The 131596-nt window shown below is 49.9% G+C and overlaps 5 protein-coding genes and 1 pseudogene across 16 annotated transcripts; 2 read left to right on the top strand and 4 right to left on the bottom strand.

Annotated features, from left to right (window-relative positions):
- Positions 1–5009: 5009 nt before the first annotated feature.
- Positions 5010–6958, bottom strand: LOC103232992 (olfactory receptor 10Q1-like). The gene has a single exon (XM_007993306.3). The coding sequence runs from the start codon at positions 6866–6868 to the stop codon at positions 6035–6037; it is 834 nt and encodes a 277-aa protein (XP_007991497.3). The 5' UTR covers positions 6869–6958; the 3' UTR covers positions 5010–6034.
- A 30296-nt stretch (positions 6959–37254) lies between these two features.
- LOC119623488 (cancer/testis antigen 2-like) lies at positions 37255–38828 on the bottom strand. The gene is made up of 3 exons (XM_073013294.1): positions 38556–38828; positions 37758–37892; positions 37255–37518 (listed from the first exon to the last, which is right to left on the bottom strand). Exons 1-3 carry the CDS (start codon positions 38822–38824, stop codon positions 37380–37382), a joined length of 543 nt encoding a protein of 180 aa, XP_072869395.1. The 5' UTR covers positions 38825–38828; the 3' UTR covers positions 37255–37379.
- Positions 38829–38833: 5 nt separating this feature from the next.
- LOC140710810 (cyclic AMP-dependent transcription factor ATF-4 pseudogene) lies at positions 38834–48498 on the bottom strand (annotated as a pseudogene).
- Positions 48499–48618: 120 nt separating this feature from the next.
- Positions 48619–81815, bottom strand: LOC103232832 (inhibitor of nuclear factor kappa B kinase regulatory subunit gamma). Of its 8 annotated transcripts, none has more exons than XM_073013285.1 (10): positions 81734–81815; positions 71694–71895; positions 67667–67878; positions 65389–65507; positions 63483–63635; positions 62236–62332; positions 61059–61202; positions 60325–60467; positions 60046–60107; positions 48619–48850 (listed from the first exon to the last, which is right to left on the bottom strand). In XM_073013285.1, exons 1-10 carry the CDS (start codon positions 81749–81751, stop codon positions 48786–48788), a joined length of 1215 nt encoding a protein of 404 aa, XP_072869386.1. In that variant the 5' UTR covers positions 81752–81815; the 3' UTR covers positions 48619–48785. The 8 variants fall into 8 exon arrangements, with proteins under 8 accessions (XP_072869386.1, XP_072869387.1, XP_072869389.1 ...); XM_073013286.1 differs by lacking the exon at positions 48619–48850 and adding an exon at positions 48889–49012; XM_073013281.1 differs by lacking the exon at positions 48619–48850 and adding an exon at positions 52059–56690.
- On the top strand, positions 76571–96944 carry LOC140710811 (glucose-6-phosphate 1-dehydrogenase-like). Of its 5 annotated transcripts, XR_012091878.1 has the most exons (4): positions 76571–76978; positions 77827–77954; positions 93634–93817; positions 96528–96944. XR_012091878.1 is itself a non-coding variant. In XM_073013291.1 (3 exons), exons 1-3 carry the CDS (start codon positions 76867–76869, stop codon positions 93652–93654), a joined length of 261 nt encoding a protein of 86 aa, XP_072869392.1. In that variant the 5' UTR covers positions 76571–76866; the 3' UTR covers positions 93655–96944. The 5 variants fall into 5 exon arrangements, 4 of the variants coding, with proteins under 4 accessions (XP_072869392.1, XP_072869393.1, XP_072869390.1 ...); XM_073013291.1 differs by having other exon boundaries at positions 93634–96944; XM_073013292.1 differs by lacking the exons at positions 93634–93817; positions 96528–96944 and adding an exon at positions 85475–86842.
- Positions 96945–121353: 24409 nt separating this feature from the next.
- On the top strand, positions 121354–122841 carry LOC140710812 (cancer/testis antigen 1-like). Its single transcript, XM_073013293.1, has 3 exons — positions 121354–121631; positions 122205–122337; positions 122567–122841. Exons 1-3 carry the CDS (start codon positions 121361–121363, stop codon positions 122703–122705), a joined length of 543 nt encoding a protein of 180 aa, XP_072869394.1. The 5' UTR covers positions 121354–121360; the 3' UTR covers positions 122706–122841.
- The last annotated feature ends 8755 nt before the right edge of the window (positions 122842–131596 follow it).

Below are 131596 nucleotides of genomic sequence, written 5' to 3'. Positions count from 1 at the left end.
GCAGGTCGGGTGGTTCGGGGGTGGCCTCCCGTCACCCAGGGGCTCCCTGGCCCCAGGTCGGGCCCCCAAAAACCCAGGGGCTCCGGTGGCCCCAGGTCCAGCCCATGTGGATGGGAGGCACCAGCGGGACCAGAGCTGGGGGAGGGAAGGGAGCCAGGACTCCTTGGGGGGACCCCATAGTTCCCTTGTCTCCCAGCACAGACCTCATGGGATCTCCCTCTCTCCCTCCTTCCCTTGCTCCCCTGGCAGCGTCGGAGGTGCGGAGGGCCCTCAGCTGGGAGGTGGCCCTGTGGTCTGCTGGCCTGCCGGGTGCTGGCCTACTTCTGTGTCTGGAAGGGCGTCAGATCCACAGGAAAGGTGCTGCGAGAGGTAGGCAGGGGTGGGGGTGGCATGGTCCTAGGAGCTGGGTGTCTGTCTCCACACCCTGTTCACAAGTCTGTGGGAGGAGAGGCTGCACTCCTCCATCCCGGGTGTCTGGGCTGCTCACCAGGCCAACTCAGGCTTCCCACATCCTGCACCCTGGGCTGGGCATGAAACCGATCCAATCGTCCCGTAGGCTGTTCTTTTTGATAAACATAGAAACTGACCCTTCTGGTCTTCAAGCTTGAACCTTACAGTTGTTTTATCTGAATTCCTTCCTCAGGAAATGACCTTGGGGCCTCTCAAAGTATCAAAGAACCGAAACTCACCAGATCACCACATCCAGGCAATGAGATGCTGGACCCCCTCATTCATCAGGATTGCTTTCTGGGCCCTCCCGAGTTCCTGTTTTCCTACACATTGGTGCATTTCTTCCCTGCTATATAAACCCTTAGTTTTAGTCAGGGAGATGGATTTGAGACTTAACTCCCATCCCCCGGCTGCAGCACCCAATTAAAGCTGTCTTCCCTGGTAATTGTCTTCGTCTCAGTCTTTGGCTTTCTGTGCCGCCAGCAGCAGGACCTAGACCAAACCCTTGGTATTTTGGTAACAGGCACACCCCCAGGAAAGGACCCCGGACACGGCTCCCACCTCTAGGCTTAAAGCGAATGCACTTCCCGCACCTCCAGTCTTCCGTGTAGCAGCTTTTACCTACGTATGTCTGTGCCACATCCAGTCCTGAGACAGCTGAGTGACCCTGAGAAAGGCTTCCCCGACACGGGAACAGAGGCTGGAGGGCTGGGGCTGGCAGAGGGCGGCAGGACTGCGGGGACACTCTTAGAGCGCTAAAAAGTCAATGCAGACACAGCAATAAAAGCATGCCATTTTCCAAAGCAGGCTCCGGCTTCCGCCTCTGCTGCTTTAAGAAGGGGTTGGGGTACAGGAGGTAGGGGGAACCTCCTCCAGCTGGAGCTGATGCGGTGAGCAAGGCTCTGCTCTGGAGGCCTCTGCAGCCGGCACCCTTCTGGGGACTGGGAAGGGAGCAGGGAAGGCAGCAGCCCAGGGAAAGCCTCGTCCCCCTGGAGCCGAGGCACTTGGCGGGAGAGCAGGATGAGAGTGGGCTGGAGAGCAGCCACACTGGCGGGGAAGGATGGGTGAAGGGATTCCACAGGTGTCTAGAAAGCTGGAAAGAGCTCCTTAGCAGGTCCAAGCCCCAGGTGTAGGGGAGGACCAGATGTGGAGGACAAAGACCATTGTCCAGGGGGATCTCCAGGCATTGGCATTATTGGGTCCTACTGAGATGGGGCCGTCAAGGAGAAAACACAGGCTGTGTGTGCCAGGGCGACAAATGAGTGCTGCTACCAAGCTCTGTCCTGTTTTCTGTGCACATCTCAGAGCCCCTCCAGTGACTGTCATCTCCGGCCTCCTCCTGCACCTCTGTGTTTGTAGACATCTTCTCACATTTCAGATCCTGCTGAGCCTCTGGGCCCCCTGCACGTGCCTTCTGACTCTCAGCTGCTGGGATGGGCACCTCTGTGCCCTGTGCCAGCGACCCTCCTGCAGCTCCCGACACATCTCCTTTTTTTTCCTGTGCCCTGCACAGGGTGGGCCTAGAAGCTCGGGGGAATTTGTACCCTTGGACACAGCCCCCCACCGATGCGGCCAAGAGTCACTGGATAAATGTCTTAGTTTCTCACCCTTTGAAGGACAACTCTGAGGTGTAGCTGACTGTGGAGCGAATGAAATGAAACGGATGCACAGCGATGGGTGTGGACAAAGGAACACCGACTTCTCAGGCTGCCGATACGTATCTCAGTAGAAGCACAGGGGAGGGGGAATGCTATATAGAGAAATATTGCTATAGTATCTGAAGAGTTTAGAATGTATTGACCTAATATAGGAACAATAAAAGTGAAAACATTGGGAAAAAATTTAGATGAACTTTATTTGATTGTTGGAATGGAAAAGACTTTCTTCCTTCCTTTCTCTTCCTTCCTTCCTTCCTTCCTTCCTTCCTTCCTTCCTTCCTTCCTTCCTTCCTTCCTTCCTTCCTTCCTTTCTCTCTCTCTCTCTCTCTCTCTCTCTCTCTCTCTCTCTCTCTCTCTTTCTTTCTTTCTTTCTTCTTTCTTTCATTTTTCCATTATTATACTTTAAGCTCTGGGGTACATGTGCGCAATGTGCAGGTTTGTTACGTAGGTATACGTGTGCCATGCTGGTTTGCTGCACCCATCAACTCGTTGACCCAGCAATTTCATTACTGGGTATATACCCAAAGGATTATGAATCACTCTACTATAAAAACACATGCACACGTATGTTTATTGCAGTACTGTTCACAATAGCAAAGACTTGGAACCAACTCAAATGCCCATCAATGTTAGACCGGATTTTAAAAATGCGGCACATATACACCATGGAATATATGCAGCCATGAAAAAGAATGAGTTCGTGTCGTTTGCAGAGACGTGGATGAAGCTGGAAACCATCATTCTCGGCAAACTAACACAGGAACAGAAAACCAAACACTGCGTGTTCTCACTCATAAGTGGGAGTTGAACAATGAAAACACACGGACACAGGGAGGGGAACATCACACACCGGGGTCTGTCGGGGGTGGGGGGCTGGGGGAGGGATAGCGTCGGAAAAGACTGTTCTAAGCCTACTAGCAATGAGAATAATGATAACCAGTAACATTTGTTGGGTGGTTACCACGTCCCAAACCACTGTCGTAGGCACTAGACAAGAATCAGCTCATTTATCCAGAAATACACCACATTTTCATTGTCGTTATCCTTGGCGGCGAGATAATGGTTGGTTTTTTATTTTCTCTTCCAAACTTGCCCACATTTCCTCTTCTTTTACAGTGAACATGTATTACATTTATAAGCAGAAAGTGATTAAGAAAGTTATTCATTACTTGCTGTTGAGGAAAATTTCTAATGAGCTCCGGAGTGAGCCAGTTTGCCAAAGTTTAAATTAGCCTGTTCAATTCACTGGAGGCCGTATTTTTCCTCCGAAACTTGTTCTAATTGGCACCTTTGCTTGACGCAATGAGGCGGACGGTGCCGTGATGAAGTCCCTGAAGTCACCAAGCCTTGGGGCCCACGCTAGACACCATGGGGCCGATGTCGCCCGGCTCTCCCGGTTGTCTCTGTGGCTTTCAGCCACTTCCAAAAAACCATTGTTTCCAAATTCCATACACGCAGTTCATCCTACCTTGAAAGTTATTCCTCCAGAGGGCTGTTGATAGTTTGCTTCATCAGCATTTTGTCACTACCACACAATGAGATTTTTTTTTTTTCTTCCACACCTTGGGGGCACTCATGAAGAACACATGTGTGCTTAAACACAAAATGTACCAAGGCCCGTAAGAGCCCCTCCTCTCCAGAGGGCTGGTCCTGGTCCACACACACGCTGGCAGTGACAGCCTTTGTGTTTCCGAATCAGAGAAGACTTGCTCGGAATGGATGAAATGTATTTGAAATCACATTTGGCATCATCTGGAATGGCGAAGCTTCAGAGGTGACAGGGCCAGGATGTCTATATTCAGAGAGGGCCATCGAATTAAAGTTAAGCAGGGGTCTCTTTGCTTGAATTCCGGAGTTTCAAACCAGTACAGTCATGTGAGCTTGGATGGCCTGTAGGTACTTCCAACCCAACCTGCCCCCAGCCGACCTCACTGCCTGTCCCCCGACTCCCGGAATGGCTTCCCTCTGCTTCGTTCTCTGTCTTGGCGACACGTGTTTCCATGGCCCCGCACTCTGTCATCTCACCTTCCATCTAATCAGTTTCCTTCAATGTGTCGTCTCCACCCTCCCCAGGCCAGGTCGGCATCATCTCTCACCTATATGATGAGAACAATCTCCCCCGCTCTACACAGATTTCCAGCCCCTTTCCCAGGAATTTGGCCTGAGTGGGGTGGTCTAAGTGGGGATGGTGTAGGCTGGCCTCATGTGGACCAGGGGGAGGGCCCAGCCATACCTACCAGGGCTGGTGAGAGCGGCTTGTTTCACCCTGTGGGGGTCATTGCGGGCTCTTGTGTGGGACTCAGGATGGGGGTCTGTTGGGAAGCCCCGGCTGGCCTAGTCACCTGGCCTTGAGCCTTTGGTCTTCTCTGAGCGCCCACCCGCCATCACTTGAGGACAGTGAAAGGCAGCTGCGTTGACCCTTTGAGCAGCATGTGGCCGTTCCTAGGTTTGGTGGTAGGGGTGAGTGACCCTTTCCTGTGCAGGAATGGCGAGTACCCATTGTATGACAGTGATTTGTCTTAGTGCCTTATAGCCCAGCCTACTTTGTGAGCTCCATAAAGGCAGGAAGCTTGTCTGGAGCTTTTCTGTATCCCCAGTGCCAAACCCTGTACCGGGGAGACAGGAGGTACTCTCTCATTCTTTCTTTCAAGAAATATTTCCTGGCCGGGTGTGGTGGCTCACGCCTGTCATCCCAGCACTTTGGGAGGTCAAAGTGGGAGGATCACTTGAGTCCAGGAGTTGGACACAAGCCTGGGCAACATAGTGAGATTCCCCCCGTCTCCTCAAAACAAAAAAAACCACAACAGATTAATATTAATATTATCCAGGAGCAGTTGCACACACCTGTAGTACCAGCTGCTCTGGAGGCTGAGGTGGTAGGATCATTTGAGCCTGGGAGGTTGAGGCTGCAGTGAGCTGTGATCACATCACTGCCCCCCAGCCTGGGCTACAGAGTGAGATCCTGCCTCTAAAAGAAACAAAGAAGTGTGTCTTCCCTGCTAAGTGTTATGGTCGAGGGAAACTCAGAGATCCTACCACTTGGCCAGCCTGTGGAGTGAGAGTGGGGCCAGCAAACACATTCTTGAGATCATTACACCTGACCTTTGTCCCCGAGTCACAGAGGCCTCAGCCCGGCAGGATATGAAAACTTTCTGTTTCATTAGCAACTGGGATCTGAAGCCATTCCTGTGCCAAAACTTGGGGGGCTCACCGTTCAGTTCCATTACCGCTTATGGCGCATCTATTATGTGCCAGGGGCTGGGGTGGCAGAGACCTCGAAACTGGTTCTCCCCTTCGAGGAGTCTCCAGCTCAGCCGGGGAGACAGACCACCCATGGGGCTTCTGGGAACAAGTGGCCCTTTCACCGACATTGGTAGGATGAGGAGGGGTCAGCTGCACTGGGAGCAGAAGTGGGGCCGAGCCTGACACGCCCTTGGAGCTGCTGCCTCGGATTACACTCTCGTGTCTCAAGTGATCATGATGTCGTTTTCTGGTGACGCAGGGATTCTGTTTCCAGGCTGGTTCTGCCTTTCCATCCAAGCCTTCCCTAGTTTGGATCTGGGAACTCCTTGTGTTTCTAGCCCTGCTGGTTGTTTGGTCACAGAAGCAGCTGGCTTAATGTTTCATTTGGGCCATCTGAGGCCCTTCTGCCTGTCAGTGTCCACGTCTCTGCCATTGCTGTGGGTGCTGGATGGAACTGTCCACCCCAGACCTGCTGCGTCTCAGCAAACCTTTGCATCCCTTCCGTCTGTCTGGCCACAGCAAAGGGGGCAGTGAGTCCCAGGTGCACTCAGAACCACGGAGAAGCCCTCAAAGGGAGGGGTGGGGCCGCCAGGTGCATCGGGAGACGGCTGGGTTCTGGCAAGGGAGCCAGGCCGTTCTCAGAGGGCTCTGCCTTCCCCTTCAACTCGCATGGGGCTGCTGCTTCATGGACTGTGACTGTGCAGAAGTCTCCCAAGGGCACCCTTGACTTCCTTGTTCCTCAGACTGTAGATCATAGGGTAGAGCATGGGGGTGACATTGGTGTAGATTAAGGACACAATTTTGTCCTGGTCGGGGGCGTAGCAGGACTTGGGGCGAATGTAGATGAAGACTGCACAGCCATAGTGAGGAAGCGAGACCAACAGGTGCCCAGCGCAGGTGGAGAAGGCCTTGCTCCTGCCCGCGGCCGAGCGGATTCTGAGGACGGCCGCGATAATGAATCCGTAGGAGAGCAGGATCAGCAGGAAGGGGATCAAGAGGATGAGCGTGCAGACGAGGAAGACAGCAATCTCATTGGCTCGAGTGTCCGAGCAGGCCAGGAAGAGCACGGCGGGGATGTCACAGAAGAAATGATTGATCTCGTGGGACTGACAAAAGGGCAGGAGGAATATCAGCGTGGTCAATGTGAGGGAGAGCGCAAAGCTGCCAATGCACGCCAGAGCCAGCATCTGCAGGCAGAGGGTCCTGGTGATGAGGAGTGTGTAGTGAAGGGGCTTGCAGATGGCCACAAAGCGGTCGTAGGCCATCACGGCCAGGAAGAAGCACTCTGCCCCGCCCAGGGCAACGAAGAAGTGCATTTGCAGGGCACAGCCCAGAAAGGGCATCCACTGGTTCCTGGACAGGAAATTGGCCAGCATGTTGGGGACAATAACCAATGTACAGCAAATCTCAACGGTGGACAGGTTTCGGAGGAAGAAATACATGGGGGTCTGCAGGCAGGAGTCAATGAGGGTGAGGAGCACAATAGTTGTGTGCCCCGCCAGGGTGACAAGATGCATGATTAGAAACAGTCCAAAAAAGAAGATTTGCAGTTCCGCCAGGTCCCCGAAGCCCAAGATAACAAACTCAGAGCTTAAGGTGTGGTTTTTCTGCAATCGGTTAATCCTACAGGCTGCCTTGTAGAACTGGGTTACAGGGTTTAGGTTTTGTTTTGTTTTGTTTTTCCAGCAATTCTCCAAGTCATGAGAAGCCCTGAAGCCCTTTCCAGGAATGGGAGTGCAGCCAGCTCTCGCAGCCCTCCAACCCTCTTTTCCAGGCTTAGCCCTGGGTTTCACTCCACCAGCTTTTCGAATTCTGCTCTCTGTTCACTGAAAATGAAGAACTGCTTATGGGATGCCACATCAGTTCACCTGCTGAATTATTATCAAAATGAACCCAGATGAGCAAATTCTAAACACGAAGTTGTTTTTCCCAGATGCTAAAGACAGTCTTTCTGTCAGCGCTGTTCTATGGTTTCAAGACTTTTCTGGGGCGGGGGCAGGGGGCTGAGCTCGAGGTACTAAGTAGGTTTAGACACAGTCACCGGGCTGTAGGGAATTGCCGTAGGGTGTGGACACTCCTGGCTTTGTGCGTCAGCCACTTTGTCCTTCCCTGACTACCACCTCCAAACTCCCAGGGTTCCAGCAGCCGACTGTGAGCAGGACGCTAGAGCCCAGGACGCTAGAGCCCAGGATGCTAGAGCCCAGGACGCTAGAGCACAGGACGCTAGAGCCCAGGACACTAGAGCGGAAGGGGCCCAACCCACCTCGGATCTGCTGCCTCTCTGGCATCCCCAGTCGATTGGGTGATTTATCTCTGAGCCCTGTAATTCTTTGTTTACTTCTCTGTCTACTGCAACAGCCTATGAGCTCCATGACGGCAGGCACAGTGTGTTAATGGGGCCTCTCAAACCACGGCTGGCACAGATTAGGAGTGTCAATAAATGTTTGTTGGCTGGCCTGAAGGTGGCTGATGGTTGTAATCCCAGCACTTTGGGAGGCTGAGGCAGAAGGATTGTTTGAGGCCATGAGTTCGAGAGCAGCCTGCACAACAGAGTGAGACCCCATCTCTACCAAAAAAAAATTGTTTTAAGTTAGCCGGGCATGGTGGCATGCGCCTGTGGTCCCAGCTACTGAGGAGACTGAGGCAGGAGGATCATTTGAGCCCAGGAGGTGGAGGCTGCAGTGAGCTATGGTCGTACCACTGTACTACAGCCTGGGCGACAGAGCCAGACCCCATCTCTCAATAAATAAATAAATAATATAAAAGAATAAGTGTTTGTTGAATGAATGTCTGTTTCTCATTTCTGCATTTTCTACAGTTAGTGCGGGGTCAGGCATAGAGTGAGAAGAGCAGAGGGCAAAGGGCGAGCCAGGTCGCCGAGTGGGAGCGACGGGGACAGAGTTAGGAGAGGGTCAGGGGGGGAATGGTCTCAGGACAACAGGGGCTCAAGCACCCGGTGTGGGACCACACCCTTGGCTGGTCTGTTTCCCTGGAGTCTATCGGGGAGGCGTTTGTTTCCTCCTTCCCTTGGCAGGACCTGGTGTTTCGCCTGCCATTTCTCCCCGTGCGTCCCTCCATCCCAGCAATCTTAAAAGATTCTCGAGATTCAGCAAAGTAAGAATCAAGGAGAGTCCAGTGCCGGTGGAGCTGTCAACTACAGGAGCCATTTCTACTGGGACCACTGAGGCGCAAAGTGGGTTCAGCAAAAGCCAAAAACCCATTTTAATCGTGGTTTTGCTCAGCATAGGTGGTGACTGTGATTCCAGCTTTCCAGCCGCTTTCACGTTGCACTGAGGATTACTCGGTTGTTTCACTCACCTGAAGGGCACCTGGAGTCTTTGAGCCGGACAGGTCCCCAGAGGGCCACGTGCCCACTCCTCGCCTTAGAACACAGGGTCAGGAAACCTTCTTCCCTGGATGACCCACCTCCTGCTCCTGCCCCCGTCCCTGGCTTCTGCCCCAGGTCCCCTGTCCGGACGGAGCCCAGCCCAGCTCGGGCTTCCCCTCTGGCATCTCCTCTCGCTGTGGTCACAGGAGCCCAGGCTGGAAGGACAGGCAGAGGGCAGGGTGACCGGCCTCCCTCCAGACAGGGGTTCCCTCCAGAGAGGGCCCAGCCCCCTCCTGCGACCCAGCCCAGCCTCCCGCAGTCCCTCCATGGTCCCTGGCCGGCCCTCCCTGCGGGTAGGCGAGAACCTGCTTTCTGAGTTCATGTCTGTCTTCCTTGGACTCGTGCTCTTGCCTGTAGCTTTGCCACATCAAATCATGTCCACTCTTTTCTCCCATGACAGCGCTGCAGAGACGTGGGGCGTGCTTTGTTTCCTTTGAGCCCTTAACCTTGAAAACACAGAAAGACACAAAAAGGAAGGTAAAAGTCACACGTCGTGCAAACACTTGAAAAGTAAGACGTGAAAGTCAGAGTGAAGGTTCCTGCTTCTTCTGTCTTTCCCCACTCTCCAGAGAGAACCATTCTTAGCTGCCAGGGACATTTTCTTCCGTGCTCGGTGCCATGCACGCAAACACGCACTCACACACTCGCACACACGCGCACACACGGGTTCCCACACACGCACGCACACACACATACACACACGTGCATGTGCACAAACACCCCACTCACCCACTGCAAACATTCAATGGGATCATAGTCTACAAACTTCCCACCCTTATTGTAGTGATTTAATTTGTCACTTAACGAAATGTCTGGGAGCGGTTTTCAGTCAGCACTTACTGGCTTACTTCATTCTTTGTAGCTGCTGCATTCCACAGTATGAATGCGCTCTAATTTAACTAATTGTAGACTAATATTAATAACAGAAAGTAATAACACACATAAGCAAAAATAAAATCTAACTAAAATAAATCATAATTTCATCAGACTTTGAGTACCTTGCTGTTGAAGTGGCTTCTGGCGTTTATTTTTTACCACAGCCCATGGCACCGAGCGCATCCTGGCATAGAGCATGGCATACCTGGCTTTTCTCACTCCCCTGAGCACTCCTGGAGAGGAGGCCTGGGGTGACCTGGGAGGGGCAGAAATCCGGAGAGCAGCCCCGTCTGGGAGACTCTTCCGTTGAGAACCGTCTGCTATCAGTGAGAAGAGTCCATCCTCGGGTGAACAGTGGCGGGGCCCAGTGGCTTCCTGGAGCTCAGACGGTGGCTTTCCAGCCTGTCTGGACCACGGGGAGCAGCCCTCAGAAGGATTTGCTGGCAGCTCTTAGAAAGGGAGTGTCCTTCGAGGAGTCGCCAAGGTCTGCAACTTGCCTTAAATAGCGGCGAAGGCGGGACTCGGGAAGTCCCAGGAGAGGCCAGGAAGGCGCTGGCCAGCCACCGTACTGGGACTCACCCACTGAGGGGAGTGACTTCCCCAGGTCACTCAGTTCCTCAGGTTCCCAGTGGAACCCAAATCCCGACCACTTGTGTCTTATGTGCCAACCCTAGAGATGGCATAGGTCTGGGCGATGTTGCTTCAGTCAGATCTGCTGAAAAGGCAGCCCCTGCTGTGCAATTACCAGCGTGTGAATGGACCTCAGGCTGACTCCAGAGGCCAGAAATGCAGAGGGTTGGCTTGGGTGGAGTCCCGTGCCCACGCGTTGCTAGAGAGATGCATAAAGTGGGCAACGGGGCTTGAGATTGGTGGCCTTTGAGACACCGCTCCCCCGCCCCCCCCCCATACACACGCACACACACAAACTGCACTGGGATTCTGTGCTTCTCTGTAATAACTCGGAGGGGACATTCTTCGGGCTCTCAAGGCCTCCACATTTAATCTGCAAAACCACAGTCATCAAAGTGAGTGAGTCATCTTCATGGAGTGAGGTGGGGAATCAGAGTCAGAGAACCCGAGAATGCTACCACTCAGCTGACCTAACCTTCCACCTAACCCCATCATCACCCCAGGTGAGTGTAGCCACATCCCAATGACTCCTAACTGGGGTGCAGCCCAACGTCCAGCCTGCACCACGGTCACCCTCTCAGTAGAGCAGGACCGAGGTCACCGCTGCCCAGCCCAGTCAGGGTGCTCCATTTTCCCCTGCCTGCCAGCCACAGCCACTCTAGGCTGCCAACCCCGCGTCTGCCACCACTGCCCTTTCCAGGTATACCAGTGCACAGGCCAATGCCACTGCCACGCCTCGGAAGCTTCCAGTCCTTGGAGGGCCAGCTCGGCTTCTTACTGGAAACGACAAAACAGGAAACAGGACCCCCAAACAGCCCTGTCTGAGCTTAGAATCACACACTCTCCCCCTCGAACCACTCCAGTAGCTTCTGCCTCTGCCTCCATCCCCAAAGGGGCTCCCAACATCGCACAGTGGCACGTTTCCAGCCCCTCCACCTTGCTCTTCCCCCTTCCTCCTCTCGGGCACCCATCTCATCTCAGCCACAGTTGCTGAAACAGAGCTCTTCTGCTTATAATGGAGGCTCAGGCCATGGAAACCCTATTGTTCTCAGCACCCAGGGAACAGGCTTTGGGAGGTGCCCTACGAGGGATCTTGCCTTGCAAGTGGGAAGCATGCGGGACTGTTCCGGAGTTGCCGAGACTTCCTGAACTGAGCCGGCCAACAGCAGAAACCCAAGGACACTGTGGGAGACAGCTGGCCCAGAAGCCCAGGTGGCATTGACCTGTGCACTGGTATACCTGGAAAGGGCAGTGGTGGTGGACGTGGGGTTGGCAGTCTAGAGTGGCTGCGGCCGGCAAGCAGGGAATGACGGAGCGCCCTGAGAGTGCCTGCTCAGGGAGACCTTGGGGCACCTTCGGCAGGCAGCTTTCCGGCTAGGATTGCCTCGGCATAGGGCCCTGAGGGAGGAATGGAAAGGGAAGAAGATTCCAATAGAAACTGAACATTTTGAAAGAAAGGCGCTGCAAATGACCCCTCAGTAACTGTGGCTGTTACCTTTGCAAATTTCTAGACATCCTAAAGCAGCAATAGCTCAGGTACCACAGCTCTGAAAATTACCCAGACTTTCTGCACCTCCCCCAACTTAGATATCAGTTAGAGATCACCAATTCTGATAGGGTTTGGGACAACGTGGGACTGAGTTCTGGGAACATAATTCTACTGGGAAGGGACACTGGCTTGTCTTCTACATTTGGTGGCTGTAAGGCTGGGGCTAGATATTCCTGTGCATCCTATGAACTCTTTAAAGGGGAAAGTGACAGTGAGTTGGCATTTAAATAACCCAACTGCCGAGGCACTGAATAAACAGCACCCATTCCTGTGGATGGCGGTTTAGACTGCAGACCTCTGGGCCCACAAGCCATCAAGAGCATCTAGCTGAGTGGGAGCAGAGAGGAGGTTGGAGAGAGTGATTGGGGACTTCAGTTTCTTCCAACATCAGCTCACAAGATCAAAAGACTTTGGGGGGCAGGGGCCTGGGGTGGGGGGCAGGGCTTTTCTCTAATGCCTTTGAGCTTCAGCTTGCCGGGAGATTTAATTTTTATTTCATCTTCTTTTTTTGAGAAAGGGTCTGGCTCTGTCAGCCAGGCTGGAGTGCACTGGCACAATCACAGCTCACTGCTGCTTCGACCTCCCAGGCTCCAGCGATCCTCCCACCTCAGCCTCCCAAGTAGCTGGGACTACAGGTGAATGCCCAGCTTGTTGGGAGAAAAGCTGAGTGTTGGGAGAGAAGCTGAGGCAGGGCTTCCATGTCTGACATAATGTAAAAGTCTTGGAACATGTCCGGGGTCCAGGGTCTAAAACCCCTTGTGGCCTTTGGAACACCAAGCTCTGTGCTAAAGGGTGGAAGGCTACCCTCACACACCATAATCTAAGCCCAGGGCGTGGCTTGGATAGAATCCAGGGCTCATGGCTCTGGAATGTGTCTAGACTTGCTGGCTCCTTGCTCCTTGCTCTCCCAGAATCAATTGTATCTTGAGTTAAAAGAATCTGCTCTCCATTATCTCAAGTAGCAGAGCATATGCTAAACCATCACAGCTGTAAATTACGTGCTTAATGCAGCAACGCTCCCTTTCAACCCCACATTCTCACCACCTGTTTCTTTGTTTGATCACCAATAAATTGTCTGGGCTTCCAGAGCTCGGGGTCTTCGTAGCCTCCATACACTCGTGATGGCCCCCTGGACCCACTTTCTCTCTCAAACTGTCTTTTCTTATTCCTTTGACTCTGCCAGACTTCGTCACCCCCACGACCTGGTGTTGAGTTCGATCATCCCAACACCGGCTAATTTATTTTTATTTTTATTTTTGTAGAGACGGGGTCTCCCTATGTTGCCCAGGCTGACCAGGAGAATTTTGAACTTTATTGTCTCTGCAGGTAATTCTTCATGGGAGAGGGTTTACGTTTGGGACATGTGCTATGTCGGCCTGTCATTGTTAGAATATCTCATAGACACCATTTGACCTTGTTGCAGAACCTCTGATGAGATATGGTGGGCAACGATGGCCAGAAATAATTTGGGATGAGCAAACAGAGTAAGGGGTAAACTTTTGGCTGTGGGTACACCATAGACTTACTAGTTAAGCCCAATGGGTTAAGAGGTATGTATTTGACCATTTTCACACTGCTACTGTTGCAGGACTTTCTCCTCAGTTCAGCTAAAAACTGGGTTCTTGTCACATGACCAGGAAAGATTTGGCATGCAGACATTTTGAAGGGTGAGGGGTTATGGGATATATTGAGCGAAAAGGAAAAAGACTCTCAGCAAAGCCAGAGGGGCTCCTGTTAACAGGCCCCCATCTCACAGGTTGAATCCCAGGTTACCACACAGGAACAGGAGGGGTCAGGCTCCTCCCGCCTGGAAATGGCACGAACTTCCATGGCGCTACCCTGTTCTCCCAGTGCCCTAGCCGGTTGGAGCTTCTCTGGGACTCCTTTCTACTTGGCTGTTTCACTATGAAGAAATACCCAACACTGGGTAATTTATAAAGAAAGAGGAGTTCAATGGGCCCACAGTTCCACATGGCTGGGGAGGCCTCACAATCATGGTGGAAGGCGAAGGACGAGCAAAGGCACATCTTACATGGCGGCAGGCAAGAGAGCATGTGCAGGGGAACTGCCCTCTGTAAAACCACCAGATCTCGTGAGACTTATTCACTACCGTGAGAACAGCATGGGAAAGACCTGCCCCCGTGATTCAATTACCTCCCACTGGGTCCCTCCCACGACCCATGGGGATTATGGGAGCTACAGTTCAAGATGAGATCTGGGAGGGGACACAGCCAAACCATATCGAGGTACAAAAATTTGTGAAACATTAGGTGTGCATGCTGGGGCAGTAACTCTTCTCTCCCCCAGTCTCCTCGAGGAAGGAGATGCCCCATGGAGATGCAGTAAAATACCCAGTTGGTGGGTGGTACCCATAGGTCCACATTTCTAGATCAAGTGGTTAATTTGTCAAAAGTTCTCACTGTGGGAGATCTGGCCTCTTTTTCCTTTCCTTCCTGCCCAGTTTGGTGGCAGACAGCAATACTGGGGATGTGAGCCTGTTCTACAGACCCAAAACCTTCCTCCAGTGGGTCGCTCTAAGTCTAGACTAGGGGGCTTGTGAGGAATTAGCAAGCCCATTTGGCTCTCCTGACAAGCCCTATCCACCAAGGCTGCTTCCCCATCTGCTGGTACATTTGTGGAATTTCTCAGTTGGTTAGGAACCCTAGCAGGGAAGATGTGCTATTTATTGGCCCCCCCTACTCTCCCGATTGTCAACTTCAGTGCTAATGCTTGTAAATTGCTTAGGAATTCTGGTGCTAGATACACAGGAATGCAATTCTGGTTGCCAGGAAGGTTGGTGGGGGGAGGCTCAGAATTCCTCTGGCTTCTTAACTACCATTTCTGGTTTTACGGTGAACTCTGGCCCCCCTCCGCTCACCATGGTGCTCCACACCTGCCTGGAGGGGGTGAGGAAGCCACAGCTGCACCCACAGCCTCAACACTAAGCTCTGCTCAATGGAACCCTCTGCAAGTACCAGGTTGAGACGTGATGAAACCATCTGGTTGATCACTTTTTTGTCTCACTTGAGCTTACTCATTATAGTCCATTTGTGTTTTGAAATGGTTAGCTACAGATTTATAGATGATTTTTATTATTACCTTGTTTTGTAGTGGAGGCAACCACAAAGAATTCCGTAGTTGCAATTGCCTGAAGGCACGTAAGTATTGGAATTCTGGGTCTGCCAGGTGCCCACTCACTTCCTTCCCTCAGATGCTAAGGCTCTGCAGATCTTGGAGCAGGTGCAGGAGGGGTGATTTGGTTTGAGCCAGTCCAGATTTTGGAGTTCATGCGGATATCTTGTCACCACTTAGTTTTATTGTGGATGTTGCCCTCAGGTTTTGGTTTTGCTATCCTATTTCTCTCTCTCTCTCTCTCTCTCTCTCTCTCTCTCTCTCTCTCTCTCTCGGTTATGAATATACAAAAATGATGTTACAATCATTGATGTCACCTCAGAATCTAGAAATTGCATCACTTCTATATTGGAATAATTCGTAAGGATGTTTTAACTTTGATACAAGAAAACCATAAGCATTAGAACTTCTGGGTAAAATAGTGACCGGAGGGCAAAGATTTTTAAGTCCTCTCCCCAGAGTTACCCTGAAATGACAAATGAAACAAATGAAATATAAACTGTAAGGGGAAGCCAGTTCATCAGCTAACTAGGAAACAGCAGCAGCCCCTCACCAGGAACTGAGGAATTTCAATCTCTCTCTCTCTCTCTCTCTCTCTCTGTCTCTCTCTCGTAGTTCCAATCTATCATGGATTGGTATTTTTGTAAAAACAATAACATTTATCATACGATTAACTGAAAAGGATCCCAAATCCAAGCCCATCTACTTCATTGTTAGAGTCAACAGACACTCTGATTCAACATATTTACTCTGCCTGCCTATACACTCAACTCCTGTACTTATTACAGGCTGGAAGCAGTTTCTGGATCACCGTCCACTTGCAGACTGTATTCATTTATTTAGAGCTGTCAGAACAAAATACCACAAACTGCATGGCTTAAAATGACAAAAATGGATTTTCTTGCAGGTTCTGGCGTCCACTAGTCCGAAATCAAGGTGTTGGCAGGGCCGCGCTCCCTCCAAAGAGGCTCCCAGGGAAAAATCGTTGCTGGTCTCTCCTAGCTTCTGGTGGCTGGTGGCATTCCTTGATGTTCTGTGGCTTTTAGACGCTTGGACACATCACTCCAATCTCCATCTCTATCATCATACGACCTTGTTCCCGTATGCGTCTGTTTCCAAATTTTCCCCCTTTTAATTAAGATACGAGTCCTATTGGATTAGGGCCCACCGTAAGGACTTCATCTTAACTTGGTTACATCTGCAAAGACCCTATTTCCAAATAAGGTTGCATCGACAGGTCCTGGGTTGACATGGCTTTTGGGGGATACAGTTCAACCCGCTACATGGAGCATCCTCGTTTTGTGAACTTCACTTTCTGTGGCTCTCATGGAGAGGGTGCAAGACTAAGTTAAAGGCAGGGGCAGCCTGTGGCTCCCTGCCTGTGAAAACACAGCGTCTTGGTGAATCACACCCACTAACTGAGAGGGGCCTGGGTTGGAAGCAAGGTTGAGTTCTGCAGCAGCTGGAGGAAGGAGAAACATCTGGCCCCACCAGCACCCCTGGAAGTCCAGCTTTCTGAGAAGTCCACAGGAGTCTCTACTCCTGCCTTATACTGGTTACATGTGGCAGCACCGTGGAAAGGGCTGGCCACTGCCGTGATCTGGCTTTCTGAGGGGGAATGTGCTGGGTCAGAGGGCACCGCCCCACCTCTCTGCTGCCATTGTCTTGGGCTCTTCACATTTTACCAGATCTCTTAGCTGGAAAGTAGAACCACAGAGAGTCTAGACTGTTTCCCTCTCTCTTCATCCTGCCTGAAAGATTGGAACACAGTGTGTCTGATGGAGCCTCCTTAACTCCCAATTTTGGTAGACAGAGACCTTCCTCTGTAAAGATGAGTGTCTTAGTCCATCTGTGTTGCTCCAAAGGAATAGCCGAGGCTGGGTCATGGATAAAGAAAAGAGGTTTATTTGGCTCAGGTTTCTGCAGACTGTACAGAAAGCATGGTGGTGGCGTCTGCTCTGCTCCTGGGGAGGGCCTCGGGCTGCTTCTACCCATTGTGAAAAGCGAAGGGAAGGTGGCATGTGCAGAGGTCACAGGACAAGGAAGCAAGAGAGAGGGGGGGTGGTGCCAGGCTCTTTTTAAGAACCAGATATTCTGGGAACTAAGAGAGGGAGAGCTCACTTGCCACCATGAGGACAGCCCCAAGCCCTTTGTGAGGGATCCGCCCCCCTGAGCAGAACACCTCCCACCAGGCCCCACCTCCGACATTGGAGATCAATTTCAACATGAGGTTTGGAGGACAAAAACATCCAAACTGTAGTAATGATCAAGCAGATGTGGCAGCTGGGATTCTGTGGGTCAAAAGAAGCAGAAAGCAACTCCACCAAGGTCAGGAAAGCATGGGACCTTCTAATGTGAATACCAGGTTTATGGGATGCGGGGTGGTTGTCTCTCAGAAGCCCAGGACAGGACTGCAGCTGAGTCTCAGGAACAAACTGAAACCAGAGACTCAGACACCATCAAGACTTCCTCCCTCCCTGTATCTTTCAGCCCTGTGGATCTGCTCCTTTCTTCCTTTTCTCTGAAGACAAATGTCTTCTGCACCTTTTCCCAGGACGACCGCAGCCAGCTCCCAAATTTACAGGTGTATTAGGCCATTGTCGCACTGCTATAAAGAAATGCCTGAGGCCGGGTCATTGATAAGAAAAGAGGTTGAATGGGCTCATGGTTCTGCAGGCTGTACAGGAAGCATACCAGCATCTGTTTCTGGTGAGGCCTCAGGAAGCTTCCAGTCATGGCAGAGGGCTAAGGTGGAGTTGGACCATCACATGGCTGGGGCAGGAGCAAGGGGGTAGGGAGTTGCCAGATCTCGTGTGAACTCAGAGAAAGAGCTCGCTCATCACCAAGGGGATGGCCCAAGCCATTCTTGAGGGATCTGCTTCCATGACCCAAACACCTCCCACCAGGCCCCACCTCCGACACTGGGGATCACATTTCAACATGAGATGTGGAGGGGACGAATATCCAAACTCTATCCCCAGGTGACAGTCAAGGTGTGGAGTAACTTGAAAACCCTCCTACTCTAAAACATCATCAGGACTATCTCTCTGAGTCTCCCATATCCACTAAGAAGGAGCCAGAAGGGCCTTCTGGATGTGGTCTGCGTTGCAGTGTTGGCCGACGAGACAGATAGGAGGGGATGATGGGAATACGGATGTTAGCCAGTTCGAGCAAAGTACCGGCTCATGTACATGACAATGATCTCCAGATGCAGTAGCTCCGTGGGGACCTTGGCCTGTCTGGCTCTCTTCTTGCCCTTCCCCTGTGGTGAAAGCTGGCTCAATGACACCACACCGTCATGCCAGGTCACCAAAAGGAGACACAAGAAGAAAGGGACATGGCATGGAAAGCCAGTCTAAGGGTAAGGAAACGACTTCCTCAGGATTGACCAGCAAACATGTAGCACCTTTCTTCTGCTGACTCTTTCCGTGTTTCTCTCTAGCCCATGAGCTCTCCAGTCTGGGACAAGCATGTGTTGAGTGGCGGCAGCTGGGTCCCTAGTGTTCCCAGGAGTTTCTGCAGTTGGGCACGTCTCTAGAGCCTGGCCCTAGTGTCTGCTGCTTCATGGATGCTAAATAAATGGTGGTTGAATGAACACATATGAAAGCCAATGTGCTAATATGGCTGTGGGGTGGAAGGATGGTGTCTTTCAGATGTGAGCATGTATCTCCAGGAAAGGCTTTCCAAACAGGACAGACACTGAGCACGGGTTTGGGAGAGAGGCCAAGTGTATTAGTCTGTTCTCATGCTGCTAATAAAGACATACCCAAGACTGGGTAATTTACAAAGGAAGGAGATTTAATGGACTCACAGTTCCACATGGCTGGGAGGTCTCACAATCATGGCAGAAGGCAAAGGATGAGCAAAGGCACGTCTTACGTGGCGGCAGTCAAGAGAGCGTGTGCAGGGGAACTCCCCTTCATGAAACCATCAGATCTCCTGGAGACTTATTCACTGTCACGAGAACAGCACGGGAAACATCTGTCCTCATGATTAAGTTACCTCCTACCAGGTCCCTCCCATGACACGTGGGAATTATGGGAGCTACACTTCAAGATCAGATGTGGGTGGGGACACAGCCAAACCACATCACCAAGTTTTGCCAAAGCTTCCTTCAGGTTCCCTGCAGCTCAGGCTGTTCCACAGTCCTGACTTGCTCTCTGCAGCGCACAGGGTGAGACCCCAGGAAACCCCTCAATTAAAACACAGGACAAGGTGCTCAGTATGCCTGCCTGTTCTTTCTCTTCCTTCAGTACTTTCTGCTCTGGCCAGAGGAGATTCCCCGGCCATCTGGACTCTCCTTCCCCTACCCTTATCTTACATCGCTGCCAACTTGCCCTCCAATATACACTGTCATCAACAGCCTATGACAGTGTTGCTAGCCTCACATCCTTGCCAAACTGATGGGAATTATTTAAATTTTCACCAATCAGACGGAAAAACAAATCATTGTTTTAATTTTTCTTTAAAAACGAAAGAAGGAGGCCGGGCGGGGGGGCTTACGCCTGTAATCCCAGCATTTTGGGAGACCAAGGCGGGGGGACCATTTGACATCAAGAGTTTGAGACCAGCCTGGCCAACATGATGAAACCCCATCTCCACTAAAAATACAAAACTTAGCCGGGTGTGGTGGCGCACACCTGTAATCCCAGCTACTCGAGAGGCTGAGACAGGAGAATCGCTTGAACCTAGGAGGCAGAGGTTGCAGTGAGCTGAGGTTGCACCAGTGTACTGTGGCCTGGGTGACAGAGCGAGACTCTGTCTCAAGAAGAAGAAGAAAAAAAAAAAACTGAAGAAGGAAATGAAAATTATTTTAAAATTGGTGAAACTGAGCATCTTTTCATGCGCTTATTTGCTTTTGTATTTCTTTTCTTGTGAGCTCCTTATTCATATTTTAGCCCATTTCTAAAATCGGGTTGTTTGTCTTGTCCTAAAATTCTCTGTTAACAAAGTTGGCTTCATCAGACTGCTGTGAATATTTTCTCGTTTGAGCGTCCTGAAAACACTTCTGAGCTAAGAAACCACAGAGAAGAAAAGTCATAAAAACGATAAAGTGGCTGCATAAAATTAAAAGTGTACGGGTAGCAAAAGACAAATGAGAAACTATTCACAACAAGTTAGAGGTAGGGATCCGCCTTTGTGTGTTCTAAATGGAGAGCCAGTTGTCCGAAACGCCATTTATTCAATGCTGCCTCTATCATTTCTGAAATTTAAATTTCTCCTTTATTATATCGCCAAATTCCCACGTGGATTAAACCCATCTATGTCTGGACTCTTAAATCTGTTTCACTGACCAGCCTTCCTGTTTCTTCTTCAACACCAAACTGTTTTTGTTCCGTGCATCTAGCTGTGTAATTCCTGTTCCCCAGGAGTTATTCCACCTGAGTACATTCAATGTCCCTGGGAGACGTGCTGGGGCTTGTCTCGGGCCCATCTCCACTTCTGCACAGAATGGGAGACAAAGTAGCCGGACCCGCCTACGCTGCCAATGCTGTGTGTGTTGTTGCTAACCACAGAATACCCCGGTATGTGCTGATACAGGACCGTTGTTTTCCAGTGTAGATGCTCCGAGAGCCATAGGGTGAGGCCTCACTAGTGGGAGTGGGGGAGTGTCGTGCTTCTTTTCTGAATGGATGCCTGCACTTAGGAACTAGGTATCCGCGTGTTCTCTCTGTTATTCCTCCAAACAACGAAGTGAGCTAGCTGCTATTATTCGCTCCACGTGAAAGAGGAAACATCTAAAGCTGAGAGAGAGAGGCTGAGTATCCTAGCTCGCCCTAAATCACACATCCAGGAAGGGGTGGAGTTGAGCTTGACCTCTGGCCATCTGTCTGGCTCCAGCTTAAGTCCATCCCTCAGTCAAGTCTTGCCCTCAGTTTTCCTTCTAAGCAGGCTGATTCTAAATGTAAGCATCCTAAGCTGACTTAATTCTGATGCTGAATTCTTAACGTCCACTCCAAGTGTTAGCCTTCCTCACAGCTGCCAGCACAGACCTGGCATAGAAGCGGCACCAGGAAAATGATGGCAGTCCGTCCCATAATTCTTATGTTTTGACATGAGAGTCACTGTTTCCCAAAAGGAACCGTGAACTCCCATGGTCGTCTTCGGTTTTGGACAAGGAGTGCAGAAATCCCATGCATTGGGCTGTGAGGTTGCAGCAGGGACTTGTTATTTGTCGTCATTCGTTGGCTCAAAGAGTCAGTCTGTTTGCTCCACCAGGGACCACACTTACAATCGTGGCTGCCCGCAGAGGGTACCCACAACTTCAGCAATAGGGTTGACAGACACCTCTAAGTGATTCCCTCGAGCCTCTCTAGCCAAGGTCCTTTTGTATTTCCTAAGACTCGGCTTAATCAGGTCAGCGGAGTTAACCCCCAAGTCAGCCCAACTTCAGGCTGAAAAGTCTGGATTGCTTTATTGAGCCACTCTGTGATCCACGTGACTCTGGAAAGTGGGTCTCTCTTCCTGGAGTGTCTCTCTTCCTAGAGTCTAGCTGAACATGTGCCAGCTGCGGCTTGGCCTCTGTCTGTCCCTAGCAAGAGGACCGGACTTTCACGTTACCTATCCTGGCTTCACTGCAGCCCCGAATCATCAGCCATGGGTCGACAGTGGAGGGCTGCAGGGTCACTTGGATTCAGGTGACTTTCTTGGCACAGCCCTGACCTCTGGCATCTTTGGCAATCTTGTACCTAAAGAGCTGTCCCTTGTGTCTGTCCCAGCTGGACCTCAGAATCTGGGTGCCAACTAGTTAGTTAGGAAATGTTGATAGTTATGGAAAAAGAGTGACATTTAGTCCACACCCCTGGGAAAGAAGAAGTACTCGGCTCTGTCCACACGCTCACTTTCTACTGCACTGCCTGCATCATCCACATGATGTCCCCAGAAGAGAAGAGTCAGTCCACTCACTCAGGCACATCTGCCTGAGGTCAGAGTTGGCCCTGATGCCGACAGGAAGAGACTGCTTCCCAGAATGACTAGCCCATCCCGTGCTCTAGAACATGGCGGAAGTCTTTCAGTGGGAGCTCGCTGGGGAGCAAGCCCCGTCAACGGCCTTGGCATGGTTGTGTGGTCTCAGTGCCTGCTCTTCAAAGCCAGGTATGCACACTGCTGAGGGCAAACAAGGTCTCTCCAAAGAATACCCAGGCACGGATAGTTTTCAATGATGAATATTTATAGTAAGCCAGAGATCATATCTTTGCAACTGATGAAACTTATGAAAAATTCCAGAAGCTAGGTTTAAAACGTGGGGTGTGTGTGTGTGTGTGTGTGTGTGTGTGTTACTCCTTCCTGCTTTCAGATGCAAATTGAAAACCACCAGGGAATAGTTAAGCTCTATTCCATCCAGTGGTTCTCAAACTTTAGAGGCGTCCGCATCAGCTGCAGGACTTGTTCAAACACAGATTTCTGAGCTCCACTCTCAGAGTCTCTGACTCAGTAGGTCTGGGATGGGACCTGGGGATCCATATTGTATTTGCCCGTTCTCACTCTGCTGTGAAGAAATACCTGACGTTGGGTAATTTATAAAGAAAAGATCTTTATTTGACTCACAGTTCTGCACGGCTGGGGAGGCCTCAGGAAACTTACAATCACGGCGGAAGGCACCTCTTCACAGGGCCAGCAGGAGACAGAATGAGTGCGAGCAGGGAAAATGCCAGACGCTTATGAAAACCATCAGATCTGGTGAGACTCACTCATTATCACGAGAATAGCACGGGGGAAACTGCCCCCACGATTCAATTACCTCCACCTGGTCCCGCCCTTGACACATGGGGATTATGGGGATTACAATCCAAGGTGAGACTGGGGTGGGGACACAGAGCCAAACCATATCACATATCTTTAACAAGTCCCAGAGGAAGCTGAGGCCGCTTGTCCACAGGCCCCACTTGGAGAGCCCCTGGTCTAAGCACACGCATCTGTCTGTGGTAACTGATGAGCCACTCATCAGTAGAGCCACTCATGAGCCAAGCGAGTCCTTTCCTCTCTGGTGCCTCCCTCTGTCTCACCCTCCTCATCCTATATTGGAATAGTCAGATTCTTACCCCACAGATGGTGAGCAGGAACTGGGGCATTCACCTTTGCATCTCCTCACACCTCTCCTCCACTCCTTGACTGGCTAGTTCCTACTCATTCTTTGTGTGTCAGCAGAGATGTCACCTCGTCCCTGATCAGAACTGGTTAGGCACCCTTCTTGGGTGCTCTCCATAGGACCTTGAGCCTACCCCGACATATGACATATCACATAAGAATTAATTGTCTGTTCTTCCGTGTCCCTCCCATCAGACTGTGAACTCCCTGAGGGCAGGGACTCTGTGCAGGAGGTTGCTCGTACTGAGACCTGGAGTGAGGTAATGAGTGCCCCAAAACTTACGAATAGAGAAGAAGGGATGGCTATACGGGGTATTGCAAAGGAAGAGTCTTCCCAGCACCCGCTCCACAGTGTGTGTGTGTAAATGCCTATTCAATTAAATGAACACATTAACAGAGCTGGTTGACTGATGACATAGGGAGAGTAAGACGGAGAAGGGATCCAACATTCAGGGAGCCCCTCATATGTGCCAGACACTGGTGGAGACGGCAAAGTCGAAAACGGCATTGGCTCCAAAAGGAACAGGACCAGATAACGAGCTCGATGTTGATCAAGTGGTATTTAAGGAGACGGCAAATGCACAAATGGAGGTACATACCTGGATAAATGGCACGGAAGGTCTGTGGATCAGTCGTAGCACAGTGGCTGGGAGCATAGACACGGGAGTCAGACACATGTCTGGGGCCGGCTTTGTCTTCTCCAGCAAGCCCCTACCAAGATGTCAGATCCCACCTTCCTGGTGCAAGGGAGGTTAATCCCTTGAAGGTTAATCCCTAGAAGGCTCGCATGGCTTTTAGGGAGCCCATCTACAAAAAGAGGTGGCTTTTTGTAGCAGTGACCCCAAGGCTAAATCCTGTCATCTATGCCCCGAGAAATAAGACTGTGCAAGCTGCTCTCCGGAGAGTAACTTGTGGGGCCAAGTCTTGATGCCCTGAGCATGTGACACCATGGTGGGTGATAGGACAGACCTATCCTAGACCTTGCCGGCAGGAGGGCTAGCGTCCTCTGCTGCAGAAAGAAATCGACGACCTCAAGGATCAACTTGGTAGGCTGGGAGGGGGGAAGACCAGGGTATATTAGTGCGGAACCTGAGGTGGTGTGGGGCTGGGGCTGGGGGTGTAACTGGCCACTCAGGGACCACCATTCCTGTGGGAGGGAGACTCTGGCAGGTCTGGCCCTGGAGGCGTCTGTGTATTTACATGACCCATCCACCTGTCCAACCTATCTAATCTGTTTGTTGATTTTAATTTTGACTTTTAATTTTTATGAGTACGTAGTAGGTGGATACATTTTTCGGGTGCCTGAAATATTTTGATACGGGCATGCAATGTGTAATCATCACATCAGGACAAATGGGGTTAGCCAATCTGCTTAGCTAATCTACCTGTCCATCCATCTGTCCGTCCATCCATCCATCCATCCATCCATCCACCCACCCACCCACCTTTAGGTAGAAATAGATCGTTTGAACCACATGTAAACTTTGCCAACAAGTCCCTGAGACCTTATTTTAGCACATTTGCTGCACACTGCACTTGCTTTTTCTAACTGCTGCTTGGTGGGGAGTGTCCATATTTTAACAGGCTCTGAGAGATTCTGATATGTACCAAAGTTTGAGCACGACTCATACATGGTGACCTTATTTAGAAAACATATCTGCCTGTATCTGGGGTGACAGGTGGGTGGGTCATTCCTGGGGCTGGACACCACCAGGTATGGATGGGGTGTTCATGTTGCCAGGTTGAGCCTGTCCCAGGGGGTGAGGGGAAGGCGTCTGTCTCCCTGTGCCTGGAATGCTTAGTTATGCCTCTCTCTGTTTCAGTGGCCACACAGTGCCTCACTGAGAAATTCCAGATCCTTTGAAGTGAATGGTGTACATTCCGTACCCTTTCCCAAGGTCTTGGCCATGTGGGACGGCTGGGGCCTGGCTCCGATGGGAGGCTTCAGTCTGACTCTACTCTCTGTGACAGGTTGAACACAGCATCTGCATACACAGAAGCAGCAGGTCCCCTTAGAGTCAAGGAGCTATGGCGACGCTAGTTCCCCCTGTTCTGCCTGCGTCTCGTCGGAAAGCCCTGCCCTGCTGCCCTGCCAATGCTTCCTCTCTTCCTGAAGTTTAGCATGGCTTTCCTCCCCCCGTTCATTGCAGTCTTAACTTAAAGTACTTCTCAGAGTATGTGGTCTGCCTTTACTCCATCAGGTCAGCCTGGGCTACCCTCTGAGCAGGAGCCCTCCAGTCTGCTGGCCATAGTGACCTGGGTCTGGGGACCCTGTGATTCTGCCCTTCCGTGCACGATGCTGTCCTTCCCTCATCTCTTCTTTCTGTGGTCTCATCATTCTCATCCGTCACCGTTATCCTCCCAACCCCTCGGCAGGAGCAAATTAGCCCCTTCCAGAGCTCGCGCCCCACTTCTCGCTCCTCCTTGGGACCTTCCTGGCTCTCCCCTCTCTTCTCTGCTGCGACAACACCTCATATCTTTCCCCTGGCTTGATGTCGGGCAACCTCTCCTGCGTGGTTATTTCAGAAGGAATTAGACAGCACAGGTGACCTAATCTTCCTTCTACTCAGGCCCGCTTCTCTTTCTAGGCTTCTTATCTCCCATCAGGTTTATGAAGAACTCCACCAGAACCTGTGCATTGTCCTCTCCTCCTTCGCCATCACCTGCCACTTCTCCTTAGTTTCAGTAGAGGGGCAGAGGCAGAAGTCACAGCACGGTGGCTTATGAATCAAAAGGGAGGGATGTGAATGTCTTCTGGTGACTCTGGCCCAACTTGGGGGAGTCTGTTCACTGGCAGTTAGAAGTGGATGGCCAAGGGCTCAGGGGTTTCACATCCTCCGTGTCCCAGCCACTGTTTCCACTGCCAGTCTGGGCCCAGGCCTCACCCTGGCCACCTATCAAGGCCCCATGTCACCCCAGACTGCCCCAGGCATGGAACGGGTGCTGCCCACTGCCTCTGGCACCTGCGGGCCTGGGCCCACACATCTGCATGCTGACACCGGCGTATCTCCTCTGCCCTTGCACATGCTCTGTTGTCCCAAGGGACTTCACCTACATAACGCAAGTTCAAATATAAAATGATGAGGAATTTCAGAGGCCACAGAAGAGCACTGGACCAAGAGTGAGGTCCTTTTGAGAGCAGGGCCCCATGCAGAGGTCCCGTGTGCAGGACGCTGGCCCTGGTCACATGGAATCATATCTAATGACGAGGGAGCCTGGCTATAAGTCCCCAGCTAGATGGTAATGTGCACGGGTAAAACTCGAGCTTTATTTCAAAAAGGAAGAAGGTGAGACTCATTACTGGAGGGTAACTTGAAGTCAGCCAGAAGGGGTAGATGGGAGACACACCGCAGTCTCTGGTTCGCAGCAATGGAACAAATCCCTCTGGGCAGGGATAACATGAGGGCTTTCCTCCAGCAGTGGAGCAAAGTCCTTGGTTATTCCATCAGGCAGCCCTTGGGTCTGTCATCTGGGAAAGAACACCTTGTCCTCACATTGCCTTCTGTGGCCACCGGCTCTGCCTTCCGGCGGTCTCTCCTTATCCATCTGTCCCCCTGGGCCACACCTGATGTGAGCATTGGGGAGTATGGCCTTCTTGGAGGTCATGCAGTGATTCAGCTCGAATGTTTGATCCCACTAAATCTCATGTTGAATTGTAATCCCCAGCGTTTGAGGTGGGGCCTGGTGGGAGGTGATTTTGGGTCATGGGGATGAATCCCTCATGAATGGGGCTTGGGCTGTCTCCTTCTTGATGCGTGAGCTCTCAGTCTGAGTTCACACGAGATCTGGTCTTTAAAAGTGTGTAGCAGACGGGCACAGTGGCTCACGCCTGTCATCCCAGCACTTTGGGAGTCCAAGGTGGGTGGATCGCTTGAGCCCAGGAGTTTGAGACTAGCCTGGGCATCATGGCGAAATCCCGTCTCAACAAAAAACACAAAAGTTAGCTGGGCGTGGTGACACACACCTCTGGTCTCAACAACTCTGGATGCAGAGGTGGGAGGAATGCTTGAGCCAGGGAGGTTGAGGCTGCACTGAACCGTGATCACACCACTGTGTTCCAGCCTGAGCGACAGAGTGAGACCCTGTCTCAAAGAAATGAACAAATAAATAAAAGTGTGTGGCACGTCCTCCCCCACTGTCTCTCTCTCTTCTCTCTCTCTCTCTCTCTCTCTCTCTCCCTCCCTCCCTCCTGTTTTCACCATGTGAAGTGTCAGCTCGATTTTGGGTCATGGGGGTGAATCCCTCATGAATGGGGCTTGGTCTCACTTCTGAAGTGCTGATCTTAACTACTTGACTGGTTCTTAAAGTCTGTATCGCCTCCTCAGGATGCTGATTCCAGGGCACCTGCGCAAATGGCTGCAGTTGGAGCTTTAGAAGTAGTTAGCTTTCTCAGCCTGTAAGGTTCCAAATGTTCAGGTTCTCATTCAACAAAGACTTCAGGTCTCAGGAGGAGAGCAACGCTCTCAGAAGTGCATCCTCTCCCAGCTCTGGCTTGCAGACTCCTAGCTCTAGTCCAAGTTCATCTTCCTCTTGTAGGACTCTTGTGGAAGTGACAAGAAGCCTTGGACACATTTCCAACAGTTTGGTTCTTTCTATCATTTCCCCCAACACTTGGCACGGTCAGTCTTTCTCATGTTAGCCCTTCTACTAAGTATGCGATGGCATCTCACTGTGGCAAGTATGATGTGGTGATATCTCAGTCTCACTGTCCATTTTCCTGATGCTAAAGGATGCCGGTTCTGGCGTAGCTGAGGATGAAGGTTGGCTACTATCAACTGGCCGAGTCATTGTGTCTACAGTGCTGGCGAGGGGGCGTGACACACACCAGCTTTGGCATCAACAGGTGCTGGGCTGGTAGCAGAACCAGCAGGGTAGGGCCTAGGGCTGGCTCCTCCAGACCAGTTGCCACTTTCTCTTGGGCTGGAGAGAAGGCTTAGGGGACAGGCAAAAGGGAGGCACTGAATTGGGAGTGGGGTCTGGCCCGCTTCTTTCCACTGGGACCTAGATAGATCTCTTCACACTCAGCTTGAGTATCTGCCACTTGGCCCTCCGGGGAACCGGATAGCCCGTGCCGAGCCACAGCCTGTGGTGTACACGTTTACAGCAGCGTCATCGTGTGCAAGGGTTGTGTTCACGCTTCTCTCCTTCCCCGCCCTGGTGACCAGCGGCCCCATGCCTCCTGGGACAGCGCCCTGGTGCTGGCCTTCCCGCGTAAGTTGGAACTTGCCTGGATGTCTCAGCTGCCAGAAACCCCAACTGGACAGTCTCTGTCAAACGTATTCAGGGAGACAGCAGTCAGCTGTGTTCTCCCTCCAAGCGACTAGCGTTTGAGACAGGGGCAAAGTCTTAGCCTGGGTACTCAATCACAGCTTCTCAAGTGAGAGTATTATTATGTATTGCATCATACAAACTTATGACACCAGGTTAGTATTTTTGGAATTTGTAAGAGTCTATGTTGTTCCTCATAATTCACTATTACTCCTATTTGGTTTTAAAACTATTTTCCATATATTAAAAAGCAACATTGAACTAAGGCTGTGGTATTCAAAAGGATTCCTGGTTTTCAACAAACGAACTCTTATAAAGAATTCTGCCATGAAAAGGAAACAGTATCTCAATATGTAAAAGTTTTGTTCAACAAGATTCAATAATTTTCGAGTCAGAAAATGTGAAGAGTGAATTTTTTCAAAGGTTCAAAGGAAAAAGCAACCTGTGCAAGCTCCATTAAACCTGTCTTTGCACACACCTCCTGAGCACTTTGAAACTGCTAACAGTTTTAAAGTTTGACTGAAAGAGGCAGTACTTAAAGGCTTCAGGAATCTTTTTTTTTTTTTTTCCAAGAAATGTACCGATAGCCATTTCAGACAGCCACCTGGGATGCTTTCTATTACATACAGCAAAATCTGATTCGCGAACAAGAAATTTCTCGCAATACAAAAAGATAAATGATAATTAAAATATCTCCTTTATCGCACAACCAATCTACATAATCCAATCCCTCCTAAAGTGTTTAAAACAATTAGGAATGGAGACACATTGTTTTGCATAAAACCTTTCCTCTTCATAAAACCCAGGGGTGAAAGATTATCATTCATGTAATAAAACCACAATTATTTCCATTTTGGTATTAAATTGTAGCTATACATTTACAAAACTTTATAAAGAAATGTGGCTGGGCGCGGTGGCTCAAGCCTGTAATCCCAGCACTTTGGGAGACCGAGACGGGCGGATCACGAGGTCAGGAGATCGAGACCATCCTGGCTAACCCGGTGAAACCCCGTCTCTACTAAAAATACAAAAAAAAAAACCACAAAAAACAATTAGCCGGGCGTGGTGGCAGGCGCCTGTAGTCCCAGCTACTCGGGAGGCTGAGGCAGGAGAATCGCTTTGACCCGGGAGGCAGAGCTTGCAGTGAGCCAAGATCGCGCCACTGCACTCCAGCCTGGGTGACAGAGCGAGACTCCGTCTCAAAAAATATAAATAAATAAATAAATAAATAAATAAATAAATAAATAAATGAGATGGTGGATGCACATAATTGTCTTCCTGAGAAAAAACCTCCAGATTCTCAAACTTCCCCGCACCAAGGAACTCAGTCCGTGGCTCGGGGTCAGGCCGAGGACTGAGAGGGTGCCACAGACACTAGGACGCCACAGGAAGCCAGATGAGAATGGCCCAAGCTGGGCTCAGGGCACGCGTTTTGAGAAACGACCCTCAAGAGGCTTCAGAAGACGTTTGATGTGGAAGTTGAGGAACGGGGTGCAAGTGGAGAGATGCAGCGGGGAATTGCCTTGCTCACCCCGTTTTTATGACTTTACCCATAGCTCCTGGGTGCGTGGGGGTGAGCAGGAGCACAGGCACATTTAGTGGGAAGTGAGGGAACGGAACGCTGGTTGCTCAAGCCTGTTATTTGTATGTGGAGGGCAGGATCTAGAAACATGGCAAGGGGAGCAAAAATAGGACTTTTCCAATATTGCCAAAGCCCTGACAATCTCGTCTTCCAGCACGCGGGAGTGGCCGTGAATGGTCCTGGCAGGACTTTGAGGGACTAAGGCCAACCAAGCAAGTTCTGCAGTGCCCGGCAGGAATGCGGCTCTCTTCCTTTTCTTATATGGGTTCCAGTCCTATAGGACCAGGGGCCTGCCCCTGTGACCTCATTCAACCTCAGTAACCTCCTTAGAGGCCCTGTCTCCAAATCCATGCACATTGAGGGTGAGGGCTTTCACATACGAATTTTGGGGGAACACAATTCAGCCCATAACACACTCTAAGCAGAACATGTTCGATCTTTTAAATTTTTCCCCATGATATGCAATATCATATCTCTGTATTGTATTTACACATACTTACACTCAGGTAGGAGGAATACATTCAAGAGATCTGTTGTATAGCATGGTGACTATAGTTAATGACGATACATTTTATTCCTGAAAAATGTTGAGAGTGCGTGTAAGTGTTCTCACCTCAAAATGACAACTACGTGAGGTAATGCATTTCTTTTTTTTTTTTTTTTTTTTTGTCTGAGACGGAGTCTTGTTCTGTCGCCCAGGCTGGAGTGCAGTGGCACTATCTTGGCTCACTGCAAGTTCTGCCGCCTCCCGGGTTCACGCCATTCTCCTGCCTCAGCCTCCCGAGTAGCTGGGACTACAGGCACCGGCCACCACGCCTGGCTAATTTTTTTGTATTTTTAGTAGAGACGGCATTTCGCCGTGTTCGCCAGGATAGTCTCGATCTCCTGACCTCGTGACCCGCCCACCTCGGCCTCCCAAAGTGCTGGAATTACAGGAGTGAGCCACCGCACCCGGCCTGCATTTCTTAATAAGTTAGATTTAACCATTTCGCAATGTATATATACTTCAAATCTTCAATTTGAAGTATATCAGGACACTCATCTGGGAAAGGATTTTATAAATAATATCACAAAAGCCCAAGCAACCAAAGCAAAAATGGACAAATGGGATTGCATCAAACTAAAAAGCTTCTGCGCAGCAAAGGAAACAATCAACAGAGTAAAAAGACAGCCAACAGAATGGGAGAAAATATTTTCAAAGTATTCACCTGTCAAGGGATTAATATTCAGAATATACAAGGAAATCACGATTCTCAACAGCAAAAATACCAAAACAATCTGGTTTAAAAATGGGCAAATGGGCTGGGCGCGGTGACTCATGCCTGTAATCCCAGCACTTTGGGAGGCCGAGGTGGGCGGATCACTGGAGGTCAGGAGTTCCAGACCAGCCTAGCCAACATGGTGAAACCCCGTGTCTACTAAAATACAAAAATCAGCTGGGCTTGGTGACGGGTGCCTGTAATCCCAGCTACTCGGGAGGCCGGGGCAGGAGAATCGCTAGAACCTGGGAGGCGGAGGTTGCATTGAGTTGAGATCGCACCGCTGCACTCCAGTGTGGGCAACAGGGCGACACTCCCTCTCAAAAAAAAAAAAAAAAAAAGAATACAAAGAAAAACAGAAATGGGCAAATGATCTGAACGGGCATTTCTCAAAAAGAGACATACATATGGCCAACAAATAAATGAAAACGTGGCTACCATCAAACATCAGCAGGGAAGTGACAATCAAACCACAATAAGGTATCACCTCACCCCAGTTAGGATGGCCAGTATCAAGAAGACTAGAGATAACAAATGCTGAGAAAGATGCAAAGGAAAGGGAACTGTTACATACTGTTCATGGGATTGTAAAGTAGTACAGCCACTGTGGAGAATGGTATGGAGGTTCCTCAAAACTCTAAACATAGAACGACCCTACGGTCCAGCAATCCCACTACTGGGAATTTATCCAGAGAAAAGGAAATCAATGTATTGAAGAGACAGCTGCACCCCTATGTTTATTGCAGCATTATTCACAATAGCCAAGGATTGGAATCAACACAAGGGTCCAACCACAAGTGAATGGATAAAGAATATGTGGTGTACATACACAATGGAATACTATTGGCCATGAAAAGAATGAAATCCTGTCATTTGTGACAACATGGATGGAACTGAAGGACATTTTGTTAAGTGAAGTAAGCCAGGAACAGAACGTTAAACTCTGCATGTTCTCGTTCATATGCAGAAGCTAAAAAGAGTTGGTCTTAGGGAGGTAAAACGGAAGATACTAGAGGCTGGGATGGGGAGGGGAAGGGAAGGATATGGAGACATTTGTTAAAGGATACAACATTATAGCTAGATAGGAGGAATGAGTTCTAGTGTTCTATACCATTGTAGAATGGCTAGAGTTAACAATAATCTATTATATAGTTTCAAACAGCTAGAATGAGGATATTGAATATTCCCAACACAAAGAAATGATAAATGTTTGAGATGATGGATATGCTAATTACGTTGATCTGTTCACTCCACATTATATGTATCAAAACTTCACTATGTACCCAATACATATGTAGAACTGGTATGTGTCAATTAAAGACATAAAAGCTATAAAAACCCATCTCGGGCCGGGCGCGGTGGCTCAAGCCTGTAATCCCAGCACTTTGGGAGGCCGAGACGGGCGGATCATGAGGTCAGGAGATCGAGACCATCCTGGCTAACACAGTGAAACCCCGTCTCTACTAAAAAATACAAAAAACTAGCCGGGCGAGGTGGCGGGCACCTGTAGTCCCAGTTACTCAGGAGGCTGAGGCAGGAGAATGGCATAAACCCGGGAGGCGGAGCTTGCAGTGAGCCGAGATCCGGCCACTGCACTCCAGCCTGGGCGACAGAGCGAGACTCTGCCTCAAAAAAAAAAAAAATAAAAAAAATAAAAAAAATAAAAAAAAAAAATAAAAACCCATGTCAATGTATATGGTAAATACATACAATTTTACATGCCAATTTTAAAAACAAATAAATTTGAAACATCTAAATTTCTAATAGGAAAGAAATAATAAAGATAAGAGCAGAAATTTAAAACTGTAAAATGAACAAACAATAGAGAAAAATCCACGAACCTGAATGCTTTTTGAAATACCAATAAAACTGAAAAAAGAATAACCAGGAAATATCAGGAACAATATTTGGAAATAAATTTGCCAATTTCGATGAAATGGACAAATTCCTTGAATGACTCAGATAACCAAAACTTGCTCAAGAGAAGTAGAAAACCTGAAAGCCTTCGATCTATGAAAGACATTTCGTATCCTAGGCTCACTCCTGTAATCCCAGTACTTTGGGAGGCCAAGGTGGGAGGATTGCTTGAGGCCGGGAGTTCAAGGCTACAGTGAGCTATAATCCCTCATAGCCTAGACAACAAAGTGAGATCTCATCTTTAAAAAAAAAGTATTTTATTGTTTTTCCTCTGACTCTGTAGATAAAACAGTTTCACGGGAGGGAAAACGAACGAGCAATACAGAAAACTATAGAGAAGAATGTAACTGTCACCCACAGCCACATGAGAGGACTGTCAGGATCCTGGTGGCCCTGCTGCCTGCAATTGCCTCTGCATATGCAGTCTCTCTCACACACACACACACACACACACACACACAGAGTCATACGGAGAGTGCATAGCACACATGTATGCTGCATGACCCAGACACATTCATGATTGTCATGTCCCCAACCTGAGTCTCATTTTGACAGCCATGTACCTCCCCACGCTGTTCCCCCATGCCATATGCTAACGCTAGAAAACGAGGTGGGAGGATCACCTGAGGCCTCGCCCATTCCCCCTCCTCACCCACCTTGCCATGCCGGTGCCCGCGTGGGTGTGAATTGGGGGCATCTTTCAAGGGAGGGCAGAAGGAGAACCTGTTGTCTGTCTGCTCCCCACCTCAGGGAGCCCTCCCGCCCTCTTGTGTTTCCTCCTGGGCCCTTGAGGTCACTTGAGGGAAGAGAGGGGAAGCCTAACACACTGGAGACACAGCTTCGGGAAGGAAGACACAGAGCTGAGCCAAACAAAGGAGGCCGCTCTGGGAAGCTCAGGGAATGAGACCCCAGAGGACAGATGAGCATCATGGGTGAAGCAGGGTCAGATCCCCCGTGAATTCAATACTTCAGCCAAGCAAGGTTTACGTCCTAGGGCAGGAGGGGAATAGGCAGCTCCAGTTAAGGAAGGGCCGCCCTCTGGAGACAGGCCCCGGGTCACTCCGGGGGTCTCCCTGCAGAGCCTGTAGCGTTGCTCCCAGACTCAGTGGGCCAGCAGGTCCCTACCTGACAGTTACTGTGCTCCTGGATCTTCATCTTTGCTCCCTGGGCTTCTGCTTTTGTGCCCGTGATGTTGTCTGCAGGGGCCGGTGGCTCAGCGCCTGGTCAAAGTTGTCTGGACGCATTTGCCTGTCTTTGACCTCATTTGCCTGTCCAGGAGTTTCTCAGATGGATTCCTCAAGGTGGGTGGATGAAGGGGGCCAGCCCCTCCACACCTGTGGGTATTTCTCGTCAGGTGGGACGAGAGACTGAGGAAAGAAATAAGACACAAAGTATAGAGAAAGAACAGTGGGCCCAGGAGACCGGCGCTCAGCATACGGAGGACCCGCACGGGCAGCGGTCTCTGAGTCCCCTCAGTATTTATCGATTATTATTTTTACTATCTCAGTAAGGGGAATGTGGCAGGAGAACAGGGTGAGAGTGGGGAGAAGGTCAGCAAGAAAACACGTGAGCAAAGGAATCTGTGTCACAAATAAGTTCAGGGGAAGGTACTATGCCTAGATGTGCATGTAGGCCAGATTTATGCTTCTCTCCACCGAAACATCTCAGTGGAGTAAACAGTAACAGAGCGGCACTGCCACCAACATGTCTCGCCTCTCGCCACAGGACGGGTTTTCTCCTATCTCAGAATAGAACAAATGTACAATCGGGTTTTATGCCGAGACATTTCGTTCCCAGGGGCAGGCAGGAGACAGAGGCCTTCCTCTTATCTCAACTGCAAGAGGCCTGCCTCCTCAGCACAGACCCTTCACGGGTGTCAGGCTGGGGATGGTCAGGTCTTTCCCATCCCACGAGGCCATATCTCAGGCTGTCACATGGGGAGAAACCTTGGACGATACCCGGCCTTCCAGGGCAGAAGTCCCTGCGGCTTTCCGCAGTGCATTGTGCCCCTGGTTTATCGAGAATGGAGAACGGCGATGACTTTTCCCAAGCATACTGCCTGTAAACATTTTATTAACAAGGCACACTTTGCACAGCCCTAGATCCCTTAAACCTTGATTCCATACAACACATGTTTCTGTGAGCTCAAGGTTGGGGCAAAGTTACAGATTAACAGCATCTCAGGGCAAAACAATCCTTTGGGGTACAGGTCAAAACGGAGTTTCTTATGTCTTCCCGTTCTACATGGACACAGTAACACTCTGATCTTTCTTTCTTTTCCCTACAGGTGGAAGGGTATGTACATCTTTCCCTCAATAGAAAATGCCAAATAAATGTCCAGATAGAGGTTACCACCACTCCTACTGACAGCGTATGAGTCCTCGTTTCCAACTACAGCCTTGCCAAGCACTGGAGATTGTCAACTAATACTATAAATGTGCTCTGGTCCCACTGAGCAAATTCTAAAACAAAACTCAAAGGGATCAAGTTGTCTCCAAGCAACTTAAGAGCATCCCGGAACGCAGCTCAAGAATATGTCTGTTTCAGCTTGACATACAGCCCCTTTCCAATGTAGCTCTGGCCAAGATGGTGCCAGTATGTCCGCGCAGCAGACAAGGCACCTCAGCATGTCACGTAGACCCCGCAGCCGCCTGCCCCCTCCCCTGCCTACCATTCATGCCAAGTCCCCCTTTAAAAGGCCCTGCTCTCTGCCCACAAAGGGAAGCAGAGCCCTTAAAGGCAGGAACCTGTACGTCTTCCCCTAAACCAAGCATGGCAGAAAGTCTGCTTCTTCATAGCAGACATCGCTCTTGTTAATTCGATCTCCAAGAGGTGAGGGAATGAACCTGTGTTTTGGTTATATTGCGTGTACACAAAGATTTTAAATTATTTGAATTACTGTTATCATAATTTCAGAGACAGGGTCTCGCTCTGTCACCAAGGCTGGAGCTCAGGGGTGCATTCATAGCTCACTGCAGCATCCAGCTCTTGGACTCAACACATCCTTCCACCTCACACCTCAGCCTCCTGAGCAACTGGGACTACAGGTACCTGCCATCACACCCTCCACCCCTAATTTTTAAATATATATATATATATATATATATATATATATATATATATATATGTATACACACACACAGACACACACACATATATATACGTGTGTGTGTGTGTGTATATATATATATATATTTGACAGAGTCTTTTTCTGTCAACCTGGCTGGAGTGCAGTGGCATGATCTCAGCTCCCTGCAACCTCCAGCTCCTAGGTTCAAGTGATTCTCCTACGTCAACCTCCCAAGTAGCTGGGATTACAGGCACACACCACCACGCCCAGCTAATTTTTTTTAAAAATCTTTTTGAGTCGGAGTCTCGTTCTGTCGCCCAGGCTGGAGTGCAGTGGCACGATCTCGGCTCACTGCAACCTCCGCCTCCCGGGTTCACGTGATTCTCCTGCCTCAGCCTCCCGAGTAGCTAGGATCACAGGCGCTGCCGCCATGCCTGCCTAACGTGTTCTGTTTGTATTTTTAGTAGAGATGGGGTTTCACTATGTTGGCTAGACTGCTCTCGAACTCCTGACCTCAGGTGATCCGCCCTGCTCGGCCTCCCAAAGTGATGGGATTACAGGCATGAGCCACCGCACCTGGCCTTTAAATGATTTTTCTACAGACAGAATATCGCTACATGGCCCAGGGTGGCTTCAAACTCCAGGTCTCAAGTCATCCTCCTGCCTCAAGCCTCCCACAGCGACGGGAATACGGGTGTGGGCCACCATGCCCGACCCATATCACAGGCTTAACAGTGAAATGATAATGCTGGTTTTATGCATCTATTCAAGTACATGTTTTTGAAGAATTTTTTCAAAGTAAAAAAGCTCAAATGTTCAATGAAGACAATTTGGGAACAAACTTAATGCTGAGCTGGAAAAACATTATACATGCTACTGTCACATATTTAACATATAAATGCAAGCATATTGAGGAAAGTATTCTAAAATGTCCACAGTAGTTAAAGCTGAACGGCGGGACCCAGTGGCTTTTCATTTTCCCCCATTTCCCAAATTGTCTTCCATTACCTTGTGCTACTTCAATCTCTGAATCCCAGAGCCTCCCCTGCAACCCGAGGACAAGGGCACGCAAGTCTGAAGGTGCCTTCGCTCGCCGAGAAGAGACTCAGACACGGAATTGTAGCTCAGTTTTATTTTCTACAGAAACAAACATGTAAGCCGGCCTCCTCCAGCGACAAACAATCAGGCCCCCACAATGAAGTGGCCGCTCGTGCAAGGACCATCCCCTAGGGGAGGAGGCACGACCTAGGAAGGGGCGCCAGGCTGGGCTTAGCGCCTTTGTCCTGAGGGAGGCCGAGCCAAAAACACAGGCAGAAAGCACTGCGTAATCCACATCAACAGGGAAAGCTGCAGGAGACAGGAGCTGATGGAGAGCTGGAGTTGGCGGTGGTCCGCAGCAATCAGTCGGCTAAATGTGAGAGGCGAAGAACATTACATTAAAGGTGACACCTCTGCACCCATCTCCCCGGGCTCCCTCGGGTGGTGGCGGGCCTGGTGCACCAGGTCTCTGTTCTGAGACCCTGTGCTGGGGTGTTCCCAGGTCTCTAGAAACCTGACCGTGGGGTGTAGGCGGATCCCAGCCCCCACCCTGCCACGCTGCGCAGGCCACCCACCCAGGCCCCGTCCCTGTCCTGGTCCTGAACTGACATAGTCAGTATGTTGCCAGACACGGTGAACTCCTTCAGAAGCACCCCTGGCACGGGGAGCGGTGGGGCATCCCGGGCCAGGCTCCTGTGGGCCAGCTCTGCTTCCATGGGTGTCGGGAAAGGCATGGTGAGGTAGCTGGTGGGGGCCCAGTTAAGGCATCATCTCCTAGGACGTGGCCTGTGCCTCCGGCCTGCTGCTTACCCCAGGTCAGCTTTCCCCACTCCTCACCCCCACCCCCGATTGCCCAGCTCATCCCCCCCAGGCTGTCTCCCCAGGCACTGGCCCAGTAGCACATCCCACTCAGCTGTCTTGGTTCCACACTTTCCTTTGCTGCACCCCAAGGTGACTCCTCCATGCCCTTACAAGGCCCCTCCCCACCCTGCCCCCTGTCGCATCACCTGGCCCCCTCCTCGTCACCCAACCCTCCCTCTCCCCACCTCCCGCCACCCGCTCCCATCTTGCCCCCTTCCCCCCACCTCCTGATCCCCTCCTACACCCGGGTCCCCCTATCTCCTGGCCCCTGCCCCCCTTCCTGCATGACCCAGTGCCCCTAACCCCATCACCCATCCCCTCTCCCCCACCCTGCACACCCCCTACCTCCCAGCCCTTACCTGCTGCCCTCCTCACAGCTGGCCTCCCGTATCCCCACCTCCCAACTCCCACCCCCACCCCCACCCAACCCCTTACTCACATCTCCCCCGCCTCCTCCCCCACCTGGCCCTGCCCTCCCCATCTCCCGGCCCCCATCCCGCCACGAGAACTGTCTAGAACAGAACAGAACAGAACAGAACAGGATACAACTCAAGCAGGCGGCTGTCCGGCCTCCTGGTCCCGCATCTGCAGCATCCATTCAGCCATGAAGCCGGGCCACCACGTGGCCCACGAGGGACGCCTCCTCCTGGCCCTGAGGCCCTTGCTGCCGCGATGCCCTGAGTACCTCCGCCGCCCGCAGCACCCGCCTCTCCTGGGCTGCCAGCATCGCCCCCTGGGCCACCAGGATCGCCAGGGCCCCCTGGGCCATCAGCATCGCCCGCCGCGCCCCCTGTGCCCTGGCCTGAGGCCTGCATGGCTCCTGGGCCTCTGTGGCGCGCTCAGAGACAAAGTCGGGGCCCACGAGGACGCGGAGGCAGTGAGGCTGCAGGAAGTTCCGCCCCCTGGCGTGAGAGGGGCAGCCTGGGATCCTCAGGGCGCCTGCGCACAGGGGCCCTACTTCCGGCCCTGGGAGACCCCGAGCGAGCCCTGGAGCACATGACTGGTTCTCGCCAACCCTGCCCCTCCCCAAGAGAGCCCAGGCCGGAAGGTGGCCGCCATGCCAGCTTGGACCCGTCACCCCTGAGCAGCCGGCGATCCACCAGGCCCCTGTCCCGGGAGCCCTGCAGGTAGTCCGGTACCGCGGGGCCCAGCCTGTCCCGTCTCCCTGGTCTTCCTCACATCGAGGAGCAAGGCGGGCCTGGGAACACAGGGCCGGGGCCGTGCGGCCGTCGTCCCGGACCCTGCCTATCCTGCCTGTCCTTGGGGGAGCGTCCAGGACAGACCCCGGGGCCAGGCCTCTAACTGGGTTCAGCAGCCTCTGTCCCTGTCCCGGTCGCCCAGCCAGGTGGGGTAGCTGGAACCGCATGTCAGGTGGGAGTGACCTCCTGCCAGCCAAGGTCGCCCATGTGCCAGGTCCACCCAAGGTGGACGGGAGGGCCCAGCAGGACCCAGGGCCGGGTCTCACTCCTGGGTTCAACAGGCTCTGTCCCTGTCCTAGTCGCCCCGCCTGGTGGGGGAGCTGGAGCTGCGTGTGGGGTGGGTTGCGGGTGGCCTCCCAGCAGCCAGGCGCAGGTGGACAGGCGGGACCTGCTGGACCTGAGGCTGGGTTGGGCCTGGCTCCTGGATTCGGCAGTATCAGTCCCTGTCCTGGTCGCTCTTACCTGGTGGGGAGCTGGGAGGTGACCCTGTGTCTGCTGGGTGCTGATCTACTTGTGTGTCCGGAAGGGGGGTCAAATCCACGGGACAGGTACCTCTAGAGGCATGCAGGGGTGAGGGCGGCACGGCCCTGGGAGCTGGATGTCTGTGCCAGGCACACCTGTGGCAACAGGAGGTGACCGGACAGGGTCTAGCCCTGAGGAAGGGGGAGGTACTGCAATCCAAACCACTCTCCCCCACCGTCCAAATCCAGGAATCAGCAGCCTCTGCACCCGGGAAAAGCATATTGACACTCACGTGGAAACTAAAAAAGTTGATCTTTTGGAGGTAGAGCAGAATAATGGTTACCAGAGACTGGGAAAGGTGGGGAGGGTGGGGAGGTTACTGGGGACAAACATATAGTTGGATAGAAGGAGTAAGTTCTAGTGTTTGATAGCACTGTAGAGGGACTATTTATTGTATATTTCAAAATAGCTAAAAGATAGGAAATGTTCCCCCAAAAAAGAAATGATAAATGCTTGAGGTGGTGGATATCCTAAATACCCCGACTTGATCATTACATAGTGTGTGCGTCTGCATGTATCAAAATATCACATATACTCCATAAATATGTGGAGTTATCATACATCAGTTAAAAATGTTTTTACTTACAGGAAAGAAAAATTCACCCAAGCTCTTGCGTGTACCTCCAGTTCATTATTTTCACTACTGTATTTCATTGCATATATTTCATTAAATGATGAATTTTAAAAACCAGAGAACACAACTTGATAACACAATTACACCCGGAATAGCTGAAAATGAGACATAACCCACTTAGTGATTGCCATCCTTCCTGTCATCCTCTGCTCAGTCCCCATTCTCAGACAGAGGCAGGCTAAAGTTCTTACCTTCAACAGGTCAGGGAAGGGAGAGTAAAGTACACGTGACCCTGTCTTAGGAAGCAGGAAGACAGAGGGAGGGTCTCCTGGTCCCCATTATTTTCCCGGCCTATTATCACCAGATCAAGTCAAGGAAAGAAGTCCTAACTGATTGAGAGATTCCCGGAGATACTGCCACTGTCCTGGAAGTCTCAGTCAGCCACTGGGCCGGAAATCTCCTCCATCAATATTTCAGCCAGAGCAACATCTGCCACTAGATGGCATCAAACTCCAGCCGGGATCAGGACAGATTTGGATGGTCCAGTAGGCTTGCCTCGTTCACTTCATTAACCCCACAGTAACACAGTTTCACATTGTATGTGATTGGAGTTCTTGGAAACTACCTATTACATTACGGCAGAGTTTCATAGTCCTCTAATTTATCCATTCTGCTGATGATGGGCAGGCATTTGGATAGTTTCCATCCCTTGGCTATGAACATACTTGTACAGGTCTCTTGAAGCACATGTCCAAGTTTCTTTTTGGAATTGCTGTATCACAGGCAATACATATCTCGAAATTTACTAGATAATGCCATGTTTTCCCAAGTGGTTTGAGCCAATTTTCGCTTCCACCGTAATGTATGAGAGTACCTATAGCTCAACATTCTCATCAATAGTGACGGTACTAGTCTGTTCTCGCATTGCTATAAAGAACTACCTGAGACTGAGTAATTCATAAAGAAAAGAGGTTTAATTGACTCACAGTTCTGCAGGCTCTACAGGAAGCATGGCTGGGGAGGCCTCAAGAAAGTTACAATCATAGCAGAAGGCAAAGAGGAAGGAGTCACATCTTATATGGCCAGAGAAGGAGAAAGAGAAAGTGAAGGGGGAGATGCTACACACTTTTAAACAACCAGATCTCGTGAGAGCTCACTATCATGAGAATAGCAAAGGGGAAACCAACGCCCATGATCCAATCACCTCCCACCAGGCCCTTCCTCCAACAATTCAGTTGGATTACAATTACAATTCAACATGAGATTTGGGCAGGGACATAAATCCAAACCATATCATTCCACTCCTGCCCCCTCCCAAATCTCATGTACTTCTCACATTGCAAAATACAATCATCTCCTCTCAACAGTCCCCCAAGTCTTAACCCATTTCAGCACTAACTCGAAACTCCACAGTCCAAAGTCTCATCTGAGATAAGGCAAGTCCCTTCTGCCCATGAGCCTGTAAAATCAAAAGCAAGTCAGTTACTTCCAAGATACAATTGAGGTACAGGCATTGGGTAAAGACTCCCTTTCCAAAAGGGGGACATCGGCCAAAACAAAGGGGCTACAGGCCCCATGCAAGTCCAAAACCCAACAGGACAGCCATTAATTCTTTTTTTTTTTCCCATTACAAAATAATTTATTCAAACACACAGCTACAGCACGAGACTCCTGTGTACAAGCACACTGATGCTCCTGACTACCCTCAACTAGAGGACCCTTTTCTTCCCTCTTGCCTTGCAGACCTCTTCTATCGAATCTTTCATGTACTGGATCTCCTTGGCCAGGGAATCTGCCCTCTCTTTCAGAGTCTCGTTCTTCTTTTCCAGGGCTTTGCACTCACCAGCGAGGACCTCCTACTCCACCCTCTTCTTCTGGTGATACCTAGTTTCTGCTGTTCTGTTTTTGCTCCATTTTTTCAGCTTCTTATCCAGTTTCTCACCCTTTACTTGTGCTGATACCATCTTCTCCCCAGGAGGGTCATAAGGTTTGGGACAGGCAGAGCCACAGAGGACACCTGGAGATGGCAGGCTCCTACTTGGAGAGCCCCTGGAGGTAGAGGGGATGTGCTGGGGAGAGCTGAGATAGGACTCTGGGCTCATACAGATGCCACTATCATTATCTGAGGGAGTGACTTCCTCCTTTATGCACTGAGGGATCATGGAAATGTAAGCAGTGAAGTCTGGCTTCCTATCTCCTTCAGAGCTATCCGCTTCACTTCCCAGCTCTAGACTACAGGAATAATCTAGAGTGGAGGACAGGACCTCTGGGGAAAGGGGAAGAGGTTGCAAGAAGGTGAAGGGGGCAACCTGGTTGGGTTTTGTTCACCTTTCTGGGAGATGGCAATTCGGGTTCACCATCTGAGGGGGCTCCTTATTAGTCTCCTGGACTAGGGGGACAAAGAGATCACACGAGTCATCCAACGTGGCCAGAAGCTCATCTGGCATGGTTTCCAGGTCATCTATACCCAACAGGGCATTAAAGTCGAACTCCTTCAGATCCGTTTTCTCCAACATCCAGTCTGTCCCAAAGAAAGCATCCTCCTTGCCATTGTTGGAGGCACTGACCAGCCCATCCACAGGCAGCCATTCGGAGGAGTCTGCCTTAGCCTTGTTGCTGGAGAACCCATGAGGTTTGAAGTGCCTGGCCACCTCCAGGTAGTCATCTAAGAGACCTAGGCTTTCTTCAGTCCCCAAACCTGACTGGTCAAAGGGGGACATCAAGCCCCCACCAACACCTCACTGCTCAGGAAGCTCATCCTGGTCATGGTGCAGTGCTTTGCTGGAATCAAGGAATGTGCTTAATTCGAAGGTGTCTTTGTCAGTTACAGCAATGCTGCTGCTGAATGCTGTGAGAAGTGCCATGGCTTAAGCCGCCGGTGGGTGCCACTGCAGAGCCTGGTGCTGCTGCCACCACTGCAAAGACCAATGCTGCCACAGGCACTGCTACCCCTAATACGCCATGGTGGCCACGGACCCTGAAGGCCGGGAGGAGGGAAGGCACGCACGTGCGGAGGAAACTACATGTGTGGGCGGGCACAGCAGAAAATCGTCATTAATTCTTAAAGCTCCAAAATAATCTCCTTTGACTCCATGTCTTACATCCAGGCCACACTGATGCAAGGGGTGGGCTCCCAAGGCCTTGGGCACCTCCGCTTCTGTGGCTCTGCAGGATACAGCCCCCTCGACTGCTCTCCTGGGCTGGTGTTGAGTGTCTGCAGCTTTTCCAGGAGTATAATGCAAGTTGCCGGTGGATCTACGATTCTGGGGTCTGGAGGACGGTGGCCCCCTTCTCACAGCTCCACCAGGCAGTGCCCCAGGGGGGACTCTGTGTAGGGACTCCAACCCCAGGTTTCCCTTCCACACTACCCTAGTTGAGTTTCCCCAGGAGGGCTCCATCCCTGCAGCAGACTTCTGCCTGGACATTCAGGTGTTTCCATACATCCTCTGAATGTAGGCAGAGGTTCCCAAGCCTCAGCTTTTGCCCTCTGCATACCCGCAGGCTTAACACCACATGGAAGCCACCAAGGCTTACAGCTTGCACCCTCTGGGGCAGCAGCCAGAAGTGTATCTGGGGCCCTTTTAGACATGGCTGAAGCTGGAGCAGCTGGGGCACAGATAGCAGTGTCCCGAGGGTGCGCAGGCCAGCAGGGTCCTGGGCCGGGTCCAAAAATCCTTTCTTCCCTCTTCGGCCTCCAGGCCTGTGAATGTCCATCAAAAAATTAAAAATAGAACTACCATACGATCCAGCTATCCACTTCTGGGTATAGAGCTGAAGGAAATGAAATCTGTTTCTTCCTGAGTCAGTTTTCATAGTTTGTACATTTCTAGGAATTTGTCCACTTCATCTAGGTTATCTAATGTGTTGGCAAACAATTGTTCACCATCTTCTCATATAATCCTTTTTGGGGGTGGAAGAATTCAGTAACGATCAACAAAATGGAAAGGCAACTTGCAGAATATTGAGGAATAATATATTGTTCACATCTTATCAATATAATACGTGCATTTTGTGGGGGCAATAATACATGGTCTCAGTTTTTTTCCTCATCAGCTATAACAGGGTTGGGGTCTACAGTGATATCTTCTCAAGTCTCCAGCATCTGCGTCGCACTCAGGTAGCAGCACAGAGTCCCGAGTGAGCCCCTAACAGATACTCATCTCCCTTGGGACAGAAGCAGCACATGGACTTCCATCTCTGGTCATTAGGTCCCATGGCCTAGGGACCATGTCTCAAAATTAGCTTCGATGCCATAACATATTCGATCAGAATACAGGTAATGGTCTAAGCTGAAATATGAGCATTTCAGCTGAACTTCAGGCATAGTGACGGCAAATTGGAAAGAGATGCAAAGAGATTTCAAGGATCTTGGAAATTCACAATGTCATTTAAGAAGAAAACACACGTCACTCAATTCCAGTAAAGAATCACAGACTCGGCCATGCATGTTGGCTCATGCCTATAGTCCCAATAGTTTGGGAGATCGAGGTGGGAGGATCGCTTGAGCCCAGGAGTTCGGGAATCACAGACTCTTCAGCTCCCAGTCCGGTGCTCTTAACCACTACATGCTGCCAGTCATCAATATTATCCCATATTTCCTTTATTGAAATAGGATCATTAAAGCTTAGGGGGAAACATTTGATAGGAAAAGATTTCACGTATTTTTCTAGATTTTCATTTCCTCCTTTTGTTGTTGTTTTTTCTGGAGACAAGGTCTCACTGTGTCACCCAGGTCAGAGTGCAGTGGTGCAATCATGGCTCACTGCAGCCTTGACTTCCTGTGCTCAACCCATCTTCCCACCTCAGCCTCCCAAGTAGCTGGGACTATAGGTGCGCACCTCCACGCCCGACTCATTTTTTAAAATGGTTCGTAGAGATGGCATCTGACTATGTTGCCCAGGCTAGTCTCAAACTCCTGGACACAAGCGGTCCTCCCACCTCGGCTTCCCAAAGTGTGGGGATTACAGGCGTGAGCCACACTGCACCAGGCCGCCTCCATTTCCTCTTTCATATACACTCCAGTTAAATTTTTAAAAAGTAGTTGGTCGCCCCGAGGCAGAGACTGTCTTATAGTTTTTCCGTTTCCCAGAGTGCCTTGCTAAATACCCAATTGTTGACTGAATCTTTAAACTCTTCTGAGTTTACAAATTTACTGTACTGTAAAGACGTAGACCCGACAGGTACAAAATCTTTGGTCTTTCAATCAACATAGGTCCTGGAAACATCACTTCATTCCTAAATGCCAACATAATGAATACAAGAGAATTGGTTTTAAACAAACATTTTGATCAGTGTTTACTTAAATTCCCAGGGGATTCCCACCTTACTCCACTCCCTCGGCTCAGCACACGTAGTATAAGCCACACTAGTCCGCATCTGGTGTTACAACTTTCTGTCCAGTTTCAGAACACCCTCCTTTCACCAATTCATGGCCTGCAACCCTTCCACCACCATTTCCACAAGCAAACTTCAGGTCTTATTCAAGGTGAGGTGCCATACTTGCTGCAGCACTTAAGTATTTTTAGCCATTTAACATGCATAGAACTGTGCTACCATTGTTACTAGGTTCCCATCTTCTTATTTTATGTGTCACTGACAAAGGTTTTGAGTATTGTGCCCCAACCCCATTTTTCCTGTAAGTTTTGCGATTTGTACTACACAATGATTTTGAGGTACACGTATGTCATGTTATAATCATAACTCATTGTATCACTGTTTGGGGAAAAAATTAACCAATAACCGATTTATTTTTTCAAAGATAACAGGTGTGCAAGCTTCCAGAAAATCTGCTTAAGCATAAAATCAAATCAGAGAACAGTTGTTTTTCCTCCAGCATCTATCCAGTGGCTAGCTAGCACTCAAATCAGACACTAGATTTGGAACCGGAAGGACATCATTCACCTTGAAGTAGTGAACAAAAACATGGTTTTGTTAAGAAATAAAAGAGATAAAAGTCATTATAAAAACTGTCTTTTCCGCCAGACACAGTGGCTCTTGCCTGTGGTCCCAGCTACTCAGGAGGCTGAGATGGGAGGAACACTTGAGTTCAGGAGGTCGAGGCTCCAGTGAGCCGTGATCGCACTACTGCACTCCCGCCAGCCTGGGCGACAGAGCGAGACCCTGACTCTAAAAAAAGGGAAATGATCTTTTCCATCCTCAGAGCAAGCATGCAGAATATGATTGTCATCCTATTCATAGACGTGGAAACTAAACCTAAGAGAGGCTGAGTGACTGGCCCAAAGTACCATGGCTGATAGGGGTTGTAATAAATTCAAGTGGTCTTTGTCTAGGATCAGAAAAACTACCACTATATGTAATGGTGCTTGTAACTGTGACGTGTTATTTCCGATTGTCTGCAAAACACAAACATGAATAAATGAGATGAGTTGTTGGGGGAAAGTAAGAAAACGGTGACACTGTTAGGGTTACCCATCTCTCCACGTACCTCCTAACATCAGACCCTGATTGGGGCAGAAAACCCTGGCCTGTACCATGACAAATGCTTCCTGTCCAATAATAGGATGTTCAACAGCTCTTCGGTACCAACAGTGAACAAATTTTTTGCAAAAGAATATTATTGCTGCAATTGGCCAGGCATGGTGGCTTACGCCTGTAATCCCAACAATTTGGGAGGCTGAGCTGGGCAGATTGCTTGAGCTCAAGAGTTCGAGAGCAGCCTGGGCAACATGGCTGTACCTACTCTCTACAAAAAATTGTAAAATTTGCCAGGCGTGGTAGCGCACGCCTGTGGTTCCAGCTACTCTGGAGGCTGAGGCGGGAAGATGGCATTGAGCCCAGGAAGTCAAGTCTGCGGTAAGCCATGTTCACGCCACTGCACTCCAGCTTGGGTGACAAAGTGAGACCCGGTCTTCTGTCTGTCTCTATCCATCTATCTATCTATCTATCTATCTATCTATCTATCTATCTATCTATCTATCTTTCTTCTCTATCTATCTGTATCATCTATATCTATATATGTATAGCTTAGCTATAGCTGCAGCAGTGAATAGAAACCCTTTTAGCAAAGTGTTCCCAAACTCTTGCTTCTAATTCTTGACCAACTCAGAAGTAAAGGAGGAGAATGAAGTTAAAGGAAGTCATATGTTTCCGTGCTCTCATGCATACTTTTATTTCTGCAAGGTCAGTAGTAACGTGCCTACTTTCGTTTCTGATGTTAGTCCTCTCTCTCTCTGTCTTAGTCCAGCTAAATGTGTCTCCGTTGTTCTTTAAGCACTTCCTTATTTTTCTGGGACAACAAGATGATCCAGTTAATCTTGGACTTTCTCTGCCCTAGCCCTGGAATCAGTCATTTCTCTAATGAGCTCTGTTCTTTGTAATCAAGGCTGTTGTTTAGAAATCGAGACCCAGGCGCTAAGTCGACTCACTGCTATTGAGATGATCCCAGGCCTTCTAAGTGATGGAGCTGAGACATATGCATACGCACAGCCCTACATTACAGCTATGTTTATTTCTATACCTATCTGTACATTGAAAGCCATCAGTGTATTAGGCCACTCTTGTGCCGCTATAAAGAAATACCTGAGACTGGGTAATTTATACAGAAAAGAGATTTACTGGGCTCTTGGTTCTGCAGGCTCTGCAGGAAGCATAGTGCTGGCATCTACCCGGCTTCTAGAGAGGCCTCAGGAAGCTTCTACTTGTGGTGGGAGGCAAAGCGAGAGCTTGTGTATCTCATGGTGAAAGCAGGAGCGAGTCAGGGGGAGAGAGAGAGAGAGAATGAGAATGTGTGTGGGGGGGAGGGGGGAATGCCACCCACTTTAAAATGACAAGATCTCTCGAGAACTCACTATCACGAAGACAGCACTAAGCCATTCCTGAGGGATCCACCCCCGTGACCCAAACACCCCCTACCAGGCCCCACCTCCAGCCCTGGGGATTACAAGTTAACATGAGATTTGGGTGGGGACAGACATTCAGACTAGATCAATGAGTTCACACCAACAACTCCAAATCGAACCCACATTCGAGCCTTCTCCCTTTTCATATCTGCAACTCCTTTTCCAAATGGTGAGAAAGCCAGGTCCCTACATCATTCATATATTTACTGCAAAGCCAATCAATCATCTGAGCCCATCAGGTTACCACCCAACTTGGCACACGTTCCTCTCTTGGACCCCTGACCCCTCCCCAGGACACTGTCACCCTCGCCGACTCCCTTCCTTACTCCACAAAACTTCCTTGTGCCGGACACTGCTGCGCTCAGTGGAGGATCATGCTTCACACTGGTCCCCAGACGCCCTCCACACTTGCCTTGAGTGGGCCCCCAATCCCAGGGGCTTTTGGAAGAAGATGGGGAGAAGGACAGGATCCAGGAAGAGAGGCGGGAAGGAAGACCGGCAGAGCAGCCGGCAGGAAGGGCCATTGTTCCTTCTGATGCTCCATTCGTAGCCAATGGCAACTCAAACTGGTTGGCAGCAGTGTCCTCTTGACGAACGCTGTGGTCATGTCTCAAATTTACCTTCAGCAGGAGCACTTCAGTCCACAGTCTTGGTGCCAGCTGCGACGCATTAGCATTGCTTCGAAGGCTTTTCCGGGCACAGAGAAAGCAAGTAGGTAGTTTTTAGAAAGAGAAAAATAAACTGAGTTCATCACGCCTGTAATCCCAGCACTTTGGCAGGCCAAGGTGGGAGGATGGCTTGAGCCCAGGAGTTTGAGAGCAGCCTAGACAACATAGTGAAACCCCATCTCTGCAAAAAAATAAAAATAAAAATAAATTAGCCGGGCGTGATGGTACACGCCTGTAATCCCAGCTACTCGACAGGCTGAGGTGGGAGGATTGCTTGAGCCCGGGAGGTCAAAGCTGCAATGAGCTGTGATTGTGCCACTACCCTCCAGCCTGGGTGACAGAGTGAGACCCTGTCTCAAATAAATAAATAAACGAACAAATACAAAGTTAGACAGCTGTTACTTTTTGAATATATACATATTCCCTATTCCCTGCAGATATTCTCAAGCATTTATTTTTATTTATTTATTTATTTTTTTTTTTTTTTAAAGTTCAGTTGTTCTGTCATCTGTGTGGTGGCTCCAGCATCTGTTTTGAGTCTCACTCTGTCACCCAGGCTGGAGTGCAGTGGCGCCATCTCGGCTCACTGCAAGCTCCACCTCCCGAGTTTAAGTGATTCTCCTGCCTCAGCCTCCTGAGTAGCTGGGAGTACAGGCGCCCACCACCACGCCTGGCTAATTTTTGTATTTTTAGTAGAGACGGGGTTTCACCATATTGGCCAGGCTGGTCTAGATCTCCTGACCTTGTGATCTGCCCACCTCAGCCTCCCAAAGTGCTGGGATTACAGGTGTGAGCCGCTGCACCCAGCCTCCAGCATCTGAACTCTTAGTCTCGTGGTCTCTTTCCTGCCCCGGGTGTGCTTAGTTTTTATGTGCACTGCTCATTATCATTAAGAACTTCTTTCCCCAGTGCTCCTGAAGTTCTTATATTAATATATCGCTCTTTTTATTTTAAGAGCTCAGGGGTACATGTGCAGGTTTGTTATACGGATAAGCGTGTGTCATGGGGGTTTGTTGCACAGATTATTTCATCACCCACGTATTAAGCCTAGTAACCATGAGCCATTTTTCCTCATACTCTCCCTCCTCCCAACCTCCGCCCTGCAAAAGGCCCCAGTGTGCTTCATTCTCCTCTATGTGTCCGTGTGTTCTCATCATTTAGCTCCCACTTATAAGTGAGAACATGTGGGATTTGGTTTTCTGTTCCTGCGTTAGTTTGCTAAGGATAATGGCCTCCAGCTCCATCCATGCTCCTGCAAAGGACATGCTCTCGCTCAGGAACTTTTATGGAACTGCATCTCAACCCTAGGCTCCCACAAATCCACACATCCATTGGGATAACCGTTGTGGGTTGAACTGTGTCCCCCAAAAAGGGATGTTCAAGTCCTAACACCTGGGTGCCTGGGAATGTGACCCGATTTGGAAATAGGGTCTTTGCAGATGTAATCAAGTTAAGGTCATACTAGATTGGGGTGGGCGCTAATCAAATATGACTAGTGTCCTCATAGGAGAGAGAGGTAGACACACTGGGAAGATGACCCCACGAAGAAGAAGGCAAAGAGATTGGAGCGGTGCCTCTACAAGACAGAGAGTGCCAAGGATTGCCGGAAACCACCTGGAGCTACGAGAGAGGCATGGAACAGATTCTCCCACAAAGCCTCCAGTAGGAACCAAGCCTGCTGACAGCTGGATTCCAGACTTGTAGCTTCCAGAACCACGGGAGAATCCATTTCTGTTGTTTTTGGCCCCCCAGTTTGTGACCGTTTCTTATGGCAGCCCTAGGAAACTAATATGGGTACTGTCGGCCCAGGACCACCTCAGACCAAATTTAGGACTTGAGGGCCACTGAATGGCCCCACCAGGAAAACCTAGACTGCGAGTCTGCACAGAACCTGGCCCTTGGCCACAACTTTGCAGATGGGTGTTTTCCCTTTCCTTTCATCTCCTGCTTCCCCGCAGTCTGCAGAGCTGGGGTGGGGTTTCCTTAATGCAGTGAGGGCTGCTCTTCAACTCTCCACACTTCACAAAGGCTTTGGGCCTTGCCTGCTGCCTCCCTTGCCTGGACGGCCTCCAGAACCAAAACCCAAGTTTGCCCAGGTCACCCAGCGTCCTCGGGAAATAAGCAGCTTCAGTGGCGTACTTCTTCTTGGATTCCCACTTCCTCTCAGGTTTTGCTTGCTTGCTGGTTCTCAGTTGTTTTGAACAGTCTCAAACTGTTTCATTTGCAGTTATTTTCAGCAGAAATATCGGCCTCAATAATACCAGCCAGTATCACCAGAAACAGATGGCAGGTCTTGCAATGCTTTTGGGGATGGACAGACAGACCACCCTGGTCACCGCCCACTAGGTGCGGGAGAAGATTTATTTCCAGCTATAGCACACATTTATCGACTTTGGCTCTCCTAGACTCAGAAAGAAAATCCCACCCCTTCCCCTCAGGCCTGCGAAACTCAGAACCAACGCGACCGATGGAATCCCTGGATCTCCCCACTTCCTTTGCCTGCTGAGTTCTCTTCCCCCAAGGGTACAATGACATCCATCAGCTGCCTGCCCCCTGCTGACACACTCTCTGTTTGAGGGTTTGCCTCTCAATGACTATAGAGAAAGCAACCTGGGCCCAGTACAAAAGCAGCTGCTAGTTTCCTGGTTGGTACCAACCCTGAGTCTCTGAGGAAAGGACAGAGTAGGGGCACTCTGCTTCACAAGACAAAGTCAGTCGCCCATTCTCCCTGCCAGTTCTCAAGCCTGTAATCCCAGCATTTGGGGAGGCCAAGGTGGGAGGATCACTTGATTCCAGGAGTTCGAGTCCAGCCTGGGCAACACAGTGAGACCCTGTCTCTACTGTTAAAAACGTATGGAAGGAAGGAAGGAGGGAGGGAGGGAGGGGGTGAGGGAGGAGAGGGAAGGAAGGAAGGAAGGAATAAGGAAAAAAGGAAGGACGGAAGGAAGAGAGGGAGGAAGGAAGAAAGGAATAAGGAAGGGAAAGAAGGAAGAAAGGAAGGAAGGAAGGAAAGAAGGAAGGAAGGAAGGAAGGAAGGAAGGAAGAAAAGGTCACCTGTCAAACATAGCTTTAGGTGATGGTGTAAATGTTCAATGTTGATCATCTTCTGTGTCTTCATTTGCATTTTCCTTTTTTTTTTTTTTTTTTTTTTTTTTGAGACGGAGTCTCGCTCTGTCGCCCAGGCTGGAGTGCAGTGGCGCGATCTCGGCTCACTGCAAGCTCCGCCTCCCGGGTTCACGCCATTCTCCTGCCTCAGCCTCCTGAGTAGCTGGGACTACAGGGGCCCGCCACCGCGCCCGGCTAATTTTTTGTATTTTTAGTAGAGACGGGGTTTCACCGTGATCTCGATCTCCTGACCTTGTGATCCGCCCGCCTCGGCCTCCCAAAGTGCTGGGATTACAGGCGTGAGCCACCGTGCCCGGCTTCATTTGCATTTTCATGGGAGCTTACGGGAGGCGCACAGGTGTCCTAGACAGCATTTTTAAAATAACAACTTGAGGTTTAATTCACACGCTACACAATTCACATGTCTAAAGTGTACAATTGGATGGCTTTTAGTATATTAATAGATACGTGCAACCATCAGCATGACCAGCTTCAGGACATTCTCTACATCCCAAAAGGAAACCCTGTCTCTATTAGCAGTCACTCCCCATTTTCCCCCAACTCCTCCAGCCGTGGGCAACCAACCACCAATCGACTTCCCTGAGACGACGTTTTGAGCCCTTATTGGGAGGAATTATAGTCGAATGGAAAATCCAATTTGGGGCGTGGTGTAAACTGGAATTGCTTTCGTGGTTTTTCCTTGTGCCTTGGGTCGGGCACTGCCGTAAGAGCATTGCATCCATCCTTCATCAGTACTCTGCTGCACACGGATGGCATTTCTGCCCTTTTTACAGATGAGGAAACTAAGGTTCAGAGAGATTAAGCAAGGGGCAGAGTGGGGCTTGTCCATAAGACCCCAGAGTCTGTGCTCTTGCGCATACATTATCAGGCCAACGTGATCTATGCATCCGAATTCCAAATAAATAAATAAAAATGCTTATAAGAAGTCCCCCCATGCAGGGCACAGTGGCTCAGGCCTGTAATCCCAACACTTAGGGAAGCACAGGCGGGAGGATTGCTTGAACCCAGGAGTTTGAGACCAGCCCCAGCAATATGACAATATCTGCATCTCTGCAAAAATGAAACAAACAAAAAAAAAGGCAAAAAGAAGTCCCCCCAAGTTAGTCGCCATGCTCTCTACCATGGGTTTTCCGTGTTATCTCTATCACATTAATACAGTCATTTCTACCAAGCACCACTCACGGTGACAGGGTAGGGTCTACAAAAATATTGACCGAGAAATCCTGATGGAGCTTCAAGACGAGCTCAGGCCACCAAGAAATGTGTACCGAGTCTGGCGGTGCTGAGCGTCGTTCTAGGGCAGAGGTCCCCAACCCCCCGGCCGTGGACCGATACGGGTCTGTGTGGCCTGTTAAGAACTGGGCCGCAGAGCAGGAGGCGAGTGGCGGGCACACGAGTGAAGCTTCATCTGTATGTACAGCCGCTCCCCATTGCTCCCGTGACCGCCTGAGCTCTGCCTCCTGTCAGATCAGCGGCAGCCTTAGATTCTCACAGGAGCGCAAACCCTATTGTGAACTGCGTGTATGAGGGATCTAGGTTGTGTGCTCCTTATGAGCATCTAACTAATGCCTGATGATCTGAAGTGGAACAGTTTCATCCCTGAACCGTCACCCCACCCCCAACCCCCGTCTGTGGAAAACTTGTCTTCCACAAAACCAGTCCCCGGTGCCAAAAAGGTTGGGGACCGCTGTTCCGGGGGATGGTGCCTGACTGAGCTGGAGGAGGCCTCTGCTCTCCCTCTGGTGGAAGGAGAGAGAAAACAAAGCAGAATAAATGAGGCCATTTGGACTGCCAAGCAGGGAGTTAAAACAGCGCAGTGTGATTTAGGATGAGGACTTTAAGGTGAGGAAGGTGATCCACTTAGAACTGTTGAAGATTTAAACTTAGAGCTGAATGGGAAAAAGAAATCGGCCATGCAAAGATGAGGGGACAACAGGTACAAGCGCCGTGTGTTCGAGGAAGGGCCAAAATTGGCCAGCGTGTACGTGGTACGGCCAGCATGTGGTGCGGCTGGGTGCAGCGGGCCAGCAGGAGAGGGACATAACGTGAGTGCCAGTGGCGTGGGGGCTCTGGGAGCCAGGCTGTAGATGGAGTTCAGGTTTCCAGGGCAACTGAAGGGCATGGGAGGGTTTCAGCAAGGGTTTACCAGATGACACCAGCTGCCGTGTGGAGAGTAGATCACAGGGAGCCCACACTCTCCACTGTGAAAGCAGCAATGAGGTCGCCGTGATAGTCTAGGCAAAAGGTGAAGGGACTCAGGAGTTTGGATCATGAGAGGAAGAGGAATCCACTTTGGCTTAAGCAACTGGGGATGAGGGAAAGGGCAGAGTTGGCAGGGGGTGGGGGCTAAAAGTCCAGTTCTGGCTTCGACGGGCTACTGGGCTCATTTTCATGAAGGAACAGATCAGGACTGGAAGACAGAAATCTGTCATCAGCATCAAGGCCTTGAAGATGGACGAGGTCACGAAGGGGGGGCGTCAGAGCAAGGAGAGGAAGAAAATTCAGGACTCAGCTCGGAGACAAAGGAACCAGCAAGGAGCCTGCGAAGCAGCTGCCGGGGCGTGGGAGGAGAACCAAGGGGTCTGAGGAGGAGAAAATGATGGTGCTAGGAACTGCAGAACCTCTCGGCAGGCACGCTCCACTCAAACCCCTGCATGAAGACACCCGGCCACCACCTCACGGGGCCTCTGGGAGCCTAAGGCCGTGCCCCTGGGATGCCCCAGCCCCCTTTTGAGTGAGTTCCCGTCTGGAAACGCTCAGGGCTGTCCAAAGCATTTACCGTCTGTTCCGGCCAACACCTGACCTCCCTTTCTTACAGCATTTACTAGCAAGGGCTTAGCCTGTCCCTTTGAGACATCTGTGTAGCACCCACAACCCAGGGTCTTTCCCGAGGGCCCCGCAGCCACTCCTTGGAAATGGAAACCTCAGGAGGCACGGGGCCCGGTCTCCCAGTCTCCACGGGAGGGAAGAATCCCAACCTTGGTAAGCACCGGCAGCTCCCACACACGGCTGGCCTCGTGGCAAGGACGCCGGCTGCCCCGCCATCTTTCACCTGAGCCTCCACTCGCCCCCTCCCGACTCCCTCATCCTCCCTTCGCAAGGCCATGCCGCCTCTGCTGGGGCGGGAACGGAGCTCAGCTCTCTCCCCCGTGAGCAGGGGTTTCTGAAGAAAATCTCTTTTCCCAGCTTGAACAAAGGCCCGCTTTTGTGTATCTTTGTGTATCTCCGGTGTTCTTGTCAAAAGAGGAGGACAGGCACAGAGGCCCGCGGGGACAAGGCCACGGGATGACGGAGGTGGAGGCTGGAGAGGCGCCGCCGGGGGCCCCCAGCGCCGGGGAGAGGCCTGGAAGGCCGCTCCCTCATGTCCCTGGCGGGGAGCCCACCCTGGGGACACCACTGCTAGCTCAGCCTCCAGGCCTCCGGAACCGGGAGGCCACACGTTTCCCTTGCCGAAGTCTGTGGTGCTTGGTCATGGCAGCCCCAGGAGACACGGTAAGCCCCTGCCCGTGCCTTGCTGGGCGGCCCTGTCAACAGCGAGCTCTTCCCTGCCACTGGCACAGAAGAAAACCAAGCTGCGTTAACACCCGAGCGACTGTGTGGGAAGACGTATTCTGTGTGTTATCAAAGGAATGCGTGCAAATTATAAGCATTTAGGAAATATATTAACATGTAAGGGAAACTTCTCATTACTGGCCACCCAGCTACTCACGTCCCTCCAAATGTTAGCAGGGTGTGCACTCAGAGCTTTTACTTCTCTACTGGGGTCACGCTTTATCCATAAGTTTGGCACCTGGCCTGTTCACACCAACATGCTATAAGGCATGTTGCGTGTGAGATGTTCGAAATGCCAGCTGTGCTGGGCCACGTCGTTACATATGCAGCCTCTTATCTTACCCTGACCTTTGGCAGCTACAAACGATGAAGTGAAGCGCCTCCCCAAAGCCAGAGTCATCGTGAGTGCCCGACTCTCTTAGGGTTACGCACCAGGGCTGAGGACGCTGCCTATGGGCTTGCTCCATCCCAGCAAATGGCCCCCTCGGAAGGGACGGCATTGCAAGGCCTCTGTTCTGCACCTTGCCGGCAGAGCGCTCACCTAGGGCTTCATCAGTTGCCATTTTCAGATCACTTTTTGCTTGCTGTTGGACTTGGTGTTGTTTTAGTTACCGATGAGGGCGAAACACCTTCTCACTGTGCTTACTGCTCACCCGCACTGCTCTCGTGCGTTGGTTGGCAGGAGGGGGAGCGCGCATAAACACCAGAGAACGCCACAAGCTCCAGGAGGAACGGGGTTCTGGCTTGTGCATCAAGGGGCCGCAGCCAATAGGGCAGGCAGGCTGGTTCCCTCCCAAGAGTAATCCGACCAGTTGTTCTGGAAGCTCAACCTAAGTAAAGCCGAAAAGGAAAACCTCGAATGCCTTACTTCCGGGCAAATGGTATGGTTTTAAATCCTTGGTGTCTGGTATACGGTCAACCCTACACCGTGCTACCAGAGGAGGAAGGAGGCAGGGCGGTGGGTTCTTCCAGCTCCCAGGCACTGCTGCTGCATTTGCCCTCATCCGTGTGCTCTGGAGGATGTCCCCACACTGGGTGGTGTGGTGGCCCTGAAGAGATACGTGCATATCTCATGGGTGTGACCTTCTTTGGGAAAAGGGTCTTTCCAGATGTAAAGAGTGCCGAGATGAGGAGATCATCCTGGATTATCTGTGTGGGCCCTACATCCAGTGACTGGTGTCCTTTATGAGACAAAAGGGAAGACACAGACAAAGAGGAAGAGACTGTGTGATGACAGAGGCAGAGACTGGGGTGATGGCTCTATAAGCAACCAGCAGAGGCTGAGACAGAGGCCCGTAAATGACTCTCTTGGCGCCTGCAGAGGAAACCAGCCTTGCAGGATATGGTGGCGGGCACCTGTAATCCCAGCTACTCGGGAGGCGGAGGCACAAGAATTGCTTGAACCCTGGAGGCGGAAGTTGCAGTGAGCTGAGATGGCGCCACTGCACTCCAGCCTGGGTGTCAGAGCAAGACTCTATCAAAAAAAAAAAGAAAGAAAGAAAGATAAAGAAAAGAAACCAGCCTTGCTGACAACTTGATTGCAGACTCTGGCTTCCAACACTGTGAAGGAGTTCCTGTTGTTTTCAGCCCCAAGTGTGCAGTACTTTGTTACAGCAGCCACAGTCCACTCATACACCCTCCCTCCAAAAAAAAATGTAAAGTGCTCTTGTAGAAAAATTGCAAGATTAGGATTTAAGTGCAGCACCCGTGAGCAGAGAAGCTGTCTGTGCCTTTCACAGTTTCCCAAGTACAATCTGATGGACACCTGGCTTGAAGAAGGGGAAAGATCACTCCCCGCCACACCCCGCCCCCAGATGCTGAGAAAGCCCTCAGGCCAGGTTAATTTTTAGAAGGCTTCATACCCCAATTCTAGCCAGCCTCACACTGTCAAATAGCAGGAAGCCCTGTGAGGAAGCCTCGGGGTGGATTCACAACATCCCGTTCCCAACCAGGGCAGCTTGGAGGAGGGCAGGAAGGAAGGCCCGGGTGCTGGGGAGTCAACTTCCAACTTTGTTTCCTTTGCTACAATTGCAGGGTTAATGCCCAGGGCTCTGACATCCTAGGAAATTTCCAGAATCTTGTTAAACAAGTAGAGTCGTCTGTTCTTCATAATTGGGGCCAGTGTAGGAAACGGCATCACAAACTTCTGGAATGTGATGGAACAGCCACCACCGGTCACACTGAGCAGCAACACTCTTGGTGAAGATAAGAGCATGCTTCGGTGTTGGAAAAAGAAAAGTGCTCGTGTGTGAAGCATCCTTCCATCAGACCACGCGGTGGTCATGACGACTCCAAACTCCAAGTAGTAAAAGGGGAAAAAAATGGATAAATGTGACTACACAAAGAAAAAAAAAACTTCGAGGCCGAGAAGCACAGTAGTTTAGCAGGGTGTGGTGGCCCGCGCCTGTGATCCCAGCTACTCGCAAGGCCGAGGCAGGAGGACTGCTGGAGCTCGGGAGATCAAGGCTGCGGTGAGCTCTGATTGTGCCACTACACTCCCGCCTGGGTGACAGACAGAGACCTTGTCTCAAAACAAAAAACAAAGAAACACTAGTAGCAAGGTCAAAGCAGGAAAAGATATCTGCAATTTCTATCACAGGCACAAAGCTAATCCTGCTCATGGACAAAGAGTTTCTAAAAGCTGAGCAACAAAAGACAACAACCCAGTAGACAAATGGATAAAAGATATGAGCAGCCCAGCGGGGCGCCGTGGCTCACGCCTGTAATCCTAGCACTTTGGGAGGCCGAGGCAGGCAGATCACCTGAGGTCAGGAGTTTGAGACCAGCCTGGCCAACATGGTGAAACCCTGTCTCTACTAAAAATACAAAAATTGGCCGGGCACAGTGGCTCACACCTGTAATCTTAGCACTTTGGGAGGCCAAGGCAGGTGGATCACCTGAGGTCAGGAATTCGAGACCAGCCTGGCCAATATGGTGAAACCCCGTCTCTACTAAAAATACAAAAATTAGCCGAGCGTGGTGGCAGGCACCTGTAGTCCCAGCTACTAGGGAGGCTGAGGCAGGAGAATCGCTTGAACTCAGGAGGCGGAGGTTGCAGTGAGCTGAGATTGCGCCACTGCACTCCAGTCTGGGTGAGATGAGCAAAACTCTGTCTCAAAAAAAAAGGAGAAAAAAAAAAAAAAAAAAAAAAAATATATATATATATATATATATATATGTATATGTATATACACACACAAACATATATACACATATACATACATATATACATATGATATGAGCAGCCCATTCACAAGCAGAACTAAAAAGCATCCTTAAGTCTCAGAAAAGATGCTGAAGCTCACACTTGACGGAGAACTGCATGGCCTAGCGAATGACAAAAACCCAAACGGGCTTTCCCACCTCCTCCTTGGCAAGGCTAGGGAAATAGGGGGTGGGGAGAGACGGGAAACCAAGCTCCAAGGAGGAAGGGGCTCAGGTACCATCTACCCCATCGCCCATACTCAGTGGTGTCACTTCTCAGAATCTATGCCAAAGATACGCACAACTAACGCACAAGGATTTTTACTACGCCATTATTTATGGTAACAAAAAGATTGGAAACAACCCAAATGTCCATCAATAGTGACTGGTTAAACACACATCGGTCTGGCTGCAAAATGGAATAGCATGCAGTCCAAAAGGAGAGCACCCGTGTGCACGGTACGAGGGCAGCACTCCCAGGGCACAGCGGTGGGTGGGTCGGTGTCCGTTGGGAGGAAGAGCTGCCACCCAGCTCTGCCAGGGGAAGCAGTTCTCCCTGAGAGCCCCAGGCCCCCATTCTTGACTTCCCCAGTGCGGGGTGGAGGAAGAGGGAGGGATTAGCCCGAGGCAAGTGGTTCAAGCAGACAGAAGGGAACAAAAAGAGCAGCGAGTCAGGCCTGATCAGGGCCGCATCTACCCTAAAAGAGGCGACCAGCGGACCAAGAGCTGAAGCGTAAGGCACCGCGGCCAGCTCCTGGGTGGGGGTCCAGGTGGCATCCCAGTTGTGGTCACCCAGCCCTTCATCCTGGGCTAGGCAGGTGGGAGAGGAAAGCGCAGACTGCACGGTCCCGGGCATGTCCTCGGCAGCTAGTGGCCTTGCACTGGCCGGCCCTACTCAATGCACTCCATGACATGTATCTGCAGGGTGTCCATATCAGGGGCCTGATACTGGCACTTGGGACAGCAGAAGTCAGGTGGCTCCTCAGGGGGGCTCCTCCTCTGGCTGGGCAGGGCCAGGGGAGAGGAGAGGTAGGCTGGGAAAAGAGAAGAGTCAGAGGGAAGGGGAGGATGGAAGGGGACGGAGACTTGGCAGGACTGTCAATGGCAGGCCTGGTCTCACAGGCCACTCATGTAAAACCAGGAGCCGCCGATACCACGGCACGCCTCCCTTAGCCTCGGGGAAGGGGGTGGGCTACCGATGGGGTGGCCTATACGAGCTCCCGCCGTCAAGTCTCCGGAGAGCGACAGGAAGGTCGAACTGTGACCTCCCGCGGCGCAGCACCTGCCCTCCCCACCCACCTCCTCCCACAGGCCCAATGCTCGCTCACTCACCGGGGGCGGGGGGCAAGGGGGCCTGGGAGACCTCAACATGCCGCTTCCTCATGTCCTCGATCCTTTGAAAACAGAAACCGTCCAGTCAAGGCATGCGTTTCTGTAAAGCTCCTTGGCTGGACTAGTGTCAAAGCAGCTCTTGGAAGCTCAGGTGAGAGGAGAGGGACCACAGTGAGCCCTAACCCAGAACACCAGGAGCCATCCGTCTCCTGCGGTCACCACTGGCGACCCCCCAGTGTCGCACCCACTGCTTACACGGGCACGCTCTCAGAGGCCCACCTGGCCGACTCCTGACAGCTGGCCTTCAGTTTGCTGTACTCCCTCTGCAGCTGCTCCAGCTGCTCCTGCAAGAGCTCCTTCTTCTCGGCCAGCTTCTCCCGAGCCTGCCTCTCAGCCTGGAAGTCCGCCTTGTAGATGTCCGCCTGGCAAATCCAACAGAAAGGGATGTGCCCACCACAAGCCAGCCACCCACCAGGCACTGTGCCAGGCACCACAGGAACAAAGCAGAGCCCACTGCTGTCCTCCCAGAGCCCCCAGCGGCGCAGAGGAAACAGACACGTCGGCGAGTAACGCCAAGCTCACCGAGAGGTCTAAGGAGCAGCACAAGTGGTTCAGAAGCTTACGAAAGGCCACTACAAAATGATGCCAAAGAGGCCAGGCACGGTGGCTCACGCCTGTAATCCCAGAACTTTGGAAGGCTGAGGTGGGCAGATCACCTGAGGCCAGAAGTTCGAGACCAGCCGGGCCAACACGGTGAAACCCTGTCTCTACTAAAAATACAAAAATCAGACGGGCGTGGTGCCAGGCGCCTGTAAGCCCAGCTACTCAGGAGGCTGAGGCAAGAGAATCGTTTGAACCCGGGAGGCAGAGGTTGCAGCGAGCCAAGATCGTGCCACTGCACTCCAGCCTGGACAACAAGAGCAAAACTCCATCTCAAAAAGCAAGAAAAAAAAGACACCAAAGAGGCACTCCAGGTCCCAGTGCCAGGGTGGGCCAGAGAGGAGGGCCCTCACCTGGGCCTTCAGCACCGGAACGGTCTCCATCACAATCTTGTGCTGCTCGGCCTCCTCCTTCAGCTTATCGATCACCTCCTGTTTGGCCACCAGGGCCTCCTCGGCCTGCTGGAGCTGCTGCTTGAGATCTTCCAGCTGCATTCCCTAAAGACGGGCAAGGGGAGCTGACGGAGCCTCGTCGGCCCGGGGCGAGGCTGGCTGAGAAGAACTGAGAAGGACGAAAGAGTGGCCGTGGTTGACCAAGCTGGGTGATGCCAGCCCCTGATTTGAGGGCCCATTGCAGGATCTCAGCGTGCACAGGGAGAAGACTGCGTCCTGTCACGGCCCAAAACGACAGAGGAGGAGATGCTGAGGTTTTTTTCAGGACCAAAGAGGCCGCTGAGGTCATCTGGCACAACCTTCCAGCCAGGCCGACATTCCCTTCCCAGAACCCCCAGCTGCACAGCCTTCCTCCCACCCTTCATAGGACACAGGCCACACCCACTCACAGCGAGCCGGTCCTGTGCCCGCCACGTGCACAGCTAAGCTGAGAGTCCTCAGTCCTTCCACTCTGCCACCTGGTCAGAGGTGCACTCCTCCCACACAGGCATCCCCAGCTCCCTGAGACACACGCAGACACACCCCACCAACGCTTCCCTCCAGAAATTAAGTGGCCAGTTTTGTAGCTAACTCTTCCCCACGTGACCTGGCTTCAGGCTTTGTCCTTATAAATCTCCTCTGGGTACACTTACGATTGATGGTGTCCTGCTAAAACGTGATCGCTAGCAAACTGCACCCAGCTTAGGTCTGATGAGGACAAACTAGGAAAAGGCTCCCAACCAACACTGGGGTGGAAATGTTGCCGGGCTTACCTTGGCTTGGGGGAAGCTGAGCCAGGTGCCTAGATGGCGATGGCTGGCAAGAGGGAATGTCCATGGAGACAAGATATCCCCAGCCCCACAGAGGGAGCATCCCAAGGCTCTGGCCCAGCCCCCCATTATGGTGGCCTGCTCACACTCCTGAGAGCCACATCCCGGGGTTGCCATCTCCCCACAGCTTCCCTGAGCTGTCACAGCTGCAGCCTGATAAAGGTCTAAGGCAAGTCAAGCGTCCCTCCCAGAAGCCCATTCTCAAGGTTCAGGGAAGCGGGGAGAGGAAGAGACAAGGCCAGCCCTAGAGCCCCGGCAGCCGCACTTACTCGCTTCCGCTCGCTGCCCACCAGGCTGCTCTTGATGTGGTTGTCGTATTCTTGGAAGAGCTGGTGATAGGCCACCTGCAACTGGGCCAGCTTCCGCCTGAGGAAGAGGCGCTTTTGCTGGAGAAACCACCTCATCCCAGTCCAGCCACAGTTCCTGCCTGCTTCCAACTCTACCCGCTTCCTTCCCTCCCTCGCATCACAGGCCTGGAATGGGGTCTTCCAAGGCTGTGTGAGGACTCCTGAGGCTGTCAGCTCTAAAGCAGAGCGCTGGACTGGTCACCAGGCAGTTAATGTCGTTTTCCTAAAAGCTAATATTTTAAAATGTTTATAATAAAATCGCAGCCAGATGCGGTGGCTCACACCCGTAATCCCAACGTTTTGACAAGCCAAGGCGAGAGGATCGCTTGAGCTCAGGAGTTCAAGACCAGCCTGGGCAACATGGGAAAACACCACCTCTACCAAAAATACAAAAATTAGCCAGGTGTGCTGGCCTGTGCCTATAGTCCCGGCTAGTTGGGAGGATCGCTTGAGCCCAAGAGGCAGAAGGTACAGTAAGCTGAGATAATGTGACTGCACTCCAGCCTGAACGATAGAGCAAGACCCTGTCTTGAAAATAACAATAGTAATAGTAATAATAATAATTAATAGTAATAATACAATGGAACTACCCTGCACTCTTCGAAACTGTGAACTTCACAAACAGCTCAGAAAGGCAGGGGAACTGTTCTAAAGGAGACTCAAAAGGCACGCCAAGGACAGGAACCTGAGGTCCCAGATTGGATGCCAGTAGAAGGGAGGCTTGGGGTATTTTTGTTGTCTTTCTGTTGCCCAGGCTGGTCTTGAACTCCTGGGCTTAAGCCATCCACCCACCTTGGCCTCCCAAAGTGTTTGGGATTACAGGCGTGAGCCACGGCACCCAGCCTAGATGGGGTTTTAAAGGGCAAGTCCCCTGATGACCTAGTGGCTAGGAAAAAAAAAACTACAAAAGAGGCCACGTGTGGACAGGCAGTGAGACGTGGTCTGGATAGCAGAGGGCATGCTTGTGTCAAAGACAAACCGGGTGTCATCATAGTCGCCTCTACTGTTAGCAAGGCTAAGGGACAGAATGGGCCCGCAGCCACACACAGAATCTGAAGGGCTCCTCAGAAGGCAGAAAGAACCATGGACCCAACACTTCTCGGCCTTTTGGCTAAGATCAAGTGTAGAACCACAGACCCTGTGGTGCGGCCCCGCCCCGGCTGACTCACTTCTCCTCCGAGGCAGCCTGGCGCTCCATGCGGAGTGCGGCCTCCACGCTCTGGCCCTGCATGCGCAGCTGGTCCACCTGCACGCTGTGCTGCTGCTGCAGTGCCTCACGCTCACTCTCCAGCTGCCGCGCCTGCTCGCTGGCCGCCCGGGCCCTGGCACAGGGAAAGAGCAGACTCAGGGAGGACAAACGGGGGGAGAGGAGGGGCTATGCGCAGGGCATGGGCGAGGGGGTGGGGGTCGGCTCTGAACACTCTGTGACCGTGAGCTGAAGCCAGGCAGCAGGGTGGAGGCACCGTCACCAGACACAAGGACAACTGCAGGGGGCCAGGTGGGAGCAGCAGGTGAGGAGCTTTGCTTGAGACGTGTTTGCTTCAATGTAGGGGCCCAGCAGGTGACCAAGTACAGGGTCAAGATGCCAAGGAGACCTGGAAGCCAGGGGAAGGGGGTGGTCCGAGAAAAGGATGGGGTCACCTGCATCCCGCAGTGCTGGGGCTAGATGAGAGGAGCCCTTGGAACTGCCTGTGGAGTTCCAATGGGGGGTTGCTGGGGGCCCCAGCAAAAGAAGTCTCAGTGGAGGGGTCAGGAGAGACTGTTGTTCCAAAAGTGAGAGACTGCCCACCTGGGCGTGCAAGCACTGAGCTCAATGCCGACTAGGACTCGGCCCCATCCCTGGTGCTGCCCAGAGCTCTGCTGGAGTCCCAGACCACCTGCTCGGATGCTCAGTTCCCACACCTGCCCCCCTACAGCTCCCTTAACCTCCAGTTTCCAGGGTCTGGCCTCAGCCCACCACACAGCCTCACTGCAGGGACGATGGTGGGTGCTTCTGTGCAGGTCCTGGGTGGCCTCTGGCCACAGGCAGACACGGCCCTTCTCTAGTCACCCCAACTCTGCCTGGCAGGCCTGGCTTCTTGGCTCTCCCCTCCACGCCTGCCCGCATGCTGCCCCCACACCCTGCACGGGCTCCCTCTGCCCATCAGAGCCTGGGTCGAGCTCCCCTCCCCTCTGCCCTGCCGGCTGCCCCAAGTACACCCTGACCGCCTACTGTGCTGGGGTGGCCGGGGCCCCCCTGGCAGCTGATCCATCTGTCTGGAGGGCAGAAGCAGGGCCGAATGAGAACCACAGAAACCTCCCTGCCCTTTGACCCAATGGTCCCACTCACAAGAACCAAGACCCCTTTGCCAAAGAGAGTAACCAGCAGGCCTGAGGCCACTGGTTGGCAAGGTTGGCCCTTGGCTGGTAAAGTTCCCTTGACACAGTGACACTTTCCCTAGTGGTCAGGGCGGTCCCTGCACCTGCGCCATTGGTAGGAACAACGTGGTTGCCATGAGCACCCACTCTGTTGCTGGCAGTCAGAGATTTAGGTACCTGCCTGGCAGAGGGCGCTCACAGGACCTGTCCCCGGTAAACACCCAGGGCGCCGAGTGTCTAGTGGGCATCTCTGGGCAGGAACATGGCCCGTGTGGGAGGCGCGTCTCACTGTGCCGCTCGCAGGGCGGCGGGAGGCTGGGACAGGGCTTCTCCAACTCCCCCCGAGGCTCCTGCCCTGGCGGCTCCTGCCCTGTGCCCTTTTCCAAAACTGTCATCTACCTCAGCCACGCGGGCAACCGTGCACCGGTCCCAGAAGTCCTTCCAGAGAACTAGACACCGTGGGTGTGGGCTCAGGGCCCCCAAAATGCCTCCTAAGGAAATAATCAAAACTCCATCAAAGGGTCACAGAGTGCGGAGAACTGGCTGGGACCCAGGTCCCGGATGCCTGGCCCAGACCTCTCCTGACACCTGCCCCAACGTGTTTACGCAGCCTGCCCCGGTCTAGCCTCATCAAGGAGCAGCCTGGAAACCCCTAAACCCACCTCATGCTTTTGGAAACCCTGGAAGGGGTCTCCGGAGCTGGCTCCCACGACTCACCGACCCTCCAGAGTCTGGCATTCCTTAGTGGCAGCCTCCAAGCGACTCTGGCTCTCCTGCAGCTCCCCGAGCAAGGATGTCACCTGGGCTTTCACAGAGGCCTTGTCCTCAGCCATCTGCTGCAGGAGAAAAAGCCACTTCCTGTCAGCACTGCCTTCTCCCCAGGGGCCCACTCCTGCCATCCGCAAGCCCCGGGGCAACCCGCAAGAGGCTGAGGCCTGCGCACCATGAGGCCTTTTTTCCTGCCCTCGGCACCCCCAAACCTGGGTGCCCTGGGGCCTCATGAGCCCAAGGGCCACCCAACCCTCCCCAGCTGCCCACCTTAACCCTCTGCCACAGGGTGAGACACACAGATGGGGCCAAAAGAGATCCCCAAACAGACGAAGGAGCACAAAGCTGCCTTGAGGTTGTCAACGGCTTAGTCACTGCCCCGGCAAGCAGGCCTTGAGGGCTGAAGCCGGTGGCCTTGCGGCTGCAGCCCCAGCAGGGGATCTCTCTCAGCCTCTCTGTGACTTGGGGCAAAAGGAGGTCAGGCACAAACAGGGCAAAGTAAACACAGGTCCCAGTCCACACCCGGGGCCGCTAGGATGGGAGAGTTTGTGTAAATCAAAGAGTGGACACTGAATTTTGTTAAACACTGGGAACTGCAGAACCTCTCGGCAGGCACGCTCCACTCAAACCCCTGCACGAAGACACCCGGCCACCACCTCACGGGGCCTCTGGGAGCCTAAGGCCGCGCCCCTGGGACGCCCCAGCCCCCTTTTGAGTTCCCGTCTGAAAACGCTCAGCGCTGTCCAAAGCATTTACTGTCTGTTCCGGCCAACACCTGACCTCCCTTTCTTACAGCATTTACTAGCAAGGGCTTAGCCTGTCCCTTTGAGACATCTGTGTAGCACCCACAACCCAGGGTCTTTCCCGAGGGCCCCGCAGCCACTCCTTGGAAATGGAAACCTCAGGAGGCACGGGGCCCGGTCTCCCAGTCTCCACGGGAGGGAAGAATCCCAACCTTGGTAAGCACCGGCAGCTCCCACACACGGCTGGCCTCGTGGCAAGGACGCCGGCTGCCCCGCCATCTTTCACCTGAGCCTCCACTCGCCCCCTCCCGACTCCCTCATCCTCCCTTCGCAAGGCCATGCCGCCTCTGCTGGGGCGGGAACGGAGCTCAGCTCTCTCCCCCGTGAGCAGGGGTTTCTGAAGAAAATCTCTTTTCCCAGCTTGAACAAAGGCCCGCTTTTGTGTATCTTTGTGTATCTCCGGTGTTCTTGTCAAAAGAGGAGGACAGGCACAGAGGCCCGCGGGGACAAGGCCACGGGATGACGGAGGTGGAGGCTGGAGAGGCGCAGCCGGCAGCCCCCAGCGCCGGGGAGAGGCCTGGAAGGCCGCTCCCTCATGTCCCTGGCGGGGAGCCCACCCTGGGGACACCACTGCTAGCTCAGCCTCCAGGCCTCCGGAACCGGGAGGCCACACGTTTCTGGGGCTTCGGCCTCGCCGAAGTCTGTGGTGCTTGGTCACAGCAGCTGTAGAAAACTCATCCACTTCCCACACAGGAAATCAACGCCTTAAGCCAGGCGCTCCAAGCCCTGAGTGAAGCGACGTGCACAGCCCACCATCCACGCCTTTCCCCAGGGGAGCGGAACCTGGCTGTGGCAAGTGCCAGGTACCCACCAGCAAGTTTCCTCTCCAGCACTTCTCCCCACCTTGCTCCTCAAAGGCAGCACAGCCCCTTCCTGACTAACATCGCCAGGATCCTGCAATCATCCAAGCCCACACACAAAGGCCCTGAAACCAGGGGGTCTGTGCTAACCACACGATTTATGGGGGAGCCCTGGGCCACACAGCTGGACCTCTGGTGGCTGTAGCCCGAGTGACCAGGGTTGGCCACACAGGCGCTCCACGCCTGCACAGCCCACCCCCCATGGAAACCCTGGCCGCCACGGCTGGGGTGAGCTTCCCTAGTTATGACTCCGTGCACACTGTCCCACACTGTTGCTGAAAGAAACAGGTGCTGTCGGCACAACTCCCCTGGGCGAGGAGCCACTGAAGCTCACGCCTGGTCTCTCCTGGAGCCTGTCCTGTGCACCCTGAGCCTTCGCTCACCGTGACCTGTGTCCTTTCCTTGTAATAAACCGGAACTCAGAGTGTGACCGCTTTTCTGAGTTCTGAGCCCTCCCAGCACAGCACTGAGCCCCAGGGCGCTTTGGGAGACCCCGACCACGAGTTCCCTCGTGGAACACTGGCGTCACCATGGGTTTTCAGAACCTGGCCCTGCCCCGGCTACCTGCTGGCATCTCTTCAGGTGCTCTACCTCCCGCAGAGCCTGCTCTTTCTGCCTCTTCAGGTCGAGCTTCTCCAGGCTGAGTCTCTCCACCAGTTTCCTGGCCTCTTGGAATTTGCACATGAGGAACTCCTTCTCCTCCCTCTGGCTGGCTTGGAAATGCAGAAGCTCCTCGCAGCGCTCTCGCAGCATCTGGTTGCTCTGCCGGATGGCATCTGGCGGCAGAGGGGATGGCGGAGGGGAGCTGGGCAGCCCGGCCTGCTGGGCCCTGCCTGGGCCCACATGGGCCCGAGGCTCAGGAATTCAGAGGCCAGAAGTGGGGCCACCCATCCTGGTGCCCCTCCCCCCCATAATACCAATGCAGCTTCTCTCAGGGGTGGATGGCGTCTCAACACTCCCTTTTGTTTCTTTAAACACTTCCAAAATCCATTACACAAATGCCCCTCACTTTCTACAAGAAAACAATACCAAACACATCAGCTTCACTTAATAGTATGTGTCAGCCAGGCACAGTGGTTCATGCCTGTAATCCCAGCACTTTGGGAGGCCGAGGTGGGTGGATCACCTGAGGTCAGGAGCTACAGACCAGCTTGACCAACATGGTGAAACCTCGTCTGTAATAAAAATACAAAAATTAGCTGGGCGTGGTGGCGCACACCTGTAATCCCAGCTACTTGGGAGGCTAAGGCAGGAGAATCACTTGAACCTGGGAGGTGGAGGTTGCAGTGAGCCGAGATCACACCATTGCACTCCAGCCTGGGGAACAGAGTGAAACTATCTCAATTTAAAAAAAAAAAGTAAGTATCAAATGCCACTTTTTTGAATTTTTCCTTTTGTAGAGGCAAGATCTTGCTATGTTGTCCAGGCTGGTCTCAAATTCTTGGCCTCAAGCCATCCTCCCACCTCGGCCTCCCAACGTGCTAGGATTATAGGCATGAGCCACTGTGCCTGGCCTTATGCCACTTTCTTTGTAAGTGACTCGAATTCATTTGTATTCTGGTCAGTCTGAGGTGTGCCTGCCCTCAGATGCTTGGTAGTGGTCCTTCCTGGCCTACACCTCTGCTGTCTTCTGGATCAGGGGGTCCTAATACGCCTGCAGACTCCCAGGGTCAGCCTCCCAGGCAAACGTCACTGCAGCATTGATGGCTGCAGCCTGAGAGGCCCAGAAGTCTTGGACCAGGCAAGTTAGTGGTGTCTCTGAGACTCAAAGTCCTCATCTGCATAGTGAACAGAGACAACAACATTCATCTTACAAGACGAGGAGGGTTAAACGAGAAAGCAGAAAACAAACAGGAAAAACCGCTGGTCCTCCCCTCACCAGAGCATGTGCCATTGCCAGGCAGTCAGCAGAGGCCACAGGAAGGAGAGCCCCACACCCAGGAGACACCCCAAGCAGTGAAGGAGCCATCTGAGGTGACAAAACTGGTAAGTGATATGCCAAGGTTCTAGCAACTTTATAGCAACTACAGGGCCGGATAAAATGGGGAAGGCAGTAACTACCCCGTGATCAAAACCCTCAACCAACTAACTATTGCTTGCTGATGAGCACAACATCCAACCCCCATTAGAATCCCGCTCGCTCTGCCCAAAGCTCAGCTCATCTGCAACTTGTCTTTTTTTTTTGAGACAGAGTCTCACTCTGTCGCCCAGGCTGGAGTGCCGTGGTGCGATCTCGGCTCACTGCGACCTCCACCTCCCAGATTCAAGCAATTCTCCCTGCCTCAGCCTCCCAAGTAGCTGGGATTACAGGCATGAGCCACTGCACCTGGCTGGCAACTTGTCTTTTAAAAAATGTTTTGAACTGAGGTAAAATTCACATGACATCAAATTCACCATTTTAACTAATTCAGCAGTTTTCAGTGTGTCCATCAGGTTGCGCAACCATCCACACTATGTAATTCCAGAACAGTTCCGGGACCCCATTAGCAGTCACTCCCCAGGCCCCTCCTCATCTGCATCTGCCTCTGCAGATTGGCCTCTTCTGGACAGGTCTCATAAGTGGAGTCACACACTAGAGACATGCAGTTTCTTCTGTGAATCTCCCCCTAAACATTCTAAACACAGCTTCCTCCGTGAACATAAGCATGTACATCTTCCGGGACAGGCATCTTTTGGGCCCTTGGGGGCTTGGCCCAGGGCCTGACACAAGTTTCACTTGCCACCCACAAAGCTCAGGTCAGGCAGAGCAAGGGGAGTCAATACAGCCTTGAGGCCTCCCTGTGCCCTTGAAGCCCGGGGGAAGCTGCTGCACTGAACACACAGCCTGGAAGGGAAGCACGGCTGGCCTGCAACACTCACCCTCAAGTCCCCCTCAACAGAGCACTCTCCTGGGGATGAGCAGAGGCCCTCAGTCTAGCTGTCACCTCTCTGTGCACCAGTGCTCTGAAGATCCCAATACAGTGGGTCTCACCAGGGACAACTGTATCTGCCCAGGGGTCATTCTGCAATAAATATCTGGGGATATTGTTAGCTGACACAACAGGACAGATGCTACTGGCATCTAGCAGGTACAGGCCAGGGACTCTGCTCCACAACCCACAATGCACAAGAGAATTCTCCAGCTCCAGGTGCCGATAGCACTGAGGTGGGGGACCCTGTCCTGGAGCAGGCAGGTTGTGTTGGGTCTCCGTGCTCCAGCAGGGCCTCTTCAATTCAGCCTCGCTGTCGAGCAGACCAAGCAGCCCCTTGACAGCAAGCTGACTGCACTGACCCCTTCCTCCATGGAAGGAAAGGTGATTTGCCGTGACAGGAAGAGGAGACACATCCAGGCATGGGTCTTGTCCCCTCCCACAGGGTGTTAGCCAGAGTCACTCTCTGAAGCCTACAGAGTATGTGACTTGTCAGCACAGAGCCCCACATAACATCTTGGACCACAGTCCAGCAAAGGCGGCAGGGGAGTGGGCCCATGATAGCGGCCTCTACTAGTCACAGCACATGCCACCTCGCCCAGGAGCTGCCAGCCAGCCAGCCAGGACACGGAGAGCCAACTGAAGACACAAGTGAGGTGCCAGCTCAGGGATGACTCCTGCAAGGAAGGGGTGTTGTCCTCCACGATGGGGTGGACACTTTGGCCTGAGTCCCCAGCAGGAACCAAAGGGTGAAGCAAAAGGGGCTACAGGCCCCACCACACACAATGAGCCACGTGGGGAGTCTGTGCCGCCCCTCCCTGCAGCTCTGGGACCGGCGGTTTAGAAGGCCGCCGCAGCAGAAAGGCAAGAGTGTATGGCGGGGAGCCACCTGGCCCCGCTGGGCTAACCAGGGGCAACGCAGAGCAATGGCGGGGAGAGGGGGCGAGGGGGAAGAATGGCAGGGGCTGGGGGTGCCATCACGCCCAGGGCGCGGGCAGGAGCGTGCAGCTGAGCCCTGAACCCACGACGACCTGGAGCTGAGCAGCACCGAGGGTGAGGGGCGCCCAGATGGCAGCCTAGGAGAGAACTCCCCAGTCCCAGCCGCTGGATGTGGGAAGTCAGCCTTCACCTCCGCTGAGATGTGCGCCGGGACTGCCCCAGAGGAATGTTGCCTGTGGGGGCCACACACCTTCCTTCCCAAGACAGACCACGCCCCTCTACCAGGGCATGCCCCGCCCATTTCCAGGACAGGCCCCACCCCCTCTCTGGGCAGACCACGCCTCTTCCCAGGGCCGACTCTGCCCTGTCCCAGGATGGACAGTACTTCATGAGAGCTCAGTGCAGGGACACAGAGGCCTGGACATGTTGGTCCAACCTGGAAGGTTCATTCCAGCTCCAGAGCTCCCTGTAAGGTCCAACAAGGCTGTCCTGGAGCCTACCGGGCAGTGTGCTTCTCCCTCTGCCCACCCCGGCTTCTTCCGCTGTCCCTCCTTTCCCTTCCCAGTACTGGTCCTGAGAGCACTCTAAACTTCCTCCCCGCTAATCTGCATTCCAGAGTCTACTTCCTGAAACCAAGAGGGAAGGCAGCACATCCCCACCCCAGGCCCAGGAAACACAGAGGTGCAGGTGGGGAGAAGATGCCTTCCCCTCAGCAGGGTCAGATCCCCTGACTCTTTCCTCACCTCGGAGCTCTTGATTCTCCTCCAGGCAGCGCTGGAGAGTCTCAGGAGCGCCTTGCTCTGAAGGCAGGTGCAGCATGGCTGGCTTCCCCAGAGGAGACTCTTCACCCAGCACGTCCTGATCTGCTGCCGGGCCACCACTGGGCTGCACCATCTCACACAGTTGGCTCTTCCAGAGGTGCCTGCTCATCCAACAGGGCAGGGGCTGAAAGAGAAAGGCAGCAGGGGAGTCACAGGAGACCCACATCCTTACCCAGCACAACGAGCCTATGAGTTCTGGGGCTACATTTTAAAAAGAACGCTGATAATTCGCCTAGTGTATCAGGATGCTAAAGTGGGTTTTCAGTCTAAGGGGCAGCAGATACTCCCATTCCAAAGGGAGGTGCTGTACCACCCATGTGGCACTTGGAAAGGCCTATCTCCAGGCTGGAAACAGATGAATTTCACCAGAGGTGGGAGAGTCACAAGAGGACTGTTTGTGGAGGGAGGTGTCAGTATGCTGGGAATCCTGACCCCCTACACACCTCCAAGCAGGAGAAGTGGAGGGTATCGGCCCCTCATCCAGTGTAGTGGGCTGAATGGTAGCCCCGCGAAAAGACATGCCCATGTTCCAACCCCTGGAACATATAAATGTGATTTGGGAAAAGAGTCTTTGAAGATGTAGGATCTCATGATGAGATCATTCTGGGTGACGTGGGTGGGCCCTAAATCCAACAACCAGTGTCTTTATGAGAGACAGAAGAGACAAGCCAGAGGGAGATGCAAGGGGAGGAGGCCATGTCGGGACTGCCTCGGAGACTGGAGTGAAGCAGCCACAAGCCCAGGAATAAATGGGGCCATCAGAAGCTTGGGAGAGTCAAGGGAGGATCGCCCTCTTAGAGCCTTTGAGGGTGTGGGCTTGCTAACCCTTTGGTTTTGGACTTCTAGTCTCCAGAACTGTGAGATTAAAATGTCTGGCAGGGCGCAGTGGCTCATGCCTGTAATCCCAGCACTTTGGGAGGCCAAGGCAGGCCGATCACAAGGTCAGGAGATAGACACCATCCTGGCTAACATGGTGAAACCCTGCCTCTACTTTAAAAAAAAAAAAAAAAAAATTGCTGGGCACGGTGGCTCACGCCTGTAACCCTAGCACTTTGGGAGGCCGAGGCAGGCAGATCATGAAGTCAGGAGATCGAGATCATCCTGGCTAACACGGTGAAACCCTGTCTCTACTAAAAATATAAAAAATTAGCCAGGCATGGAGGCGGGCGCCTGTAGCCCCAGCTACTCGGGAGGCTAAGGCAGGAGAATGGCGTGAACCTGGGAGGCGGAGCTGGCAGTGAGCCAAGATTGTGCCACTGCACTCCAGCCTAGGCGACAAAGCAAGACTCCGTCTCAAAAAAAAAATAAATAAATAAATTAGCAGGGTGTGGTGACATGACATGCGCCTGTAGTCCCAGCTACTCAGGAGGCCAAAGCAGGAGAATTGCTTGAACCCAGGAGGTGGAGGTTGCAGTGAGCTGAGATTGCGCCACTGCACTCCACCCTTGGCTTCCAGAACAGCCCCTTCTCCTGGTTTCCTCCCTATCTTGCTGGCTACTCCTGCCCAGGCACTCTCACTGGGTTCCCACCCTTCATGTTGGGGTGCCCCAGAGCTCTGTCCTAGGACGTCTTCTCCGCTGTAACTACATTCGCTCCCGCAGGAATTCTATCCAGTCTCATGCCTTGAACTCCAATCTTGATGCTTAATTAGACCTCTTTTCTAAACTCCACATTCATTTATCAAACTCAACATTTCTACTTGGTTATCTAGTAGTCCTCTCAAAACGAACCTCTCTAAGACCCCCGACAGTCCCCAAAACTCACATCTACCCAAGGCCTCCTTTGTTATCAGCTGATGGCAAATCCATCCTCCAGCTGTCAAGTCTTTTTTGATTCTCTCTCTCTGTCTCTGTCTCTCTCTCTCTCTCTCTCACACACACACACACACACACACACACAAAGAGCACATCTAATCCATCACACACACACACACACACACACAAAGAGCACATCTAATCCATCAGGAAATCCTGTCACAATGTATCCCCCAACCCATCTGATCACACTAAGCAATTAACATTAACTATTTTAGGTGTCATAATGATATTGTGGTTGTTTTTCAGAGTCCCGTCTTAGAGAGAGGCACACTTAAATATTTAAAGATGATGTCTGAATTCACCTCCAAATAATGGGAAAACTCCTAGGTATATACCCGAGAGAAATGAAAACACATGTCTCCACATGAATGCTTGTAGCAGCATTACTCATAGCAGCCAGAGAGTGGAAACAACCCAAATGTCCACCAACTATGAATAAACAAAATCTAGTACATCCACATGCTATAACATGAACAAATCTTGCAAATATGCTAAGAGAAATAAACAAGTCACAAAAAAACTAAACACTGTATGATTCTATTTATATGAGATGTTTATAACAAGCAAATCCATAGAGACATAAAGCGGATTAATGGTTACTGGGGAGAGCCAATTAGGGCTGGGGGGAAGATAAGCTGAGCTAAAGGGTATGGGGTCTCTTTGGGGGGTGATGAAAATGTTCTGTGAATACACATACCACAAACCATTGAATTGTACACTTTAAATGGATGAACTGTGTGACATGCTAATGATATCTCAAGCTGTTACTGAAAATAATAATGGTGGCCAGGCATGGTGGTTCACACCTGTAATCCCAGCACTTTGGGAGGTCATGGCCGGTGGATCACTTGAAGTCAGGGGGTCGAGACCAGCCTGGCCAACATGGCGAAACCCTGTATTTACTAAAAATACAAAAAAAAAAAAAAAAAAAAAAAATAGGTGGGAGTGATGGTGCATGCCTGTAATCCCAGCTACTTGGGAGGCTGAGGCAGGAGAATCACTTGAACCTGGGACATGGAGGTTGCAGTGAGCCAAGATTATGCCACTGCACTCCAGCCTGGGTGACAGGGTGAGACTGGGTCTCAAAAAAAAAAAAAAAAAAAAAAAAGAGGCCGGGCACGGTGGCTCATGTCTGTAATCCCAGCACTTTGGGAGGCCGAGGCAGGCAGATGACAAGGTCAAGAGATCAAGACCATCCTGGCCAACATGATGAAACCCCATCTCTACTAAAACTACAAAAATTAGCTGGGTGTGGCGGTGCACCCCTGTAGTCCCAGCTATGTGGGAGGCTGAGGCAGGAGAATCGCTTGAACCCAGGAGACGGAGGTTGCAGTGGGTGGAGATCACACCACTGCACTCCAGCCTGGCTACAGAGGGCGACTCTGTCTCAAAAAAAAAAAAAAGAAAAGAAAAGAAAAAGAAAAAAATAATAATGGGAGACAATTGCGAGAGGTATAAACAAAATTAGTCACAAGTTGATAACTTCAATTGTTGAAGTTGGGAGCTGTGAATGTAAGATTTACTATACTGGCCGAGCACAGCGGCTCACACCTGTAATCCCAGCACTTTGGGAGGCTGAGGCAGGCAGATCACCTGAGGTCAGGAGTTCAAGAGCACACTGGCCAACATACAGTGAAACCCCGTCTCTACCAAAAATACAAAAAATAGCTGGGCGTAGTGGCGCATGCCTGCAGTCCCAGCTACTTGGGAAGCTGAGGCAGAAGAATCGCTTGAACCCAGGAGGAGGAGGTTAGAGTGAGCTGAGATCGTGCCACTGCACTCAAGCCTGGGCGACAAAGCGAGACTCCATCTCTCAAAAACAAACAAACTAAAAAGATTTACTATACTAATTTTTCTACTTGTGTACATTTTTGAAATTTTCAATAATAAAATGCTCAAAGCACTGTCTCTGAGCTGGATTACTGCAATTACCTCTTAATAGGTCGCCCTTCTTTTACCCTTGCCCACTATGGTCTGTTCTCCCCACCACTGCTAGAACGATCAGTGTAAGACGTAATTCCGATCACATTCTTTCTCTACTGAGAACCCTACCATGGCTCCCCGTTGCCTTCTGCGTAAAAGTCAACCTCCCTACAACGGCCTACAAAGCCCTGTACCATCGGGTACCCCATCCCTTCCTCTCCAACTGTGCTCCCCTCCCTCACTCTGCTCCAGCTATAGTGACCTCCGTGCTATTCCTCTAATGTGCCAGTACAGCCCATTCATTCTCAGATCACAGAAACAGTATGAGAACAGGCAGATGTTGTCTTGCAAAACGAGCAAACAGGCACATGAGATCAGACACCTAGCTGCCAAACTATATTTGAGGCATTTTCGAAGAATTTAACGACCCTGATCGAGCGCAGTCAACTTTGGAGAACAGAAAATGTCTCTGAACTAGAGAAGTCCTCGCACAAGGAGTAGGGTCAGACCCCGCAGTGGAAGAGAAGGGAGGAACAGAAACAGTCCAGCTCGCCGCCCAAGTAACCTGGGTCCTGAATCGGCCCGCCTTGGCCAGTGCTCCAGAAGCGCGCGGCAGGAACGGGCTGGGGCCCAAAACAGATGGGGGAGCCTGAACGTCCGGGGGAGTCTCGGAAGCGGCGGAACACCCACCGATGGAACCCTGTCTTTAGGGAAAAGGACCACACCTGTCAGCAGAGTCCGTCAGACGTGAGAAGGGTGGGAGCGGCGGACTGTGAACGCAGGTAGGGCCCCGGCGCTCCGAGAAAGTTCCAGTTCCGCGGTCGCCCTTTCCTTCTCCGCTGTCGAAATCCCCGCTTCCGGCTTCCGGTGTCATAGCTGTGGGATCCGGAAGTAAAAACATACAAGCCCCGCCCCGGGAACACGGGAAGCCGGCGAGAAGTGCGAGGTCGCGGTAAGGCCGCATCCCGCTCCGGAGAGAAGTCTGAGTCAGCCAGGCTCTGCAGGCCCGCGGAAGCTCGGTAATGATAAGCACACCGGCCACTTTGCGGGGCGTCACGGCCTACACGCCCCCTCGTCTGTCGGACGGCGGCGTCTAGCCCCGGGGCGCTCGGCCGCCCCGCCCTCTCCGGGGGAGGAGTCAAGAAGAGACTGCCCAATAGGGCCGGCTTGACCCGCGAACAGGCGAGGGTTCCCGGGGGAGCGGCGCGCCAGAAGGCCCCGCCCAGGAGCCGAGGGACAGCCCGGAGGAGGCGTGGCCACGCTGCCGGCGGAAGTGGAGCCCTCCGCGAGTGCGGGAGGCCGCCGAGGCAGGCGGGAAAACCGGACAGTAGGGGCGGGGCCTGGCCTGGGCGGCGATGGGGATGCGGGAGCACTACGCGGAGCTGCACCCGTGCCCGCCGGACATTGGGGATGCGGAGCAGCGGCAGCGCGTATGGCAGGCAGCCGGCGGGCCGGCCTCCAGCGCAGGTGCCCGAGGGGCGGGGCTGGCCTGGGATGCGCGCGCACCTGCCCCGTCGCCGCCCCGCCCGCACGAGGGATGGCGGTCGAGGCCCCGCCCCGCACGCCTCGCCTGAGGCGGGTCAGCTCAGCCCAGGCGCCCGCCCCCGCCCCCGCCCCCGCCCCCGCAGATTAAATGGGCCGGCGGGGCTCAGCCCCCGGAAACGGCCGTACACTTCGGGGCTGCGAGCGCGGAGGGCGGCGGCGACGAAGCGCAGGTAACCGGGCGGGCGGGCGCCGCGCAGCCGGAGGAGCGTACTGCCCGGCGCTACGCCGCGCGGCGGTAAAACACACGCTGTTTGTTCGAGAGGGTCTTAATCAATCCGTTTATACCCCGCACCTCCTCTCTTGAGCCCCTGAGACCCCGAGAGCGAAGGGGACTTGCCGGCCGGGGTCTCCCAGCTTGGCAGGGGGAGGGCTGGAGCTGAACTCCAGCATCTGCATCATGTCCCATGGTCCAGGTCATTGTGGAGTTCCCGCTACAGTCGGGAATGAATGGTCCTGGGCGCGTAATTCCGTGCCCCACAAGGGTTTTACCTGGTTGTCCAGAATTGATGCTGTAGCCGGAATCCACCAATGCTTTGGGTAATTTTGTAATGTACACCCTGAATGAAGGTTGCCTAGGAGAGTGTGGCTGGAGCCCAGAGCCAGCAGTTTCTAACCCATCAAGCACTCCCCAATGCCCAGCCGTTCACAAGGAGTGGCTTGGGTAATCAGGTGTCATCCCGGTGAGACCCCAGAGGAACTCTCAAGAAAAGGGCTAACTTCTCAATGCTCTCCTGTTCTTCTGCCTTGTTAACGAGCCTTTCTTCTACCAGACAGCGTCATGGCAGAGCAGGTGGCCCTGAGCCGGACCCAGGTGTGCGGGATCCTGCGGGAAGAGCTGTTCCAGGGCGATGCCTTCCATCAGTCGGATACACACATATTCATCATCATGGGTGCATCGGTGAGTCTCTCCCAGGCCCCAATCTTAAAAGCCAGGAAGTGCCTGCTCCATGCCTCAGCTTTTCCAACTAATTGTTGCAGGACCACACAGGCTCTGCTAAGTTGAGCCCCTCCTCCCGCTCCTGCTAGTGTGCCAGGATCATCCCAGCTCTACCTGATGTGCATATGCACTTGCAAGACATTTCTTTTTTTTTTTTTTTTTTTTTTTTTGGAGACAGAGATTCGCTCTGGTCGCTCAGGATGGAGTGCAGTAGCCCAATACTGGCTCACTGCAACCTCGGCCTCCTGTATTCAAGCGATTCTCCTGCCTCAGCCCCCCAAACAGCTGAGATTACAAGCATGCACCACCACACCCGGCTAATTTTTGTATTGTTAGTAGAGACAGGGTTTCACCATGTTGGTCAGGCTGGTCTCAAACTCCTGACCTTAAGTGATCCGCCCGCCTCGGCCTCCAAACGTGCTGGGATTACAGGCGTGAGCCACTGCACCTGGCCACAGGACATTTCCGAACCCTGTGCCTAGCCTCTGAATGTAGCCCTTAGTCCTGGAGTTACAGGCTCTTTAGGGACTGTCTAGATGGACTTCTTGGGGAAAACAGGGAATGCTATTCATTCAGTGGTTTATTTCAAACCTCTTCATGCCTTAACAAATGAGTTCCAAAGGCAGGATCTGAGGCCTGATCTCTGCCTCTTCACTAACACTTCAAGTTCTGTCAATACAAACACTCAACCTTTCTTTAAACACTATCTCTTTGCCTCAGTTTAGAAAGCCTACCAAGAAGCTCTGCCTCACCCCACCTGGCCCCAATTGTCCAGCTTGTGGAACCGCCATTTTGCACTCATAGGAAAGACCAAAGAATAGCATAGCATGAGGATTTCCGTGGGAGGGGAAGGAGGGGTGGTCCTAGGACAACCATCACCCCAGACTAGAGCACTCTCCCCTGTGTCCCATGGGGCAGTGAGACTATGCAGGGGCTGGTGGAACAAGGGCTTCATCTCAAATTACACATGGTCTCAGTTTTCACTTTTAACCCTGGATGCACTCAAGAATCTTGTCTGCTCACTACTGTATGACCACCTTTGCCATTAACTTACCTTGTAACTTGAGAAGGAGCTCTATCAAAACTAGTTAGCTCTGCCACGTTGTGCGCCCCTCAGTGCTGGATGAGCTCAGTGGTTCTTTGTTCACATAGACAACGCGTTGTCACACTTTGCCAAACCTACTCCTTGACACCTTTGTACTTGTGATCAGAACTTAGAAAAGGAGAGCCAAAAAGGAATGAGGCAGCCGAGGGAGAAGGGCTCTGCCAGTGGGAGAGTAAGGAGGGGCCATTGTCTTTTGACTCCCCGTAAGCCTGAGACCCAGGAGAGGTACTCAGGTGGAGCCCACAGTAGATTGGACTTGGCCTTATCCCCAGCCTCAGCCTGGTCCCCTCAGAAGAGCCATACCTGGCCGGGCGTGGTGGCTCACGCCTGCAATCCCAGCACTTTGGGAGGCCGAGGCAGGTGGATCACCTGAGGTCAGGAGTTTGAGACCAGCCTGGCCAACATGGCAAAACCCAGTCTCTACTAAAAATACAAAAATTGGCCAGGTGCGGTGGCTCACGTCTGTAATCCCAGCATTTTGGGAGGCCAAGGCGGGCGGATCACAAGGTCAAGAGATCGAGACCATCCTGGTCAAGATGGTGAAACCCCATCTCTACTAAAAATACAAAACTTAGCTGGGCGTGGTGGTACGTGCCTGTAGTCCCAGCTACTCGGTAGGCTGAGGCAGTAGAATCGCTTGAATCAGGGAGTCAGAGGTTGCAGTGAGCTGAGATCGTGCCACTGCACTCCAGCCTGGCTACAGAGCGAGACTCTATCTCAAAACAAAAAGAAAAAGGCTGAGCGCAGTGGCTCACGCCTGTAACCCCAGCACTTTGGGAGGCCAAGGCAGGTGGATCACGAGGTCAGGAGATTGAGACCATCCTGGCTAACACGGTGAAATCCCGTCTCTACTAAATATACAAAAAATTAGCCGGGCGTGGTGGCGGGCGCCTGTAGTCCCAACTATTCGGGAGGCTGAGGCAGGAGAATGGCGTGAACCCAGGGGGCAGAGCTTGCAGTGAGCAGAGATCGCACCACTGCACTCCAGCCTGGGTAACAGTGCGACTCCGTCTCAAAAAAAAAAAAAGAAAAATAACAAAAATTAGCTAGGTGTGGTGGCACCCATCTGTAATCCCAACTACTTGGGAGGCTGAGGCAGGAAAATCGCTTGAACCCAGGAGGTGGAGTTTACAGTGAGCCGAGATGGCACCACTACACTCCATCCTGGGCGACCGAGTGAGTGAGACTCCATCTCAAAAAAATAAATAAATAAAAAGAGCCATACCTTCATCGGCCACAAACCTTAACAGCTAGGACTCTGACTGTTAAGCCCTTAGTCCAAGAAGCAGACTAAAGGAGAAGGTAACTGAGGTTGCTTTCTCCTCCTTTCCCCATCCCCACCCCATGCTGCCACAAGGACACTGCAACAGAGCAACTCAGACCATAATGATGGCTTACGACTCCAGGCCTTCAGCTCTTATTAGACACCTCATTGAGAGCATGCAAGCTTGCTGTGTGACTTGGAGCAAGTGTTTTCCTTTCCCTGAACCTCAGCATTTCGTATAGCAAATGACAGCTTTTGAAAAGAGTGCCCAGGGTCCTTAGGCTTTTCCAAGCTGATTGTGTCATTTCACTGCCTTCGCCTGTGGCCAGCTTGGGGTTGGGCAACTTTGTTTTGTTGAAATCAGTAGGGTTCCTCTTTGCTCTCTTCTGCTCTGAGAGTGACAACCTGAGGCTTTCAAAGCAGAAATAGGAAGTGCCAGCTCCAGCACTGTGGGTAGGGGACAAGGGGTCCTGTCTCTGAAGAGCCTCGTGGTTTGTTTCTTCCTCTTCCTGCTGGAGGGGGAGGTGGGAGGTGGTGTGCTCAGGCAGCACCTGGAACAGCTCCCGCTCCCAGGCTCCTTCTGCTCTTGATGCCTCACTCAGTGTGGGAGGTAGGCAGGGTGGCACTTGAGGGCACACGATCCTAGAATGTGCTGCTCCAGAAAAGCAGCCCATTCTCCATTCATTCAGCAGACAGTGATTGGGTACTTCTGGGCCACAGCAGCCAGTCCCTGCCCTCCTCATGGGACCTATGTGTTATTGTGGCCAGGAAATCATGGCAAGTAAGCAGACGAGCAAGAGCACAGGCTGGCGTGTGTTTCAGAAGATACACATGGGCCGTGTGTCCCCAGCCTCCCAGAGCACATAGATCCCACGAGGAGGGCCTGGAGAGCACCCACACAGAAGGAAGAGCAAATGCCTGGAGCCCCAAGTTGGGAACAAGCTCAGCATGACCTAGAAACTGAAAGCAGGCAAGTGGCTGGCAGACCCACAGCCTGGGCAAGCGGGACACCCTGGGGCAGGCTGGACCCACGTGGCCTTCCTCTGTCCCTTCCTCCTCCCTGGCCAGCTTACCTCACACTTGCGCACACACCCAGCTTCCTTCCTGGGGGCCCTGATGGCACCTCAGAGTTACCAGGTGGGCCACTTCCCGCCTTCTCAGGACTCCCACCCCTACCAGAAAGGGAGCCGAGGTACTTACTGCCCCCTTCCAGAAAGCTCTGGCCTTGTAGACCAGTGTGCACCTGGAACAGCATCTTTCCCCACCTGATGGGACCTCGATGAGGCCGGAGAGCCTCACAGGGAGTGAGGGGAAGAGACTGGGACTGAGAGTCTGCGGGGTATTCACCTCTCTGGGCCTTAGTTTCCTCACCTGGATCACAAGGGCCATGGGCTTGGGCTTGATGGGCGTTCAGGACGCATCCCAACGATGGGCCTGTGTGAGGGATGACCCAGCGGCCCCCGCCCCCGCTTTCCTCAGAACTTTTCTGGGCTGACTTCCCCTTACACCATATAGAAAAATCATAAAAAAAAATAAAAAAAAAAATAAAAAAAAATAAAAAATAAAAAAATAAAAAATAAAAAAATAAAAAAATAAAAATAAAAAAAAAAATAAATAAAAAATAAAAATAAAAAAATCAACTCAAGATAAATTGAAGACTCCAAAACTATAAAAACCATGGAAGATAACCTAGGAAATACCATTTTGGACATAGGACCAGGCAAAGATTTCATGACAAAGGCACAATTGCAACAAAAACATAAATTCACAAATAGGACATAATTAAACTAAACAGCTTCTGCACAGCAAAAGAAACTATCAACAGAATAAACCGACAGCCTACAGAATGGGAGAGCATATTTGCAAACCGTGTATCTGACAAAAGTCTCATGTCCAGAATCTATAAGGAACTTAAATATGCAAGCAAAAGACAAACAACTCCATTTAAAAGTGGGGAAAGGACATGAACAGACACTTTTCAAAAGAAGACACACACAGCTAACAAGCACATGAAAAAATGCTCCATATTACTAATCATTAGAGAAATCAGAACCACAATGAGAAGACAAGAATGGACCAAGGTGGTGGAATAGAAGACTCCACTGTTCATTCCCCTCACAAGGTCACCAATTCAACAACTATGTACACACACACAAAAAAACACCTTTGTAAGAATCACAAATCAGGTGAGCACTTACAGTACCTGGTTTTAACTTCATAGTGCTAAAAAGGGAACTGAGGAAGTAGGACCCCTCACTGATCCCCCAGCTATGGCAGCGTAGTAAAGAGACCATTTCTGTGCCCTAAGGAGAGGGAAAGCCAGCAATAGCAGAAAGTAAAATCAGACCAAATTTACTTGAGCCTGACCAACAGAGAGAAACCTCGTCTCTGGTTAAAAAAAAAAAAAAAAAAAAAAAAAAAAGCTGGGCGTAGTGGCACATGACTGTAATCCCAGTTACTTAGGAGGCTGAGGCAGGAGAATCACTTGAACCTGGGAGGCGGAGGTTGCAGTGAGCCGAGATCGTGCCATTGCACTCCAGACTGGGCAACAAGAGCAAAACTCTGTCAGGAAGAAAGACAGGAAAGAAAGAAATGAAGGAGGGAGGGAGGGAGGGAGGGAGGAAGGAAGGAAGGAAAAGAAACAAGGCAATTTTAACCTCAGGAAGGAAAAAAAGCCTCAGAAATAAATAGAATCTAACAGAACCGTAAGTGGGAGAATGAGGAGGGGAAGTAGAGTGCAGAGGAGGGGAAGTAAATTGCATCAATAATTAATGCCCATAAAATAGCATTCAAGAAAGAGGGGGAAAAAGAGAAGGGAGACAGAGAGAAACCAAGAGAGTTGTTTTTTTTTTTTTTTTTTTTGCTGGAGCCTAGGTGACACCCAGAGTTTGGCAGAGGAACCTCTGATTGCGAGTCTGGGTGGCTGGAGTTTGCAGGGTGGGGGACCAGAAAGAAGAGAGCTGCAGAGGGAAAGAACCCTGGATATCCACAGAGGGTCCTGCTCGGGTATTCAGCAAACTACCGGTGAGCACAGGCGTGTGAGGAAGCTACCTGAGGCCAGGGAGGGGATCCCCGGAGAAAGTGAAAGGTAACTTTGCTCAGTGCTCAAGCAGGATAGAGATCAGGAGCTGTCCCCACCCTCCAGGGTAGAGAAGCTCTTATTCACTTGGCAGGCATCAGCCAGGATGCCAGGAATGGTGTTACCTCTGTAGGGTGGGAAACTGAAGCCTACAGTAAGAGCTGCTCTGGTCTCACGCAGCACATCTTCAAAGCAAGACTCAGCAGGGTCAAACCGTTTCCAAGTAACTTAACAGCTTCACAGAACACAGCTCGTGGATACGTCTAGGAATACAGAAATACCCAGCAGCCAAGGAGACAGGCACGACATCTGCCGTCCAATCAACAACTATCAGGGATACAGAGAAGCAGGAAGATGCAAAGCTCAATGAGGACAGAAATCAATCAATGAAAGGATCCAGAGTGGAAAGGAAGAGGTACAACTGCCTTTATTCTCAGAAAACACATTTGTCTCTGCAGAAAATCCAACAGAATCTATGCAAGAGCTACTAGACTAATTAGTTAGTTTAGCAAATTTGCAGGGCACAGCATATTTTAGAGAGAGCTGCTGCAAGGAGCAGTGCAAATTAAAAATAGAGGTTTAATTCTCTCCGTTGAAGATAAGGGAAGAGACTCCTCCTCCTCTCGTTTGATAAAGCATTTATTTTAGAGAACTTATACATCCTTTCTCTGTCTTTTTGAAAAGCATGAAGATATTTTTAAGAGCTAATACAGCCTCTTGCCATGTTCATGACCCCAGAAGGTCATTTTCAAGGACCTGGGAATCCTCTCTTTGAAATGTAAACATCAGGGAAGAAAGTGCCCCTATCTCCCAGTTTCCACGGGAGAAGAGTAGCTGAACTTGCTTCGGAAGTGGGCACCTTGCTCAAAGTTGCAAAACTAACCCCTTGTGTAAAGACAGGGGAAATTTATTTTTTCTTTGGATAAAGTCAATTGCATTAGTCTGCTCAGGCAGGTATAACGAAGAACCATGGATGCGTTGACTTAAACAGCAGAGGTTTACTTTCTCACGGTTCTGGAGGCTACAAGTGCGTGATGAAGGTGGCAGCAAATTTGGTTTCTGGTGAGGGCTCTCTTCGTGACTTGCAGATGGCCGCCTTCTGGCTATGTCCTCACATGGCCTTGCATCAGTTCGTGTGCACTGAGAGAGAGCACGAGAGCTCTCATGTCACTGATCAAACTGGATCAGAGCCCTGAACCTGTGATTTTGTGGAACCTTAATTACACCCGTAGAGGTCCCGTCTCCAAGTACAGCCACACTGGGGGTAGAACTTCAACATACGACTGGGGGAGAACACAAACATTCAGTCCCTAACACCAATTTAACTGATACACATGGTCACCCCAGTTATCAGGTAATTGTAGGATGAACTATGGGCAAGAGATGGCACTGTCAAGTCGTCTCACTTGAGGACTGGTTACTGTTCATCTTGAGAGCATGTATGTCATGGGTTGCATCTACTTGGCTATAGAAAAGGGTCATATTTCCTTCTGTCTTTGCAGTGTTTTAGCAGATTGCCTGTGATGTGCATCACATAGTAGTGCAATGCTTGTTCAATCATGAAACTTTTCTGCCTTTGTGGAGATGTTTTCTACGTTGGCAAGTGATTTTGCCTTTCATTATATTTTCCCAACACTACAATCCTCCCTCCTCCTTCCCCCAAAAGAAACCACCTTTGCAAAAATTGTATCTGTGAGACAAATTATGATAGTGAGCTGGGCTAACCCACTCTCCATTTTGCCTCTCCCTTAATTACTCCTGAGATTTTGGGACAAGCTGACTTTGAGAGACAGCATACAGTTTAAATGATAATAGCCCTTCCTGAAAACTCATGAAGCTATGTAAACCTAACAAAAGGCCATCAGGCTGGAGGAGGAGAGGAGCTTGCTTCTGCTAAGGTATTGCCAGCCATTCCTGCATATGACACCACCATGGTAGATTGGCCTTCTGAGACATGTTTTCTGTTTTTTTGCATGTCTGACACCCATGGCTCCACCTGGACCCACCAACCCTTCTCCTGTGTCTCCACCCAGGAGTGATTCAGCCCTCAGGAGGACAGCTTCGACTCCCTATGATTTCATCTCTGCCCCAATAAACCAGCAGCAAGCCTAGCCACCCCCACCCTTTCCCACAAACTGCCTTTGAAAAACCCCTAACCTGGAGGAGATCGATTTCAGTACTAACTCTGTCTCCCACGTGGCGTGGCTGGCCTCGTATCTATTTAATTATTTCTTTACTGCAATGCCATGGTCTGTTTTTGTGCAGCAGGCAGGAGGAGCCCCTTGGGTGGTTACAAATTTGCGGCCTCATCCGGGATCTCTTACTTGTGATTCCTCAGCCCCTCCACCACCTTGATGGACCTGGAGGTGAGCTCTGGTGACTGCTTATTTAACTGAAGGCCATTTCTGGCACTGTCCCTGCTTGTGAGGTGCAGCCAACCACCTCACAGCTTGGGCCCGATTGCAGTGTAGAAACAGTTCCCGGAAAGCTGTCTTTCAACCGCTCTGGTGGGAATTCTAGGCGCGACCAACACCTCCTTCCTTATCCTGGTTAGTTCAGCTTCTTTGGATGCCTCAGTTCGACTGCTTCTGAGATCTAGGTTGTCTCTCCCTAAATAGTAGGAAGAGTCTTCGTTTGGGAGATTTCTCCTCAATTGGGGACATTTCTCAGATGGAGAATAGGAGGTTAGTTTGGAAGAATACTCTTAAAAATTCTTGGTCAGGAATATTGGTTTGGAATCTTGGTCCATCTCGTCTCTTTTGTGTGTGTTTTTTGTACATGTGGAGGGGATCTCTCAAGGAACTGCTGATGGAAGTTCCACAGGCCTAACTCGGAGAACCTTCCTTATTTGTCTGGTCACATCCGTTGAGCACTGAAGGAACTGTTAGTGGAAGCTCAACAGGAACAGGCCTGTCTCAGGGTGACCGTCTGCTCTTCATCTTGCCCTGAGACCACCCATCGAATTTCTGGTTGGAGGTCATCCCTCCCCACCTCAAATGGATCAAAGACAATGGGGACCAATGGGGGCAAGTTCGAACCTTGCCAGATTGGATTGCCAGATTGATATTGGGTGCTGACCAGGGTGACCAGCGTCGGTTTTGTTACATATATTTTGCTTCGGCTGGGATGGAAAATGTTAAAAGTTTTTTTTTCATCTGTTGTGCCTCTGGATTTTCCCACCTTTGTCCTCGGGTTGGAGGAAAGATGCTGGGATTCAGGTAGTCAAGTAGTACAAGGTGTAATTGAAGACAATTTAGGAAATGGAAGAAGGCGAAAGTCAGTTGAGTCCTTCCTCAGCATTAACTACTGACAGCATTTTGGAATAGTTTTATAGTTTTCTAATTGTATTAGACGTTAACTTTATAGCAAACACATAAAGGTATAAGGTTTTGCAAGTTAAACGTCCGTTTTTTCCTGAAATTTCTTCCTGCGACATATGAGTTCCACCTCTTTCTCAAAAACTTCAAAAACAGGCCGGGCGCGGTGGCTCAAGCCTGTAATCCCAGCACTTTGGGAGGCCGAGATGGGCGGATCACGAGGTCAGGAGATCGAGACCATCCTGGCTAACACGGTGAAACCCCGTCTCTACTAAAAAAATACAAAAAACTAGCCAGGCGAGGTGGCGGGCGCCTGTAGTCCCAGCTACACGGGAGGCTGAGGCAGGAGAATGGCGTGAACCCGGGAGGCGGAGCTTGCAGTGAGCTGAGATCCGGCCACTGCACTCCAGCCCCGGCGACAGAGCGAGACTTCGTCTCAAAAAAAAAAACAAAAAACAAAAAACAAAAAAAAAACAAACTTCAAAAACATGTTATTGGAGGGCTGCATGAAAGATCCATTACAATGGAATTGTTGAGCATTTAAATTGCTCTCAGTTTTCCACCTGTTGTAGATAAGGATTCAAAGAGATTCTTGTCTAAAAGTCTCAACAGGAATGGTTGTTTCTTTAACGCGGATTCCAAGAGATAGAAGTACTTTCCATTACATTTCTATTTATGCACTTAAGGCTCGGGATGTACAGTACAAAATTGCTCTTCAGAGATGGTGCCTTCACACCAGAATGCTGGTTTCAAAGTATTAATTTTTGTTCCCCCATGCAGCTTTTTGGGAGGCATCTTGCAAAATTGAAAGTTTTTTGCCTGTGGTTCCATGAAATGGAAAAAGGTGGTTTTCCTTTGTGATATGACTTGGCCCCCACTGCTGTGATGTGGCGAGCAGGGTTGCCAGGGCTGCTCAGAGAAAGGGAACCCAGACACCTGGCATGCCGGCGAAAGGGTAAGAAGTCAGGCTTCTGGCCTCTCTCTCTCTGTGCAAACTGGTGAAGTGAATGAAAAGGAACTCAGACACAGAACAGTAGCTCAGTTTTATTTTCAGCAGTAACATTGCAGCACCAATCCAAACACGTGGGGGAGAGAGCAGTGAGGGGCCAGTCCAGGCACACAATTCGCCTCACCCCTCAAAAACACAAAGTGGCAACTGCTGTTAAGGAATCATTTCCCTAGGGAAGGATGCACTGCCCAGGACCGACACAGGTTTAGGCCTCAACCCCCTTTTCCGGGCTGACGCTTAGCCAAATTTGGCGGCACCAAGCGCTGCATGGTCCGTATCACCATGGAAAGCTGGTTGAGCAAGAAGATGACGGAAAGTTGGAGGAGACCAGAGTTGTTCGAAATTAATCGGCTAAAAGTGAGAGGAAAGAAAAAATTCTATTAGAGAGGTGGCCTCCTGTTCCTCCCCCCACCCCCACGTCATTAGACTTAATCCTCAGGCGCCTCGCATAGAGTGCCGACATCAGGCGGCGACAAGCTCAGTGTGTCATACTCCCTCCTTAGACCCAAGCTGTAGGCGTCTGCGTGCGGCCAATAGCGCCCCTCTAGTGGAGAGATGGGCCGGGTCCCACTGCCCCTCCCTCCCCGCCCCACCCCATCTAGAACTTACATAACCAGGTCACTGCCAGTCACCGTGAGCTCCCTGCGGACGCCCCCTCCGAGGTCTTCATATGTTGGGCCCAGATAGTGGCGGGCAATCTCAGCCTCCAAGCTGGACAGGAATGGCACTGTGAGGGTGCTGGTGGAGATTCCGTTAAGGCGATGGCGAGTGTGTGCTTCAGGTCTCCTTCCTCCCAGGCCGCCCTTTGGGCTTCCCAAGACCCCTCCCTGTGCCTCTGCAGGCCACGCTCCCCCTCAAAACGTCTTGATGCCAGCTGCAGCAGCTGCTGCCCCCCAGGCTGCTGCGTCCTGCAGCCACCCTTGGTTCCTCCGACTCCTCTTTCTACCCCTCAAGGGCATTCCCCCTGCCCACCCCCTCAAGCCTCTCTCTGCACATCCTCGGCCATCCCCAGGCCAACCTCCACCCCCTGCCCTGACCCTAGGGGCTCCTTGGGAAGGATACAACTGCCACTCTTGGTGTCCTGAGCCTCCTGCGGAGGCTGCGGCTGAGGCTGGGGCCAGGGCCTGGGCCTCTTCACCCTGCCCTGGGGCTTGTGAGGAGCCCTCAGCCTGGGGAGCTTCCCCAGCAGCACCGCTCTCAGATCCTGCGAAGCCCCAACCTCCAGCGTCTTCGGGACCTCCATGGCCTCCGGGGCCTCCAGCACCTCCGGGGGCACCAGCGCCTCCGGGAGCACCAGCACCGCCCTCCGCACCACCACTGGCATCATCACCTGCTCCTTTGCCTGAGGCCTGCATGGCCGCCTCGCCTCCACCTCAGAGTTAACGTTGAAGCCGCCTGTCCTCCTGGAGGGCCACTGGTGGGATGAAGTTCCCACACGAAACCCCCGCTTCCCCCACAATGCAAAGCTGGATGCCCACGGCGCCTATGCGTGAACAGGCCCCTGTCATGTGGTGGATTCCGCCCTCCCACCCACGGGCCCCTGGGTAGCCCAGTTGGCCCTGGAGAACCGGAAGCTACCTCAGGAGGCCCCACCTCTTTGGTGCATGACGTGCCTCTGGCTGCTCAGGGCGCCTGCGCAAACAGGCCCCTGGCATGTGGTGGCTCCTGGCCCCTGGGAGACCCTGTTAGCCCTGGAGAGCCCAACGCTCCCTCAGGAGGCCTCGCTTCTTGGCTTCTCAGAGCGCCTGTGGAGGTAGACTTACGACTACTGGACAAGAGAGGCTGGGGACAGGCCAGGGATGGGAAGTGGGGAAGGGAGTGGAGGGAGTCCAGACGGGAGGGCAGAAAGATGGGGCAGTGTGTGGTGGCATAAATGGGCTCCAGAGACCTTCGAGGGACTGACAGCCTGGGGGTGAGATTTGCCACCACGCTTTGGGCCTTGCACCGTGTGTGCAGAGAGGGGAGAAACACTTGTCCACGGCCCGTGGTCCCTCTGTGAGTCTAAAGGTGCCCGTCTCTTAATGGCCAGGGGAAGGAGAGCAAGCTGGGGGATACTGGGTCAGTCCGAAAGGCTCTGCCAGCCTTAAACTGTTCAGACTTCAAGAACACCAGTGTTTCTAATAACCATTCATTCGAGTGGGCACCTGTCTTTCAAGCAACCGGCTCGCTTGGGCCAAGCTAGAAACTTACCTCCCATGAGGATGGATGCCGAAAGCCCCCAATTGCCCGTGCAGGCACCACAAGAGGTGAATGCAAACTTCCCACTCCCGAGGCCTTCACAGCATCTCCCTGTACCCTCCTGGCCTCCCTGCAGCCGCATCTCTCCTCTCCATCTCAGGGAGACCTCCTCCCTGTGAGTGGCCGAATTCCCCAGGGGCTCTCACTCTCACCAGGATGCAGGAGCATCAGCCGCTATGCTTGTCCTCCTCTCAAGCCTAGGTTTGGTAAAGGCTTCTCTTGGTGTCCAACCATCCCTTGTTGACAGTGGTATGCTGGTAAATGTTTGATAACCGGTTCTCTGAGGTGGGAAGGGCGGGGCAGGGGAGTGGTAGGAGGTATGTCTACACCTATGTATGTAACTATATTATAATTTCGACTCCCATTTGGAAGGTGTCGCACACAATTGACAAACAGTCATAAAATACAAAACATTCTTGATTGTAAAATCCGTACACAGAATGGATTCTCACAGGCTGCTTCCGTGACTTTTTCCCAGACTCTTGTGTTTGTGATCACTCTGTGGTTGCAGGCGATGAAGGATACGGGTTCTCACATGAATGTTGGTTGATATTTTCATTTAGGTTAACGACACAGACAACAGTGAAAGAAGACCCTTCACGTGTTAATAAATGCCATGAAAGACCTCTTTGCTGAGCCAGATAATAGTTTTTGAATGCTAGGAAACTATTTCCTCAAATTGTGAGGCTACTCACCTTGTGACCACGACAGACGATGTGGTGCACTTTAAAGGTTAATTTCCATCATTAGTATTTTCACCATCATGTGCTTAAGACTGGGAAGTCAACAGAACAGTAAGTGGAGCCCTGAATTGCAGTATTCACCATTGTCCGTGGTGTAAATACTCCCAGCATGGATGATGCCAAGTAACAAATATGTCATCGCTCCTCACAGAGTCAGGAAGATGTGGACCATATCACACAGCTATACAGTATTTGCAGCACACAGATGCCATAGGCGTGAATAACCACAAGGGCATGGATATCAGTAAAATAATTATAAAATAATCAGTTCTTATATAATCATCTTAGTTATTTCTTATTGTTTCTTAATCTTTTAGTTGAATTTTTGTGGGTACTTTAGTAGCGGTACATGTTTCTGGGGCACATGAGATGTTTTGAGATAGGCATGCAATGTGTAACAATCACATTGTGGAAAACGGGGTATCCATCCCCTCAAGCATTTATCCTTTGTGTTACAATGATGCAATTACACACTTTCGGTTATATATATCACCTTAGAGATTCACACAATTTATTGAATTGTAAGTTTATGCAGCAAACAAACAATTTGGAAATGGTACCAGTTGACAACTGGCTCCCACATTTCGGACAATGCAACAGCCAGCTCTCAGGAGCCCACATGGGGCAGCTCCAGCACTCCCACCGAGGAGAAGAGCACACCTCTCCCCTACTCACACCTCTCCCCTACTCACACCTCTCTAGACAGTCCTTTTATTAAATGCTCTTCAGTTAAATATGTTAGAGCGTGCCACCTGGTTCCTGCCGTGCCCCGACTAACACTCCAAAGGTAGATGCAGGCATCTTATTATAGAACTACACGGGCACATCTTCGTGTATCAGTTGGGGTGTGAGTGCAGATAACGGAAACCTCTCTGGCTAGTTTGGCACCGGGACCTTAACACACAGAGCCAGTTGCTTACAAAATCGTTCAAAGACCTGTCAGAATGAAATGTAGGCTGCAACTCTGGGAGTGACTCCCAGAACACCACAGAACTGACGTGCCCAGGAGCCAGTACCTGTGCCACACGTGGAAGGGAGAGAGTCAGGAGGCTGCTGGCTCCACCTTTGGTCCTGGGAACACAGCGCCTTTGCTGTGGGTCAAGGATCAGGAAGTTTCCTCTCTAATATAGGTTCCAGAGCCACTGCAGCTGCTAGGTCTGAACGGGCCATGAAAAAGGATGCCTTGGACCCAGTGGTGTGCCAGTCCAGGTTGAACAGTGGGCTCTCGAGAGGCAAGGAGGAGCCCTGACTGGTGGCATTTGCTGACTGCCTTGGTGTACGTACTCCCACCGAGGCCGATTGTGGAGTCTCTGGAGTGGAGTTGTGAAGGGATGTTCCCCCTGGGCTGTCACCACCAGCAAGTACAGGCTGGCTCCGGCACACCTCTGCATGCCTGCGTCGCACCACACGCAGAATCTCCCCTAACACTGACACAAAAACCAGAGTCTCTGTGACCTGCAGAGAGGACAGAGGCCGCTGATTCCACCTCAATTTGCCCTCCAAGTCACCTGCTAGTGCAAACAATTGTCCAGGTCTAGACCGCATACATACTGTGAGGCTGCACAGAATGCCACTTCAAAAGGGGCCAGGGACACGACGACGTTTTTTTGTTGTTGTTGTGTTTTTTTTTGTTTTTTTTTGTTTTTTTGAGACGGAGTCTCGCTCTGTTGCCAAGGCTGGAGTGCAGTGGCTGGATCTCAGCTCACTGCAAGCTCCGCCTCCCGGGTTTACGCCATCCTCCTGCCTCAGCCTCCCGAGTAGCTGGAACTACAGGCGCCGCCACCTCGCCCGGCTAGTTTTTTGTATTTTTTAGTAGAGACGGGGTTTCACCGTGTTAGCCAGGATGGTCTCGATCTCCTGACCTCATGATCCGCCTGTCTCGGCCTCCCAAAGTGCTGGGATTACAGGCTTGAGCCACCGCGCCCGGCCCGACGTTGTTATTTCTTTAACATCTGCTGTATGAGAAGGCTGAGGAGCCGAGCCACTGAATGCACCATGGCTCTCCCTTGGGTTACTCCACATCCATAAGTATACTTGTATTATATATATGTATATGTATGTGTATACTTGTTTCACAAAGTGTTTAGACAAAGCCTTGCTCTTTTAACCAAGTACAAATTAAAGAATCTCTGAGTCCAACTATGACCTGTAAGCCCTGCTTCAGGATACCCCAATGTTTTGGCTAAACCAATGTATAAACTCTATGTATTGATGTATGACTTTGCCTGTAACTTCTGCTTCCTTTGAAATGTATAAAATAGAGCTGCAGTCTGACTGTCTCGGGGCCACTGCTCAAGTCTCAGGTTTGTGTCTTCTCCAGGCTGCGATCATTCATATTGGCTCAGAACACACCTCTTTGCTGCCAACAATGATGCTGGTTTGAGAGCCTATCATCTGTAGACTAAATTACAAAATGGAGGAGAGAAGGTGGGGAAGGGGGGAAATGAACTAATACAAATAAAATTATGTACCAAATAACAATGAAGTAAAGTAGGCATGACCTCCTGTGATCCTCATTTTTGGAATTACATACATACCCATAGTTGACCTCAGCAAACATATTGGCTGATTATGATTTTTCACTCGGTGGGTGACACAGTCTTCTGTTCCTGAGGGGTCTGAGCCCTTTTTGGGCCTGTCTAGGAGTTGTCACCTTCCACCAAATTTTACCACTGTATATAGCAATATTAGCAAATGTTCCCTAAAATTCGGTGAATCTCAGAAATATTTTGCTGTGACCCCACATATGTAGCAGAAATTATATCTCTTCTTGACAGTCAGGGCCCGTTACCTAGCCAACACAATAATCCTCCTCTCATTTGTTAGCTCAGTACCACAGGGATCCCAGATTTTCAGATTACAGTGTCTAATCCATTTCATTGCAGCTTTCGAGTAGGATATGGTGATGGTGAATGAGCCCGTAGTACATCCGTGGATGGTGGTGTTGGCGAAACCGCGGCAGTGGAGAGCATGTATATACACAGAAAAAGCATCTATTCCAAAGAGAAAAACTTGCTGCCCCCTGCAGAATGGAAGGGGTTTGATATGATATAATCATCTTTTCACCAGGTAGGTCTGAATGTCTGTAACCCCAAATTTCATATGTTGAAACCTAATCACCGATATGATGTTATTGCAAGTGGAGCCTTGAATGGTGATTAGATCAAGAGGGCAGAGACCTCAAGAATGGGATTAGTGTCCTCATAAAAGAGACCCCTGAGAGGTTCCATGTGCAAACACAGTTAGAAGGCACCATCTATGAACCAGAAAGTGGGCTGACACCAAACACCAAATCTGCTGACTCCTTAATCTTGAGCCTTCCAGCCTCCAAAACGGTAAGAAATAAATTTCTGTTGTTTATAAGCTACCCAGTCTATGGTATTGTGCTGTGGCAGCCTGAATGGGCTAAGACAGACCCCTGTGGGATGAGCCCATATATGAGGCTCTGCTGTTGGGAGATTTGGCACTTGGTGAAGACCATGTTGTTGAGCCCGTGAGTAACTTCCATTTCTGTCCTCATGGCCACATTTATCATGAGCCCACTGAGCAAGAATCGGAGTAACTGAGGAAGGAAGTTAACTCACATCCCCAGAGCAGGTCATCACATCCACGTGAGTACCGAAAGCACCTCGGGAACACACACAAGGGATGTGCATTTCCTGGTATTCTAGGCCCAATCTGGGAAGTCCATCCACATGCCTCTTCTCCAAGATGCCTTGCTGTCAATCTTCCAATATTGTTACTTCCAAGTCACCAACATATGAACAAACTCTTATAAACTTCCCATTGACTCAAATAGATCTATGCTTTTAGCAACTTCCTTCTGGGCAGAATGAACAGTAAGATGCAATTATCAAAATGTGTCTTCAACAATAATTATGAAGACTTGTTGAATGTGCCATGAGTGGTTCTTGAAGGGAAATTTAAAGTTTTGAAGGCTTAGAATAAACAAACAATGACTGAAAAGAATGACCTAAGCCTACAAGTCTATACGTTAGAAAAAGAGCCGAGTAAAGGCAGGGACAGTAGTGCAAGATATCCCTTCTTGATTGATGGATAAAACAAACGTTACAAGTCATAATAGCGGCCAGGCACGGTGGCTCATGCCTGTAATCTCAGCACATTGGGAGGCCAAGGCGGGCGGATCACGAGGTCAGGAGATCGAGACCATCCTGGCTAACACGGTGAAACCCCGTCTCTACTAAAAATACAAAAAATTAGCGGGGCATGATGGTGGGTGCCTGTAGTCCCAGCTACTCAGGAGGCTGAGGCAGGAGAATGGCATGAACCTGGGAGGCGGAGCTTGCAGTGAGCCAAGATCGCGCCACTGCGCTCCAGCCCGGGCCACAGAGTGAGACTCTGCCTCAAAAAAAAAAAAAAGAAAAAGAAAAAAGAAAAAGAAAAGTCATAATACAAATGTTAGAAATGGAAAAAATATATATAGCTATAGGTATAGCAGAGATTTTAAAAACAGTAAGATAAATTCATTGCGGTAAATTTAAAAAACGATTAACTGGACATTGTACTAGGAAAATATAATGAACTCGAGAAACATATAACATTTTTCTTTTTGGCCAAGACTGCTCTCCAAGTGGGACTGTGCTTTCCCATTACATTGCACCAGGAAGTGCACCACATCTCTGTTTGTCTTCATTGTGATGTTATTTAGGTTCAGGTGGTGTCAGCCTGATCACTGTGTGTGTGTGTGTGTGTGTGTGTGTGTGTATGTGACAGGGTCTCTCTCTGTCACCCACATTGGAGTGCAGTGGTGAAATCCTAGCTCACTACAGTCACATTTTGTTTATCCATTCATCCGTTCATGGATGACACTTGGATGGCTTCCACCTTTTGGCTATTGTCAATAATGATGCAACAAACATTGGCACACAAGTATCTGTTTGAGCACCTGTGTTTTTTGCGCAGCCGCCAAACAGTTTTCCATAGTGCCTGCACGACTACATTCCAATCGGGAATAGATGAGGGTTCCAACTTCTCCCCATCCTCGTCAACTCTTACTATTTTCTATTTCTTAAGTAACCATCCCAGTAACTGTGAAGTGGTATCTCATTGTGCTTTTGACTTGCATTTCCCTAATGACTAAGGATGTTAAGCATCATTTCATGTGCTTACTGGTCATTTCTGTTATGTTTTTTGGAGAAATGTCTAAGTCTTTTGTCAATTCTTTAACTCAATTGTTTATCGCTTTGCTTGAGTTTTAGGAGTTTGTTGTGTATTATGAGTTGAGTTTTAGGAGTGTGTTGTGTATTATAGATACTAAACCCTTATCAGATATATGACTGGCAAATATTTTCTCACTTTCTTCAGCTTGTCTTTTCACTTTTGGGTTGAGGCTTAATATTACCATGCTGCCCCGGCATCCATTTTGTCGTCTTGACATGAGTCCCCAGATGCCACACGATGCCCTTGGTTAATAGCCTAAGCCCAGTTCCCAACCGCCGCCTTTAGATTCCACTTTCCTTCCCCTAAAAGCCGTCTCACCAGTACACACACACACACCCAGCTGCTTGACCAAATGTAAAGTTAGGTTAGGTCCACGTAGTTAGGTTAGGCCCCTTTTTCTGGGCATTTGCTTCGAATGCTCCAATCTTCTCACCCCCTACTGTGATGCTCTGACCACCTCCCTGGACCCAAATAAAGGCAAGTGCCCCAGGTCCACGCACACCCTCTGCACATGTTGATTGACCTCCGTGTAGCCACCGTAACCTATGAATAACAGAAGTTCTTTGTTTCCGTCTTCTGGCTCTTCTAATCGCTGAAGGAGTACTCTCCATTTTAAAGGAACTAAAGTAAACTAGCTCAACCATTGTGGAAGACAGTGTGGCGATTCCTCAAGAATCTAGAACTAGAAATACCATTTGACCCAGCCATCCCATTACTGGGTATATACGCAGAGGATTATAAATCATGCTGCTATAAAGACACATGCACACCTATGTTTATCGCGGCACTATTCACAGTAGCAAAGACTTGGAACCAACCCAAATGTCCATCAATGACAGACTGGATTAAGAAAATGTGGCACATACACACCATGGAATACTATGCAGCCATAAAAAAGGATGAGTTCTAGTACCATTCAGGACATAGGCATGGGCAAAGACTTCATGTCTAAAACACCAAAAGCAACAGCAGCAAAAGCCAAAATTGACAAATGGGATCTCATTAAACTAAAGAGCTTCTGCACAGCAAAAGAAACTACCATCAGAGTGAACAGGCAACCTACAGAATGGGAGAAAATTTTTGCAATCTACTCATCTGACAAAGGGCTAATATCCAGAACCTACAAAGAACTCAAACAAATTTACAAGAAAAAAACAAACAACCCCATCAAAAAGTGGGCAAAGGATATGAACAGACATTTCTCAAAAGAAGACATTCATACAGCCAACAGACACATGAAAAAATGCTCATCATCACTGGCCATCAGAGAAATGCAAATCAAAACCACAACGAGATACCATCTCACACCAGTTAGAATGGCGATCATTAAAAAGTCAGGAAACAGCAGGTGCTGGTGAGGATGTGGAGAAATAGGAACACTTTTACACTGTTGGTGGGATTGTAAACTAGTTCAACCATTATGGAAAACAGTATGGCGATTCCTCAAGGACCTAGAACTAGATGTACCATATGACCCAGCCATCCCATTACTGGGTATATACCCAAAGGATTATAAATTATGCTGCTATAAAGACACATGCACACGTATGTTTATTGCAGCACTATTCACAATAGCAAAGACTTGGAATCAACCCAAATATCCATCAGTGACAGATTGGATTAAGAAAATGTGGCACATATACACCATGGAATACTATGCAGCCATAAGAAAGGATGAGTTTGTGTCCTTTGTAGGGACATGGATGCAGCTGGAAACCATCATTCTTAGCAAACTATCACAAGAACAGAAAACCAAACACCGCATGTTCTCACTCATAGGTGGGAACTGAACAATGAGATCACTTGGACTCGGGAAGGGGAACATCACACACTGGGGCCTATCATGGGGAGGGGGGAGGGGGGAGGGATTGCATTGGGAGTTATACCTGATGTAAATGACGAGTTGATGGGTGCAGCACACCAACATGGCACAAGTATACATATGTAACAAACCTGCACGTTATGCACATGTACCCTACAACTTAAAGTATAATAATAATAAATAAATTTAAAAAAAAAAAAAAAAAAAAGGATGAGTTCATGTCCTTTGCAGGGGCATGGATGCAGCCGGAAACCATCATTCTCAGCAAACTATCGCAAGAACAGAAAACCAAACACCGCTTGTTCTCACTCATAGGTGGGAACTGAACAATGAGAACACTTGGACACAGGAAGGGGAACATCACACACCGGGGCCTATCATGGGGAGGGGGGAGGGGAGAGGGATAGCATTAGGAGATATACCTAATGTAAATGACCAGTTAATGGGTGCAGCACAGCAACATGGCACATGTATACATATGTAACAAATCTGCATGTTGTGCACATGTACCCTAGAACATAAAATATAATAAAAAACTAAATAAATACAAATAAGTAAAAAATTAAAACAACTTTCTGGATAATGTTCTTTAATGCACAAAAGTTTTTCATTTTGATGAAGTCCAGTTTAACTATCTTTTCTCTGGCTGCATGTACTTTTGGTTTCATATCTAAGAATCTATTGCCAAATCCAAGGTCATGTAGATTCACCCTGTGGTTTCTTTGAAGAGTTTTATGGTTTTAGCTCTCACATTTAGGTTGCTGATCGATTTTGCATTAATTTGTACTTACCGTGTCACATGGGGGTTCAACATCATTCTTTTGCAGGAGTAATTCCACTTGTTCCCGCGCTGTTTGTTGAAGAGATTGCAGGATTGGCACTCTTGTCAAAAATTATTTAACCAGAGATCACATCAAGCTAAAAAGCTTCTGCACAGCAAAGGAAACAATTCACAAAGTGAAGAGACAACCCACAGAATGGGACAAAATATTTGCAAACTGCCCATCTGATAAGGGATTAAAGAGCAGAATACATAAGGAACTCAAACAATGCTGTAGGGGGGAAAGAAAAAAAGTCTAATAATTCAAGTTAAAAAGAGGCCAGAGAAGCAAAGGAACAGGAAGGGCATAGGGAGGGTTGGGAGCGGGGGCGAGGAGGGATGGGGCAACCACAGACAGGATGGAGATTTAAGGATCCCTGTGATTCCCGAGATGACCCTGAGAGCATCAGCTGGGGAACCGGATGAAAATTCACGGCAGACGTGCATTGTTTGGAAGGAGGTGAGGAGCCAGAAATGGTGAGTTATTCACTGAAGGAGTGACCACTTGATCTGTTCTTTGGCTGACTGTAGTACCTGAGACATGGTGTGCCCCATAAGAGGGACATCTTCATCCCCTTATTTAAAAAAAATTTTTTTTTGAGACAGCACCTCCTCTGTTGCTCAGGCTGGAGTACGGTGGCACAGTCAAGGCTCACTGCAGCCTCCACCTCCCCAGGCTCAGGTGATTTTCCCACCTCAGCCTCCCGAGCAGCTGGGACTACAAGCACGGCGTACATTGCCTGGCTAATGTTTTCTGGTTTTAGTAGAGACGAGGTATCACCATGCTGCCCAGGCTGGTCTCAAACTTCTGGGTTCAAGCAATTCTCCCACCTTGGCCTCCCAAAATGCTGGGATTACAGGTATGAGCCACCTCAGGGGGCCAGAATTTCTTTCTTAAATGTTTGATTCATTAACCAATAGAGCATCCAGCCTGGAGTTTTCTATGTGGGAAGGTTTTTAATTATGAACTGATATGGGTAGTTGATATAAAACTCCTTTTTTTTCCCTTGGGTCAGTTTTAGTAATATGTATCTTTCAATGAAATTATACATTTCATCGAAGTCATTGAATTTATTGTCACAGAGTTGTTAAATAGCATTCCTTTTATTTTTTTTTATTTTTATTTTTTTTGACAGAGTCACGCTCTGTCGCCCAGGCTGGAGTGCAGTGGCGCGATCTTGGCTCACTGCAAGCTCCACCTCCCAGGTTCACGCCATTCTCCTGCCTCAGTCTCCCGAGTAGCTGGGACTGCAGGCGCCCACCGCCACGCCCGGCTGTTTTTTTTTTTTTTTTGTATTTTTTGTAGAGACAGGGTTTCACTGTGTTAGCCAGGATGGTCTCGATCTCCTGACCTTGTGATCCGCCCGCCTCAGCCTCCCAAAGTGCTGGGATTACAGGCGTGAGGCACCACGCCCTGCCAAGAGCATTTTTTACTAGCCTTTGACTTGTTTCACTGATGTCTGCTTTGTGATTTATTAGGTCCTCCTCCTGCTTGTCTGGGGCTAGCTTTCTCTTTTTCTCTAGGGTCTTAAGAGGAAAAGCTGAGATGATTGGGCCAGGAAGGAATGGGGAAGAAGAGTGGGGCACGGCGTGTCCACAGTCCAGACCACAGTGGGGAAGGGCCGCACCCTAGCCGTGGAGAGGAGGAGGAGAAAGTGCTGTCGTTGGAGGGGCATTTGGGGCTGAGGAGAAGCTGGTGGGTTTGTACAGGTGCTGTGGGGGAGAACGGAAGGGTGAGGTGTGTGGGAGGGAAGAGCCCAGCTGGGAAATGGGGGCTTTGCACGGGAGGAGCTGCTCCCCTATACAGAGCCCAGCTCCAGGGGATCCCTTCTCCCCCAGAGTCTCACGGTTCTGGACCGAGATGTCTTAAGGCGACGGAAGCTGGAAGATCATCAGCCTTGTTCCCAGTGAAAGCTATGGGTGGTGGAATGGGTGAGGAGGGGGCTTCTCAGTCTTGAGCCGTCCTCTTGTCCTGGGGAGTGGCTGGCTCAAGCCTGGGTCCCCGGGCTGAGCCCTGCAATGGGTGTTGCGGGGCAGGTCACCCTGGCCAGGATGTCTCCCGCACACCTGGGCCCTGAAAGGAGAGGGAGTGACAGACAGGACCAGGCAGAAGGCGGGGGAGGCCGGATGCGGTATTAAAGAGGCTGGCCAGAAAAGCCTCTCTGAGAGGGTGACAATTGTGTGCAACGCTGTATTTAAAATGTATTTTGCGTAGAAATTGGCATCATGGAGGACTGTAAGCAGGACTAGATTGCAGCTCCGAACAGACCCTCCTCTCCTGAACACATGCTCCCCAGCCCACCGGTGGAGAAACTTCAAGTTAGAAAGCCCAGCCGAGTGAAATACAGGGATAGAGGAAGTAGCAGAAAGCAGGGAAGGTGAGAGGGGTGTGGCCTGTATGGGGGTGTCAAGCGATGGGGAGGGGCCCGGCTGATGCGGCAGGGGTCATGGTGGGGAGGGCCTTGGAAGGGTACGCAGGAGTCAGCTTGGGGTGCAACAGAGGAAAGTGGGGAATCACGTCAGCTGGGTGGGGTTGCTTCAGGACCTGGGCCAGTGTGTGAGGAGACAGCCTGAGGGGATGAGATGGGCACCGGCCAAGTCCTAGGAGATGGCTCCTTAACCGGGTCCCCACCAGCCGCATCAGGATGCCTTTCTCATTACCCATGGAATACACAGAATAAAATGGGACAGAGGACATTTATGAGTGATAAAGGGTTCAATTCATGAAGAAGACACAATAAATATGTGTGCACTGAATATAACAGAGCTTCAAAATACATGAAGTTAACCTCACAGAAAAAAAAGGAGAAATACATAAACCCACAGAGGTGAATATTTTCACAATCCCCTTTTAGTAACTGATAGAACTATATTTTAGAAAATCAGCTACAGAAAAGCAAATTAGACTGTGCATAGTAGCTTATGCCTATAATCCCAGTGCTTTGGGAGGCTGAGGTGGAAGAATTGCTTGAGGCCAGGAGTTTGGGACCAGCCTGGGAAACATCGTGAGACCCTGTCTCTACAAAAATAAAAATACAACAAGTTAGCCTGGCATGGTGGCACACACCTGTATTCCTAGCTACTTGGGAGGATGAGGCAGCAGGATAACTTGAGCCCAGGAGTTTGAAAATACAGTGAGCTAAGATCATGCCACTGCACTCCAGCCTGGGTATTAGAATGAGCCCCTGTCTTAAGAAAGAAGAAAAGAAAACAATAAATAAGAAGAAATTGTAATCTAAATATAGGAATGACCTCAGCCAGGTGGAAGAATAGGAATTCTCCAGCTTTACTCTCCCAAACAGAAATCCAATCAGTAACTATCAAAAGGCAAGACTACCATTGTGAGCACCACAGAACTCAGAAGAGAATGTGAGACACCCCTTTGAACTACAGAATCTAGAAAGCCCACAATCAGATGGTAAGAGGAACAATTCTTTCTGATCTTGCTGCCCCTCCTCCAGGCTGGCACAGTACCACACACACAGAATTTTTCTGAGCTCATAGTTTCTACCGTGGGAGCAGTGAGTTGGAGGCTGACATTTGTCTTCCCCACCATTCTGAACCCCTTTGAGGAGGCTTAGTCTTATCACATACTTCAGGGAACATTGGGAGTGCCAGCAGGGTTGGACACTTGGGGTAAGTTGGAGATGGAGGATAGGGGTGGAGCTTACACTGACAAGGGAACAGATTTTGGTGATTGCTCTGCATTCCAGCCAATGGCGGCAGGCACTACACTGGAGAAACTAGCCAACGGCATCACACTTTAGGAAACACGACACAGATTCCAAACAATATTACCACATGGTCTGGGAAGACAACTGCAACCCTGCCTAATCAGAGTTGATTGCAGAGCCCAGCCAGCAGCCCCACCTGACAGTGGACTCCAGCCAGCAGTCTCACTGGACCATGGTGCCGAGGCTGCACTACCATTCAAACTCAGAGCACGGGAAGTAACTCAAGAACATGACGCCAAAGACTGCTTGGGTATGTTTGCAACCAGCTGGCCCATTCAGAATCTCAGGTTAGACTAAATAGTAAAGGTCTATTACCACCAAAGAAGACCTGCAAAGAATGAAAGAGGTGGCTATGTCCTCAAATGCACAGACATCAATGTAAAAACACAAGGATTATGAAAAAACCTGAGAAATACAACACACCAGAAGAAACTAATAAAGCTTCAGTAACAGACCCATTAGAGAAGGAGATCTATGAAATAACTGAGAAATAATTCAGAATAATCCTCTTAAAGAAGTTCAGAGAACTACAAAAATACAAATAATTAAAATAAAAATTCATGAACAAAATGAAAAATTTGACAAAGAAATGGAAACAAACAACAACAACAACAACAACAAACCAAATAGAAATCCTAAAGATGAAGAATACAATTGCTTGTGGAGCTTAGTAGCTCACATCTGTAATCCCAGCACTTTGAGATGCCAAAACAGGTGGATCAATTGAGCTCAACAGTTTGAGACCAGCGTGAGCAATATGGTGAAACCCTGTCTCTACAAAAATTGCAGAAAATAGGCTGGCGTGGTGTCTCAAGACTGTGGTACCAGCTACTTGAGAGGCTGAGGTGAAAGAATTGCTTGAGCCCAGGAGGTGGAGGTTGCAGTGACTGAGATTCCACTACTGCACTCAAGCCTGGTTGATAGAGAGATACTCTGTCTCAAAAAAAATTTGTGGAATACAATAATTGAACCCTAAAACGTCAATAGAACGCCTCAACTTCAGACTTGATCAAGAAGAAGCAGCAGCAGCAGTGAGCTCAACAGCAGAACATTTGAAATTATCCAATCAAAGGAGCAAAAAAGGATCATAAAAAGGAATGAAAAAAGCTTAAGGGATTTATGAGACTGCATCAAAAGGGCAAGCGTTTGGGTCATCAGAGTTCAAGCAGGACTGAGAAAAATAACTAGGTAGAAAGCTTATTTAAAGAAATAATAGAAAATTTCCCAAAGTGGAGAAAAATATAAATATTCAGGTACTGAAAGGTCAAAGGACACCAATCAGATTGAATCCAAATAAGACTACCCCATGACATATTAGAATTGAATTGTCAAATACCTAAGGCAAAAAGAGAATTCTGAAAGCAACAAGAGAAAGGAAGCAAATAACATATAAGGGAGTTCCATATGTCTAGTAGCTGACTTTTCAGTAGAAACCTTACAGGCCAAGAGGGAGTGAGATAGTATATTCAAAGTGCTGAAGGAAAAAAAGAACTACCTACTAAAAACACTATACCCAGAAATCAAGACAATAGAGACTTTCTCAGAAAAACAAAAGCAGAGACAATTCATAATCACTAGACCTATCTTACAGAAAAGCTAAAGGGAGTTCTTCAAGCTGAAAGAAAAGGATGTTAATGAATATGATAATGTCTGAATTTATCAAACTCACTGATAAAAGTGAGTACACAGTTCCATTTACAATATTACTGTAATGATGGTGTATACTTTGCTTACTTCTTTAGCATGAAGGTTAAAAGACAAAACTATAAAGAATAATGACAAAGGGGCTCCTTTCCAAGATGGCCTAACAGGAACAGCTCCGATCTGCAGCTCCCAGTGTGATTGATGCAGAAGAAGGGTGATTTCTGCATTTCCACTGAGGTACCTCGTTCATCTATTTGGGACTGGTTGGACAGCGGGTGCAGTCCACAGAGTGTGAGCCAAAGCAGGGCGGGGCATCACCTCACCCGGGAAGTGCAATGGGTCAGGGGATTTCCCTTTCCTAGACAAGGGAAGCTGTGACAGACTGGACCTGGGAAACTGGGACACTATTGCCCAAATACTGCACTTTTCCCACGGTCTTAGCAACCAGCAGACCAGGAGATTCTCTCCCGTGCCTGGCTTGGTGTATCCCATGCCCACGGAGCCTTGCTTACTGCTAGCGCAGCAGTCTGAGACCAACCTGCAAGGCAGCAGCCTGGTGGGAAGAGGGGCGTCCCCCATTGCTGAGGCTTGAGTAGGTAAACAAAGCAGCCAGGAAGCTCGAACTGGGTGGAGCCCACCACAGCTCAGCAAGGCCTACCGCCTCTGTAGACTCCACCTCTATGGGCAGGGCATAGCTGAACAAAAGGCAGCAAAAACTTCTGCAGACATAAACGTCCATGTCTGACAACTCTGAAAAGAGTATTGGTTCTCCCAGCACAGTGTTTGAGCTCTGAAAATGGACAGACTACCTCCTGAAGTGGGTCCCTGACCCCTGTGTAGCCTAACTGGGAGACACCTTCCAGTAGGGACTGACAGACACCTCATACAGGTGGGTGCCTCTCTGGGACGAAGATTCCAGAGGAAGGATCAGGCAGCAATATTTGTTGTTCTGCAATATTTGCTGTTCTGCAGCCTCCACTGGTGATACCAGGCAAACAGGGTCTGGAGTGGACCTCCAGCAAACCAAAAGACCTGCAGCTGAGGGACCTGACCTTTAGAAGGAAAACTAATAAACTGGAAGGAATTGGATCAACATCAACAAAAGAGACATCTACACCAAATTCCCATCTGTAGGTCACCAACATCAAAGACCAAAGGTAGATAAAACCACAAAGATGGGGAGAAATCAGAGCAGAACATCTAAAAATTCTAAAAACTAGAGCACCTCTTCTCCTCCAAAGGATTGCAGCTCCTCGCCAGCAATGGAACAAAACTGCATGGAGAATGGCTTTGACGAGTTGACAGAAGTAGGCTTCAGAAGGTCAGTAATAACAAACTTCTCCAAGCTAAAGGAGCATGTTCTAACCCATCGCAAGGAAGCTAAAAACCTTGAGAAAAAAGGTTAGATGAATGGCTAACTAGAATAAACATTGTAGAGAAGACCTTAAATGACCTGATGGAACTGAAAACCATGGCACAAAAACTTCGTGATGCATGCACAAGCTTCAATAGCCGATTCCATCAAGTGGAAGAAAGGATATCAGTGATTGAAGATCAAATTAATGAAATAAAGCAAGAAGACAAGTTTAGAGAAAAAAGAGTGAAAAGAAAAGAGCAAAGCCTCCAAGAAATATGGGACTATGTGAAAAGACCAAATCTACGTCTGATTGGTGTACCTGAAACTATCAGGGAGAATGGAACCAAGTTGGAAAACACTCTGCAGCATATTATCCAGGAGAACTTCCCCAACCTAGCAAGACAGGCCAACATTCAAATTCAGGAAATACAGAGAACACCACAAAGATACTCCTTGAGAAAAGCAACCCCAAGACATAAAATGTCAGATTTACCAAGGTTGAAATGAAGGAAAAAATGTTAAAGGCAGCCAGAGAGAAAGGTCACGTTACCCACAAAGGGAAGCCCATCAGACTAACAGCGGACCTCTCAGCAGAAACCTTACAAGCCAGAAGAGAGTGGGGGCCAATATTCAACATTCTTAAGGAAAGAATTTTCAACCCAGAATTTCATATCTAGCCAAACTAAGCTTCATAAGTGAAGGAGAAATAAATTCCTTTACAGACAAGCAAATGCTGAGAGATTTTGTCACCACCAGGCCTGCATTATGAGAGCTCCTGAAGGAAGCACTAAACATGGTAAGGAACAACTGGAACCAGCCACTGCAAAAACATGCCAAATTGTAAAGACCATCGATGCTATGAAGAAACTGCATGAGTCAATGGGCAAAATAACCAGCTAACATCATAATGACAGGATCGAATTCCCACATAACAATATTAACCTTAAAAGTAAATGGGCTAAATGCCCCAATTAAAAGACACAGACTGGCACATTGGATAAAGAGTCAAGACCCATCAGTGTGCTGCATTCAGGAGACCCATCTCACTGCAGAGACACACATAGGCTCAAAATAAAGGGATGGAGGAAGATCTACCAAGCAAATGGAGAACCAAAAAAAAAAGCCTAGTCTCTGATAAAACAGACTTTAAACCAACAAAGATCAAAAGAGACAAGGCCATTACATAATGGTAAAGGGATTAATTTAACAAGAAGAGCTAACTATCCTAAATATATATGCACCCAATATAGGAACATCCAGATTCATAAAGCAAGTCCCTAGAGACCTACAAAGAGACTTAGACTCCCACACAATAATAATGGGAGACTTTAACACCCCACTGTCAATATTAGACAGATAAATGAGACAGGAGGTTAACAAGGATATCCAGGACTTGAACTCAGCTCTGCACCAAGAGGACCTAATAGACATCTACAGAACTCTCCACCCCAGATCAACAGAATATACATTCTTCTCAGCACCACATTGCACTAATTCTAAAGTTGATCATATAATTGGGAGTAAAGTGCTCCTCAGCAAATATAAAAGAACAGAAATCACAACAAACTGTCTCTCAGACCACAGTGCAATCAAATTAGAACTCACGATTAAGAAACTCATTAAAAACCGCAAAACTACATGGAAACTGAACAAACTGCTTCTGAATGACTACTGGGTAAATAACAAAATGGAGACAGAAATAAAGATGTTCTTTGAAACCAGTGAGAACAAAGACACAATGTACCAGAATATCTGGGACACATTTAACACAATGTGTAGAGGCAAATTTACAGCACTAAATGCCCACAAGAGAAAGCAGGAAAGATCTAAAATCGACACCCTAACATCAAAATTTAAAAAACTAGAGAAGCAAAAGCAAACAAATTCAAAAGCTAGCAGAAGGCCAGAGCAGAACTGAAGGAGATAGAGACAAAAAAACACTTCAAAAAAATCAATGAATCCAGGAGCTGGTTTTTTGAAAAGATCAACAAAATTGATAGACTTCTAGCAAGATGAATAAAGAAGAAAAAATAAAAGAATCAAATAGGCTGGGTGTGGTTGCTCATGCCTGTAATCCCAGCACGTTGGGAGGCTGAGATGGGCAGATCACAAGGTCCACCTGGCTAACATGGTGAAACCCTGTCTCTGCTAAACACACACACACACACACACACACACACACACACACACACACAAAATTAGCCAGGCATGGTGGCAGGCGCCTGTAGTCCCAGCTACCTGGGAGGCTGAGACAGGAGAACAGTGTGAACCCGGGAGGCAGAGCTTTCAGTGAGCCGAGATCACACCACAGCACTCCAGCCTGGGCGACAGAGTGAGACTCCATCTAAAAAAAATGAATCAAATAGACGCAACAAAAAATGGTAAAGGGGATATCACCACTGATCCCACAGAAATACAAACTACCATCAGAGAATATTATAAACACCTCTATGCAAATAAACTAGAAATCTAGAAGAAATAGATAAATTCCTGGACACACACACCCTCCTAAGGCTAAACCAGGAAGAAGTTGAATCTCTAAATAGACCAATAACAGGCTCTGAATTGAGGCAATAATTAATAGCCTACCAATCAAAAAGAGTCCAGGACCAGACAGATTCACAGCCGAATTCTACCAGAGGTACGAAGAGGAGCTGCTACCATTCCTTCTGAAACTATTCCAATCAATAGAAAAAGAGGGAATTCTCCATAACTCATTTTATGAGGCCAGCATCATCCTGATACCAAAGCCTGGCAGAGATACAACAAAAAAAGAATTTTAGACCAATATCTCTGATGAACATCGATGCGAAAATCCTCAATAAAATACTGGCTAACTGAATTCAGCAGCACATCAAAAAGCTTATCCACCACAATCAAGTTGGCTTCCTCCCTGGGATACAAGGCTGGTTCAACATATGTAAATCAATAAACATAATCCATCACATAAACAGAACCAATGACAAAAACCACATGATTATTTCAATAGATGCAGAAAAAGCCTTCAACAAAATTCAACAGCCCTTCATGCTAAAAACTCTCAATAAATTCGGTATTGATGGAACGTATCTCAAAATAATAAGAGCTATTTATGATGAACCCACAGTCAATAGCATACTGAATGGGCAAAACTGGAAGGATTCCCTTTGAAAACCAGCACAAGACAAGGATGCCCTCTCTCACCACTCCTGTTCAACATAGTGTTCGAAGTTCTGGCCAGGGCAATCAGGCAAGAGAAAGAAATAAAGGGTATTCAACTAGGAAAAGAGGAAGTCATATTGTCCCTGTTTGCAGATGACATGATTGTATGTTTAGAAAACCCCATTGTCTCAGCTTTAAGCTGATAAGCAACTTCAGCAAAGTCTCAGGATACAAAATCAATGTGCAAAAATCACATGCATTTCTATACACCAATAACAGACAAACAGAGAGCCAAATCATGAGTGAACATTTGCTACAAAGAGAATAAAATACCTAGGAATACAACTTACAAGGGATGTGAAGGACCTCTTCAAGGAGAACTACAAACCACTGCTCAACAAAATAAAAGAGGACACAAACAAATGGAAGAACATTCCATGCTTATGGATAGGAAGAATCAATATCGTGAAAATGACCATACTGCCCAAGGTAATTTATAGATTCAATGCCATCCCCATCAAGCTACCAATGACTTTCTTCACAGAATTGGAAAAAACAACTTTAAAGTTCATATGGAACCAAAAAAGACCCCGCATTGCCAAGACAATCCTAAGCAAAAAGATCAAAGCTGGAGGCATTACACTACCTGACTTCAAACTATACTACAAGGCTACAGTAACCAAAACAGCATTGTACTGGTACCAAAACAGAGATATAGACCAATGGAACAGAACAGAGGCCTCAGAAATAACACCACACATCTACAGCCATCTGATCTTTGACAAACCTGACAAAAACAAGAAATGAGGAAAGGATTCCCTATTTAATAAATGGTGCTGGGAAAACTGGCTAGCCATATTTAGAAAGCTGAAATTGGATCCCTTCCTTATACCTTATACAAAAATTAACTCAAGATGGATTAAAGACTTAAATGTTAGACTTAAAACCAAAAAGAAAAAAAAAAGACTTAGGCAATACCATTCAGGACATAGGCATGGGCAAGGACTTCATGACTAAAACACCAAAAGCAATAGCAACAAAAGCCGAAATAGACAAATGGGATCTAATTGAACTAAAGAGCTTCTGCACAGCAAAAGAAACTACGATCAGCGTGAACAGGCAACCTACAGAATGGGAGAAAATGTTTGCAATTTACCCATCTGACAAAGGGCTAATATCCAGAATCTACAAAGAACTTAAACAAATTTACAACAAACAACCCCATCAAAAAGTGGGCAGAGGATATGAACAGACATTTCTGAAAAGAAGACATCTATGCAGCCAACAGATACATGAAAAAATGCTCATCATCACTGGTCATCAGAGAAATGCAAATCAAAACCGCAATGAGATACCATCTCACGCCAGTTAGAATGGCAATCATTAAAATGTCAGGAAACAACAGATGCTGTAGAGGATGTGGAGAAACAGGAACGCTTTTACACTGTTGGTGGGAGTGTAAATTAGTTCAACCATTGTGGAAGACAGTGTGGCGATTCCTCAAGGATCTAGAACTAGAAATACCATTTGACCTAGCCATCCCATTACTGGATATATACCCAAAGGATTATAAGTCATCCTACTATAAAGACACATGCACACGTATGTTTATTGTGGCACTATTCACAATAGCAAAGACTTGGAACCAACCCAAATGTCCATCAATGATAGACTGGATTAAGAAAATGTGGCACATACACACCATGGAATACTATGCAGCCATAAAAACGGATGAGTTCATGTCCTTTGCAGGGACATGGATGCAGCTGGAAACCATCATTCTCAGCAAATTATCACAAACGCAGAAAACCAAACACCAAATGTTCTCACTTGTAGGCAGGAATTGAAGAATGAGAATACTTGGACACAGGGTGGGGAACACCACACCTCTCTGGGGGTGGGGAGCTGGGGGAGGGATAGCATTAGGATATATACCTAATGTAAATGACGAGTTGATGGGTGCAGCAAACCAACATGGCACATGTATACCTATGTAACAAACCTGCACATTGTGCACATGTACCCTAGAACTTAAAGTATAATAATTAAAAAAGAATAACGACAATGGTTTATTTTAAAATATGCAATATGAACAGTTGTAAAATGTGACATGAAAAACTCAAAATATGGGCCAGATGCAGTGGCTGCCACCTGTAATCCCAGCATATTGTGCTGAAGTGGAAGGATTGCTGGAGCTCAAGAGTTCAAGACCACACTGGGCATCATGGGGAAACCTCATCTGTAGTAAAAAGAAAAAGACATTACCTAGGCATAGTGGCTTGTGCTTGTAATCTCAGCCTCTGGGGAGGTTGAGGCAGGAGAATCACTTGAGCCCCAGTGGTCGAGTCTACAGTGAGCTCTGATCATGCCACCTCACTATAACCACGTCAACAGAGTGAGTTCCTGTCTCGAAAAATTGTGTGTGGAGGGAGTGGAGTAAATGTGCAGAGGTTTTTATTTTTGTGACCTAAGTTGTTACCAGCTTTAAATAACCTGTTATAACTTTAAGATGTTTCCTTTAAGCCTCATGGTAACCACAAAGCAAAAAGCTATAACAGATAAACAAAAAATAAAAAACAAAGAACCAAAACATACTACAAGAGTAATCCCTTAACCACAAAGAAAATCAGTAGGAGAAGGAAAAAGAGAGAATTGACAAAGCAATTAGGAAACAATTAACAAAATGGCAGTAGTAAGTTCCTACTTATCAACAATTACCTTGAATGTAAATGGGATATATTGTCCAATCAAACAACATAGACTAGCTAAATGGATTTACAAATTAAGACCCAGCCATTTGTTACCTACAAGAGACTTATTTCACCTGTAAAGACACATAGAGTCAAAGTGAAGGGATGAAAAAAGATACTCCACTCTAATGAAAACACAAAGAGAGCAGCAATAGCTATAGTTGTATGAGATAAATAGACATTAAGTCAAAACCTCTAAAAAGAGACAAAGAAAATCACTAATGATAAAGTGGTCATTTCAACAAAAGGGTATAGCAATTGTAAACATATGTACACTCAATATTAGAGCACCTAAATATATAAAAGAAATATTAATTTGTCTGAAAAAGAGACAGACTGCAATACAATAATACTAGGGGGCTTTAACAACCTCTTTCAGTAATGGAAAAATCACCAAGACAGAAAATGAATAAGAAACAAGAAGCATATACTACACTCTAGAGCAAATGGATCTAACACATATATACAGAAAAATCCATCCAATAGCTGCAGAATACACTTTCTTCCCAACTGCACATGGAACATTCTCTGAGATATATAATATGTTATGCCACCAAACAAGTCTTAACAAATTCGAGAAGACTGAAGTCATATCAGGTATCTTTTCTGATCACAAAATGGTATAAAACTAGAAAATGAGGGACTTCAGATAATCCACACATATATCTGTATTAGTTTGTTCTCACACTACTGGAAAGACATGCCCAGGACTGGGTAATTTATACAGGAAAGAGGTTTAATTGGCTCACAGTTCTGCATGGCTGGGGAGGCCTCAGGAAATGGTGGAAAGGGAAGCAGGCACATCTTACATGGTGGCAAGTGAGAAAGAGTGAGTAAGAGCAGGGAAAACTGCCTTACAAAACCATCAGATCTTGTGAGAACTTGTTAGCAGTGGCAGAGATTTGAGATACCCCAAGTTACCGTTGGCCTATCTGTATGGGTCCGTAGCAACTTCAGTCCTTGCCTCCTTAGAAGAAAGAATTCGACTGCAGGGCATAATGCAGAAAAAGAGACCGAGGCAAGTTCCAGAGCAGGAATGGAAGTTTATTTTAAAATGCCTTACAACAGGAAAGCAAGGTGCACTTGGAAGAGACCCAAGGGGGCACATGAAGGTTTAATTAAAGAGAGAAGGTCAAGTGCCCTGTTTAACTGTGATCCTAGGACATTTATAAGCTCACCTCTTTCCCATGATTCTTCCCTTAGGGTGGGCTGCCCACATGCACAGAGCCCTCCTTACCCTTGGGAAGTGAGCATGCCCAGTGTGTCTAGGGAGTTATACATGCATGCCCACCTGAGGCTTTCTTCCTTTTTCCAATGGAAGATCATACTTCACCATTTTTGTCTCTTAATATGCATGCCCAGAAAGTTTCTTCTCCCTGGGGCCTGCATCCAATTAACATTTTGATGTTAACAAGTGTGGACCATCAGGAAACGGCCTCTCCCCCTGGCATGGCCAGATTATCACTCTCAGAGAGGCAACATAATAATTGGTGAACCATCACCCAGCATTTCTGGTGGATGGGTGAATGCCATTCTAGTGAATGGGGACTCTATGGGTGCTCCAACCCCACATATACCTTCTACATTGCCCTAGCAGAAGTTCTCCATGAGGGCTTGGCCCCTACAGCAGACTTCTGCCTGGACGTCCAGGTGTTTCCATGCATCCTCTGAAATCTAGGTGGAGGTTCCCCAACTTCACTTCTTGACTTTCATGAATTTGCAGGCCCAACACCACATGAAAGCCACCAAGTTTTGGGGCTTGCACCCTCTGAAGCCACTGCCTGAGCTATACCTTGGCCCCTTGTAGCCCCAGCTGCAGCTGGTGCAGCTGGAATGCAAAGCACCAAGTCCCAAGACTTCATAGAGCAGCAGAGGCCCTGGACCCAAACCAGGAAACCATTTTTCCCTTCTAAGCTTCTGGATCTGTGATGGGAGGGGCTGCTGCCAAGATCTGTGACATGCCCTGGAGACATTTTCCCAATTGTTTTGGTGATTAACATTTGGCTCCTAGAGCATCAGGATAAACAGCTAATGCATGCAGGGCTTAATACCTAGGTGATGTGTTGATAGGTGTAGCAAACAACCATGGCACACATTTACTTATGTAACAAACTTTATAGCAGTGCCCCATTCTCTGCAGTACCAGTTTACTATATTAGTTTGTTCCCACACTACTATAAATATACTACCCAAGATTGCGTAATTCATAAACAAAAGAGGTTTAATTGACTCACAGTTCTACGTGGCTGGGGAAACCTCAGGAAACTTACAATAATGGCAGAGAGCAAAGGGGAAGCAAGCACCTCTTTGTAAGGCAGCAGCAGAGAGAAGAGAGAGTGAAGGAGGAACTTCCAAATACTTATAAAACTATCACATCTCATGAGAATTCACTCACTATGAGGAGAACAGCATGGGAGAAACTTCCCCAGTGATCCATTCACCTCCCACTGGGTCCCTTCCTTAACACATGGGGATTATGGGGATTACAATTTGAATTGAGATTTGGATGGGGACACAGAGCCAAACCATATTAATATCTAAATTTAAAAATCTACTCCTAAACAATCAATGGGTCAATTAAGAAATTAAAAGGGAAATTTAAACATTCCCTGGGAGTAAAGAAATTGGAAACAAAATATCAAAACCTATGGAATACAGGAAAACCAGTTCTAACAGGGAAGTTTATAGCAATAAATGCCTACATCAAAAAGAAGAAATATCTCAAATAAATGACCTAATGTTGCATTTCAAGAAACTAGAATTGCAAGAACAAAGCAAGCACAATGTTAGTAGAAGGAAAGAAATTATAAAGATATAGCCTTATGTGATATGTGGAACATGAACTCTAGCTATCAGCACCTACCCAGCGTGGTAACAGTAGTCACTCTGTGGGTTGCAGGGGGAGTGTGCATGTGTAAACTTTCACTCCGTCTCCGTCATTTCTGCAGTGTTGAATTACTTTCCTTGGGGTCAGATTATCTGGGGAATGAAAAAAAAGACTCAAGTTGGCTACAACTGAAGGGAGGCCGACCTGGTCTGACCCCTTGACCCATGCTCCGACCTAGGTGCAAGGGGCCCTGTGATTTTGGCTCCAGGTCTCTGGCTGCAGGTCCCTCCTGCACAGGCCTAAGAAAAGAAGAATGCTGCCTGCACAGGGCCAAGTGTCAGAGAACAGGACATAGATACGGTGTCAGCCCCAGGGGCAGGCTCTCTGTGGGAACCTTGCTCGGTGAAATGCTCCTTCAAGCCACAAGCCGCTCCAGATACCAGACACCCTCTTCCTCCTCCCACACCTTCCTCACAGACAAGACAGGTTGGTGTCTGTTGTCCTGATGTCTTTGGACTGGCAGACCTAGTTTTGGACACATAGGTAGGTAGGCACGCACAAGCTGATGGCCGCAGCCTTCCACACAGCTTGGGCTGACTCTGCAAACAGGGAGATTTGAGACACAGCTACGGGAAGGATGACACAACATGGTCTTTACCACACCGAGGCTGATCTGGGTACTTACCACTGCTGTGTACCCAATGTAAAGCAATGCTTATTAGGTTGTCACCTCAGGGGGAGCAGCCAACTGCCTGGTGGAAGGTGGACTTTACTGGACCCACTCTCTCATTCAGGGAGCAGGAGGATTTTTGTTCCAGGAATAGAGACTTTTTCTGTATATGTATCTGCCCTCCCACCTGCCACAGTTTTGCCAGCAAAGCCATCCATGGATACCCTAAAGGCTGATCCCCATCACTTCCTCCCAAAAAAAGCTCTATTCAACAGGAGATGAAAGATTTGCCTGGCCATTTGAGGCTCCTCATTGTATTGAACCAACAAGTCTTCCTCCATTAAATCTGAAACCTGCCTGCCTAGTCATTAGTCCTTCCCTCATCCCATCTTCTCCTTGTAAGTTGGGACTCCACACCTAGACTCTCATCTGACTCTGAGTTGGACACTACAGGGTGCAGGGTTCTGTGCGTGGTTCCTTGCAGCTGTGGAATGGGACCCTAGTGTCCCAGTTGCTTCTGGAAGGCCTGAGGGACAGCAAGGCTTGGAGGCCCCTGCTGTTCACCACCTTTCTGCTGATCTACATAGTGGTTGTGGATTGGGAGCCACATGTTCGCAGTGGACTACTGACACCACACTCCCATGTACTTCTTCTTGGGCAGCCTCTCGCTGATGGATGCTGCCTGTATCTCCAACATGATGCCTTAGGTGCTGGTGCATTTGCTGGCTCTAGTGGGGCCCATGCCTTATTATGCTTGTCTCATCCAGATATGCTTTCTCCACGTCCTGGCACCCTGGGAGTTCTTCCTCCTCACAGCCGTGGCCTATGATTACTATGCAGCTATCTGCCAGCCATTGCACTACTCAGTCGTCGTGGGCCGACTGACCCACAGGGGCTTCACTTCCATCTCCTGCCTGCTGGCCTTGGCCAACGCATTCACCTACACCATCCTCACAGCTCTACCCGAGTTCTGCAGGCCTTGCCTCATCACACACTTCTTCTGCGACCTCCCTCCCTGCTCAGACTCTGTTGCTCCAGCACACATACCAATGAACTTGCCCTGATCTTCTTCAGGTTTCTGGTGGCTCTTGCACTCTGCATTCTGGTCATGGTCTCCTATGGACACCTTGTGCTGCTGTTCAGGACTCATTCCACCCAGGGCTGAAGAAAAGTCTTTCCTACCTGTGTTGCCCACCTCACTATGATCTGTCTTTTCTACCTCACTTCAGTCCCCTGCTATATCTTTCCCAACTCTGCATACTTTGGCTTGGGCGACCTGGTACTCCCTGTGCTGTGTGTGGTCCTCACTCACATGCTCAACTCCATCTTCTACAGCATGGTGGGATGACAGGCGTGAGCCACCACACCCGGCCAGGAAATATTTCTTGAAAGAAAGAATGAGAGAGTACCTCCTGTCTCCCCGGTACAGGGTTTGGCACTGGGGATACAGAAAAGCTCCAGACAAGCTTCCTGCCTTTATGGAGCTCACAAAGTAGGCTGGGCTATAAGGCACTAAGACAAATCACTGTCATACAATGGGTACTCGCCATTCCTGCACAGGAAAGGGTCACTCACCCCTACCACCAAACCTAGGAACGGCCACATGCTGCTCAAAGGGTCAACGCAGCTGCCTTTCACTGTCCTCAAGTGATGGCGGGTGGGCGCTCAGAGAAGACCAAAGGCTCAAGGCCAGGTGACTAGGCCAGCCGGGGCTTCCCAACAGACCCCCATCCTGAGTCCCACACAAGAGCCCGCAATGACCCCCACAGGGTGAAACAAGCCGCTCTCACCAGCCCTGGTAGGTATGGCTGGGCCCTCCCCCTGGTCCACATGAGGCCAGCCTACACCATCCCCACTTAGACCACCCCACTCAGGCCAAATTCCTGGGAAAGGGGCTGGAAATCTGTGTAGAGCGGGGGAGATTGTTCTCATCATATAGGTGAGAGATGATGCCGACCTGGCCTGGGGAGGGTGGAGACGACACATTGAAGGAAACTGATTAGATGGAAGGTGAGATGACAGAGTGCGGGGCCATGGAAACACGTGTCGCCAAGACAGAGAACGAAGCAGAGGGAAGCCATTCCGGGAGTCGGGGGACAGGCAGTGAGGTCGGCTGGGGGCAGGTTGGGTTGGAAGTACCTACAGGCCATCCAAGCTCACATGACTGTACTGGTTTGAAACTCCGGAATTCAAGCAAAGAGACCCCTGCTTAACTTTAATTCGATGGCCCTCTCTGAATATAGACATCCTGGCCCTGTCACCTCTGAAGCTTCGCCATTCCAGATGATGCCAAATGTGATTTCAAATACATTTCATCCATTCCGAGCAAGTCTTCTCTGATTCGGAAACACAAAGGCTGTCACTGCCAGCGTGTGTGTGGACCAGGACCAGCCCTCTGGAGAGGAGGGGCTCTTACGGGCCTTGGTACATTTTGTGTTTAAGCACACATGTGTTCTTCATGAGTGCCCCCAAGGTGTGGAAGAAAAAAAAAAAATCTCATTGTGTGGTAGTGACAAAATGCTGATGAAGCAAACTATCAACAGCCCTCTGGAGGAATAACTTTCAAGGTAGGATGAACTGCGTGTATGGAATTTGGAAACAATGGTTTTTTGGAAGTGGCTGAAAGCCACAGAGACAACCGGGAGAGCCGGGCGACATCGGCCCCATGGTGTCTAGCGTGGGCCCCAAGGCTTGGTGACTTCAGGGACTTCATCACGGCACCGTCCGCCTCATTGCGTCAAGCAAAGGTGCCAATTAGAACAAGTTTCGGAGGAAAAATACGGCCTCCAGTGAATTGAACAGGCTAATTTAAACTTTGGCAAACTGGCTCACTCCGGAGCTCATTAGAAATTTTCCTCAACAGCAAGTAATGAATAACTTTCTTAATCACTTTCTGCTTATAAATGTAATACATGTTCACTGTAAAAGAAGAGGAAATGTGGGCAAGTTTGGAAGAGAAAATAAAAAACCAACCATTATCTCGCCGCCAAGGATAACGACAATGAAAATGTGGTGTATTTCTGGATAAATGAGCTGATTCTTGTCTAGTGCCTACGACAGTGGTTTGGGACGTGGTAACCACCCAACAAATGTTACTGGTTATCATTATTCTCATTGCTAGTAGGCTTAGAACAGTCTTTTCCGACGCTATCCCTCCCCCAGCCCCCCACCCCCGACAGACCCCGGTGTGTGATGTTCCCCTCCCTGTGTCCGTGTGTTTTCATTGTTCAACTCCCACTTATGAGTGAGAACACGCAGTGTTTGGTTTTCTGTTCCTGTGTTAGTTTGCCGAGAATGATGGTTTCCAGCTTCATCCACGTCTCTGCAAACGACACGAACTCATTCTTTTTCATGGCTGCATATATTCCATGGTGTATATGTGCCGCATTTTTAAAATCCGGTCTAACATTGATGGGCATTTGAGTTGGTTCCAAGTCTTTGCTATTGTGAACAGTACTGCAATAAACATACGTGTGCATGTGTTTTTATAGTAGAGTGATTCATAATCCTTTGGGTATATACCCAGTAATGAAATTGCTGGGTCAACGAGTTGATGGGTGCAGCAAACCAGCATGGCACACGTATACCTACGTAACAAACCTGCACATTGCGCACATGTACCCCAGAGCTTAAAGTATAATAATGGAAAAATGAAAGAAAGAAGAAAGAAAGAAAGAGAGAGAGAGAGAGAGAGAGAGAGAGAGAGAAAGGAAGGAAGGAAGGAAGGAAGGAAGGAAGGAAGGAAGGAAGGAAGGAAGGAAGGAAGGAAGAGAAAGGAAGGAAGAAAGTCTTTTCCATTCCAACAATCAAATAAAGTTCATCTAAATTTTTTCCCAATGTTTTCACTTTTATTGTTCCTATATTAGGTCAATACATTCTAAACTCTTCAGATACTACAGCAATATTTCTCTATATAGCATTCCCCCTCCCCTGTGCTTCTACTGAGATACGTATCGGCAGCCTGAGAAGTCGGTGTTCCTTTGTCCACACCCATCGCTGTGCATCCGTTTCATTTCATTCGCTCCACAGTCAGCTACACCTCAGAGTTGTCCTTCAAAGGGTGAGAAACTAAGACATTTATCCAGTGACTCTTGGCCGCATCGGTGGGGGGCTGTGTCCAAGGGTACAAATTCCCCCGAGCTTCTAGGCCCACCCTGTGCAGGGCACAGGAAAAAAAAGGAGATGTGTCGGGAGCTGCAGGAGGGTCGCTGGCACAGGGCACAGAGGTGCCCATCCCAGCAGCTGAGAGTCAGAAGGCACGTGCAGGGGGCCCAGAGGCTCAGCAGGATCTGAAATGTGAGAAGATGTCTACAAACACAGAGGTGCAGGAGGAGGCCGGAGATGACAGTCACTGGAGGGGCTCTGAGATGTGCACAGAAAACAGGACAGAGCTTGGTAGCAGCACTCATTTGTCGCCCTGGCACACACAGCCTGTGTTTTCTCCTTGACGGCCCCATCTCAGTAGGACCCAATAATGCCAATGCCTGGAGATCCCCCTGGACAATGGTCTTTGTCCTCCACATCTGGTCCTCCCCTACACCTGGGGCTTGGACCTGCTAAGGAGCTCTTTCCAGCTTTCTAGACACCTGTGGAATCCCTTCACCCATCCTTCCCCGCCAGTGTGGCTGCTCTCCAGCCCACTCTCATCCTGCTCTCCCGCCAAGTGCCTCGGCTCCAGGGGGACGAGGCTTTCCCTGGGCTGCTGCCTTCCCTGCTCCCTTCCCAGTCCCCAGAAGGGTGCCGGCTGCAGAGGCCTCCAGAGCAGAGCCTTGCTCACCGCATCAGCTCCAGCTGGAGGAGGTTCCCCCTACCTCCTGTACCCCAACCCCTTCTTAAAGCAGCAGAGGCGGAAGCCGGAGCCTGCTTTGGAAAATGGCATGCTTTTATTGCTGTGTCTGCATTGACTTTTTAGCGCTCTAAGAGTGTCCCCGCAGTCCTGCCGCCCTCTGCCAGCCCCAGCCCTCCAGCCTCTGTTCCCGTGTCGGGGAAGCCTTTCTCAGGGTCACTCAGCTGTCTCAGGACTGGATGTGGCACAGACATACGTAGGTAAAAGCTGCTACACGGAAGACTGGAGGTGCGGGAAGTGCATTCGCTTTAAGCCTAGAGGTGGGAGCCGTGTCCGGGGTCCTTTCCTGGGGGTGTGCCTGTTACCAAAATACCAAGGGTTTGGTCTAGGTCCTGCTGCTGGCGGCACAGAAAGCCAAAGACTGAGACGAAGACAATTACCAGGGAAGACAGCTTTAATTGGGTGCTGCAGCCGGGGGATGGGAGTTAAGTCTCAAATCCATCTCCCTGACTAAAACTAAGGGTTTATATAGCAGGGAAGAAATGCACCAATGTGTAGGAAAACAGGAACTCGGGAGGGCCCAGAAAGCAATCCTGATGAATGAGGGGGTCCAGCATCTCATTGCCTGGATGTGGTGATCTGGTGAGTTTCGGTTCTTTGATACTTTGAGAGGCCCCAAGGTCATTTCCTGAGGAAGGAATTCAGATAAAACAACTGTAAGGTTCAAGCTTGAAGACCAGAAGGGTCAGTTTCTATGTTTATCAAAAAGAACAGCCTACGGGACGATTGGATCGGTTTCATGCCCAGCCCAGGGTGCAGGATGTGGGAAGCCTGAGTTGGCCTGGTGAGCAGCCCAGACACCCGGGATGGAGGAGTGCAGCCTCTCCTCCCACAGACTTGTGAACAGGGTGTGGAGACAGACACCCAGCTCCTAGGACCATGCCACCCCCACCCCTGCCTACCTCTCGCAGCACCTTTCCTGTGGATCTGACGCCCTTCCAGACACAGAAGTAGGCCAGCACCCGGCAGGCCAGCAGACCACAGGGCCACCTCCCAGCTGAGGGCCCTCCGCACCTCCGACGCTGCCAGGGGAGCAAGGGAAGGAGGGAGAGAGGGAGATCCCATGAGGTCTGTGCTGGGAGACAAGGGAACTATGGGGTCCCCCCAAGGAGTCCTGGCTCCCTTCCCTCCCCCAGCTCTGGTCCCGCTGGTGCCTCCCATCCACATGGGCTGGACCTGGGGCCACCGGAGCCCCTGGGTTTTTGGGGGCCCGACCTGGGGCCAGGGAGCCCCTGGGTGACGGGAGGCCACCCCCGAACCACCCGACCTGCAGCTCCAGCTCCCCCACCAGGCTGGGCGACCAGGACAGGGACCGAAGCTGCTGAACCCAGTTAGAGGCCTGGCCCCGGGGTCTGTCCTGGGCACTCCCCCAAGGACAGGCAGGGCAGGCAGAGTCTGGGACGATGGCCGCACAGCCCTGGCCCCATGTTCCCAGACCCGCCTTGCTCCTCGGTGTGAGGGAGACCAAGGGGACGGGACAGGCTGGGCCCCGCCGTGCCTGACTCCCTGCAGGGCTCCCGGGACAAGGGCCCGGCGGACAGCCGGCTGCTCAGGGGTGAGGGGTCCAGGCTGGCATCGTGGCCACCTTCCGGCCCGGGCTCTCTTGGGGCGGGGCGGGCGGGGAGAACCAGTCACGTGCTCCAGGGCTCGCCCAGGGTCTCTCAGGGCCGGAAGTAGGACCCCTGTGCGCAGGCGCCCTGAGGATCCCGGGCTGCCAGTCGCACGCACGCCAGGGGGCGGAACTTCCTGCAGCCTCACTGCCTCCGCGTCCTCGTGGGCCCCGACTTTGTCTCTGAGCGCGCCACAGAGGCCCAGGAGCCATGCAGGCCGCAGGCCAGGGCACAGGGGGTGCGGCGGGCGATGCTGATGGCCCAGGAGGCCCTGGCGTTCCTGGTGGCCCAGGGGGCGATGCTGGCGGCCCAGGAGAGGCGGGTGCTGCGGGCGACGGAGGTCCCCAGGGTGCAGGGGCAGCAAGGGCCTCGGGGCCGGGAGGAGGCGCCCCACGGGTGCCGCGTGGCAGTGCTGCTTCTGCACAGGATGGAAGCTGCCAGTGCGGGGCCAGGGGGGCGGAAAGACGCCTGGTTCAGTTGTATCCTGTTGGGGGCAACAGGGTCAAGAGGTGGGGGGCAGGGCCAGGAGGTGGGGGAGGGCAGGGCCAGGTGCAGGAGGTAGGGTTTGGGAGATGGGGGTAAGGGGCCGGGTGGGGGGGGAGTGGGGGCTGGGAGTTGGAGGTGGGGAGGTGTGGCTCGGAGGAAGGGAGCAGGTAGGGGATGGGAGGTGGAGCGTGTGCACGGTGGGTGCTGGGCGATGGGGTGACGGGCAAAGCGCCAGGAGGTAGGGGATCTTGGGTATGAGAAAGGATCAGGAGTTGGGGGGAAGCGTGCAAGGTGGGAGCCGGTGGCTGGGGTGTGGGCTGGATGGGGCTGGGGGGGTTCAAGTGATGGGGGGACGGCTGATGCGGCAGGGGTCATGGTGGGGAGGGCCTTGGAAGGGCACACAGGAGTCAGCTTGGGGTACAACAGAGGAAAGTGGGGAATCAAGACAGCTGGGTGGGGTTGCTTCAGGACCTGGGCCAGTGCGTGGGAAGACAGCCTGTGGGGATGAGATGGGCACCGGCCAAGTCCTAGGCATAGTCCAAGCTCCTTAACGGGGTCCCCACCGGGAACATCACGATGCCTTTCTCATCGCCCATGGAAGCGGAGCTGGTCCGCAGGGTCCTGTCCCCGGATGCCACACCGCTCCCCCGACCAGGGGCGGTTCTGAAGGACTTCACCGTGTCCGGCAACCTACTGTTTATGTCGGTTCGGGACCAGGACAGGGAAGGGACTGGGCGGACGATGGTGGTGGGTTGGGGGCTGGGATCCGCCTCCCCGGAGGGGTAGAAAGCTAGAGACCTGGGAACACCCAAGCACAGGGTCTCAGAACAGAGACCTGGTACACCAGGTCCGCCGCCACCCGAGGGAGCCCGGGGAGATGGGTGCAGAGGTGTCGCCTTTAACCTGATGTTCTTCGCCCCTCACATTTAGCCGACTGACTGCTGCAGACCACCGCCAACTCCAGCTCTCCATCAGCTCCTGTCTCCTGCAGCTTTCCCTGTTGATGTGGATCGTGCAGTGCTTTCTGCCTGTGTTTTTGGCTCTGCTTCACTCAGGACAGAGGCGCTAAGCCCAGCCTGGTGACCCTTCCTAGGTCGTGCCTCCTCCCCTAGGGGATGGTCCTTGCACGAGTGGCCACTTCATTGTGGGGGCCTGATTGTTTGTCGCTGGAGGAGGCCGGCTTACATGTTTGTTTCCGTAGGAAATAAAAGTGAGCTAGGATTCCGTGTCTGAGTCTCTTTTCGGCGAGCGATGCCCTTTCCTTCGGACTTGCGTGCCCTTGTCCTCGGGTTGCAGGGGAGGCTCTGGGATTCAGAGATTGAAGTAGCACAAGGTAATGGAAGACAATTTGGGAAATGGGGGAAAATGAAAAGCCACTGGGTCCCGCCATTCAGCTTTAACTACTGTGGACATTTTAGAATACTTTCCTCAATATGCTTGCATTTATATGTTAAATGTATGACAGCAGCATATATGATGTTTTTCCAGCTCAGCATTAAATTTGTTCCCAAATTGTCTTCATTGAACATATATGAGCTTCTGTGCTTTCTAAAAATGCTTCAAAAACATGTGCTTGAACAGATGCATAAAACCAGCATTATCATTTCACCATTAAACATGTGATATGGGCCGGGCATGGTGGCGCGCACCTGTATTCCCAGCGTTCGGGGAGGCTCAGGTGGGAGGATGGCTTGAGACCTGCAATTGGAGGCCACACTGGGCAATGTAGCGAGATTCTGTCTCTATGAGAATCATTTAAAAATTAGGGGTGGAGGGCGTGGTGGCAGGCACCTGTAGTCCCAGTAACTCAGGAGGCTGACGTGGGAGGGTGGCTTGAGTCCAGGATCTCGGGGCTGCAGTGAGCTATGAATGCACCCCTGAGCTCCAGCCTTGGCGACAGAGCGAGACCCTGTCTCTAAAATAATAATAATAGTAATAATGTGAACAACGTAAAATGTTTGTAAACACGGAATGTTAACAAAACGCAGATTCTCTTACCGCTTGCAGAGTCCAATGAACAAGAGCGATGTCTGCTATTAAGAAACGGACTTTCTGCCATGCTTGGTTTAGGGGAAGACGTACAGGCTCCTGCCTTTAAGGGCACTGCTTCCCTCTGGGGGCAGAAAGCAGGGCCTTTTAATGGGGGACTTGGCATGAATGGCACACAGGAGAGGAAGCAGGCAGCTGCGGGGTCTCTGTGACTTGCTGAGTTGCCTTGTCTACCGGGTGGTCACGCTGGCACCATCTTGGGCAGAGCTAGTTTGGAAAGTGGCTGTTGTTTGTCAAAGCAAAAGAGACATATTCTTGAGCTGTCTTCTGGGATGCTCTTAAGTTGCTTGGAAACAAGATCCCTTTGAGTCTTGCTTTCAGGATTTATTCAGTGGGACCAGAGCATATTTTAATGTAAGATTAAAGTATTAGTTGACAATCTCCAGTGCTTGGCAAGGCTGTAGTTGGAAACAAGGACTCATACGCTGTCAGTAGCAGTGGTAGTAGCATCTATTTGGACATTTATTTGGCATTTTCTATTAAGGGGAAAATGTGCATACCCTTTCACCCACCTTGAGGAATCCATCTGAGAAACTCCTGGATAGGCAAGTGAGGTCGAATCCACCAGCATCTTAATGACACCATCACGTAAATAGTTTTTAGAATGTAAATGTTCATCAGCTGCAGAAAAATTAAATAAATCACTGCACAACTGCCCCAGGGGAAAAGTGTGAGGAAGCTAGAGAGAGAGCATGGTAGATAGTCGGGTACTAGCATAGAAAGAGGTTAAAACAAGTCACCAGATCTCTGCATATAGGCTATGGCACACTCTTGTTTTGGCAGTGTGCTCCCGCCATGTGAGCGTGTAGGGATGTGCACAGTAACTCCCTGGACAGCCACCTCCACGCTCAAGAGTGCTCATCGCTGGACAATAGCGTTAGGGAAAGAAAACCTTCACCTTTTAAACCTCAGACTTCCATGCTGAAATATTTTCATCAAGCATGTATTACTTTGGAAATACACGTCTTTACTTTGTAAAAGAAGAGTCTGCTCGAATAAGAAACCATCTCTCCTAGTCCTGTTCTTTCAAAACATTGGAAGTGGATTTTGAGTGTGTTGAAATGTCTGTGCCACAGCAGAGGGCATCTGTTGGTTTTGTCAGCCAACCTCTGTTCCCCTGTACCAGTGTCCATATTTCCCCTAGAACCACTCCCTCCCTTTCCCTTCAGCAGTTTTGATTCTGCTGGAGTTGACTTCACCCCAGATTCCAGGTGGAATGGCTCATCCTTCCTCTCTCACCACGCGATGCCAGCTTTCCGCCACCTCCCGCCAGGAGTAGATGCGGTCTGAGGCCCTCACCAGAAGCAGATGCTGGCACCACCCGTCTTATAGCTGCAGAACTATGAGCCAAATAAAACTCTTTATGAATTTCTCAGCATCAGGTACCCCTCTATAGCAACACAAATAGACTAAGACAGGGATTGAGTCCTTGCGGATAAGCCCTCAAAAGCTGTGATGGTAGAAAAAGCAGTGAAGGAGTCTTCTGTGGATACGAATCCAAATAGGGAGGGGTGAGCCTGCAAGGGAGTCCCAGGAGGAAAGGGAGGAGGAGAACGGGCACAGGGACCAGCTCTTTCCAGATAGGGCTCCCCAACCTGGTCCACAAGTGTGGATTTCATTCACCCAGAGCATGAGTCTTTAGTTTCGTTGTCCCATGACCCCATCCCGCCACCTCTGCTCAAACATGGCCCAGGTGCAGCCGGCCACCCTAATCCCACGGCCGGATGGCTGGAGCTCGTAGCTTTTAAACCCAAGTCAGGTGGCCTCAGTCCTCTGCTCTAAGCTGTCCAGCGGGCTTCCCTCACTCACAGTGAAAGCCAGAGCCCTGACGGCAGCCTGCAGACCCGACATGATCAAGCGTTTCCTCTCTGGCCTTCTCACCTCCCACACTTCCCCTTGCTCACGCTGACGCAGCCACACAGGGCCCCTGGCCCTTTCTGGAACACACCAGGCACACTCCTGCCTCACGGCCTTTGCACTAGCTTTCTCCTGTCGAGAAATCTCTTCTTCCAGCGTTGCACACAATTGTCACCCTCTCAGAGAGGCTTTTCTGGCCAGCCTCTTTAATACCGCATCCGGCCTCCCCCGCCTTCTGCCTGGTCCTGTCTGTCACTCCCTCTCCTTTCAGGGCCCAGGTGTGCGGGAGACATCCTGGCCAGGGTGACCTGCCCCGCAACACCCAGCTCAGGGCTCAGCCCGGGGACCCAGGCTTGAGCCAGCCGCTCCCCAGGACAGGAGGACGGCTCAAGACTGAGAAGCCCCCTCCTCACCCATTCCACCACCCATAGCTTTCACTGGGCACGAGGCTGACGATCTTCCAGCTTCTGTCGCCTTGAGGCATCTCGGTCCAGAACCGTGAGAATCTGGGGGAGAAGGGATCCCCTGGAGCTGGGCTCTGTATGGGGAAGCAGCTCCTCCCGTGCAAAGCCCCCATTTCCCAGCTGGGCTCTTCCCTCCCACACACCTCACCCCTCCGTTCTCCCCCACAGCACCTGTACAAGCCCACCAGCTTCTCCTCAGCCCCAAATGCCCCTCCAACGACAGCACTTTCTCCTCCTCCTCTCCACGGCTAGGGTGCGGCCCTTCCCCACTGTGGTCTGGACTGTGGACTCGCCGTGCCCCACTCTTCTTCCCCATTCCTTCCTGGCCCAATCATCTCAGCTTTTCCTCTTAAGACCCTAGAGAAAAAGAGAAAGCTAGCCCCAGACAAGCAGGAGGAGGACCTAATAAATCACAAAGCAGACATCAGTGAAACAAGTCAAAGGCTAGTAAAAAATGCTCTTGGCAGGGCGTGGTGCCTCACGCCTGTAATCCCAGCACTTTGGGAGGCTGAGGCGGGCGGATCACAAGGTCAGGAGATCGAGACCATCCTGGCTAACACAGTGAAACCCTGTCTCTACTAAAAATACAAAAAAAAAAAAAAAAAAAAAAAACCGCCGGGCGTGGCGGTGGGCGCCTGCAGTCCCAGCTACTCGGGAGACTGAGGCAGGAGAATGGCGTGAACCTGGGAGGCGGAGCTTGCAGTGAGCCAAGATCGCGCCACTGCACTCCAACCTGGGCGACAGAGCGTGACTCTGTCAAAAAAATATAAAAATAAAAAAAAAAAAGGAATGCTATTTAACAACTCTGTGACAATAAATTCAATGACTTCGATGAAATGTATAATTTCATTGAAAGATACATATTACTAAAACTGACCCAAGGGAAAAAAAAGGAGTTTTATATCAACTACCCATATCAGTTCATAATTAAAAACCTTCCCACATAGAAAACTCCAGGCTGGATGCTCTACTGGTTAATGAATCAAACATTTAAGAAAGAAATTCTGGCCCCCTGAGGTGGCTCATACCTGTAATCCCGGCATTTTGGGAGGCCAAGGGTGGGAGAATTGCTTGAACCCAGAAGTTTGAGACCAGCCTGGGCAGCATGGTGATACCTCGTCTCTACTAAAACCAGAAAACATTAGCCAGGCAATGTACGCCGTGCTTGTAGTCCCAGCTGCTCGGGAGGCTGAGGTGGGAAAATCACCTGAGCCTGGGGAGGTGGAGGCTGCAGTGAGCCTTGACTGTGCCACCGTACTCCAGCCTGAGCAACAGAGGAGGTGCTGTCTCAAAAAAAAATTTTTTTTAAATAAGGGGATGAAGATGTCCCTCTTATGGGGCACACCATGTCTCAGGTACTACAGTCAGCCAAAGAACAGATCAAGTGGTCACTCCTTCAGTGAATAACTCACCATTTCTGGCTCCTCACCTCCTTCCAAACAATGCACGTCTGCCGTGAATTTTCATCCGGTTCCCCAGCTGATGCTCTCAGGGTCATCTCGGGAATCACAGGGATCCTTAAATCTCCATCCTGTCTGTGGTTGCCCCATCCCTCCTCGCCCCCGCTCCCAACCCTCCCTATGCCCTTCCTGTTCCTTTGCTTCTCTGGCCTCTTTTTAACTTGAATTATTAGACTTTTTTTCTTTCCCCCCTACAGCATTGTTTGAGTTCCTTATGTATTCTGCTCATTAATCCCTTATCAGATGGGTAGTTTGCAAATATTTTGTCCCATTCTGTGGGTTGTCTCTTCACTTTGTGAATTGTTTCCTTTGCTGTGCAGAAGCTTTTTAGCTTGATGTGATCTCTGGTTAAATAATTTTTGACAAGAGTGCCAATCCTGCAATCTCTTCAACAAACAGCGCGGGAACAAGTGGAATTACTCCTGCAAAAGAATGATGTTGAACCCCCATGTAACACGGTAAGTACAAATTAATGCAAAATCGATCAGCAACCTAAATGTGAGAGCTAAAACCATAAAACTCTTCAAAGAAACCACAGGGTGAATCTACATGACCTTGGATTTGGCAATAGATTCTTAGATATGAAACCAAAAGTACATGCAGCCAGAGAAAAGATAGTTAAACTGGACTTCATCAAAATGAAAAACTTTTGTGCATTAAAGAACATTATCCAGAAAGTTGTTTTAATTTTTTACTTATTTGTATTTATTTAGTTTTTTATTATATTTTATGTTCTAGGGTACATGTGCACAACATGCAGATTTGTTACATATGTATACATGTGCCATGTTGCTGTGCTGCACCCATTAACTGGTCATTTACATTAGGTATATCTCCTAATGCTATCCCTCTCCCCTCCCCCCTCCCCATGATAGGCCCCGGTGTGTGATGTTCCCCTTCCTGTGTCCAAGTGTTCTCATTGTTCAGTTCCCACCTATGAGTGAGAACAAGCGGTGTTTGGTTTTCTGTTCTTGCGATAGTTTGCTGAGAATGATGGTTTCCGGTTGCATCCATGCCCCTGCAAAGGACATGAACTCATCCTTTTTTATGGCCGCATAGTATTCCATGGTATGTATGTGCCACATTTTCTTAATCCAGTCTGTCATTGATGGACATTTGGGTTGGTTCCAAGTCTTTGCTATTGTGAATAGTGCCACGATAAACATACGTGTGCATGTGTCTTTATAGCAGCATGATTTATAATCCTCTGCGTATATACCCAATAATGGGATGGCTGGGTCAAATGGTATTTCTAGTTCTAGATCCTTGAGGAATCGCCACACTGTCTTCCACAATGGTTGAACTAGTTTACTTTAGTTCCTTTAAAATGGAGAGTACTCCTTCAGCGATTAGAAGAGCCAGATGACGGAAACAAAGAACTTCTGTTATTCATAGGTTACGGTGGCTACACGGAGGTCAATCAACATGTGCAGAGGGTGTGCGTGGACCTGGGGCACTTGCCTTTATTTGGGTCCAGGGAGGTGGTCAGAGCATCACAGTAGGGGGTGAGAAGATTGGAGCATTCGAAGTAAATGCCCAGAAAAAGGGGCCTAACCTAACTACGTGGACCTAACCTAACTTTACATTTGGTCAAGCAGCTGGGTGTGTGTGTGTGTACTGGTGAGACGGCTTTTAGGGGAAGGAAAGTGGAATCTAAAGGCGGCGGTTGGGAACTGGGCTTAGGCTATTAACCAAGGGCATCGTGTGGCATCTGGGGACTCATGTCAAGACAACAAAATGGATGCCGGGGCAGCATGGTAATATTAAGCCTCAACCCAAAAGTGAAAAGACAAGCTGAAGAAAGTGAGAAAATATTTGCCAGTCATATATCTGATAAGGGTTTAGTATCTGTAATACACAACACACTCCTAAAACTCAACTCATAATACACAACAAACTCCTAAAACTCAAGCAAAGTGATAAACAATTGAATTAAAGAATTGACAAAAAACTTAGACATTTGCTTTAAGGTTATAACTTGCTTCTATGAGTTTTGCTGCCACAATTTATGAAAGAGCTCTAATTAATTGACTTAAGATATAATAAGGGCTTAAGTCAATCATATTGTCAGAAAAGTGAAACTTTAATAACTTTAGGTCATCTGACTCCAATAATCTTTGAGAAATAAAGACAGTTTAAAGATTATTGGTAAAGTAAATAAAAACTAATAAAGTAAAAACATCTTCAAAATTTAGACATTCGGTCTAATTTAGGCAGGTCAGATACTGTTTGCTAGATGCTTTAAGGTTATAACTTGCTTCTATGAGTTTTAATAATTGTTTGACTTCTCTGTTTTACATCCATTAGATTCTAGGTAAGGCCTGAGGACATATGGAGTTTGCCAGGTTCCCTGGCTAGGCTGGGAAGAGTCAGACATTGTCTAAAGCTCGGTCTGTCTGGGTCCTGGGCTTTGCAAGCTGATACATGGTTATATTGCTTACTTACCAGGTTTTTCACCAAAAATAAAAGTTGCTGAGAATTAACACTGTAACATATATAATTGAGACTACTGGAGAAACAGTTTGACATGCAATGTGGATAAGGAAAGTGGAATGTGTTTCTGACAAAAGGTTATAAGACGGCAGGGATATAGTTTTTGTTCAATGGAAGGCAATTTTGGCTAGTTCAAAAGTTTTGAAGCATTGTCCTAAGCAGGAAGAATAAGAGAATACTGAAAGTTTAAAGAAGTTGTAAAACATTTGTGAAAGATTGATCTTGTTAAAGAAGTTCTATAGGTATGAGCAAGCTGTCTGAAATTTGAAGGGGATTATTTAGTTTTCCTGTAAATTAAACATTAAAATAAAAACACATTGATGCAGGGCCAGAATCGGAGCCAATGTATCTGGTTTTCTTACAGCATTCGTCTTTTCTTTAACAAAAATTGTAAAGGATTATAAAAGTTTATGGAAATCTTACCTTATGGTCAAACGAATTGAGATTGGATAGATTTGTTTATAAGGTTTTATTAGGAATTGGGTTAAAGGCCAGTCCTGGTGGCTCATGCCTGTAATCCTAGCACTTTGGGAGGAGTTCAACAACAGGCTGTGCAACATGGCAAAACCCCATCTCTACAAAAAAAAAATTTAAATTAGCTGGGTTTGGTGGCCAGCACCTGTATTCCTAGTTACTCAGGAGGCTGAGATGAGAGGATCAGCTGAGCCTGGGAAGTTGAGACTGCAGTGAACCATGATCATGCCATTGCACTCCAGCCTAGGTGACAGAGTGAGACCCTGTGTAAAAAAAATATATATATGTTTAACATTAATAGATGGTACACTAATTCAAAGGTGAAATTTGGCTTCTGTGTTGAACAAGATTTTCATGTACTATTAAAAGATAATGAAAGATTTTTGTTTTCCTTTTGAATAAATGACAGAAAAAAGAGGGAAAAAAAGATTTAGTTGGCCTCATGCTACCTTTATTGGGTCTTGTTTAGAAAGCCAAGTCTTTCCTCTACCAACAAGTAAAGATTTTTGCCTTTTTAAAATTTTCGAGTTATCATTTTGTCTAAATAAATGACATATAGTAATCCGGGATTCTATTTTGTAATGTCAAGTGGTTAAATCTTTGCTATGTAACAAATGTTCCAAAGTCAAATTCTAAATTAAGTCCTTTTTTGACCTGGTCAACCCTTTTGGATATGAGATACTCTAAAGTCCAAAAGAGACATATTTGGCTTATTTGGCCTATTGAAGCCATATAGGAAACATTGTCAAATACAAAATGGTGTTAAGCTTTCTTTGGGTTATATTCATATAAATATATTCTTAGTATGTGTTCCAAAGTTGTATAAGATTCCTATAATCCTGATATGTTATCAGTAGTAATTATGATTGTTATGTTAAATTGTTTGTGCCACAGAGATGACCAGATTTCTTTGTTGTTTATGTCTTTAACTGTGCCTGTTCTGAGGCTCATGTCACCCATAACCGCTTTTTTACTCTGATTCTTTACAATCAGCTCTAATACTCTGACAGGTACTCTTGAATGCAGGTTTCTGATAACTTTGGAGACTGTGATATTAGAAAAGAGAAAAAAATTTCCAAGACTCCCATGGAGAGCTAATGTGTTCATGAACATCCAGCAAACCTAGAGTTAATTACATAGACTGAACTAACAAAAGACCAAAA

Source organism: Chlorocebus sabaeus, chromosome X (genome assembly GCF_047675955.1).
Source record: "Chlorocebus sabaeus isolate Y175 chromosome X, mChlSab1.0.hap1, whole genome shotgun sequence".
Lineage (NCBI taxonomy): Eukaryota > Metazoa > Chordata > Mammalia > Primates > Cercopithecidae > Chlorocebus > Chlorocebus sabaeus.
This window is presented reverse-complemented; position numbering and strand designations above follow the sequence as displayed.

Coding starts and splice junctions, on each gene's coding strand:
- LOC103232992 (XM_007993306.3), bottom strand. CDS start 6,868: ATGCATCTTGTCACCCTGGCGGGGCACACAACTATTGTGCTCCTCACC.
- LOC119623488 (XM_073013294.1), bottom strand. CDS start 38,824: ATGCAGGCCTCAGGCCAGGGCACAGGGGGCGCGGCGGGCGATGCTGAT. Junction 37,893..38,555: donor GACAGCCGCCTGCTTGAGTT/GTATCCTGTTCT, acceptor GGCCCCCACCAG/CTACCTCACCATGCCTTTCC. Junction 37,519..37,757: donor TCTGGCAACATACTGACTAT/GTCAGTTCAGGA, acceptor TCTCACATTTAG/CCGACTGATTGCTGCGGACC.
- LOC140710811 (XM_073013289.1), top strand. CDS start 76,867: ATGGGGATGCGGGAGCACTACGCGGAGCTGCACCCGTGCCCGCCGGAC. Junction 76,979..77,826: donor CGGGCCGGCCTCCAGCGCAG/GTGCCCGAGGGG, acceptor TTCTTCTACCAG/ACAGCGTCATGGCAGAGCAG. Junction 77,955..81,130: donor TCATCATCATGGGTGCATCG/GTGAGTCTCTCC, acceptor TATTGTGGCCAG/GAAATCATGGCAAGTAAGCA.
- LOC103232832 (XM_073013281.1), bottom strand. Junction 63,636..65,388: donor TGCCAGACTCTGGAGGGTCG/GTGAGTCGTGGG, acceptor TCCCTGTGCCAG/GGCCCGGGCGGCCAGCGAGC. Junction 62,333..63,482: donor CAGGCTGCCTCGGAGGAGAA/GTGAGTCAGCCG, acceptor CCTCTTCCTCAG/GCGGAAGCTGGCCCAGTTGC.
- LOC140710812 (XM_073013293.1), top strand. CDS start 121,361: ATGCAGGCCGCAGGCCAGGGCACAGGGGGTGCGGCGGGCGATGCTGAT. Junction 121,632..122,204: donor AAGACGCCTGGTTCAGTTGT/ATCCTGTTGGGG, acceptor TCCCCACCGGGA/ACATCACGATGCCTTTCTCA. Junction 122,338..122,566: donor TCCGGCAACCTACTGTTTAT/GTCGGTTCGGGA, acceptor CCTCACATTTAG/CCGACTGACTGCTGCAGACC.